The 123,707-nt window shown below is 47.1% G+C and overlaps 4 protein-coding genes, 2 long non-coding RNA genes and 1 other non-coding gene across 10 annotated transcripts; 6 read left to right on the forward strand and 1 right to left on the reverse strand.

Annotated features, from left to right (window-relative positions):
• Window positions 1-6,474: 6,474 nt before the first annotated feature.
• Window positions 6,475-28,027, forward strand: EIF3D (eukaryotic translation initiation factor 3 subunit D). 3 transcript variants are annotated; one of them, XM_035340076.1, is made up of 16 exons: window positions 6,475-6,645; window positions 6,872-7,006; window positions 7,284-7,329; window positions 7,717-7,853; window positions 7,958-8,043; window positions 8,551-8,623; window positions 8,749-8,864; window positions 9,079-9,211; window positions 9,831-9,978; window positions 10,220-10,350; window positions 10,835-10,920; window positions 11,097-11,226; window positions 11,693-11,835; window positions 12,832-13,112; window positions 13,580-13,618; window positions 28,012-28,027. In XM_035340076.1, exons 2-15 carry the CDS (start codon window positions 6,884-6,886, stop codon window positions 13,591-13,593), a joined length of 1,647 nt encoding a protein of 548 aa, XP_035195967.1. In that variant the 5' UTR covers window positions 6,475-6,645; window positions 6,872-6,883; the 3' UTR covers window positions 13,594-13,618; window positions 28,012-28,027. The 3 variants fall into 3 exon arrangements, with proteins under 3 accessions (XP_035195967.1, XP_035195959.1, XP_035195977.1); XM_035340068.1 differs by lacking the exon at window positions 28,012-28,027 and having other exon boundaries at window positions 13,580-13,680; XM_035340086.1 differs by lacking the exon at window positions 28,012-28,027 and having other exon boundaries at window positions 8,752-8,864; window positions 13,580-13,680.
• FOXRED2 (FAD dependent oxidoreductase domain containing 2) lies at window positions 14,034-21,149 on the forward strand. The gene is made up of 8 exons (XM_035340053.1): window positions 14,034-14,733; window positions 16,216-16,467; window positions 17,161-17,430; window positions 17,807-17,973; window positions 18,613-18,778; window positions 19,064-19,305; window positions 19,653-19,823; window positions 20,078-21,149. Exons 1-8 carry the CDS (start codon window positions 14,219-14,221, stop codon window positions 20,326-20,328), a joined length of 2,034 nt encoding a protein of 677 aa, XP_035195944.1. The 5' UTR covers window positions 14,034-14,218; the 3' UTR covers window positions 20,329-21,149.
• Window positions 21,372-29,020, forward strand: TXN2 (thioredoxin 2). The gene is made up of 4 exons (XM_035340096.1): window positions 21,372-21,500; window positions 21,598-21,758; window positions 22,808-22,931; window positions 28,275-29,020. The coding sequence occupies exons 2-4, from the start codon at window positions 21,598-21,600 to the stop codon at window positions 28,389-28,391; spliced, it is 402 nt and encodes a 133-aa protein (XP_035195987.1). The 5' UTR covers window positions 21,372-21,500; the 3' UTR covers window positions 28,392-29,020.
• An 11,796-nt stretch (window positions 29,021-40,816) lies between these two features.
• LOC118160676 lies at window positions 40,817-43,448 on the forward strand. 2 transcript variants are annotated; one of them, XR_004747626.1, is made up of 3 exons: window positions 40,817-41,554; window positions 41,644-41,721; window positions 42,434-43,448. It is a non-coding gene; the product is annotated as an uncharacterized LOC118160676 (long non-coding RNA). The 2 variants fall into 2 exon arrangements; XR_004747627.1 differs by having other exon boundaries at window positions 40,817-41,535.
• A 974-nt stretch (window positions 43,449-44,422) lies between these two features.
• On the reverse strand, window positions 44,423-46,658 carry LOC118160677. The gene is made up of 2 exons (XR_004747628.1): window positions 45,616-46,658; window positions 44,423-45,574 (listed from the first exon to the last, which is right to left on the reverse strand). It is a non-coding gene; the product is annotated as an uncharacterized LOC118160677 (long non-coding RNA).
• Window positions 46,659-49,080: 2,422 nt separating this feature from the next.
• Window positions 49,081-118,640, forward strand: MYH9 (myosin heavy chain 9). Its single transcript, XM_035340098.1, has 41 exons — window positions 49,081-49,231; window positions 63,857-64,209; window positions 69,492-69,648; window positions 79,909-79,936; window positions 80,709-80,802; window positions 86,028-86,120; window positions 86,795-86,858; window positions 87,401-87,499; window positions 88,342-88,485; window positions 90,530-90,625; window positions 91,456-91,574; window positions 92,655-92,807; window positions 95,176-95,349; window positions 95,651-95,824; window positions 96,392-96,506; window positions 98,911-99,104; window positions 99,207-99,328; window positions 99,704-99,773; window positions 100,742-100,902; window positions 101,616-101,724; window positions 102,687-102,818; window positions 103,482-103,688; window positions 104,204-104,341; window positions 104,831-104,954; window positions 105,780-105,951; window positions 106,524-106,736; window positions 107,193-107,337; window positions 107,894-108,100; window positions 108,973-109,077; window positions 110,358-110,510; window positions 110,856-111,104; window positions 111,492-111,704; window positions 112,380-112,592; window positions 112,914-113,075; window positions 113,770-113,898; window positions 114,251-114,339; window positions 114,543-114,666; window positions 115,713-115,921; window positions 116,359-116,467; window positions 116,762-116,934; window positions 117,097-118,640. The coding sequence occupies exons 2-41, from the start codon at window positions 63,877-63,879 to the stop codon at window positions 117,215-117,217; spliced, it is 5,886 nt and encodes a 1,961-aa protein (XP_035195989.1). The 5' UTR covers window positions 49,081-49,231; window positions 63,857-63,876; the 3' UTR covers window positions 117,218-118,640.
• LOC118160993 lies at window positions 93,844-93,980 on the forward strand. Its single transcript, XR_004747806.1, has one exon. It is a non-coding gene; the product is annotated as a small nucleolar RNA SNORA66 (small nucleolar RNA).
• Window positions 118,641-123,707: the final 5,067 nt, after the last annotated feature.

Genomic DNA, 123,707 nt, shown 5'->3' on the forward strand with positions numbered 1-123,707 from the left:
CTGCCATTACAGGCCTGAGGAGCTCAAGCTCCTGACAGCAGAGGGACCCCACCAGAGGAGCAAGGTCCACGCTGCTTCCCGTGGGCACAGCCACAGGGACAGGAGCCGCGTGACAAATCCCAGCCCTGACCCAGCCCCGGTGCCAACATGAGCTGTTCTGGCAGATCGCTGTCACTTGTGCCGGTTTTCCACCGCCAAGAGGAGCAACGTGCGAATGACGCCAAACCCTGCTGGCCTCCTTTCGCTTGCCCTTTATTGAAACCTCCGGGCCGGTGCGGAGGTAGGAGATGGGGTGCAGAGCCACCCGTGGCACCGCGCACCCCAGATGCGCAGCGGTGAGGGTGCCAGGGTCCGTGTGCCAAGGCGAGGAGGTCTCGGTGCCCTCTGCAGCCACCAGCTCTTGACATTGCGCAAAGTCGACACTGAAGAAGCCGTCAGCTTCTGCAAAGGGGTCAAAATGTACGGCTGCGGGCTGAGCCCCAGAAAGAGATCTGCAAGGGCAAAGTGCTGGGCTAGGGAACAGGTTTGCGTTGCTGCTGCTCCTCCTGCTGCTCCTCATCCCCTCCGGGATGGAGGAAACGAGGGACTTTGCTCTCTGGGGACCCGTCAATCAGAATCTGCCACCGCCGTTTAATTTGCCGAATGCACGGCTGCTGGCAGCTCGGGGCTGTGCCCATAGCTGAGCAGGCAGTGCCATCCCGTGGGATGAGCCCAGCACAGCAGCCGAGTCCCAAAACCGCGCTGTGCAGAGCCGGCGGCAGCGCGGGCCTGCAGGGATGTCCCAGCCCTGGGCAGCAGGACCTGGCCCGGTGTCCTGCTGCTGCACAGGGGTGGCTGGGGACAGCTGCCGTTTTTCTAGGTTCCCTGCTCCTGCTTTCTCTCCCTTCTGCTGGAATCGAGGAGCAGACATCCATATGGATGTGGGGATGCGGCTCACCCGGATGGGACAGGCTGCATCCAGCCAGAAGGAAGGTACAGTGTTAGGAGGGCAGAGCAGACACAAGGCTCTCAGTCCGTCCACATCACTTGCTGGCCCATGTGGGGACCAAAAGTTGCCAGTTCAGTCCCTTCCTAGCCTCCTTCTATCCCCAAACTGCAGCAGCAGAGGCTGCTTTGGTTCAGGAACAAAACCAGGGACCAGCCTTTGGTGTCAGCAGTGACCTTGGGAGGTGCCAACTTCAGAGGGACAGGCAGGGAGAAGGAGAGAAAGAAACACCTTGGGCTGCTGCAGCGGCAGCTCCCAGGAGCAGGGCTAAGGGTGTGCATCCCTGCCGGCTGCCCTGCAGCACCCGCAGCCCGGCGGGAGACGTACGCGGCACGGCTTTGCCCGAGGAGACAAAAGCACGCGGCTGACTCCTCCAAAGCCAGCAGAGAGCAGATGGCACTGAAATCTGCTCAAGAGGAGAGAAAGGAACAGCCCCAGGGCTCAGCTCCCCACATACCTCCAGACACACATTTGTCCCCATCCAAGCATCTCTGGCTGACCGAAGGCAGGAGAGGGATGGCAATGCAGGGCTGCTCAGCATCCCTTGCCCCCGCTCCCTTTTTGGGGTCTTTTCCTCCTGGAGGCTGGAGCCAGCTGCCCCAGGAGCCATGGGGCAGAGGGCAGGGGGCTGTCCTGTGGCTTCATCATTGTCCCATAACGTTGCTTTAGGGAGTGGAGGAGAAAAAAAGCCAGAGCAGACCCAGATCTGCCTCAGCTCCTGGCGAAGTCCTGCGTAGCCCTCCTGGCCCAGCTGGCATAAGCAGCAAGTTTTCCAGAGGAGGGACCAACTGGGCAGGAGCATTTGCAGAGCACGTTTAACCCAAGATGCCGACTTTTTTTCACAGAGGTTACTGCAACACTGCTGATGCTGAAGGAAGCAGCTGTGGGCACTTGCGGGGCCCTTGTGAAGAAAGCCCTTGTTGCCTGAAGCCCTCTAAGCACACCAAGAGCTGTCCAAGGAAGCAGCAACGTGACTCGGGCACCAAGTGCTGCAGGGCAGGGAGCAGGGCTCCCACAGCTGAAAGGCACCGTGGAGAGAAGGAAACGCATGCCCATGCCCTCCATCACCCGGGGCCGCATCCTGTCAGTCTAGTGTTTCCCTGATGCAGCAGTCTGGGAATGATCTATTTCTGCCTCTATTTACCCAACCCCATCACCCCGGTTTCAGGAGCAGCTCTTGTCTCTGGTGTGCTTCTCCTCCTGGTGAGGTGGGGGAACGCTGCCCTGCAGCACTGCTCCCCGGCCCCAACCCTGCACAGTACCCAGGCACCCAAGGAGGAGCCTTCCCAGGGTCTCCAGCAGCACCGCAGCGCGGTGAGGATCCGCAGCTCGCTCTGCGGAGAGCCAGGCTCCTACCCCAGCCCTCCCCGCCTCCCGCAGGCTCGGAGCCAGCAGGGACGCTGCCGGCACCAGCTGCTCTCATTGAGCTTTGTAGAATAAACTCGTGGAATTAGCCTGTTGGCTGCCAGGATCAAATCCAGCGCTGAATGCAGATCAGAGGAGACAATCTCCCCAACAGCTTTGCTCTGGAAGGGGCAGCGTTCAGCAGCTGAGGACAGAGCGTGATACACGTTGCCTCTTTGATGGTGCGTTTGGTCCAAGCCCCGGTGGTCAAAGTTACAGCTGTCCTGGGAGAGGTCTGACACTGGTGATAGAAACAGCCAAAGCCAGGCAAGAGACAGCTCTCGTTGAGATAATCTTGGGGTGCACCCTGAATTCCAGGAAGCTTTGCCTGACAACCTTTTCTTAGCCGCATGAAAGGAGCAGATAATGTAGGGCAAGACTGGATGCAAAGAAGAAATACAATTTACAGACAGGGAAGCTTCTCAGGTTTCTGTCCACTCTCGAAGGTCTGTCCCAGCAGACGTGGGGAGCGCTCAGCAGGGCTGGAGGAAGAAGAGGGAGGAAGCTTAGCACTGAAAGCACAATCCCCCCGCCAAGAACAAACTCAGCACATTCCCCGCTCGGACCTTCCTGTACAGAGATGATGGCTCCCAGCACACGCAGCAGATCTGCCAGGTGCCACCTGCTCCCAGCCCTACTTGGCTGCACAGGCAGCAAATTTAAGCCCAAATTCATGGCACAGGGAAGTTGCTCTATGGCTTTTTTTTTTTTTTTTCCAGGAAAAATGTAGCAGCAAAGCACCTGGCCTGAGAAAACAGCAGAGTGAGGAGGCAGATAAAAGTGCAATGAGAAGGATGGGATGGGAAGAGGAATGCCAGGGAGGAAGGAGGGATGTGAACAGAGGGAGAGGGATGGAAATGCAGCTTTTTTGGTGGGTGTGAGCCTCCTGAGCAGCTGAGCAGCCAGGCAGTGGGCAGCCCACGGCAGGAGCTGCTGCACACACAGGGATGGATGGCTGCAGTGAGAACCCAGGAGCCAGCAGTGAGCTTTGCTGCTTTAAATACAAAGACTTTAGAGAAGGAGTCTGACTTCAGAGATGTTGGGCTTCTCAGCTGTGGGAAGGTGTCAAGGCTGAAGGTTATTTTCTTTGGGCTTGTCAAGGAGCTCAGGGCCATGGAGACTAAATATGGTACAGGTATACCGTGCATTTGTTGTCTGGTTAGAAACAATTGGCTATTTTTGATGCTTTTGTTGTAAGAATTAAGAAAGGAACTACTGGAAAAGAGTGGTTTGATGTGAACATACATCTTCTAGTGCTAGGCTGCCTCTTGGAGCAGTCACAGGGAGAGCACTGGGTTATGGCTGTGAAGGTTTCGGACCGGAGCAGTGCTGGAACAAGCCCCTTCTTTTATGGATCTGCAAACATCAGTGCAGATTCCAGAAACAGAAGTGGGAAACAAGAGTGTAAAACCAGATGGGAGCAATTTATCCTAGCTGTTTCATAAGCATCTTCCAGGGAAAAGTGATTAGCCTTATTAACTGATTAATTAACTGATTAACTGAAATTACGGATCAAAGATTAAGTGATTGCAAGCAAGTGTATTTTGGGCAAAGTCAGCACTTTTCTGGGAAACTGCGCATCTCACGTGCCGTTAATGAAAGCCCTTCAGCAGATCATCTGCAGAAACGGTGCTGGGGCAGGAGATGTCGGGGGTAGGGTCTGGTGCTACATAAAAGTGAGGCAAGGCCACTCTGTCCCCTCTTCTAGTAATTCTCACCTAAATGGGGCATCAAATCTCACCCTCCTAAAAAGTAGATTTTTCTTTGAACTTAAGAGCTTTCCTCTTGATAAGAAACTGTTGGGTTATGCCGTGCCCAGAGGAGTATTTATTCCACACTGGCTGCTCCCTGTGCATGTTTTCTCCTCTTACACACTGCTCCATTCCCAGGAAAGGTAGCCTGATGTGCTAGGCCCAAAGTGCAAATAATCTCTCATCTTCAGAAGACAGCAGCAGAACTGTGCTTGCTTTTTAGCACCTCGCACAGGATTGGGAAGGAACAGGCAAGCAAGGAAAAGAAAGGATTTTTGTTTATCAGTCTACTTCATTCATTCCCTATCCAGATTTCTCTTAGGAGACATAAAAGGAGCAGAAGTCCCAAAGCAGGACATGAACGTAGCCTTATTCAGGCTAAGCATGGATTTATCTTATTTTAAAGCCCAGCCAGCCCTGCCCAGGTCAGGAGACGAGGGATGGGTGCTGCAGGAGCCCGGTGCCAGCTTACCTGGAGCCAGCACCGCGCCTGCCGTCACCCCAGGGCTGCTCCAGCACTGGCGACTTTTGTCTCCACAAAGGCTGTATAGGGTGAGACAGTTACAAATGGTATTTTATAAACCACGTTTATATAAGTGGATTTTTTTTTTTTTTTTTTTTTGCTAGCGGGGATAACTGCTTTAATAATCCTACGTCTGATTAATGGCACGGCCTCCTGGCAATGCAGAGACTGCTTCGGTTCTTTCTTGAGGAGGAATTAAAAGTGGTAAATTAAAGAAGAAATGCACCGCACTCTGCCTGAAAAATATTGATCTAGACTCTTCTTAGGTGAAAGATGACCAGTGAAATGCTCTAAAGAGTTGGGCTATATAGCCTGATAGCTAAAGAAATCTGTAAACTGGATCCTGCGCTTTTTAAGGGTAGAGAAAATTTCAGTCTCTCTGACGTGAACAGCTGAGATTCATGGATGGATTTTTCCTCTTATTCTCCTGGAAGGGAGAGAAACACTTTCCATATTTTAGAGATGGGGATCTGAGGCACATGCTGTATGAAATGCTTTGCCCGCAGCCTCCTCGAGAAGCCCCGTTCCAGCCCCATGTCTCCCCTCCAGCAGGTCAAGGAAAGCCATCAAGGGACAATACAAAACATGGAACACCGCGCTGCAAACACAAGGACAGCCGCCGTTCCAGTTCTTCACACATCTTTGCCCCCCAAAGTCAAGTATTTTGTAACAACCTCCAAAACACAGTCAGTTGTATGAATGTGAAATGGTAGTATTTGCTTTCCTACATGGTTTGGAATTTATCTTTATTTCAAGAGGCTGTAGGTCTGAGAAAATTAAGAGGCACTGCATTAAATTACGCTTCCTATCCTGACGCACGGCCTGATACACTCCTCGTCCTGTCTGTTCGCTATCGAAGTCACACATCTCTTAATTTCCTCCTCCTCGTTTATCTGTGAAAACAGGACTTGGGCCAGCGGGCTTCACGGCAAGTCTTCCACCTGTCTGTAGGACAACACAGCACAACCAGATGGGGGGATGTGAGATGGTTTTACTAAGAGGTGTGAGGGGACGTGAGACTGATTCATGGAAGAGCTCTACAACTCAAACGAGTTATAAAGTAGGTTTGTGGTTTATTTTGGCACCGGGCGCGTGCAGCATAGCTCCCAAAGGCATGCGCGCCCAGCGCAGCAACTTGCCTTGGTTATACACAGTAAAAAGTTAAATATGCATGAAGCTTCCCAATACGCCTATACATACGCATAACCTATCCCTGCTTTGTATTAAAATTAGCTCCAAGAAGTCATTTCCAGAAACCCCTCCCGTCTGCGCTCGTGCAGTGCCTTCTGCTGGTGGTCGTCGGGGGGGATGAAGGTTGGTAACTCCTCTTCCTCACCACCAGCTGACCCCCTGCCTCTGTACAGACCCAGCTGCTCCTTGGCTCTTGTCCAAACCACCAGGTCGGTCGCAGCTGGATTTTGAGACAGGTTCCCCATTGTTGTCAGGAAACAGCCTCTGAGAGGGGCCCCAAGACTCCTCGTTGCAGGTAATTCGCACAATAATAAGCAAAGACACTCAGCAACATCTGTTTTAATGCGATTAAGCGAGCCCCCATTCTTCCACTCCTGGCTTTAATAACAACGATTCTTTTATTTAGAAATCATTAATGCGATTAAACAAGCCCCCATTCTTCTATCCCCGGCTTCAAGATCTGAAGTATTTATTTTACTAAGCGTTTATTTTACTAGTACGAGCGTTTATTTTACTAACTTAAGTGTTTATTTTATTAAAGAGGGGGGCGGAATCCTTCTTTTACAGGACTTTACACCACATAACCCGACGGCTCCCCCCGCCCGGCCGCCATGGCGGCTCCACCTCCCGCCCCCACCCACCCGCCAACTTCCGCGCTTTACGGCAGCCGCGCTTCCCTCCCTTCCTTCCCCCTTTTGCGACAGTCGTGTGGCGATGACGCGCTAAGGGCGGGCCGGGCGCCGCCGCCGCCTCTTTGCCCGCCGCCATCCGTCGCCATCGGGGCCGTGCAGGTCAGGGGGGCGCCGGGGCTGCCCCGAAACTCCTCAGGGACCCCCCACAAACCCTACCGGGACTCCCCCGAAGCCCTCCTGGGACTCCCCCCGTGTTCACCGGGACCCCCCCGGCCCCGCCCCGGCCCCGCCGCCGGTTCCGGTGGGCTGGGCCCCAGCCCCCCCTCGGGCCCTTCCCGTCAGGGCCCGGTAACTGAGGGTTTTTTCCCCGTTTGTTCCCTCGCAGGAGGTGTAAGCCATGGCGAAGTTCGTGACCCCCGTGATCCAGGACAACCCGTCCGGCTGGGGGCCGTGCGCCGTGCCCGAGCAGTTCAGGGACATGCCCTACCAGCCCTTCAGCAAAGGAGACCGCCTGGGGAAGGTACCGGCGTCATTTCGTGAGGCGTTACGGGCACTGTGCTAGCCCTGACAGCCCTCCCTGCACGCTGCTGGCCTGCCTTGCATTGTGCCTTGGCTGCTCTGTGGTGTGTGCTGGTTGGGGCAAGCGTGAAGTGCTTGTAAGGGGGGCAGGAAGAGCTGGGAGTTCAGAGTTACTTCTGGAGACCACAGCAATACTTGCTTCTGTTGCTTGTAGTCCTGCATGTATAAAATCAGAAAAACATCGTGTTAATACTTTGACTCTGTGTGTTTGTCCTCAGGTGGCTGATTGGACAGGAGCCACGTATCAGGATAAGAGATACACAAGTACGTGTTGTCCGGTGGCTGCCCCTCTCATTTACTTTATGCAAAGCTTCCTTCAAACGTCATCCCTGCTTTCATGTTCCTCACTGGCTCTGTAGTGGCTTCCCGCACACCTCAGCAAAAGAGGCTCCTTAAATTCAGGAGCATGTGTCACCACTGGGAGAGCTCCATGCGACTCTCCCTGTCCTTAGGGTTTTCTCAGGGGTTTGTTCTACCTCATGGCTGACACTTCTCTGGGAGGACTGAAGCAAGGAGGAAGCGTCGCGTAAGGCAGGAGTCCCACTGCATGCATCAGGCTTGAGTGAAGGCTTTTGGAGGGAATTTCAGGGGGGTGGAGTGTCAGGTTTGTTTTTCCTAGAAGCTTGGAAGCAAGCTGATCTTTATTTCTAGACAAGTACTCGTCACAGTTCGGTGGTGGAAGTCAGTATGCGTATTTCCACGAGGAGGATGAGACGAGCTTCCAGCTGGTGGACACAGCCCGGACGCAGAAAACTGCGTACCAGAGGAATCGTATGCGATTTGCACAGGTAATGCTTGTTTCAGAAACAGCTTCAAAGGAGAGATTGAGAGATGCACAATTACTTTGTCACTAAAACATCTTCTGTTATTTTTTTTTCCTGCATTTCTGCAGAGGAACCTGCGGAGAGACAAGGACCGTCGGAACATGCTGCAATTCAGCATGCAGACGCTGCCAAAGAGTGCCAAGCAGAAGGAGAGGTGAGGGCCTCAGAGATGAGCATTCTGTACTCGTGTTGGAGTGTGTGAACGTGCTGTCGACAAATTGGTTTAGTTACTGCAACAGAATCCACTAGGCCTAACATTAGAAAAGAATTTCAGGGTATTTCGAGTCCAGTGTTTTGCTGACGTGACTGGTAGTTACAAGCATGGGTTTCGAGCAGGAGAATCCTTAGGAAAATCTCCTAAATCCTTAGGAGAAATTTTGAATTGAATTTGGAAGGTGAATGTGACAATTTAAAGCAGGTTGTGCCCTTTCTGAAAACTGTGTCGTAGTCATTAAGGATAAAAATACTTGGAGAGTTCAGAGTGAAGAACAGCTTTCAGTGCCTCAGGCATTTTGATCAACAGAACGCTCAGCAAATGTGTCAGTGGCTTGGTGCCTAAAAGCCTTGTTCCTCTGGTGGTAATTTGGAAGTGTAGGAGTCATTGTGGCATGTAGGAACCGAGAAATTGTCTTCATGGCTTTTCACGTATTTATCACTTCAGAGATCGTCTGCGTCTACAAAAGAAGTTTCAGAAGCAGTTTGGAGTGAGGCAGAAATGGGACCAAAAATCACAGGTAAACTAGCGAGTTCTGACGCCCTGTGATGGCTTAGTTTCTCTGCTGTGCTCGTGGGGAAACTTCGGCACCAATCCTGATGTGCTGTGTCTGTTTCTCTCTCTGTTTCGCCTCTGGCCGCACAGCAGAAGCCTCGTGACTCCTCTGTTGAAGTTCGCAGTGACTGGGAGGTGAAGGAGGAGATGGATTTCCCTCGACTGATGAAGATGCGCTACCTAGAGGTGTCAGAGCCACAGGACATGTGAGTTCCTAAAGCAGCCAGGGGCGTGTTTCCTGAACTGACCCCATTTTTGGAAAGCAGGAGGGTGGGGGTCTCCTGGCCTAGTCCCATTGTTCACATTGAGGTACCCGGAGTGGGAGTGGAAGACCCAACCATCCCCTCAGTCCTGTGTGGTTTGTGGGGGTGGTGGTATTTGCACGAGGGTATTGAGCAGATCCTCCTTTTCTCTCTGTAGAGAGTGCTGTGGAGCCCTAGAATACTACGACAAAGCCTTTGACCGCATTACAACAAGGAACGAGAAGCTGCTGAGGAGCATTAAGCGCATCTTCCACACCGTCACCACTACTGATGACCCAGTTATCCGAAAGGTACGCTCGCTGGTTTGCCAAACCCTGCAGTGTGCTTTTCATTGCTCCCTGTTGTTTGAGACCTGCTGTCACGGTCAGAGCAAAGTTAAGAGGTGAGCAGAAAAAAATCCATGCTTACAAAGGGCAAAAAGCATTAGCTGGTATTTTTATTTTCCCTAGGTCCACAGCGGAGCTGGGTTAAGGGAAAACTGGGGAATACTGGCCAAGGAAAAGCTGTAGTTCTGGAAAAACAAGCAAACCATACTTAGGCTATGATTGAAAAGAAACTTTTTGTGCCAGAGACCTGCTTTGAGAGGTTTCTACTTTTGGAGATGACAAAGTCTCAGAGACTTCTCTTTATGACTGCCAGCGATAAGGAACCGTGTCTTTTCACAACAGATTCCCACATTACAATGGGTTCCTTATTTTATCCTTTGTTTAATAAGGGTTGAGCCTGGATTGCTGGGTAGTACTCGTGATTTATCTAGCAGTCAGTAATGTACCCACCAGTGTAGCTTCCAGAGTGTGGGAGAAGAAATTCATGACCCATTTTGCCAACGCTTCTGATCTTGGCCCGGGAGAGGGAAGGGGATGTTGGTTAATATTGCTTAAACACAGTGTTTTCCTTCTGTACCCGTAGCTGGCCAAGACCCAAGGGAACGTGTTTGCCACGGATGCCATCCTGGCCACACTGATGAGCTGCACTCGCTCTGTGTATTCCTGGGACATCATTGTCCAGAGAGTTGGATCCAAGCTTTTCTTTGACAAGAGGGATAATTCAGATTTTGGTGAGGAAAAGTCCTGAAAGTAGTTTATGGTAGTCTCACTGTTCTTTATGCTTTTTATTATTAGAAGTATTACTTGGTTCTGTGTCTCAGTGTCCAAACTGAGACACCTAGAACAACCTGATTGCTGCAGTACACTGTGGAACTTTGAGTAGTGACCTGCTTTAGCGTGGGGCTAGAAACTCCGTGAAGCAGAGGTGGTTACTCCCCAAGTATAACTGTTTTTGACTGGTTTTCTTCCCAGACCTCCTGACAGTGAGTGAAACAGCTAATGAACCACCGCAGGAAGAGGGCAACTCCTTTAATTCTCCCCGCAACCTTGCCATGGAAGCCACCTACATCAACCATAACTTCTCCCAGCAGTGTCTGAGGATGGTAAGGCCAAGCAGCCCTGGGTAGTAGGGGGCTGTGATCTGGAGAGTCTGGAGAAGAAACTTTATTCAGACTCCTTTAATACAGCAGTTCAGTACAACAGTGTTATAATTGACAGAGGTACTTTACACTGATGTTATTTCAGTTTTGAAGGAAGTGGATTACATATGGTGAGCAGCACAACTTTTTTTGTAGAAAGATTTTCACCTTTATCCCCCAAAGAGGAGATCCCACTCCCACTGGTGAAGGAAGCAGGTCTCAAAGTACACTTATTAAAGCCAAAGTGCAATAGAAGTAATGTTTACAGCAAGGTGACTGTAGTGGAGATGAGCATTCTCATCAGCTGTCTGATTTTTTTGGTGTGTTTTTCTATGTAGGGAAAATCAGTTACTGTTGCTATAATGGCATAATTATCCATTAGGAGAGTTCTTGTGTGGTTTTCTTTTTGTTTTCATCCCCTAATAAACCCTTCTGATTCCTTCTGCAGGGAAAGGAGAAATACAAGTTTCCCAACCCGAACCCTTTTGTGGAGGATGACATGGATAAAAACGAAGTAGCTTCTGTTGCATACAGGTACGTGAATTTCTCTCTGCCGCCCAGCTTTGGTGAGGATGCAGAACGTTGGTGTGGTTTGCAGGCAAAACTAGAGAGAAATAGTGAACAGACAGAGGGTGAAAGGATTTTGCCGAGTTCTTGCATCTGGAAGAGACCAAGGCTGATAAATAACCAGCTGGCTTGCGTGTTTGCAGATACCGAAGGTGGAAGCTGGGAGATGATATCGATCTCATTGTCCGCTGTGAGCACGACGGAGTGATGACGGGAGCGAACGGAGAGGTGTCGTTCATCAACATCAAAACGCTGAACGAATGGGATTCCAGGGTGAGGAAGAGTGAGATCCCAAAGCTAGCTCTAAATGCGTCACTGCTGCCTGACACGCCAGGTACAGCAGGCGAGACGAGACAAACATCCGGTGGTGCCCCCTGGGTTGTTACCTTCCATCAAATCACAGCTTTGGTGGGCTAGCAGCGCTGATATAAGTCTCCCCCAGGTACAAGGTAGTTGGTTTGAACCCTATCGTTGTCCCCAGGTGTTGTGTGCAGTAGTCAGCATGTTCCAATGCTGCCCTCATGAACTCTTCCCTCACAAACTTCCTCCTAACCAGTGCTACATAATCCATGCTGTTCACGTTTCCCCCTTCCCGGTGCAGGGCCTTGCTCTGCAAGCTGCAGTTTGGATTCCCTTGTGTGGTATCATAAGGCAGATGGAAGAAACTTCCCTACGCCATGGCTGAAGCGGTGACTGCTGCTGGCTTGTTAGGTTCACCTTGGTTTTGATTCTCTCTTAGTACTGCAATGGAGTAGACTGGCGCCAGAAGCTTGACTCGCAGAGAGGAGCTGTGATTGCCACGGAGCTGAAAAACAACAGCTACAAATTGGCCCGCTGGACATGCTGCGCGCTGCTGGCTGGATCAGAGTATCTTAAACTCGGGTAAGGCAGGTTTTTCACACCAAACATCTTTCAGGTGCGTTTTCCGTGATTTAACGTGGTATGTTTCACAGCGAAACATCGGCAGAATGTAAGCAATCATAAAATTGCCTCACAGTTTGAGCGGCAGTGGGGGAAGCTCGCAGTAACGGTGCCGCTGGTGACCCAGGCTTTAGCGTGAGCTGCTTCCCCTCAAGGTCTGATTGATGTGCCCTCCGTTGTGGCTGACCCTGGGAGACCTCCTGTCTGTGACAGGCAGGCAGCCTCCGCCGTTCCCAGCCTATTTGCTGAGATCGCCGACAAGGGAAATAAATGCAGTGGCCGTGCCACCTGTCAGGGGCTTGATTGAAATCCTCAGTGCACCGCTGCTGAGAAATTGGGTGGAGAGGAGGTATCACCGCAGCCCATTTGGAGCTGTCAGCTTAAAATCAGTTGAGAATGTGCCCCGTTATTGATGGCCCGAACGAACCACTTGCTGTGCTAGCTTCTGCCACTCATCCAGTTTCCCAGGCACACCGGTCTGAGTGCTTTTAGGGTGGTTTCTTCGCCCAGCACAGAGCGGGTGGGCCCCTAGCTGGGACTTGCAGCAGTAGGTTTCACCACAGATGATGTGGCTGGTACCTGTCTGTAAAGAGGGTAACAAAAAAGGCTCAGTTCTGGTGGTTCTGCAACTCAGAATTCTGTTCTTGGGTATGGGACATCTGTTTAGAGCCCAAACTCCCTGGTAATCATACAATTAATTTTTTTCTTTGAAACTAATTCTATCTTTCGTACTGTCCCGTTGCGTCTCGGCTAGTGGAAGGATTCCAGATAAGTTTGTGATGGAGTAAGCTTGTAGCCAGGAGATCCTCTCAGCTGTTAGTGTCGCAGGATGAGGATGGCTCTTCCTGCTCAGCCCAGAGAAGAAAACCAAACCCATCGTTCTGCTTTCCTTGATGGTGTTCTTTCAGTGGCTGGAATTAATCTCCTGCTGCTCCCCTCTTCCCCCTGCCCCGCTAGGTACGTGTCCCGTTACCACGTGAAGGACTCTGCCCGCCACGTGATCCTGGGCACGCAGCAGTTCAAGCCCAATGAGTTTGCCAGCCAGATAAACCTGAGCATAGAGAACGCCTGGGGCATCCTGCGCTGCGTCATCGACATCTGCATGAAGCTGGACGAGGGCAAGTACCTCATCCTCAAAGACCCCAACAAGCAGGTGATCCGAATCTACAGCCTGCCGGACGGCACCTTCAGCTCGGATGAGGATGAGGAGGATGAAGAGGAGGAGGATGAAGAGGAAGGTTTGTAGCATGGTTGATAGTTGATGCTTTTAAATGATGTACCACCGCTCCCAAGGAAGAGGGTAACGTACAGAGCACAGGGCCTGAGCACTGGGGGGGGGGGGGGGCGCGCGAAGCTTGCCACGGAGCCTCATTCAGTGCTGCTGGGATTAGGGGCGAGGTTAATTAATTTCAGCCAATAGCAGGCACTGAATTTACTGGTATTGGGATTTTTTTAAAACTATGGTCTTAGGAGTGTAACACTGTAGCATTACCTTGGCTCTTCCTGTTTTATTGCAGGCAGGTTAGGCTGCTGCCTAAAGCCTGTCCATGGCAGGGGTGGTGTGGGGGGCAGTGGGGCAGGAGATGGCCCATTACTGCAGGGAGCTGAAGCAGCTGTGGGGTCAGGGCGCTGCTGTAGGGGGTCAGCGTTTGCTTTCTGCACCCCCCCACGTGCGGGGTTCCCTTACCCTTCGCTTCCCTTCCAGAGGAGGAGAGCTGAGCGGTGGGGCTGCGCGGGGAGGACCGTACCGCACCCCAGAAGCCGGCAGCGGGGCCGCACGCCTGGAATAAAGTCACTTTGCTCTGCGCCAGCCTCCTGTCTTCTGTGGGGCGGGGAGGGAACGGGGGTCGGGTCTCTTCCTCCGCCGCCGCCACCCGCCGTCCTCCCTGCGGGCGCCTGTCCCTTTAAGCGCCCCTCCCCGCCCCTCGGCCACGTGGTCGGCGGCGCGCGGCGGCGCCCTGCTGCCGGCGGCGGGAAGCGGCAGCGGCGGCGTCACGTGACGCCGGGCGGCGGCGGAGGCTCCGGCGCGCGCCTCCCGCCGGCTGCCCACCGCGCGTGGCGAGCGGCGCGTGCCCCAGGTGCGGCTCCGGCGGGGGGGGGGGCAGGTGAGGCGCGCGTCGCGTGCGGCGCCTCGCGGGCGGTGGCCACGCCCCGCACGCTATTGGGCGGGGGAGGACGGGGGGCAGCAGTGCCGCGTTCCTATTGGCTAATGGCCGGCGGGGGGCGGGGCCTGCCGGGGTGAGGCGCTGAGGGGTGGCGGCGCCATGTTGGGCGGCGGGGCCGTCTTGTCCCCGTTCCCCTCTGGCGACGCTCCCGCTGCTCTCCCCACAGCGGCCGCCCCGCCATGGCTCATGGCATCCTCCTGCACCTCGCCCTCTGCGCCGGTGCCCTCTGTGCGGCTTGCGGTGCTGCTTTCGTCTACCACGACTACTGCGTGCTGGGGGCCGGCCCCTCGGGCCTGCAGGCGGCCTACTTCCTCCAGCGGGCCGGCCGCGACTACCTCGTCTTCGAGCGCAGCCACGCGCCCGGCAGCTTCTTCGCCATCTACCCCCGGCACCGCAAGCTGATCAGCATCAATAAGCAGTACACGGGCAAGTCCAACAGCGAGTTCAACCTCCGCCACGACTGGAACTCGCTCCTCAGCCATGACCCCCGGCTGCTCTTCCGCCGCTACTCCCGCCAGTTCTTCCCCCACGCCGACGCCATGGTGCGGTACCTGGAGGACTTCGCTGCCCTGCTGGAGCTGCGGGTTCAGTACAACACGGCCATCGTCCACGTCACGCTGGACAAGGATCCGCAGGCCTGGAACGGCCACTACTTTGTCCTGACAGACCAGAACAGGCAGAACTACAAATGCAGGTAGTGGGCGAACTGGGGGCCAGCCATGCAGCTTTCCACACACGTTCTTAAACTGACCGATTCGTGGAATAAGTTAGGTTGGCAGAGATCTTTAAAGGTCGTTTTGGCCACACCCGTTACCCAAAGCTGAGCCAGCTCTATCAGGTTGTTCAAAGCCTTGCCCAGTTGAGGTATAAACATCTCCAAGAGTGGAGATTTCACAGCCTCTCAGAGCCTGTGTCCCGGCCCTTACCCACCATCGCGGTGAAAAACATTTCACAGGGTTCAGCGGGGCATGTGGGGGAAGTAACAGCTCCTGGGAAAGCGTTGCAACTTTATGTTTCAGGTACCTGAGGAGCTGGCAGGGCAGACACGAGCTGGCTGCCATCGCCGTGATTTCCATGCCTGATGCGTAAGCTGGTGTAAATTGGTGCTGTGATGCCTAACCTCAGTTAACCCGCATGTGCTTAGAAAAAAACAGTGTTTAGAAGCATGCCCCAGTTAGCTGAGGCCCTTAGCTGGCACAGAACCAGCAGGAGGAAACGGGGGAACAGTGGGGTTGCCACGAGAGAGGGAACGGACTGCGAGAAATCACAGACGAGGCTACTACAGATCCCCAGATCACCCTTCCCCTTGTCACGCTCACACACACCCTGTGCTGTTACTCGACTACATTCTTCAAAAACATCTACGAGTTACTCATGTGAACATACGGAGCGTATTTCTCAGTTCTCCTGAGAGCCTCAGATCTACGCCAGCAGGTCGTGCTGGCTGTCACTCGGAGGTGCGCTGGCTGGCAGGCTTGGAGGGGACAGAATGTGGTATCGGGCACCCACGCAGCACGAGTGAGTTCCTCGCGGGAGCTGTGTAAGCAAGGCTGGGACCGCAGGCGCTGCTGCGAGCCTCGGCTGCCTGCTACTTCTTTCTAAGTTGCAAAGATTTCCCTAATATTGAAGCAAAAGCTCTTAGGGAAGGATATAAAAGGATTACTTGATTTGCTTTTAGCGTTAACAGAATTGTGGCCAGCATATTTTTAAGAACAGGAGCTGTATTTTAAAATCTCAAAACCGTTTTCCATCCCTGTTAAGAACGGCTTTTGTTCCGTTCTATGGAAACGTTCTATGGTTTTAAATCAAAGCGCTTCTTATCAACCTGTGAAACGCATTAGCAGTATCCGCACATCCGCAGATAACTGAGGGAGATGAGGAGACAAGCGCAGCTTACACGGGCTGCATCCGCGCTGACTTTTGCCGTAATGACATCAGGAGTCCTCTTTGGTGGCCTAATGCCAGGGAAGGTGGGAGCGGGTCGTTAGGTGAAGCTGGAGGGAGGTTTCTGGAGGGGTTTCTCTCAAACCAGAGCATTCGTAGCACCGATCGACCTTGTCAGCCGACTCAGCGTGACTGGAGGGAACACGTCCCCAGTGGTAGGAGCAATGAGATGGGAAGGCAGTCCGATTTCCTGCAGTTCCCGTATTCCCTAATGCTGTCCCTCTTTTTGCAGCTCTTTGTTGGTTGCCACCGGCACGTGGGTCCCCAACGTGGTGAACTTCCCTGGCTCGGAGTACGTGGAGGGTTATGAGACGGTGTCCGTCAACCCGGAGGATTTTGCTGGCCAAACCGTGCTGATCTTGGGCCGAGGAAACTCGGCCTTTGAGACGGCAGAGAACATTCTGGGCGTCACCAATTTCATCCACATGGTGAGCCGGTCCCGCGTGCGCCTCTCCTGGGCCACGCACTACGTCGGGGATCTGAGGTAGGAAACTGCTCTTCTTCCTGATGGAGCTGGATTACGAACAAATGGGAGTGGCTACGTGTCCAGGAGGCTCGGCAGTTCTGGGGCTGGCTGAGGAAATGTGGGGCCTTTCACCTTTAGGTCCTTGGTTTAAAGCAGCCCAGGTTGCAGCTGCTGAACACAGGAGCTTTACGAGAGCTCTTCAAGGTCGGCGTGAAATAGGAAAGTGTTCCCGTGGAATTTGCATCATTGAGAAGTGCTGGCTCCCGAGTTGTTCCCCTGCTTGCAATCACAGAAGAGAGCTTAGATATTGAACGCCTCACACAAGGGCAGCGCTGTGATCAGAGATTAAGCCTGGGGCTCGGCAGCCCCACATGTGGTTAATTGCTCTGCGGCCGACTCCTTGGCTGACTGCGAGCGCGCTCTGTGCCTCTCCGCCGCGTCTTTCAGCGAGGCTAATAGCGCTGCTGCAGCCAGCGGGAACGCGGCAAGAATTAAGGCATTAATGAGCGCTCAGGAGTGGGGCCAGGGGAGGCTGAGCTCCCCTCTGTTGTGCCAGGCACACCAGGGAGCACACACATGGCTCACGGGGGTGAGGAACAAGGGATAAACCTCTCCTGGTAAACTTGTCCCGTTCCCGGGAGCTGACCCCAAGCCCCGCATCCCACCTCTCTTCCTTCTTGTAGCCTTTCTCACCCTCCCCTTCCTTCGTAGAGCAATTAACAACGGCCTGCTGGATACGTACCAGCTGAAATCACTGGATGGACTTCTGGAGGGGGACCTGGAAGATCTGGCCATCGTCAAGGACAAGAAGGGGAAGCTGCACATCACGCTCCGGTTCTACCTGGAGAACAGGAATACGAGCGCAGGCATCGACTCTGTCACCCTCCCCCAGGACGAGCTGGATAATTTTGCTACCCGCGCGCCTTACGACCGTGTCATCCGCTGCCTGGGCTGGAAGTTTGACTTCTCTATCTACAACAGGTGAGGGACGACCAGGGCCTGGGGGGAACAGGAATTTATAGCAAGACACTGAAGGGCCTGACCTGGGAGGGGAGGGAAGGGCAAGCAGGGCAGTGGAGGCTCCTCTGCTGGCAGCACCTTCCAGACTTCCACGTGCTCCAAGTTTCGTGGGGCTGCAAGGTCCTGTGTTGGCCCTGCAGCTGCATTCGTGTCCCTTGCCTTCTGGAAGGTCCTTGGTGACGTTACGCACTTGGGAGACTCATGAGTCCCACGGAAGGCAGTGGGGACATGAAGCAGTGTCTTGTGTCTGCAGTCTAGAGTATGTTGTATAGGAAACCCATTTTATTTTTCCACCCCTGCCCTATCTGACAGCCTGCTCTTCTCTCTTGCACGTCAGATCTCTTAGAATGATGCCAGGAAGAGGGAATAAAAACAAATATCCTCAGATCAAACCCAGCTATGAGTCCAGAGGAGCTCGGGGGCTTTTTGTTCTCGGCACTGCCAGCCACTCCATTGACTTCAGGAAATCCGCTGGGGGGTTCATCCACGGCTTCCGGTACACAAGTGAGTGCTGGGGTGTACAGAAGGGCAGAGGCTGGGGTCCGGCGCTCCCTTGGAAGGAACAATTCAGAGCTTACTGCTGGAAAGGGATGACCCTTCATCCTCCGCTGGCAGCGAGAATAACAAAATGCAGCCAAGCTGCAGCTGCAGAGGGGAAGAGAGGCCATGGAAGTGACTCGGGGTCATATCTGAAGCCTGTGGTTGTCTTTGTTTTGTCTTGTACTTGTGCTGCCTGTTGTCTCTTACTTGCGTAACAATAGATTTCTGCCTGCCAGATACTCGGCCTGGTGACAGGCTGTGGGTGAGAGGTCTGCGCTGCGGTGTTAAAACCCGGCAGCTTTGAGCAGTCGGGAGAATTTCTGTGTCTGCGTGCAGCCTTCCCGTGCAACGCCTGCTCAGGAGTAACGAAACATCCCCAGGGACCCCTCTCCCCCTCACCAGCCACTTAGCGTCACTTCAGCTTTCCGAGGGCATCTCCACTGCAGTTACCAGCGAGCTGGGTGGGAGATCCTGCGCACACATGAGCTCTTCAGCTTCTTTATCGTGTCCTGCCACAATCCATGTGCAACAGAGCAATGAGATTTTTTTGTGTGTTAGTCTGGATTTTTAAACAAACCGTTCTTGTTTTTCTTAACGCCTCAGCTCGCGCAGTCCACCGCCTGTTGGAGAACCGCCACCACGGCGTCCCCTGGCCATCCGCAGTCCGCCCTGTTACACAGCTGACCAATTCCATCATCAAGCGGGTGAACGAGGCCTCGGGCCTCTACCAGATGTTCGGTGTCCTGGCTGACGTCGTACTGCTGAGAGAGTGAGTGAGCGAGCGATTGTTCCCAGCGCTGCGCTCCACAGAAAAGTTTGCCTTGAGCAGTGCTAATGGAGGGATCAAAGAGTCCAGGAACGTAAGGGAGTCTCTAACAGTAAATGCAGCCTTCCTAAGCTCTGCATCAAGTCCAGCCCAGATCTGTAGTTACCAAAAATAATTGGTAGCTGATGATGGCTCTTTGGCCTTAGCCTCGATCAGCTCTGGGGGAGTTGGATCCCACTTGGCTTTTCTCTGCCAGAAAAATCTTACAATTTTGGTTGCAATTCTTAGGAATGCCACAGCCTTTGAATACCTGGAAGAGTACCCCGTCGGAATCCTGGCTGAGCTGGAAACACAGACGGGGAGGAACGCTCCCGAGGGGCTGTTCGTCGTCATCATGGAGTACGGGAGGAATTTCTCGGGGGCTGACAAGGATGTCTTCTACTACAACCGAGCTGTGGGAGAGGCGCAGCACGCCTGGCAGTCCAACTTTCTGCACCCTGTGATTTACTACTACAAACGCCTCCCAACAGGTAAGTGTTGCAGCCTCTGTGAAGCCTCTGTCCAGCCAGTGCGTGTACTGAATCTTCACCCCTGGAAAGATCAACTCAGGGTGCAGCCTGACCTGCGAGGAAAGGAGTGTGCTGGGTAGCAGCACTAAAGCTTGAGCACGGTCCAGCCTGATGGGCAGTCCCTTCCCGAGTGAAATGGTGGGAATTACAGGGCTGCTCAGGACAGAGCTAGCAGAGGGGATTACAAATGAGAGTAAGGTAGGGATCAGATCAGGGCAAAAACTGCGACAGCTGTTGCGGCTGCATTCTGCGTCCCCTTTTTAATTCCATTTTGATTCCGAGAATTTCCCTTAATGGTCTCTTGGCAGAGCGTGAGGTGAAACTTCGTCCCGCAGACTGGCCTCTCCCCCGCCCGGATGCCATCCATCACATCGTGGAGGATTTTCTGACCGACTGGACGGCCCCGAACGCTCACATCCTGCCGCTGAGGCGTTTCTTGGAGAACTGCCTCAGCACCGACCTGCGCAGCTTCTTCGCAGGTAATTTGAGCCTCGGGTTGAGGTGGAGGAGGGATGTGAGGGACACGGGACAGGAGCGAGCTCTTCTGCAAATAACTGAGATCTCCCTGCGATGCGCTGCTGCTCTCACAGTCGGTCACACCTCTCTGATGTGCTGCTCCCCGGACAGTAAAAAGTGCTGGTGCTGCATGCGTGTTCCCAAAAGCCTTTGGGAATTGTTCTCTCTGGAGTGTCTCTGGTGAGTCTGATTTATTTTTTTGTGCTCTTCCTGGCAGAATCCTGTTTCCTCTTCGCCCTCACCCGCCAGAAGCTGCCTCCCTTCTGCCAGCAGGGCTACGCAAGGACGCAAGGACTCGCAGGGAGCGAGAGGCTCCGGCGCCACGCGGTAGCAGCCGGCCTGCTGGAGGATTTTGCTGCCGCGGACTTCTCAGGTGACAAACTCCCCGACGGGGACCAGCTGCTGAAGGACCACGTCGTACCCATCCGTCCCCTGCAGCATCTCGTGAATGCCAAGGACGAACTTTAACGTTTCTCAGGCCATGCAGAAACCCATGGTGCTGTTGTGACAGTACTGTAACGGAGATCCCCGGCAGGACTCTCCCCTCTCCCACACGCCTCTTCCATCCCCATCCCTTCTTCCACCCTTCACGAGTTGCCAAAGACCTGCTCCGATCTTGCTGTTACAGAAAGGACCGACGTGCTCCCAAGGACAAGGCAGGGCCTGGAATCCAGCGGCGCTGAGGCGCCTGCTTTGTCCTTGCAGTGCTCAGAGTAGCCTGAAGGTGGTGGTTATATCCTAGGCCAGCATCTGCAGCGACATCCAGGGGTCAAAGGAGGGAGATTTTAGGGGCGTTTGGGTGACTTATATTGTCACCTCCCTCTTGTGAAGTGACTTGTTCGTGTCCTGTGGCAGCCTGGTGCAGGCACGCTGCTCACTGGGTGCTGTGTGGGTTTCGAGATCTGTTTGTGTACTGAATCCAGAAGTGGTTCTCTGGGCAAACTTCATGGTATTTTTGCTGCCTGTTGGAGTAGGGCGGTGCTGGAGGTGGGCAGAGAGGGCCAGTGGGTTTTCATTAAGTCTGGGTGGGATAATTTCTCATTTCCAGGAGAGCACTACAAGAGACCCTTCGCCCTACGAGGCTGAGCAGCCAGTCCTAGGGCAGAGAGACTCATACCGAGCATGGCCCTTCTGCCCAAACGTTTTTCTTCTCTGGTACCAAACACCCTGAACCCCCCCCCTCCCCCTGTGTTTTATAAAGCATGTCCCCCATCCCTCCTATTTGCACTGCGTCCCCACAAGAAACTTCCAGGTGCACTTCGGTGACAAAATGCGTGTCCTGTGTCTTTCTCTACCCTCGGCTCACCCCAAAACCCCTCTCCTAAGGGCTGGCTGGGCGGTGGGCTGCGCTTTTCCTGCCCGTTTGTTATCCCCACGCGTTCGTGTGTCCCCCTCGGGGGGCTCCACGCGGGGCCGGTCTCGCAGTCCCCTAAATCCCCAGGAATTTGGGGGGGTGCGCGAAAAAGCTCCCCCACGAGGCATGGAAAAGGCTTCCCGTGGAGCAGCCCGCTCCGCCCCGAGCCGGCGGCTGGGCACGAGTGACAGCAGCAGCAGCCACTGAGATCCCGCAAGCGGGGCGGGGGCGGCTCCATCCGCAGAGACGGCCGGAAGCGGCTTTGGGCACCTGCGGGCAGGGCGAGGTGCGGGGCCGCGATCGCGATAGGGACCGGGGTGGCGATCGGGACGGGGATCGCGACCGGCCCCTTCCACCCTCACGCCCCCCTCTTCTCCCCGCAGATGGCACAGAGGTTGGCGATCCGTCGGCTGCTGGCCGTCCCCGGCAGGGCCTTGGGCACCTCCGCGGGCCGCCCGAGCGCCTTCAACGTGCAGGACGGCGGCGACTTCCAGGAGCGGGTGGTCAACAGCGCCAAGCCCGTCGTGGTGGACTTCCACGCGCAGTAAGTGCCCGGCAGCGCCGAGCCTCGGGGCACGGCGAGGCTCCGACAACGCCCTTCAGCGCTTCTCAGGGTTCAGTGCCCCCCAAAAAACACTGAGCGACATTACCGCGCATTTCGTACCTTCCCGCAGGCTCACGCTGTGTCTTTGCAGTTTTAGCACCGTGTGCTCTTGGGCCAGAGCTCTTGGCAGCCACACGGTACCAGCAGCAAAGTTTGTGGTCAATAAAACTGTTGTTATGCTCCTGCCGGTTAAAGTATTCCTCGATGTTATCCGCTGGATTAACGATACTGATTATATTGCTTTTTCACGTGTTTTCAGGGTCCTGTAGTGCTGTCATATGAGCTGTGGCTGATTCTGGGCAAACAGCCCCGAAACAGCTGCTCTGAACAGACCAAACTGATGAACCAAAACCAACATTAACTGGGGTCATCCAGGGAGAAGAGGACAAATAATGGAAAGCCTGAAACCCAACATGGAAGGAGGCTCAAAACTTACCAGAGCTTATGTTTTACATGAAAAGTGCACTCAGAGCTTAACTTGTATTTTCCATGGTCTGAGGGAGTTCACAGCTCCCTAACCAGTGTGTTTAGGTGCAGCGCTGTTTTCCCCTTATGGGGCCTTGCAAAATCTGCCGTGGCTGTCATGTTCTTGCTTTAAACAGCTTCTGTCTGCAATTTTTGCAGCTAACTCTGCAGTAAGTACACAGGCAAGTCTATGATAATCGGCATGAGCTGATAGGTGTGCAGGTGGCTGCCCCCATGCCTGACAGAAACACTTGCACCACGGCACCGTTGTGGTCATCTGGGTTCCAGTTCAACACGTGAGCAGGGCAGGGACAAACAGTTGAGCAGCAGAAGAAAGAGGACAGCCTGAGTTGGGGGAGCTGGTTAATGTTTATGCTCGGTGTTCAATGCCAGCAGTTTCCTCTGGTGTAGAGGTTGGGCTGAAGTTGAGAGATAAAACGATGGTAAAGGCACTGGTGTTCCAGCTTTCCCTGCCTGCTGCTGCTGCGCTTGCCTCCCCTCATGCCTGCTCTCTTTCTCCTTAGGTGGTGCGGCCCCTGCAAGATCCTAGGCCCCCGGTTAGAGAAGATGGTGGCCAAGCAGGAGGGGAAGGTGGTGATGGCCAAAGTGGACATTGATGATCACACAGACCTTGCCATTGAGTACGAGGTAGGAGCTGGAAGAGCACAGGCTCACCGGTGGTGGCAGCGCATAGCAGCTCCCTCTCCAGGGAGAGGTGTCTGCACAGCAGCAGTCTGGGCAGGGAGGGGAAGCCCAGGGCTGCTGCCTGCCTGTTCCCGGCCCACTGGGTCACTGCAGTGGGTGGATTTCACTGCATGCCCCTCCTCCAGCTTTGCCGCTTGTATTCGGCATCCCCACCTCTAAATCTGCAGAAATGTGTCCTTTAGGCCGTGCAGAAATCTGTCAGTGCAAACACAGCGTATCACAGAACGGCCGAGGTTGGAAGGGACCTCTGAAGATCACCCAGTCCAACCCCTCTGCCCAGCAGGATCACCTAGAGCACGTTGCAGGATGGCATCCAGGCAGGTTTTGAATATCTCCAGAGGAGGAGACTCCACAACCTCTCTGGGCAACCTGTTCCAGTGCTCCATCACCCTCACAGTAAAGAAGTGCCCCCTCATATTCAGCCAGAACCTTCCGTGCTTCAGTTTGTGCCCGTTGCCTCTCTTCGGGCACAACTGAGAAGCAACCGGCTCCACCATCTTGACACCCTCCCCTTTGATATTTATACACCTTGATGTCCTGCCAGTCTTCTCTCTTCCAGGCTAAGCAGGCCCAGCTCTCTCAGCCTGTCCTGGTCCCACAGATGCTCCAGTCCTCTAACCTTCTTCGTAGCCCTCTGTGCTCACTCCAGTAGTTCTGTGCAGCATTTTCCTGCAGGCACAGGCTGCTCAGGTGTAGGGCAGGGACATGAAGTAATAAGCCCCGTGCTGTTGCACCTCTTGACACGGTTCTCCGGGCAGCCAGCCCGTCCTCTCTTTCCCTCCCTTGCTGAGGATTTCTTGCTGGGTGACAGCATCCTGTCCTTAAGCTGCATCACAGGGGGTGGCGTGGGCTTTGTTTGGACAAGTGGAAGGCAGGTCAGAGAGTGCCTGTGCACAGCGGGAGCACACATCCCACTCTCAGCAAGTGTGGGCCTTGGTGCTTGTGTCAGTATTTCACACGCCTGCCCTGTGTGTGTCCCTGCACTGTCTCGCTCCCAGGAATGAGCAGAGTGACTGGAGAAGGCCATGGCTTCTGTGATTCCCTGTACTCCTACCCCTTCAGTGATCAGGCAGTTTAAGAAATGCAAAAATCCCTTTGACGACTCTGCTGGCCCCCGTTGTTTCTCCTTGTAAACAACAGTTCAGTCTGTGGAGTCAGGGCATCCTGCTGCTGTGTTCTGCGGAGAAGAAAGTGCTTAATTTTCACTTGGATAGCACACAGATGGAGCTGCTCCCTCCCCCAGGTGCCGCCCTGCTCCCAGGGCTGAAGCTAGCCCAAGAAGCTGCTCGAGATGCCCAGCAAACTGAACCAGCTCCTGAGCAAGCTGTCATTGCGTTAAGCCCGGAGGAGACGGCTCTGTCCTGTTCCCAAACCCTGCTGTGCTGGAAGGAGGAAGAAGCCGAAGCAGCTCATTCCCTCCCACTCCTTCCCAGGGAGAACTTTCTTCCTGTGCTGTGGTGGAGCGTCCACCCGGCTGCCGCCTGCAAATGTCACCGGCACCTTCCCCGGGCTGAGCACAAGAGCCTCCCGTGCTTTTTTTAGGTGGTGGCGTGCTCTCAGGCATGCCGGGCCGAGGGGGGCGAGTGCTGGCTCACTAGCAGGGCTGTGTGTTGCAGGCCTGAGGGCTGTGCAGCCTGAGGATGTCAGGGAGAACAAGTGGGAGAGGCTGAGGTTCTTTCAGTGGTGGTCAGTAGATAAATCCTGGTAGGTGCTGATGAGATTCTGGTAGCAACCATCCTAAGGAGAAGAGAATAGAGCTTAGTAGCTTAACTCCTGTGTTGTCCCAAGCCTTCCAGCAGGTCCAATTAGCTCACTTTACAAGAAGATGATCTCAAATGACTGGAAGACGGCAAGGGAGTGTGTGTACGGGAAGAAAGGTCTTGAAGAAGAGGCTGGAAGCTCCTTCGTTCCTCTAGTGTGATTGCTGACTGTGTGCACATCCACTGGGTGGTGAACGAGCAGCTGCAAGCATTTATCTGCAGGATCTGCCTGTCTTACAGCCCCAGTGGCATAGGTGCAGGCAGGATTCAAGCAGCAGAGAAGGGCTGGCTTCTTTCTGGAGCTTAACACGTAAACACAGCGAAGTTTTGTTTTGCAAGAGGTCCTGGGGATCATCCGTGCGTCCTCTGCTTTTGCAGTGATGATTGCACCCAGTCTTGACCCTTCTGCCTGTGGCTAAACTCTGTCCCTAGGTAGTGTTGGCGAGTAGGATAGCCGTGAATGGGTAAAGGAGAAATGCTTGGTTTGGTCTTCGTAGTCTGGGGCATCCTTCTCAAGGTAGAAGCTTGGTTTGTGCCCTGGGCACGTGCTTGGTCTTGCTGTGGAGTTGCCAGCTAAGGAGATGTGAGCAGACGAGCTGATGGGAAGACGCTGAGTCAAGATCAAAGAGGGACCGGAGGTGGTATTTGGGAAAGATCAGGGAATCCAGAGGGTTTTCTTTTAAAGCCTTTCCATGCGAGGTTAGATATCTGCAGGCTGAGAAGGCTTTTGTTTGGCGGTTTCAGTGTCCGTGTTACCCTCAAAACTCACTGCCAGGAAGTCTCCTTCCATCCGTGCCTATTCCCCTGCCACGTGCATGGCCCCCAGTTCGCTGCCCGATGGCACGGCATCATCTCCCGCGGGCTCCACAGCCTGGGGAGAGAACAGAGAGCCCCCGGGAGGAGCTGAGGAATGTCGCTGCATGCCTTCACGCCTGCTTCTCCCTGCCCTTGGCTCCAAACAATTCCAGCTAGCACGAAGCCCAGACGTGTTTCCTGCAACCAGAAAAATCCGGGCACCCTCCTCTGTCTGGTTAGCGCAGCACAGAAGGTCTTTCTGTGAGGATTCCTCCTTTTGTCTAGCACCCTTCTTCGCCAGCTGCTGCTGCTGCAGCCTGCTCTTGACCTCGAGCCCCAAGAGCAGGAAGGGAGGAGTACTTTTGTTTAATTTGCTTTCTCTTGAAATTCCTTAAATTCATTTTTTTGCCTTGGCCTGTTGCCCATGCCCCTTGGGAAAGGGCAGCCCCTGCTCCTGCTGCGGGTGGACACGTGAGCCGTGGGCAGCCCCGAAGAGCTGATGGGCACGGGGACATCGCTCATCGACAGAGCTCGTTCCTGTTACGCCTTGTTCCTGAAGCTGTGTGAAATCCTTCCCCCGTTGGTGTCCAGGGTTGTACAGAAGCCTCCAGTTTCAGATGGGAGAGAATTCCCTCAGTGCGAGTGCCGCCAGGAATAGCCCGCATGGCTGCTTTTATTTGTTTATCTGCTTGGGCAGTGCTGATCAAAAGCAGCCTGACTGTTTCCTCCATAAATGCTTTGAAGTGAGAGGAGGGTTTATTTAGGTTCAGTGCACACTGGACCCCCCCAGAAAAAGAAAGAAATCTAAACTTTCCCTTCTAGAAATTCCCAAGACATTTGCTTCGCAAGCAGCAAACCCAAGAACCTCAGGATTTCCTCCCTGCCACAAAAAGCGGAGCTGAGGCCCGCTCACGGCTTCCAATTTTGAGGTGCGCGGGTCTAAAACTGCCGTTGTGCTTTTCTCCTGGAGGCTGCTGGGTGTTTCTGCGACTTCTGAAAGCACAGAACCGGGCTCTGCTGCTGCCCCCTGGCACGCTGCCCCCAGCACGGACGTTTTGCCCAACTCGGGGACGCGTGGGAGGAGATGGAGGGAGCAAGTGCGCGTGAAGCGAGCCCAGTAACTCATGTTTGTGTTTTTTTTTGTCTGGTCCTCCGTAGTGCTTCGAAGAGTCATCTGGACCTGTCCTGGCCCTAACTGGGGTGATGTTTAACGTTGCTGGTTGGATGTGCTATTTTTTAGGAAGGAGCTGGGGTGACTGTGCTTGTTACTAACCCACCTTGCAAACCAGGGGGAGGCTCAGCAGGGCGTTGCCCATCAGGGGCAGGAGGAGACCAGTCAAATGCCGCGCTGGTCTGTCCTTTCTCACCCCTAAAATCCTAAAGGAAGGTGTCTTTAGCGCCGTCAGCACCGCTGGGGCCTGAGCTTCCGAGCCCTGCTCCAGCCGGTCACTAGGAGGAGCTGAAGAACCTGCTTCACCGCAGCGCCGTCACTCCCATCCCATCCCTTCGGATTGCACTGCACAAAAGCCCCCGAGGACAGACTGCAGGAACAGCGCTGGACCCGGCCAGCGGGACGGGGCGGGAAGGGAAGAACAAAATGTCCCTTTCATCTCTGCCTCCTGCTGGGAGGAAAGCCAGACCTCTGGAGGGTTTCCTGCAGGAAGGATTTGCGAGCGTGGCAGATCCTTGCTGGCAGCGGGGCTGGGACAGCTGGGAGCACACAGGGGAAGGCTGTGCAGGCTGGCAGATGGGCAGCAAGCGAGATAAGAACGGGACGTGTTTGGGGGGGGAGAGGCTTTGCAGAGATAAGAGCACCGGAGCTGAGGGTGGTCGTGCCAGCTGTCTGTTCAGCAGCACACAGGGCCAGAGCTCTTTGAGCTCTGGTGGCTCCTTCTCGTGATCGTGTCTACGAGGTTTCTTCTGTCGCTGTGTACCCAGCAAGTCCCTGAGGAGCGTCGTCATTTCCACTGCTGTTCTCTCCAGTAATTCCCAGAAAATTTTGTTTTGGACCAGGAAAATAGCATCCAGAGCAGTGCAGCTTCCTGCTGGCACTGGCTGGAGGGGCTTCTTACCCGATCATCAGGAATCCAGCTCAACAGCTAAAAGCTTAGGCAGAAAAGGAAAGATGGGTTGGGGTTGGCATTACTCTGGTCGGCCAGAGCAGGACGTCTGCCTGCTCAGTGATGGGTGGTGAGCCCTGCTCTAGCTCCTGTCGTATTTGGAGAAGAACGTGGCTCCAGTCTGGTACTGCCCTGGCCATAAAATGTCTAAAGATCATCATGTGTGAGAGGTAGCCTGATAAAAGACAGGGTTTGTTTGCTTATGATAGGATAAAAGGGAAAGAGAAGCAGAATTTGTACTGGAGAGGAGAAAAAGCTTTACCTTTTCCTTATATATTAGGCTTGGTTTTGCCTTTTAAACTGTGTTATTTGTAGGGGACGTGTCTGCTTTGAGCAGCATGGGGTCAGCTCCTTCACCTGCAGGTAGGGCCCTCAAAGCTGCTTCCAGACTGATTCCCTCAGCTTCCAAAAGCCAAGTCCCTGAAATTCGGAAGCAAAGCTTTAGCTAAGAGAAAAGCTTTCAGTCCCTTGCTAGCTGTAGTTGTCTCACTGTCCCCAGTAGCAGGGGAACCCAGAGGGACACAGCCTTGGAGCTCCATCTGGGATATGGGTGAAGCTGGGCTCCTCACAGACTCTACTTACAGGCACCTCTGTGTTTCTCTTGCCCCCAGGTGTCAGCAGTGCCAACCGTGCTGGCTATGAAGAACGGAGACGTTGTGGATAAGTTTGTGGGGATAAAGGACGAGGATCAGCTGGAAGCATTCCTCAAGAAACTCATCGGAGCCTGAAGTAAAAGGGTGGCTGTACCTCTGCCTCCGGCTGTGTCCATGTTGTGCATTCCTTGCCTGGGAGAGCTGAGGGGCACGTGGGCTGCCTGCCTTGTACAGCCTGGGGTTTTCTTTTGTTTGGGTTCTTTTAGGAGGTGGACAGTGTTGTAACCCTTCCTTCCTGCTCCCCCCTTCTCTTGAGCAGCAGTAGTTGTAAAGAGTGTGGAGGAGCAGGGCTGTTTTCTCTCAAAATTGGGCATGTGGCTGGGATTAGGAGCCCACCTTTATCAGCAAAGAGATGACATGTAGAACTGCTGCTGAGCTAAGAGGAGGAATGTCTCTCCTTCACCTAGCACCTGATAGCCCAGAGCAGAGGGCAGCTGCTCCCCGCAATATGTGGGTGCCTATCTGCCCTGGGTGGGTTTGTTTAAAGCTGGGAATGCCTTTGCCTTGTCTGTGAAGCCTGTTTTTATCCCGCTGTCCTCACGTCCCTGGGACAGGTACAAATGCTCTGCAAGTCCTCAGGCTCCTCTCATAATTTTATAAGAGAAAATAGAAGTATTTTATGGATCTCCTTTTGTAGGTCTGTAATAAAGAGAACTTTATTGTCACTTCTGTTTAGCTGGAGAATAAAACTTGATTCTCTGAAATCACAGGGAAGTCCCTCATCTGTCCAGAGAGGCAAGAGGCAGCACCAGCAGAGCAGTGGCTGGTTTCTAATGATGGGTTGGGAGAGAGCAGGTTATGACTTGATCCCTACTAAAAGGTAATGTTCCGAAAAACAAACAAGTGGATTACTTTCACAGGGCTTGCAGTGCTGCTCCCCTGTCCCCTTTGGGTGCAGCTGGACCCAGGCCTCTGGAAGGAGGGAACTTGTGTGTGCAGAGGGGCAGTGGCTCACACAAGAAGCTTCCTCTGTGCTGGCTCCCCACCATGCTTTTTTCACCTCCTTTCATGCCCAAGGAGTCTGAAGCCTCCCTGTCCCGTGTGTGAATAATCCAACCTGCTCACACAGGTGAGTCCTGACAACAGGCGGTCTCCTGATGGTAACTGCCCCGACCTTTAGGCTAAGGGAGGCAGCTGTGTGTCACAGCCTTCATCCTTTCCCAGCTCTTCCTCCCCACATTCACCTGATGACAGTCCAGCTGAATTCCGAACGCTTCCAGTTTTCCTTGGCAGTGCCCCGCTCCCGGCTTCCTCCTCCGCTGGTAGGCAGAGTACGACATCGGGGCTGGTGCCCGCTGTAATGCTTAACTGCACTTCATGCATGAGCACATTGTACGTGCCTAATAACCATGTAAGAGCTGTTGTTTTTTTTTCCCTTCCTAGCTTCTGTTTCCCTCAATCAGCCTTAACTCTGCCTTGGCTCTGCTCCATTTCTCCTCCCTGGCACAGGTCGTTAGTTTTTTTTTTCCCCCGCACCTTCGCAGGAATGAGCTGTGGCCTTTTAAGGAGCGAGGAAGCACCGCTCCAAGTCCCGTGTGTCCCGCCGCAACCGCGCCGCTGCAGGCGTCACCCTTCCCACCTGCTCTCACCGGCCCGGGCACCGCGGGGCGCGGGCAGCAGCGAGAAGCGGTGCCGGCCCCCCGAGGTGGGCTGCCTTCCCGGCAGGGCTGAGCTCACGGCCTGGCGTGTGGCCCGCGCGGTGCGCTGCCTGCGGTGATGTCATCTGGGAAGCTGTGAGCAGAGAGAAATGGCTTTACGGCGGGGACCGCAGAAGCTGTGCTGCTGGTGTCCCGCTCCTGTTTCGGGCCGAGCGGTTCACCCTGCACCTCGGTGTTCCCGGCTGCTCTGTAAACGCTTCAAGTAAAGGCTGTCTCCACTTCCCTGCATGTGCAGGAAAAGTAGGGGAACAGCGTCACGTACCCAACAATAGCCAACTTTTATGCTTCACCATCCCACAGAACAGGAAAAAACACAGTGACTTTGCATTGTGCGTTTAAGAGACAGTATAAATTAGCTATTTTATCACTTCCTTCTGAGGAAAAGTGCAGCTAATGTGCGGGTCGGCTATTAAAGCACCAGCGTGCTTTATACGAAAGCCAGAACTGTTCCTGTGAGATAAACACTGGAGCCCCACGTACACAGGGAGAAACCCTCCAGAAACTGCCTGGCTGGCAGAGAGGAAGAGGAGGAGGTTGGGTGCACCGTGATGCTGCGCATTGTTTTCACCACAGTGCAGGCCTAAAAGTGCAGAGGTGTTTTCTGCAGCGGGATCTCAATTCAAATCCCCGGCCGGCGATGGCTAGGGAGGCTTCAGGAGGTGCAAGCAGGAAGCACTGCAAGGAGCGTGTTTATGTAGCGGTTAAAAGAGGGGTTGCACAGCAATTTTCATGCCAGCTGAATGTGATCTTGGTCTTTCCTGAGAGCAGGGAGCCAAGGCAGTAGGTTGTTTCTCAGAAACAGCTGTTCTGTACATGTGAGTTGAGAAAACCTCTGTGTTCTCACTCGGGCAAGGATGCCGTTGTTCCTCCCTTTCGGAGTTAAACACATCCAACGTTCCCCTGATCTGTTAAACATTTACTCTCCCGCCCAGGCATTACAGCAGTGCTCTCTGCTTCTCATGTTCCCGGTTGCTATTTTAAGCACGTGTGGCAGTCGCCGCCTCTCCAAGGGGAGCGAAGCTGAGCTGACCCCGCTGCTCGCTGCCCGGCTGCGCTCTGAACCCAGCGCTGAGATTTCCCCCCCCCACAGTTCACATGCGGCGCCTCCACCCTCGCAGTCCAGTTGAAGACACCCGGTTCACAGCAAGCAGAGCTTTTTCATCCCTTTCTGCTGGCTTGCATCGAACCCGAGAGCAGCAGCTGCTGCTTTCCTGAGCCGTCTGGCTCCGTCTGCTGAAGCCTCGCAGGGTGAGAGCCGTGCTGCTGCCGTGCCCGGCGTGCTGCGCCGAGCCCCCACGACGTGCTGATAGGGGACGGGAAACTCAGGCTGCCTGACGCGCAGCACACGGGGGTTGTGAGCGTGGACAGGGCCAGTTGTGGCCGCATTTGGCTCCAGCTGGCTCCACAGGCAGTAAATCCTACAACAAAGCAAGCATCGGGCCCATGTCAACGAGAGCAGCCGCTGCTAGCGCTGCCCTTGGCAGGGCCGGTTGCCAACCTAGCCTGGCTGCTCTCGGCTTTGTTTTTTATCTCCTCCCCCCCCATTTTTCTCAACTAATTACAGGATTTGCACGGATTTGGCAACTTGGATCTCGAACCCGGGCAGGCCATTAGCAGCAGCGTTCAGCTCAGCGGCGTTCCAAAGCGTTGCTGAATTGTGCTGAGCGTTCATCGTTGCTTTCAGTTTTCTGCAGGTTAAATTGCAAGTTGCTCGTAGCTCGGCCAGCTGCAATATCCTCAGCAATAAAACGATAAGGCAAAGTACAGAAGGTTCGAGTGCTGGATCTAAATCAAAACAGATCACAGGTGAGACGTCCCATCCTCCCCGCCTGCTCTGCAACCCACCCAGGCCTAAGTCCACCTCCACCAGCAGGGCAGGCACGAGAGCAGGGAGAAGGAAAAGGCAGCTGTGCTTCGCCACGGCCTTTCTGCCACTTGTCTTTCTGCCCTCGGCTCACTCGTGAGCCTTGTGGTTTCTCTGCCAGCACTTTCCACTCGAAGCCTTTCTCGAGCAGAAGCCGGAGGCTGCAGCTGGCCGCCAGCGTGTTAGCCAGGGCGGGGCGTGCTTGGCAGCGCCCGGGCCCTGCCTCGGGCTGTGCACGGGGACAGGGACGGGCGGCTTCATCCCATGTGGGTGCTGCGCGAGCCTGGGCGTGCTCCAGGGAAGGGAGGAGGTGACAGCAGCAGGGGACACCTGCTGCCAGCAGAAGGGGACCGGAGCCGGCCTCTTTGCCGAGCTCCTGGTGCGCACCGCTGCTCGCCTGCAGGCACCCCAGCTGCATCCTCCATCTCAGCAGACGAGTGCTTGAGCAATACAGAAAAACAGGAAATTTTTGCAGCCGGAGCCCTCAGAAGCACCCCCTCCTGAGCCGTCCAGCGGGTACAAAATGCACCAGCGATTTTGGTGCTTTCCGGAGACCTTCAGTGCAGCTTCTCGTGCCGGTCTCGCCTTGCACGGGGAGGGCGGCTGTGCCTCGGGGCAGACACGCTGCAGCCCGCGGGTGCTCGGGGCTCGCTCAGCTCCGTCCCCTTGGGCTGCCGCGAGCACGGGGCCGCGCCATGCAGCCAGCAGCAGCAGCTGATGCAAACACAGGGTTGCACCGCGCGCAAGCCGCAGCATGCCTTCCAGTATTTATATAACACCGTTTTGCTTTAATCTGGCTTTTTAAGTAAATTGTCAAGGCCCTTTCTGTTCACCGGGAGCCTCTCTTTTTCTTTTCTTTTCTTTTTTTTTTTTTTTTGACTGCAAGTTTCGTCTTTCAAAGCTTGGCCAGTTGTGAGTGATGCTGAAAAATCCCATTTGCAGCGGCTTTTTGTTCCAAGGCTGCATTGTTCGGGCAGAAGTGGTTGTTTTCTTTTCATCCTGGCATAGCTCAGGAGTGACTGCATGGTCTTAGCTCCAACTTTCTAAAAATACTCACCCGTGAGGCGAGATCTGCCGTGGCTCAGACCAGCAGACTAATGCTTGGGAAAGGCGTGATGGCCTGAGAGGAAGCCGGTGGCAGCGTGGTGCCAGCTCTTTGGTGACTGCAAGCAGTGGATTTGCAGCATGTGTCAGCCAGAAAGCATTCATTCACTGGGCGCTTTGGGGCGCAGCAGCCAGGGCACCGAGTACAGGGGATGTCCAGGGAGTGCCTGCACTGTCCCCACTGCCTGCGGGGAGCTATGGGGTAGCTCAGAAGTCACAAAGAAAAGCACCTCCTGCTGCGTGGGGAAGCAGGGCTGAAAGATGAGCCTGCTCCCCGTCAGAGGTTGGTCTCAGCAACCACATCCTCTTCTCGGAGCGTGAGACGCCCAGCTCTGGGGGAGGGGGTGGCAGGGATGTAGCTGAGCATAAATCAGGCGTGTGGTGGATTGCAGGAAAGCGTGCGGGAGCAACTTCTCGTCCTGCCCCTGGCTGATGGCAGGAAGCTCCCCAGGTGACTGCTTTAGCAGCTGCTGGGACAGGAGACCTCATTGTTCTGGGCTCGGGATTTTACAGCCGTGCCAGCTTTCGGCAGGAAGCAGTGAGACAAAAAACCCTCAAGTTCTTCTTCCTCCTGCACCAGATTCTCTCTCCAGGGGCCGAGCCTTCAGTTTGGCTCCTTGGGGGCTCGCCACCGAGGACACCCAGCTTTCCCCTGCCAGCCTGCCAGGTGTGATGGGTTTCAACTACTGGGCTTTTCCCTGGAGCCTGGACATCATTAAATGTCGCTGTTCTCAAGCCTGCCACTGCATTTCTAGTGCTAGACTGTGCGGTTGCCCAGCACGCCAGCCCTGGGTACCTGTCTGGGACTTTGCTTCCCCTTCCCTTTTCCCTGGAGCTCAACTCTGTTCCTAATTCAGGTTTCTTTGGTGACGCTCAGAGGAAGTACACTCAGGGTCATCTCCATCTGGCATGGTACAGGGGGCAGCACCCTTAGGATTCAGGGATGCAGGAGCAGGAGAGACCCCTCTGGGGTCCTGGATGTGGCTGTGTCCACAAGCAAGCTCTGTAGGTTGATGCCATCTCCAGCAGCTGCCACTCTCCTGCTGTGCAGTGCCTCCCCGTGATGGTGACCTGAGTTTCCAGCCTTGTCCCTTCAAGCCAAGCTTTGCCAGTGCTCAGCCCTGAGCCTGCCCCCTGCCTTCTCCTTCCTGTAGGATTTCCACCAAGGCCAGGAGCAAAGGTTGCATTCCCTTTGAGGAGCTGACTGGCTGTGGCTTTTCTGATGCCGGCAGCTTCCCTCAATAAACCCACCGCAGTTTTGCTGCAGGTGCCAGCTGGCAGTGGGGCAGAAGTGCCTGGTGCTGTCATCACACCAGGCTGCAGCTCAGCCCGTTCCTGTGTCCTGTCACTGCCACTTAGCAGCCGCCGTGTGTGCCCTCCTGTCCCAGAGCTGGCTCCGGCCGTGGCTGCTCCCTCGCTGCGGCATCACTGTGCTTGATGTGACAGCTGCATTTTGTCACCCCAATAAACAGCACAATTCCCCAAAACAGGGGCAGGGCTGCCAATATTCGGCTGAGGAGAGAGCTGAGGATGTGAGAAAGCAGAGATCATTTATGTGTCCTGCAAGTGTCAAGTCCCTTTGTGTCTCCTCTCGATGCACAGACATCAGTATGGCAGCAGGGACAGCGTTAAAATCAGTAACTTGCACCGGGACAACACTTGGGCCGTGAAGGCTGGGTGCCTACGAACAGTGCCCGTGTGGAAATGGAGGAGGACAAGGGAAATATAATGACACCCGATGGGGCTGCTTCCCCCAGCTGGGTGCCCTGGCTCTGCCCCAGCCCCATTGCGCTGCCCTCTCCTGTGCTGGGCTGGGGGGGGTGGTGGTGGGGGAACAGGAAGGCCCTCGTTATTCAGGGCTTGCTAATTAGACGGGAATGTTATCTCCAGCCCAGATGTCGGCTCTGACCTCCCTCTAACCTCCTGCTGGAAATCAAAACAGACGCAACTCTGTTTGTTTTAAAATAACAAAAATAAGCTTTTGGGGTGAAGTAGGAAAATCTGGCCCGCGGGGTACGGCTGGGGAGGGAGGAGGGCACGCGACCAGATAAGCCTGGTGAGATGTGCTGGGTGGCAGAGCTGGGAGGGATGGGCTGAGGACAAAGTCCTGTGGATTATGGTGGCTGCGCACATATGCTGAGTCCTCTAAGAAGAGAAGGATCTGGGGAGACCTTATAGTGGCCTTCCAGTACGTAAAGGGGGCCTACAGGAAAGCTGGGGAGAGACTCTCTCAGGGAGTATAGTGATAGGACAAGGGGAATGGCTTTATACTAAAAGAGGGTAGGTTTATGTTAGGTATTAGGAAGAAATTATTTACTTTGAGGGTGGTGAGGCCCTGGCACAGGCTGCCCAGAGAAGCTGTGGATACCCCATCCCTGGAGTGTTCAAGGCCAGGCTGGATGGGGCTTTGGGCAACCTGCTCCCATGTCCTGCCCATGGCAGGGGGTTGGAATTAGATGATCTTTAAGATCCCTTCCAACCCAAACCACTCTCTGATTATGTGATTCCAACCCGTATCCAGCAGCGATGGTGGTGCAGGATGGGTCAGGCCTCTACCAGAAGCAGCTTCACAGCCTGTCCCCACTGGGCCCAGTAGGTCCAGAGGTGGAACTGCTGGGTGAGGCTGAGCTGAGCCTGAATTTTACCTCCCTGCCTCGCTTTGGGATTGAGCAAAGGGAGTCAGCAGGAGTGGCTGATCCCTGGAATGAGCTTCGCTTTTCAAACCTGACCCGACCTCCTTTTGCTCCTGGCACCTCAGGCAGCCCTTGAGTCGTCTCAGATTAAAAGAAGCCGAGTAACACCGACAGTCAGTGATTCCTGTCCTTGGCTGTCAGTGAAAACCTGTTTTATTGCATTTCTGTCATAATCTTCTGAGCACCTCACCCATGCTGAGACCCAGCACGCTCAGACTTTCTCTTTGGGCCGCAGCCTCCTGCCCGGCCTGTAGGTGAGGGCAGCCGCCGGTCCAGGCCGAGCCCTGCCCTGCCTGTCCCATCTCCGTGGCACCAGCGAGAGCATGGCCTGCACTGAAGTGCCCAGGGTCCTCTCCACATGGCGGTGCAGAACCCCCTCCTCGTGGGGATTTTGGCCCTGGAAGGTGGTCGGGGTGCAGAGGTGCCCTGTCCCTGCCTTCCCCCGGCCATGGCCTCGGCCTCTTGGTCAGCCTCAGCCTCGTGGCCAGCTTTGTATCTCACACCTTTCCCTGACCCACAGCCCGGAGCTCATCTCAGCCTTCCCCATTTCCCATCCTCTGTGAAGACTGCAGAGGGATTGCCCATCACATCACACTCTTGATATCACATAAGACACCACTGAGTAACAGTTGTGTGTCATTTCACCTACCGTTGTCCCCAAGCCAGCAAGCAGGTAAAAGTTTTGAGGTCTCCTTTTTGGCTTGCTTCCTTTTAAATCATTTCTGGCCCACTGAGCAATGGGTGTTCTTTTTTTTTAACACTCTGAAGGCCGTGCCTCACAGATATGACATCAGAGGAGTGATGCACTGCCCTCCGGCAACATCGCCGGAGCAGAACCTGATTTCTGTTGTCTTCCAGCCCCAGCTGCCGCCTGGTACACCCTGTCTCCCTCAGCTTCACAGCCACTGGAGCAGAGCAATAGCTGAGAGATGAGTAAGCGAGAAGCTACCTGACCAGATCTAGACCTGGCTGTAAACATCTTCTCCGATAACAATGGAGAGGAAGATCTGTGACTGCCGAGGTGCAGAGCCGCTGGAGGAGGAGGAGGACGGTGCCCAGACACCACTGGGTATATGTGCACAAGGCGTTCGCACAGCATACGTGCAGTAAAACTGCTTGCAGAAGCTACCACAGCTTCCTCGTCTTGAGCGAATTTGCACCCATTTTTATGAACTGAACTTCTGAGACGATATTAACGTGGTAGGCAGCGGCAGGGATGCTCACTGTCCATGCACTGGCACGTGCTGGTAGTGTGAATGCACACGCCAACACCTGCAGTGCAGGTGCTCAGTGAAAGGACAAGAGGCAACAACAGATCATAGATTTGCCACCCTCAGAGGTTTTCAAAACCTGGCTGGATATGGCTGTGAGCAGGCTGGAGACCTCCAAAATTACCTTCTACACTAAGTGATGCCCTGAGGTTGGTAACCCTATACATTTGGCAATGGATGTTGTGTAATTCAGATACTGGTCACAACCACTTGCATTTGGGATGCCGTAACAACCTTCATGGCCAGCTGTGCAGTTGGAGTAAATTAATCCATGGTGTCCCTGGAAAGGAGGCTTTCTGGCCTCCCGGGGCTGTGATTCCCTCCTTGTTTTTGACCAGCCTATGTCTGGTGTGTCACCAGAAAGTCCTCCCCATGACTGTGCATTTCCAGAGCCTCTCTAGCACCCAGGCAGTCAACACCAAGGAAATGGTCAAGCTGGAGACACAGCTCTTCCTTTTGGTTCAGGCTGTTTTCCAGCTGGATCAGACTGTGAGATCTGGGACTGACAGTGGGAGTGTGAAGGTCAGAGGGGGGGGGGGGGGAAGAGGAGGCAAGGGGACTTCTTCCTCTGGGGGCTGCCCAGGCTCAGGCTGGTTTGCTCAGTCCTCAAACCACAACCCTGACAGTCCCAAGGCTGAGAAGGAACAGGATGTTCCCTCGTTGGCTGACCTAATCCAAATCACTCATCCCAAGAGAAAGGCCCCACAACCTCTCTTTCTTGAGCCAGACGCAGCCTGCAAGCAGTGAAAGAGTGGATGTGGTGGCAAGCTCAGGAGAGGGAGCATGATCCCACTGGTCTCCCACTGGTGACCCAGCCACAGCTCCTGCTCCTGTCAGCTCTTAAAATACGTGGCTTGAGAGCTATAAAAACTCATTTCATGGTAGGGAAGGTCGTTAGATCTGGCAGCTCGTGTACTTCTGTGTTCACCTGGGCATCTGACAAAAAAGGTGAGCACCTAGTGTGCTCAGCCCTGTGCTGCTGGGACTTGAACACTGCAATGATTACAAATGTATCACAGAGGAAGCTCTCAGTGCCTGCTTCCTTTCCTACAAAATAGAGAGAACTGCCTCCTGTAGTGATACATATGATCATGTTTGGTAAAGATCTCTGTGAGCCGGCGGTCAGCACAAAAGGACAGCCTGTTGCGGCTCGCAAGCACACTCATCCCCTGCCTCCCCTTCTGCCGCTCCTTCCCGAAACACGTCAGCGCTCGCAGGAGGTGGGGGCCGTGACATCCCTCTTTTTTCCCCCCGCTGAGAGAAACTGAGTCACGCAGGGGTGATGTCCTCCAGGCTGGCAGCAGGCTCAAAAGCAGAGTTTATGGCTCCCTGTGCCCCCTCCCCATGCCAGCCACCACATGCATGCGATCTGGTGGATTAGCTTTCCACGTCCTTGGTGTAATGAACCCGTGTCAGGAATGCTGTGTGCATAGCGACCTTATCTGATGACAGTGACATTTTTAGCATGTTTATGTTCGGCTTTATTTGTAACCAGTTGGCGGAGCTGGATGGATCAGACCAGGTCGATACGTGTAGGAACCCAATGCACGCAGCCAGCCAGAGATGCAGGGGGGATCCCAAAACCCGTACGGAGCCGTGGGGTCTGCAGCAGACATCCCGCAGCAGACCTGCCAGCTGCAGCCTTTCACACACTCAGCAGCGCTGAGGGAAGGATCGTTTGTTTTTCCTTTCATTATTTTTTTTTTCTTCCAGTTCTCAGAACTACCCCAGCCAGATGGGAATAGGTTTCCCATGTCGGATGCGGGGGACCCCGCGACCCGTCTCTCCCAGACCCTCCCCGCATCCCAAAAAGCAGAAAGCGGAGGCTCCGCCGCAGCTCCTCCGGGAGGTGCGGGGGAGAAAGGGAAGAGGAGAGGGGGCGTCGTGCAGTTTTCGCTGCTTCAGCAGCTGGGCCAAGGGAGGGTTCCCAGGGTTTTTCCCAGGAAGGAGGTCAGGGCCGGGCAGCCTCCAGCCCCGGGAGGCCCCACCTCCTCTCAGCCTCCAGCACCGCGCTCCTGCCCTTATAAGGCTGCGGTTGTCACCGAGGCCAGGAAGGAAAAAAAAAATAAATAAATGTAATAAACCCAAAAGCCATAAAAAGCTGCGTGAGCGTTACCTGCCCCGCTCCGGGCTCCCTCCCCAGGCAGGATCTCGCTGCCAGCCCAGCTCGGCTTTGGGGCTCCCACCCCAGAGGCCTTGCCTCAGGGTGCTCCAAATTTATGAGGCCCCCACTCTGAGGCGTCTTCATTTGCTTTACGTAGTGCTTCAGGAGGAGGTTCACATCTCCGACTGCCTTTTATTTTTTGCTGCTTTAGCAGGGTGTGAGACCCTGGTAGGTCTCCATCCTGCAGGAGAGGGTGCACGCGGGGGGAGACTGTGGGGTCAGCCATCAAATGGCCACGTTCCCCCACCATTTCCCTTTAGAAGAATGATCCAAGGGCATATTGGCCTTTCTGAGAGGGAGTGCCTTCCAGCAGGGAACACCCTAATGCAGAGGAGACCCTGCTGTCTCCTGGAGGGAGAAGCTTGCCATGATGAAGAGGAAAGACACCATGGGCTTGAACAGCAGCAAAGCCCTAGACCAGCAGTCAGGAGACTTGGTGTGTCCATCAGACAATTATTTGCCTGTTTCCAGATGTGGCTGAGTTTTACTCCTTCCCCTCTTCTCGATTTTTCTCTAAGTAATGAGGCAATTCATTGTCAGTGCATATTTTAAACACTGACTCCCTTGGTTCCTGTCTTAGACCCAGCACACACTTCCCAAAAGTTTCCTGTGGGCCCCAGCTACAGCAGTTTAAACATTTTCCATCGTATGTGAGGCGGCTGCGTGCTGCCATGGGACCCTTGCTTCCTGGACCTGCCTGGTCAGCAGGAGCAGGATCCTGTCCCCAGATCCCTCCTGGGACCTGCTGGGGGCACTGGGGCCAGCCTCAGCCTTTCTTCACTTCTGATTGCCCTCTCACATGGAGTTTGCCTGCTCCGTTTGGGCTTGAAAGCTCTCTGGGGAAAGGCACAGGGGCTGCTCTTGGCTTGAGAAGCAATGTGTGCTACTGCAGTGCAGCGAGGAAGGAGGACTGTGGCTTGATGGGCAGCAGTAAAGGGGATATGCCTTCAGGAGATGTCTCCTCCAGGAAGGAGAGGCAGGCTTGTTCCAAAGAGAATTGCTTTGCTTGGGAAGTTGCCATTCAGAACTATGAATTTTCCCCCAGACAGCCTTCTCCGGGTCTGCTGGCAGGTCAGAGATGCAGTTCCTATTGGGATGTAGTACGTGTAGGGAGATCATTGCACTGCACCTTGTGGGTCTGGGTTTGCATGGGCTTCTCTTTCCCCCAGTCCCACATAAACATTGCTGCCCTATTCTCTTGGCACAAAAGCAACCTCTGGGGCACGCAGGGGGAGCCCCTCATCTGTGCTGATGTATGTGGGTGCCCTCTGTGCTGAAAAAGTCTGGAGGAAATGGCACTATCACAGGTGGTGACACTGACTTCACCTGGAGACTGAATCATAACATGCTTCTCCCAGTTCTCTGGGTTAAAGTGCCCCACTCCACCTTTCTCCAGAAACTCAACAGAAAACCAGATCAGGGAGCAGCAGCGCGAAGTTTTGTGCCATCGCAGGACATAAAACCTTCAGCGCTGAGACCGTGGCTGTCCTTACACCACGGTTTCCCAACACAGGGATTGCCTCTTGCAGCATCTCAAGGCTGAAAGCAGAAAGACCCCCAGCCTTCTGTTCCATCCTTCCCCTTGCAGGAGGAAGAGGAAGAGAGGTGCCAGGGTGGCTGCGGGCGAGGTCGTTTTTATCGGGATGAGGCCTGGCTTAGCTCACAGGAAAGAGGAGGGTAGAGGCCTCTCCCTTCCCAGCTGTTCAGGTGCACTGCCAGCAGCCAGGACACACAAAAAGATGTCCTGAAGGCCAGGCGGGGCCCTGCTCCAGGCAAACTGTGCTTTGCACATGGAATCGCTGCAGAGGGACAGGAGGAGCTGCAGCTCGCAGCCCCTGTGCTTCCTGCTCCCTGGGGTGAGGGTAGCACCCACTTCAGGACACCGGAGCCCACACCTGATTCTTCCCTGCCCTGGGCATTTCCACCCACAGTCACCTCCAGGGGACCACAGTCTAGATTTTCAGCTTTAAAGGAGACTTTACAGTGACCCGAAGAGACCTTGTATCCTGAAGAAGCACAAATAAGGCATCTTTAAGTGCTCCTAATTATACATTTTTTTTTATTATTTTTTTTTTTTCCCTCCTGCTTTACATATTTTCCTGCTTGGGATTTTTTATTCCCTTCCTTACTAATTAGAGGACTAATTTTAGAAATTACTTTTGTCCACTCTGGAAAACTAATAGAAAATTAGTAAAAACGTGGTAGCATGAAAATGAAAGTAAGCCTGGGGAAAGGTAATTGTTTATAACCGAGGGGTTTTGTTAACTCCTGTGCCTAATTAACACACTACAAAGGGGAGCCTTTGTTGGAGGCTCCACACCCTGCTTTTCCAATTAAGGTACAAGAGAGATCAAAATAAAAAGAGCTTGGAGACAGCTGGTATGTCCCCTAGCAAAGACAAACCTGATTTAGCATTCCTCAAGAAACAAAAAATAATAACAATAATACGCATACCTTCTTTTCCTGTATGCATTTTCTCCTCATGTAATGCAAAACCCCTTCTCATGGTTTCTGAATAACAACAAAACGCTTATCATTATGATCCTCATGGCTGATGTGTTTTTAACCCACAGGAAAAAGGGGCTGGGGTGATTATTTTCAGGGTTACGATGGCGGCAAGAAGAAGCTTTGCAGGAAAGCTGAATCATCGGGTGAGCATCTTGTTTTCATCCTTTTGTATTTCGCTATCCCACATCTAAGGGTTGGCTTATGAAAATTCAAAGGGTTTTATACACGTACATTCCTCTATAAAGAGTCAAAGAATTACAGGCCTCTGTGCTGTCTCGCTACCAGCCGCAAGTGTGCGTACAGGTGTGCGCTTAAAGTTCAGTGCAGCAGTAATCAGGACAACTGCAAGGATGCCTCTGCTTTGTGTGTGAATGGAAAATACAAGGAGGGAGTGGACAGGATTTATCATAAGTTAAAGAGAGTAGAGCTATCTTATTTTGTGCTTTAGATCTGTATCGTGCTTGGGTGTCTAACTCCAAGTCCAAGTATTGTCTCCATGAACCCCCTTTTATATCCCTCGGTGCATAAGGCATCAGTGCCTGCAGGACTCCTTCCATCCATCCCAGCCTAACACAAGCTGCTATGTCACACAGAGGCATTTCACAAAATCCGCGCCCCCCCCCAAACAAAAACAAAAACAAAAAACAAACAAACAAAAAAAACACATCTCTGTTCTGTGGGTTTGGTTCCTCTAACACTTCTTTGCCTCTTGATAGCTGAGAAATACAGCAGAGCAGGTGCTAGCCTGAGGTTTGACAGCCCAGCAGCCTGCTGCTCTGCAGTGAGGTATTGATTTTTGACAGGAATTTGTTACACAAACACAGGGTGCCCCATGGGTTGTTTTCTTTCTTGCAGAATAATCCCAGGAAACAATGCTCTGATGAATGGGAAAGAAGATGGCTGCATTACACGAGGCTCTTGCCTGCACCTTGCCTAAAAAGTCATTTCCCACCTTGATGACACCTCATGTATCTCAGTATTTTCTCACATCCTACAAAGATAATGCCTCAGGAAGTCCCCAGGGCTCATTTTCGGCCTTCTGTGCCAGTACTGTCAGTTTGGTCTTCTGTTCCATCTGTCCAACCCGAACAGGGGGCTGAAAATAAGGGCGATGCACCCAGCTTCCTGCGTTGCCCCATATGTTTCCAAAGGCTGTGCAAGCTGGCAAAGCCGTACAGAACGGTCCATGCTGGCAGTGGGAGGCCGGTGAAGCTGGGAGAATTGAGGAGGCTCTCAAGGGAGTAGGGAGAAAAAAAAAAAAAGTCCCAAATGTGGGAGGGAATCTTGGCAGAAATGAAAAAGGGGGTTGTTGAGCAAAGCACGCGCTGGCTCCAGCCGCACAGAGCTTGCAATATGTTACACTGAGAATCTGTGGGTGTGTTTATAAGACCTGCCGCTGACTTGCATGCACAAAGGATGTAGCCTCCTCTTATCTGAAAAATGTGGGCTTCAGGCTCGCAGAAGAGGGTGAATGCTTGCAAGACTTCACGTCAAGTCTTCTTTCTGGCTGTGGAGCTCTCGCCCAGCAGAATGGGCCCACAGCAAGGCTTTGACCGGACCGACTTTGGTTTCTGGCAGGCAAAAGCAGTGTCTTTAATTGTGGCAGGCTATAAACTAGTTAGTTCCCCTGCAGTTCCCACAACAAAGCTGCAATGAGAATCTGGATGACTTTCTACAGCACTGGAAAAATCCCTTGTTCCGAGCATCTCTTGGGCATACTAGAATATTTCAAGCTAGTTTCACTTTGGCCTCGGCCAGCTCACTGGAATGAGAACCACAGAGCCACTTCATGTGAGCAAATATTGGCCTTGATTACTATTGCAGGCTGAACCCAAAACCAAACAGCGAATGTGAGGTAAGCTGAGAGGCACCATTAGCAAAAGCTCACGTAGTAACCTGAGGAAAGGCAGCAGGCTGAAAGCAGAGGTGCTCTCGTGTTTTGCAGGGAGGAAAGAAGGGAGACTCAATTCCTGCTAGAGGAAGAAGATGCTTGGGGAGAGGAAGAGGGAAGCTAACATCCAGCTAGATGCCTTTTGTTTAGAGGTCTCTTAGGGGTGACAGATGCTGAAATGCACTTTAAACAATGTGAATTTTGTGAAGTAAAAAACCACCTTGGTGGATTCTCTGAACTTGGTCCTGTTTTCCAAATGGCAAAATCACCCTGGTACTCAGTTCTCGGCTCTGTGAAAATGAGGCCCAGCCTCAGACCTAGGAAGGAAAACAGAAGCAAAGACAGCGTAAAGCTCTCCACAGCCCCACCTAAGCAGGAAAACAGTGTTTAGATGGCTTTGGCAATCTCCTGCGAGTATTTTCCCTTTGTCAATATCTGCTCCACGCCTGGCAAGTATATTTGCTACCTGAGTGTCACAAGCATACGACGGCTGCAGGGCGACAGGGATGTTTATTCCCCTTTCAGCTTATCCTCTGCTGAGTAAAAAGAATGCCCCCAAGCCCTTCTGAACTCAGGAATCTGAAGCATTTCTTACCCCCCCTGAGAAAGGGAGAAGGACAAGGAGGTATTTGAGATGGTAATAAAGGACCCTTAGCAATTGCTGAACCACAGAGCCGTGAGGCCAGGACAGACAAGCCCAGAATTACGTGCCTTGTGCAGGTGGAATTATCACTAAAGGGGCTAAACCACAACGGGTTGTGTGAAAATGCCCAGTTTGTTTTCCACAACAAGAAATTGCCATGCTTATTTAAGGCAGGTAACAGGAGGTGCTCTGCTGGGATTTTGGACAAGTTGGGATAGACCCAAGGCTGAAAACTCAGGTCCCAAATGGTGGTTTGGGGGCAAGGATACTTTTGCTGAATGGTTTGTATTCCTGGTGTATAAATCCTTTCTTTATAGTTGTGCTGGATGCCAGCTTTCCCAGCATTTACAGCTGGATAGAAAATAGCTAGCAGCAAGAGAACAGGGCTAGAGGAAACAAGGTTAGGAAGTGGATATACCAAACTAAAAAATGTATGTTGCTTAGCGCTGTGCTCACATTTAGATGGCAGTGATGATTATATTTGAATTCCTTGGAGGTAAAGAGCTCTGGGCCATTGTTCTTGGTATGTCAGATCAGGAATGCGGTGTCTGCAACCATGCATAATGGAGCTGCACTCCCATCTCAGGGCTTGGAGGAACTCACGAGCTCCAGGGAGAGCTTTCCTCTGCCCAAGACATGAGTTTAGGTATGTTTCTGAGGACACGTCCCATGACTTCAGTCAGAGCACAGCTGTTTGCCAAGCTGCTTATCCAACTGGGATACGTACATACTTTTACAACGCAGCGTCACTCCCCTTGTATTGCAGGGAGGGTCTCTAGCACAAAGTAAATTTGCTTACTGTGCTACCTAACTGATGGATAGGGATTTATGCCTCTGAATTGTACCCCAACTGAGCAGAGATGTCGTGTGCAAATGTTTTGTTTTCTAGCTGCAGATCTTGTCATTAACGTGTGAAGAAAGTAAAAACGTGTTCCTCTTTTACTAAGCTGAAGCAAGAACCACAATGAAGCAGGACTTCAGCAGGTTGTTCGCACAAGGCTGCGTGGGTGGATGGCTGGGGAGAGGTGGAAAGTGGGAGAATAACTGTTTTAAATGCTACGGTGTGCCAGGTGCAGCTCCCGCCCTCCTCCCAGCCTTGGGGTGCAGGTATAGTTCCCTCCTATTTTCTCCATCAGCAAAGTGAGCGTGAAAGACCCCTGTCGCAGTCCCGCGGTTCAATCTCTTCGGTTGTGCTGATGCCTCTGTCTCTCTGCGGGCCTATAAACTAGATCAGCAAACTGCTCTTTTCTTCTTAACCTTCTTTTTTAACTCCAGTGATCCAGCTTACGGTATGGCTTTTGAAACTAATGCATCAGCCCCACTGAGGCAGTGGTGGCTGTGACGCAGCACTAGGACCAAGCGGCTAGGGGGGGGATGACGTCTCAAGGCAGTTTTGCTGATGAAGAGAGCACTACGGAATGGCACCCTGACACACAAAAACAAGACAATGAAGCTATGAAAACTCAGCCACACCAGAATTTGGGTAGGCATGCTAAGGGTAACCCCTCTCTGTAAGGAAAGGCCTTATATGCTTCCTAACATCTGCTACTCACTGCTTCTGAGACAGGTTCCTGGGCCACGTTTGCCTTAGTGTGGTCCCAGCTCTTTTACATCAGCTGCTCCTGTTACAATTTGGATGAACAGAGCTAGAATTTAGGCTTAAATTTGTAAACTCCGATGCTCCGCTGGTAACACCACTCGCTTTTACTCCTTCCACGTCTTAAGTTCATGGTTTTCCACCTTCTGTGCCGTCACAGTTTGGATTTGGCATTTGTTATGGGAGCAGAACAATAAAGAATTGGCACAAGGGGAAAAGGAAGCTATGCTAATTCCAGGCAAATTTCACATTGTTCAGAGGACGTGGGCAGTAAATGGTGAAGTCCACAGAAATGTGTTGCTTTCTTCTCCTTCGCTCCAAAGAGCCATTTCCTTCTGTTACAGGGTGTAGAAACCTTGTAAGTTCTCATTTGCATTCATAGCTGGGTGTATGTATCAAAGCGACTCCAGAGCTGCCTTTTTTTGTATTAATTCCAATTATGAGTCTGCACAGAAACTACTGATGTTTCAGGCTTCTGCAAAAGCAGAGTTGAGGCGTCTTAGCAATAACAGATTGTGACATTCTCCAGATCTGCTTGTGTGCGGTTTCTGTCTAAAGTCACTGTGGTTAGCGTTTAGCAATGTGACTTCTCTGATAAAGTAAACACCTTTTGTCTCCTGACACTCTTCTTTCAGCCTGGAAGAAACTTGTTTTGGAGGAGATTTCTTCTGCCTCGCGAGGCATTTGGAAATGATTTGTCAACATGAATTCAGCCACCTTACCTGCTTGTGAGATACAGAAATGAAACGTGCCGGTATTTAGTGTTCGTGGCAGACGTGCAGGCTTCTCCCAGGGACTGCAGCTTGCCAATAAGCTTAAGCCCAATTGTCTTGGATTAGGCCAGTGTAGGGGAAAACAGTGTAGTTCAGGGAAGTGAGCATTGGTGTGGTCTGTTGTGAAGGCTGGCAAACTGAAGAGTAACTTGTGGATGCACAGTGTTTCGTTTTCTTTTCCTTTCTCTAGGAAACGCTATAATGCTGTTAATTTACTCCCACCAAACTGGTAAATCTGGCTGCTGCTGAGGTGCTTGAGATGCTGTTTTTCAGAATTCAGTGACCATTACAAGTTTGCTCTTCCAACGGCTGCTAGCTTGCAAGCACTGATGGAAAATGTGAGTGAAGTTGACCGGAAGGATCGAATGATCATCATACAAATTTGTAGAAAGTAACGGATGTACAAAATTAATATGATAGCTTTTTTACTCATACCTCTTTCTTTCTGAGGCGTGTCTCCTTTCCTGGGTAACTTCCTGCCATCAGAGCAACACAAAAACCCTTTGCACTTATTTTCAGAATAATCAAGCTACAGAAAGACAATTCAAATCTGACTTGCCTCAACTACCATGCACCTACCAAGCTGAGCATTAGGGAAACATGCGGAGTTTTCAAAAGAGGTGGGATATTTTTTTGGTAAGGGAGAGGTTGGTAGAAAACTGCAGCTATCTTTGCTTTGAGCTCATTTTTGATACTTTACCGCTGAAGTCATCGGGGAAGTTTTGCCATTGATTAAACAGGAGCGGAACCAGCTTCTCAAATTTCTTTATTAAAGAAAAACAAAGAGAGAAAGACAAACCTGAGAAAGACAGTACAGCCTGACCTTAGACTTAAGTCTTGGGAAGTGCAGAGTACCTATGAAAGTATGAGAGGCAGAGGAGAATAAGAAAAATTGGAATGACCTGCACCATGCAGTCCTTAAAAATGACTGTCAGCCTTTTAATGTCTGCATTTCATACTTGCAGTCGTTACCTTTTATTTCCCACATGACTACTCTTGTCAGTTAATTTTTGCCTTTTCTATTTCCTTGCCCAGCTAAGCTTTGCTACTTTTCTCCTTCAAAAACTTTACTTAGACCTGATACTGTTTGCTTTTGTTTACCTTTCTTAGCCACTTGGCTGAAGACACAGCTTCTCTTTTTATTTTTTATTTTTCTTGCTATATGTAGTAATCTCCACTATTTCCATTTTGTCTCATTTTTATGGGAGAATTTTAAACCCTGCCTTTCGGCCAGTAAATATCCTTTTTGTCACTTTTGATGGATCAGAACGAGTTACTGGACACTTAAATGGGGACTGATGTCCCCATTTACGGGAACTGATTCTGTAGGTATCTTTGGTTGCCTCTTGTCACAGTTCCAGCTTCCTTTCATTCTCTGTCTTAATGTACTAGCAAAGACCTATGCTGCATGTTCTCTTCCCACTGCCAAATTAAATTCTTATTGTACCTATATTTACACCTCTCACCTCTGCCTTTAACAATGACACCTTTGTATGCCTGATACTCGGCTCTACAAATCTTTCACTGCTTTCAGGGATTTCACCCACTGCCTTTTGTGTCTCGAGACATACACGTCTGGCGTTGTTTCCAAACTGCCGCAATGAATCTGAGCCAAAAGTGTTTCACTTGGACAGGAGATGCTTACTCAAGACAATTCTCTGCTAACATCTCTGTCGCTCTTGATTCAAGCCTGCTTCACTCGTAACTTTGTTATTAGTTGACGATGGTAAACTTCACCTTGTATTTTCTGTCATTGGCACCTATGCCTGCAAACCTGCCATCGTTATTGAAAGTTGGAAGCCCCGAACGGAGCCAGCCTTGCATTTCTGGATGCTTGTAAATAAGCAATAAACCTCATCTCTACAGCTGGATCTGACATCTGGACTCGTATATGCCGCGCTCGTTTTTGGAAGACTTTCGTCTCGCATCTTGGCTCTGGCTTCCTCCTTTCCCCTGCGCTCTGCCTGAAGCTCCTGGAGCCTGCAGCACACGCAGAGAGGAAGGATGAGCTCAGCTTTGTGCCTTCACACCTCTCCCGTTCTGGCAGGCCTCCCCCGACCCCCTCCACGCTCACTTCAGCACCGGGGCCCGGCTACGCCGTGCCTCTGCCCTTCCCCTCGCATTTTCGGGCCGTGCCCAGCCCCTGCGGCCTCAGGATTGTATTTTCGGTGCCTGGATTACGTCCCCCCCACCCTCATTTCCCCGCGAGGCTGCCGGGCACGGCCCCCTCAGCGCCAGGCCGCCGGCCCGGGGCGGGCACAGGGCAGCGCCAGCGAGGCACGGCTTCCGCCGGGGCCCAGCCCGGCGCCGCTGCGGGGCATTGTGGGGCCGGCCTGGCACTGCTCGGCCCGGCAGGAGGCGAAGGGAGGCGGCGAGGGGGCAGCGGGGCCGTGCCGGGCCGTGCCGGGGCCCCCCCCGCCCCTCAGGGCGGCGCCGCTCCGCGCCGGGTGCGCCTCCGCTAACGTTGCACGAAGGCGCGAGGCCGCCATCCCCTCCCGCAACGGCTCAGCAGCCTCCGCCCCGAGGGCGGCTCCCATTGGCCGGGCCCGCCGTCAGTTCCCCGCTGCCGGCTGGCCGATTGGCTAGAAGCCGCGGCGGGGGCGGTGCCGCGGCGCGGCGGGCGGCTCCCGGCGGGCGGGCGGCTGGCAGTGCCGCTGAGCCAGCGGCGGTCGCGGTGCCTGCGGGAGCAGCCGGGCAGCGCCAGCAGCGCGACACTCCCTCGGCGCCTGCCGCACTCCGCCTGCCTCAGGTGAAGCACGGGGGCTCCCTTCCCCTTCCTTCCCCTCCCCTCCGCCTTCCCCTTCCCTCCCGGTGCCCCCTTTGTCCGCCCGGGCACCCTGCATGCCCCTCTCCCCATCCCCCCCCCCCCCCCCCCGGCGCCCTTTCCCCCTTCCCCTTTTTTTCCCCCCCCCCCTTCCCCCCCCCCCCCCCCCACTCGGTGAGGTAACGGGCAGGGGACGGGGGCCGCCGGGCAGCTGTCAGGGCTGACAGGCTTCCGCCCCAGCCCTCCTCTTCCTCTGCGCGGGGCAGGAGGGAGTGACAGGGCAAGACGAAGCTTGCAGCAGAAGGGCTCGCAGGCAGCTCGTGTTCCTGGGCACAGCCTCCGACAGGCCCCGGGAGCGGTCCCTCGCCTCGTCCCGGGGGCCCTACAAGACCTGGCTGTAAGGTGGGGAAAGCCCCAAGGTCCCTGGGCTGCCCCCAGGGGGGACCCCACAGGTTTCGTTGCTTGTCTGCCAGAATTTGGGGTGAGAGGAGCTTTGGGGCAACGTCGTGCTTCTGGGAACCGAGTGGGATATCCCACAAGCAAACTGCGTTGCTTCAGAAACTCCCCGTGCATTCAGTGCTAAACTCACTTTCCTTTTCCTCCTTGCAACCCCTGCCCTCTTGGTTTTCCCTAGAGTCGCTATTTCTAGCCGTCAACCTTGTTCTGCTGCAAATTTTTCTAATCTATCCCTCTGCAAGAGCTTAAGCTTTTTTCCTAAGTGAAAACCCTGCTCAAAACCAAATAATCTCCTAAGTAATACCTAAGAAACTTGCGCTTCATCCTGGGAGAGAGACTGTAGTAGATGGACTTTGCTCTGCAGACCGGTTTCCGTACCTCTGCCCTACGCTATAAAGAAATATAAGGTAATTTGCATGGAGGCTGTTCAGCCACAGCTTGGAAGGTTAAATTGCAAGTCCTTAACTCTCGGATACATCTTCTGTCCGGAAGCCTCGATATGGTAAAGTTTTAACTCCAAAATAACAGCGCCCTAATCAGTTAGTGCTTGTGTAAAGATGCTTTTGAAATTAGTCACTAGGTAACAACAATGTGACTAAGTTCACTTATCCGTGGCATTCCAGTAAAAATGGCAAACCGTGGTGCGGATATTTATTGACTCACAGATGCACTGTCTGCAACTGTAGCTCTCCTTCCTGAAGCTGGAATGAGATAAGCAAATATTTTTCTTAACTTGAAAGTTATAATGGGGAGGGGAGCAATTGATAAACATTACTGAAACTGCTCGTAGCACAAAGGGGTTTTGGAGTTGTTGATCACAACCACCAAAACAGTATAAACACATAAAGATTGTGCTGCTAATCTGACCTTGTAAAAATAACAACGGGGTGGAATCACGCCATGGCTCTGTGAAGCTCCATGTCAGGTGGGACTGTTTAAATTGACGCGTACCCCTTCCTTATGGCTTTATTGGTCGCGCTTATTCATGGCATGTGCTATCTTTCTGGAGGTGGACAGGCAACGTTTTCAGTAGCTTTAACCTAACTGCCACATTCTGGTCTGATCTTCTCGTATTTCCTGGCTTGGCACCTCAAAGTGAGTATGACCAGCGCAGCGTTGGTGAAGTTTGTGGTGGTTCTTGTGATACGGTGTCATCGCTTGGGTGATTGATTTGTGTTGTTAGGGTCTGATTTTGGAAGTTCCCTGGAGTCTCAAGACTTCAACCCTGAAGTTTGCTCAGTCAGGTAGCTCGTGGCTGTTTCTGTATAAACAGGATGACTGAATCGTTGTGTTATGGCAGTCTCCGAAGAATGGGTGTAGAAACTGAAGGCCTTTTATTGGACTTTGTTTGCAAAGGTTATTAGGAAGTTTCTGCCATGGTTCTGGGTTTTCTTTTCTTTTATTTTCACCAAGTTATTCCCACGAGGAAAAAAAAAAAAAGCCAGGATGGTATCTTCATCTTCAGAGGAGAAGAAGAAAGAATAATCTGTTTCCTCCCCCCCGCATTATTTTCTCTAGATGGTTGTTGATATGTTTTACAAAATTTTGGGGCCATTAAGTAGACGGAACTATACCTGATTTTAAGTGAATCAGTAACAAATGAGTGATAAGATAATGATTGCAGTTACTTTTCTGGCAAAAGGGTAGGGAAGAGATTATAAGGATCTCTCACCTAGGAGGCTGAGGTGATCTGTGTTGTCCATCACGTTATTTTGCTGAGTGTTACGCAGTGTCAGAGGGTGAAGGTGTGTTCAGCAGTGTAGCAGGTGGTGACTCAAATACCGGCTCTGGAGCTGAAAACTGTGTCTAGAGGAGTCAGGTGCTACAGGTGCTTAAAACTTTTCTCATCAGTATCTGGCACTGCAAATATTTCTGGTACAAATGCTGAGACCTAACGTTTAGTACTGCAAGAAGCTGTCTTGAGAACTTGAACTGTTACTGCCTTTGCAGGTCTTAAAAAATGCTGTACTAAATGTACGTTATAATGAATAATTCACGGGTTAGTCACATACAGGTACAAGGGAGAGTATGTTTATAGACATGGCTGCTCCTAACTACATGACAAAGTACTTCAGTTGCTCCGTGAGATGAAAGCAGTCTGCCAATACCCCGAAGTTCAGGTTTTCTCCTGTTGCTCCCAGGGTGCTGAGCAGCTGGGAGAGGGCACTGTCAGAAGCGTTGTGATTTCCCAGCCGATGCTGAAGTTCTGCTTTTGTTTCATGTGGAAAGAATTACTTGGTACCTTACCTTTTTGGAAATCGGCTGAATCTTTGGCTCCCACCCCTAGGCCCCGTGTCTTTCCCAGATTTACATCGCTGACCTATTGGTGTGGCTAAGATAGGGGGAGATTGCAAGTGGACCCACTGGAGGTACAGGAACCCTTCTGCCTAGTGCAACGCTTACCGAAAGGGGAAGTCGAAGCTAAGGTTGTGTTATCCCCCACTCTTGTGTACTACATCTGCTTTCTTGCTTAGTAACCTCAGGTTATTGGGTAACATACAGATGACTAGAGTGTATTTTAGAGGCCCAGAGTTGGTTCACATCTACCAAAAGGTGTCCAGGGCTTTCATCCTGAGTGGATGGTTTTGTTCGTTTGATTGAAAAATGCACCCAGTACCCTCTAACATCCATTCTGATTTCTTGTATAAATATCTTTCTAGCCTTTGTTTTCTTAGTAATTGAGGCACAGCTGTTTGCATGTTAAGTAGAGAAATTGTGTGCCTGACGTTAAGTCTTTTGTGGGTTGGAACAAAACTATAATAGCATAGGATTGCCTACAGCAGCATTGTTTTTGCTGGCAATTGCTCTAGCTTTTAGTGGTGGCTTGGTGAACTTGTACCTTAAATTTCTTTTCAGTTAAAGCGCACCATGATTCTAATTGAGTTTTCTAGTGTAAAAAGATATGGAAATGAGCAACCTGATTTAAGTAGAGTATGATGAGACAAAAAAACAAATGCAACTCCTGCCCTGGAAGCTAATGCAAATGGGTGTTGTCCAACTAAATGAAATGCATTGGTTTACAAGTTCATCTTAATTTCATGGCAGTGTTTAATTATGGTTTATCCCCTTTACTTTTTTTTTTTTTTTGATAGCAGCTGTGAGAACTTGTTCCAAGTACTTGAAGTAATAATCTCAAAGCTGAGATTCATCTCGCTACTGTAGCACTTTAACATCTTCTTACCCCTCTCCAGCCCAGTCTCGTTCAATATAATGCGTTTAGTCCCTGTGGTAATGGCCATTCGGTCTGCTGGTGTTTGGAACAGTATCCCGCCTCTCTGAGCATCCTAAAAAATCTAAAGAAATGGTAGTGTCTACAGTTTTCCAGTAATTAAACTGTGATTGAATCCATTGTACAGTACACCAGGAACGAGCTCTGCAAAGTCATGTCCTTTTTAAACCTGGCAAAGAGGAAACTGTAAAATCGATCTAGCATACTTGTCTACTGCAAGTGATTTCTTTTACAAGTACTACAAACGTATTGCTGTTGGATGCAGAGAGTAATAATGAAATATAACTCTGTGTACTGTGGTTTGACTCCGACCTCTTTATGAAACTTAGACCTCTGGAGTTTTGTACGTAGGGTTTGGATTCTCCTTGTCTTCATGACTACAAGTTTAAATTTCTCTTCATGCGTGTGTACGAACTCTACTGAGGGTAGTAAATAAAACCACATGGATGAGTGATTTCAGCAAACTCAAGCTAATAATCAATATATGTGGGGGGAAACTGAACTTGGAAATGTGTATCATAAAGTCTCTGTAACTGATGAATACTTCTATTCATCAAGAGCTACCATTTTAATGAGTCTCGGCAGGAAATCCATTGTGATATACGCCTCAACGCTGAGCTGGAGTTCTGATTTGAATGAAAGCAAAGTGGATGTTCAAACTTTTTTTTTTTTTTAAAAAAAAAAAAAAGAGGTTTAGAGAAATTTTACAGCTTAACTTTGATAGTCCTGTGCAGTTAGATCTTTTTTTTTTTTCTGTTGGGCAGCTTCCTGTTTAAAATACAAGATTTAAAGCATGCTCTTGTAATAGTTTACTTCCCGTTTTATTGTTTGTAGTGATCAGAGTACGTTTGTCTCTGTCTCTTTTAAGGTCAAGACTTCACCAGTTTACTTGAATTTAGGCTCCCCAGTCAACATTGGAGGCATAGATTTGACTTTAACCAAAGTCAAATGTGTGCAACGCTCATCGAGGCTAATCTTACTGACATATGTAGGCTTGATCTAAATATGAAAGAAAAAAAAATGGGAAACACCGAATTGAACCTACAGCGAAACCTCAACCAAAAACTTAATTTCAATAGTTTCAGTCTCTTTCTCCAAATGTGACTTAAAACAACCTGCTTATTAACTTGTAGGTAGCTCTTTAGTCAGTAAGCTCCTTTTGGCAGGGACTCTTACACTCTAGGTCTACCTGCCATTTAATGCAAGAGATTTCAGTCTTGCTGTGCTCAGAATCAATACAATTGATTATTATAAGAAAAGCATGAGTACAAACATTTTTCATATTATTTTAATTGATAGTCTGTGTTAGGACTTAAGTAGATTTGAATAAGTATACGATGCTTAAACTTGAGAATTCGACGAGAAGTACTGAATGTAAATCTGAAGTTGTATGAAAGAACTGGATACAGAAGTTGTTAGCTAAGCACTTGATGAGCTAAACTGACTTTTAACAGTTTTATTCTATGGATGAAGAAAAGTGCTCTGGCTAAGTTGTTCATAGTTTAAAATGTAGAGGAGGTTATGTACATTTTTTGGGGTGTTGGTGTGTTTTACTGTTCAGTTAGTGAAAGAAATCTGAGGGCGTGCATTTTGCATCAAAATGTTGATGGTGAAGGTATCCAGAAACGGGCAATATAATTCCTAAATCACTGATTGCGGGTATCTGTCTAGAAAACAATTTTAGTTAAATTTACAAGCAAAAAACAACTAATGTAGCCCAAGAAAAACAATTGTTGGTGTAAGTGGAATGTGATAGGTTTGCAAAATACCATTTAATATCTTATTCTTCCTAGATGTTCAGATGCCTTTGTTTCTGCTGCTGTCTGACATCAAGTAAAATGTATTCAGACTTTACAGAATTGTTTTAATATGCGGATATGTGCACATGCATCCAGGTATATGGTGGAATATTTACAATAATAAGTACATAGATAACTGACACTGTCACGTTTCATGTAGGCATGTCTGATGCTTTCTCACAAAGAGAATATTTGTAATGAGGAACATAAATAAAAAAAGTAGGATTAGGCTGAACTCAACAGGCACAAAAACTGTGTAAACTGTGACTTAAGGTTTGTGACAAATCAAATCATGTGGCTTTCATCCTCTGGGTCAAATTGCAGTATGAATGTTAATAGCAGATACTGAAGTCTTTGACCTTTTGTTTCACAGTAAAAATATTTTGAGTTATTTTAGTGGCCCTTCCCCAGTCTGCGTTTTGCTTAGATGAACTTGAGCTTGCAGTTTACTGCGGTGTGTGATGGGAAATGTAAAATGAGAACACACAAACACGCTGAGGAAGATGCATTAGTAGTCATAATTTTCCTTTAAAAGTGGGAGTGTCAGTTTGTTAGACAAAGTGGTGTAACTTCTAAGAATTAGGTGTGTGCATTGTCCCTATAGCCCTGGTTGTACATGTGCATAATCGGTTTATCTCCATCCGCACAGCGGGAGCTGGTCTTTTTTATGTGGCAAACACTAAGTTTTTTCTTAATGGGCAGAACTGTATAGAGATCTTAGTCCTTTAGATTGGGTTTTGTAATTTGAGTTTTTAGAACTTGATGTAGATCTAACTGATGAATTACTGATGAATTATCACGCGCTCCTTGGTGTGATAGCAGTTATACTGGGGGAAAAATGCAACTGCAGTAATGGTTCGGCTCCTGCTTGTGTACATAAGGGGATGTAGTGCCTTGACCTGAGCTGTATGTAGCAGTATGGTTGTGGACAATGTTGCTAATGATGGTGGAAATGCATGAAACAGCTCTGATACTCTGTGGTTGGTGTTTCCTCATCTTGTTTCTTATCCTGTTACAACAGAAAGCAGAACTTTGGTGGAAGCTTCCAAACCCTATGTGCCTCCTCCTACTGGGAATGTCAATGAATGTCAGTCTCCAGTGAGGATGGGATAATTATTTTTTTCCTGTAAAAACTATTTTCCCATAATGCCAGAAGGGAGAAAACTTTGTTCCTTATAGGCATAATTGCAGCAGTTCAGATGAGGTTCCTGCTTTGAGTGCCCTTGCTTTCACTTCATGTAGAAAGATGAAAGTCATTTCTTGCCCTTTAATACAAAGATCAGTGCCTCAGAAGATCTGCTGAGGAGAGCACAGTTGGGTGAATTCTAAAATAAGAGGCACTTAGCACTGGTCCTTTTTAAAGACTGATGCATTTGACGCTTAGGGAAGAAAGCACAGGTCAGGGACAGAGCAAGCGAACCAGAAAATGAGCATGAGGCTGAGGCATACAAGACTCCTTGGGCACTCCGCTGCCTCAGAGGGCTCTCTCTAGGACACTGGTTATGATGGAAAGCTAAGGAGGGAGCCACAGAGCTGTTCAAGATCTTGGCTGTAGCAGGGAAGGGGTGCAATCGCAGCATTTCAAAGCTTGCCATCCACTTGATAGGTAGGGTCAGGGAGGGGGTTCTCAGCCTGCCCTCCTTACCCATCCTGAAGCCCGAGGCTATGCAGCTTTTCTTGCAGCGTGGGAGTTGCTGCTGTCTTTGTGTCCAGAAAGAGTCACTGTTTTCCTGCTCCCACCTCTGAGATGACCTTCGTACGCAGAAGTGGGTCCAATTAATGACTCCCTGCCAGCGACAGGAGCTGAATGTCAAACTTTGACCCTGTAGAGGTAAAAGACTTACCTGTGGCAAGGTTTCTCCTCCCACCTCCATAGCTGCTGTTATTGCTGGAGCAGACTTTGAAACAAGGAAGTAGGAGATACAGCAGAAGGCTGTACACAGGTAGGGTTTTGCACAAGAAGTTGGGCTGTTAGTGCCTGGAGAAGGTTGGTCCTCCAGAAAGAAACCCTTTTGGAAATGGTTTCCAGGTGTATTGGATGTAGTTCTTAGTTCTTTCTGATATGAGCTGGAAGAAAATTCCTATTAGTGATGCTGAGAGCAAAGCAAGTTCTTAGTTAACAGAAGCAAGGATAGCCAGAATAACTTGATATCATTAGCCACACGCATGCTAAATATTTGTCTCCAAAAGACTGGACCAAAACTGTATTTTTCTTCCCTGTCTTTTAACTAGATGTAATAATTATTTTATTCCTTGTTCCCTCTTGTGATGAAAGCTGGAGTTGACAGAGATGATAGGGGTGCTAGCTGATACCAAACCGTCTATTGGCGGATCTGCCTTGTGCCGCTGAGAGCTCTTGGCAGATATCTTTGTAGCCTTAAATCAGAGTTATCAGGGAAGGGATGAAAAGTGACCCGGAGATAACAAGGACAGGCTGAAACTTTCCAGGTTCTTCCCCCTCTCTCCTGCAGCGTCCCTGGGGAATTCTGCATGCCTGCTCAGAACTTTTTGCAGTCCATTCTGCCTCCTGAAAACAAGTCTGCCAGCAAAACAGCCCGAACAGCAGGGATGGGCTGCAGTCTTCTGAACTACAGCTGTCTCCTTAAGTGGGATTACTTTGCTGAGTGGTCACGAAGAATGTGTTCTCCCCCTGGAATGTTTTCCTTGTGGGCACACTGTCTCTGGAAGAGGAATTCTCTCCTCTGCTGAGAAGGCATTTACTGTACACACGCTAATGAGAAACAACAGTTGCAGAAAGTGTATTATGCAGGATTGTAAACTTCGAATATTTATTCAAAGTGAATGGGGTTGGGTGGCAGCCAGCCTAGCTTTGTCATGCTAAAGACTGGACTTGAAATTAACAGAAGGCTGCCCTCCCCCTCCCTAAACCCGCGTTTGGGGTGTTTAAACAACTAAAACTGATTAACTCTCTTGGTGCCATGTACCTTGTAATGTGGCTGTGCCTCACTGAAGGTACCATTAAAATACAGGGTAGCATTAGCTTAGTTAGGGAGCTTTGCTTGGCCATATTTGCCTATAATTTTGCTCCTGCACTGATTAAATTTCTTTCGAGTTTGCAGTGCAGTTGCCCAAGACCTTTTCTGTGTTTATATAGTCCATGGTGAAACCTCTGCTGTCCCACTTCCAACGTTTGGCACCCAAGCCCAGCCTTTTCAGATTAGCCTTGATTTGTGTTACATCTCTGTGCACTCCACCGGTAACTCCTGTTTGCAATGGGCATCTAATCTTGCTCTCCACTTGAACGGTGGAGAGAAAAGGCAACGACTAAGCTGGCTTGTAAAGACCATGTCTTCCTTGTGTGTGGCTTTGTGGTGGTTGCAATTTGCCATGAAAAGTCCCAGCTTTGCCGAGCAAACCTCCTGTGTCAGCTGTTACAGCAGAATGTGCAAATGCTGCCTCACACATACCAGAGAGTGGTGCTTGACAGCTGATGAAAAGAACTGGATGTGCAGAAATTGAGAAATGTTTATTCTGTGCTCCCTGTTCTGATGATACCTGCAAGGCACCTTTAGGCCACCTGGAAGAAAGAATCCCCTTGGATTCCCTTCTGTCTTACGTGCAGCCTGGTCGGTAGGTCACTCTTGTGTAACACGGGTATCACTGGTGCTTCAGATACCTGTGTTCCTCCTTTCTGCATTCCTGGAGCCCTGTGCTTAGAGAGAAAGCGCTTCAGTGCTCTACCTTGTGTTCAGCTTACAGTAATAAACACGGGAGCTGGCAAGTCTGGGCAGCGCTACAGTCAAAGCGAATGTGCAACAATAATTGCCAGCAATCTGCATTGCAGTTGTGAAATTTGTCTTTCAACAATGTATTCTGTGCGTCAGAATGTGACTCGGGAGGAAAGCAGCGAGCTACAGTAAGCCTAATAGCAACCATTATGAATCCCAGCTAAAGCTGAGCTAGAAGTAATGAGTCAGGGTGGCAGCGCGGCGAGTTGAACAAAAAGGGTGAGCGTAGCCAAATGCCTCTGCAGCTCAGGGGGCTATCGGAGGGAGTGCGAATTGTGACTTCGTGGCCTTGTCTGATGTATTCTCCAGTGGGTTAAATTCATGGGACCATGAAATTCATGGTCCCTGAGGATTTTTTTCAGGAGCATCAGGCCCAGGTGTGTCACAGCGTGGCTGAGAAATGAGCAGAAAGAGACAGACCCTTGGTGCCCCCTTCCCTTCCTCTCCTCCTCCCGCCGAGATTCGTTTCTCACCCGCAGTGATTCAGACTCGGGTTTTTGTCTAGGTGTTACCTACCGAGCGGAGTAGTTGGTGCTAGCAAACTTCACAGTTTTCTTTCCCTCCAACGTCTTGGCAAGGGGAGCTGTGAAGTGTCTGTCTCCTATGTCCTAAGCAGGCGAGAACTGAACAGTTTCTTAGAGAATCCAAGGGAATGAGTCGGGCTGGGATTTATTTATTTTTTATTGCTGTTGGTTTGTGCTCACGGTTGTCAGCCTGGCCCAAAAAAGTCTACTTACTGTACTTTCTAGTTGCATTTAATGCAACTGTTTCTGTTGATGAACTGTGTTCAGCTGACTGGGGAAAGTGAAATAGTTGAGTTCGCAAAACTAACGCGAGTATTAGCTGTTCGGATTGCACATTAACAGGGATTCCTGGCGGATGAATGTTCCTGACCAAACTTAGTTTGAATCACCAGCCTCTTCTCAACATGGGATTATTTTAAAATGCTGTGTGCTAACAAAGAGTCAAGTTTCTTCAGCCGAGCAAAGTTTAGTTGTAACTGAAGTGGAAGCGTAACTGACTGGTAATGCTGTAGTTTCCTAGTGTGAAAGTCTTGTCCTGCCTGAAGAAAAGGTGTGCATTCCTTTGCTCTGTCAAAGGGCTTTTTGTGTTGTATCCTATTCTGTCACACCCTGCTAAAGGTAAGGCAGCGTGGAGAAGAACATGGGGACTTTGTTCTTGAAATGCTTCAAAATGTGAGCTGTGTAAACAAAAGGAGTTGTTTTAGTCCAAATGTGTTTGCGTTGCTATTTAGCGTTCAGTCTTTTCATCACCCTTACCTGAAAAAAAAATCTGAAACCTACAAAGAACAGCATGGCTATCTCAACTTCACCAGCAGTTTGGGGGACTTCAGGTCCTTTCCTTGCCTAGTGCCCCGATGCCGTTAGTAAATGTGATGCTGTCATTGTTGCCGTTAAAGCTCTTCTTACTAGGAATTCTGCATCCACTTCAGCCCTTACCTCGCTAGGTTGGCCTAGCACGAGCTCATCCTGTGGAGCAGTGGCTCAGTCCCAGAAACAACAGTTCTGTGGCTGCTGACAGAGTAAACGGGGGGCGGGGGGGGAGATAATACAAATAGTTCTGGAAAATTAAATTGCAAACAGATAACGCTCAGTGCTTATAGCAGTTGCAAAACACTCACTCAAAGGAAAGGACCTCTAACAGAGGCAGCTTTTTGGGCTTTCCAAGCTGGACAAGGTGTGTCTCTAGGTTTTTGGGGAGCACTTGATGCATTAAGTAGGGAGAGGAGCGTGTGAAGCATCTCGTAATTTGAGCCTTAAAGGTATGAAATTGTGGGGAAGTCTAAGGCAAACTTCTATCCGTATGATGAATTCAAATGAGGTTTTGGGGTAATTCTGCCTAGTTCAAAGGGAATGCATAGCATCTCAACACAAAGCCACCATTTAGTTTATTCATCTCAAAAGAATCTGCAGGGAAGTGCGTGTGCAGAGGTTTCTCGCAGTTTTTTGAAGGTTGAACTAGATAATAAGAGGGGGCCAAGGCGTTATCCATGACTGGATGGATCACTTTTCCTCCATCTGTAACTGTATGGCTTTTTTGGGGCAATTCTGTAGCTAGCTAAATGTCTCTTTGGGCACCTGAAATGGGGAAAGGCAGCACTGTTTGACCACCTTGTTCTCAGGCTGCTAGGAAGCACACTGAGGGAGCACACTGGGTTAATAGGGAAGTGACTCTAGTATTTCATTTTTGGAAACAATACTAGGAAGGAGGCATTTGAACTCAAAACAAGGATAGCCTGTCTTCCTTCTGTATTTTTTGTCTGCTACCTGTAGACTGGTATTGCATTAAAAATAATATTATTAGCAGTACTCTTATCTGATGGTTGCACAGTAGCCATGTGTAGATAAATGTCCTTGCCCCACACAATTATTTACACCCAAAATGCAACCTCCTAGGCAAACAAATTGCTTCCTAATTTGTTCCTAAAATGGGAACAACTTGCATTCAAAAGAGGGTCGTTGTCAGCTGCAGGTGTTTATTGGACTGACTGTCGCTTACGGAGTCCTTAGAAGTACCCAGTGACACGTGGCCCAAACTAGGAGGATAGGTTTTGGAGACCACGAGACAGAACTTGCTGAATCTGATTCCTCCATTGGTGCTGATCTTGTGGACGAGGCAAATGAATGGTTGGTTTGTGGTATTGCTAGTTTAGAGGCCCTGTGGGGTAGAAGTCAGCCTTGAGGACAGCGCTAATAGCAGGTTACCTCAGCGTGATCCTCCGGCTTCGTACATCTGCTACCTGAGGATTCTTCCATCCTGGAGCACAGAAAACCAGTCTGAGGTGGTGAGAAGAAAACTTGTGTTCTGCTGCCGTGCCGTACGGTAATTCTCAAGACTGTTTAAGGTTTGAGGTGCAGACTGCCTTCTTTTAATCTCCTTGCTGTTTAGTACCACTGACACTAAAAGAAACTTAGTGTTTGGTGAGATTTTACAACAGCCACGTTAGGCCATTTGTCTTCTTACTTGGCTAGCTGTTGTTTTCAGTGCTGGGAAGAAGAAAGGGGTAGGTGCTACAGAGCGGTCCCTTTAGGGGCTGAAGAATGCAGTTTTGCTGTTTTTGCGATAATTCAGGGGTTCTCCTCCTGTAAGGGATTTGACTGATCTCTGTAGCTGCCAGCATGCATTTGTTGTCTTAGGATCTAGAACTGGCTGGGGATACCCCTTTGAAATCTTTCTTGTGGTCTTAATTTATTGCACATCCATAAAGAGCTTTATCCCAGAACAAATCTCCAGGGTGTCTTGGCTGCATGGACTCTTAACAGCCAGGGGGTGAGGACTGTGTCTGAGTGTAACGCAGGACACTTCGGATGGCTGGTTACTTAGGATTCCTCAGGAAATGATGAAACTGAATTGAGCTGAAGCATACTGCCTCTGTGTCCTGCCTGATTATAGCCAAAAAAGGCAACTGGTTAGATTCTTGGGAGTTGCATAGGCAGGAAACTGTGTAATGGAGGGTAGAGCACAGCTGCTGCTTTGCCAAACCTGATACAACTCTGAACACAATTGAATTCTTACTTCTTTTTTTTTCCTCCTCCTCTTTTTTTTTTTTTTTTTTTTTTTTTTAAACCCTTTGGCCACAACCTGCAGAAGATACTCTGCATTCTCAGGGACTCCTGACATCTTCTGTTGAATCGTTACCCTTCTCTATTTCCTACTTGCATTGTCAGGCTAGCTATTGTAGTCTGGTCTTGGGGTTCTCTTGGCAAATAAGGTTTTTGTTTTCAATCAGCTCTTGATTGCTACATCTGCCTGCAGAAAGTCTTTTCATTGTGTACCAGTCCAAATTGGGATTTTTTTCAAAAAAAAACGTGGAAAGCCAGTGGAAAGCTCTGAGAATCACCATTGTGGTGATGGAGGTGGAAGTGTCAGTGACCCTCTGGGGAAAGAAGGATGAGGTAAAGTGTGGGATAGCTGTTTGGCATTTCCTCTAAGGCTTAAGACAAAGATTTTAAACTCAACCTAAAGGAAGCAATTACTTATAGAGTGACTCTATTTTTCTTTGTTTGCTGAAGAACTTTAGACTGTAAATATACAGCTGCCCATGGCATCTGGCACAAAGTTGCATACCACCTACTGCGATACGTGTGTTAAAATGAATTTCCCTGTGTGCTTACAAACGACTGGTGTGGGCATTTTGTGCCCATCTTTATTACAGCTGATGTTTTTCTGGCTTCATGGCTTGTGAATGCTGAGCCGCAACATTGATCGTTGCTCTCCCACACATCTCAGGAGTTGACCGGCTTCTGTTCTGCCCTCGATATCTTTTTGTTGCAGTTATCTATGGACAGGCTTCATCTGTTTGATTTGTAGGCTGGTGCGTAAATATGGGTATGTTCTATAGAAAAGTTATCCCAGTAGCTCCTGACAGCCCTCTATGACACAAATACTGGTATTTTAATTTCCTGTTCTTTGCTAAAGAACTCTAGCTTCTCTCCAAGTTATGAAAAACATATTAAGGATGCTGATATATTTGTGAGGAAGGATCCAAGAAGTAATGTTTATGGGACCTTGTAAAGAAGCTGTTGTACATGGTTAATGAGCCTTGACGCAACGCAGTTCTGTCTCTTGATTGAAAGGGTTCCTGAATGGCACCAATAAAGTTGTTGTCTTACTAACTGGAAAATCCCTGGCAGTTGTGCTCTGGTTTTGATGAAGCAATAAATCTCTGGTGCCATTTTCTGAGTATGCTGCTTAAATATTCTTCACGTGGCGATGGTGCTCTATCTTCTACCCAGCCACAGCTTTGCAACTACTAAATAGAAGGCTCTTTGTGGAGGAGTTTTGATGGTGTCTTTCAGGAGGAACGTGTGTTGAACGTGTGTCTCTTGCATTGTCTAGCCCGGAATATGGGCTAGTGAAGCTGTGATTTTTGATTAATCAGCTTATCTTTTATCAGGAGATAAAAGTTTAATCATCATTTTTACTTGCTATGGTGATTTTTCTGCTCCACCAAGTAGAGAGCAGTGAGGGGCTGATCTTACCTGAACATTACTGACATAGTATCTGGTGCTTGGCACATGTCATGAGTTGTTTGTTGCTTGCCATTTAATGTGCTTTCTCTCTTCTGCCAAATAATGGCGTCCACATGCTTAACGGTCAGTGTGTTGTTGTTGTTGTTTTCCTTTAACTGCTTGCTAGTTTGTTTTTTCACATCCTCTTGGCAGGCAAAACCTTGACCTTATTGGAAGTTTGACAACTTACCAGTGCGCTTACTAACACGAAACTCAAGGAGTGGGAGGCATGCTCTTGACAACCAGGGTCTCAGGGCACTTAGCGTGTGCCTGTCTGCAAGGAATTTTCAAGGCAACTTGAAGCTTTAAAACAGTATTTTTCTTTTTTTTTTCTCCTGTTGCAGGTCCCCAATTCTAAAACACAATGGCGCAAAGAGATGCAGATAAGTACCTTTATGTGGACAAGAACATCATTAACAACCCCCTGACTCAGGCTGACTGGGCAGCTAAGAAGCTGGTATGGGTTCCCTCAGAGAAGAACGGGTTTGAGGCAGCTAGCCTGAAGGAAGAAGTAGGAGATGAGGCCATCGTGGAGTTGGCAGAGAATGGGAAGAAAGTGAAGGTGAATAAGGATGACATCCAGAAGATGAACCCTCCCAAATTCTCTAAAGTGGAAGATATGGCAGAGCTGACGTGCCTGAATGAGGCTTCTGTGCTTCACAACTTGAAGGAGAGATACTACTCTGGACTGATCTATGTAAGTAATCTTCTCCATGGGGGTAAGAGTTCTTGATTACATAGTACGAGAACTTACTGTAATCAATTTGCTTTTAAAGTATGTTTGTTAACCTTTCATTTCCCCTATACGCAATTCTCATGTGACTTAGCTTCTTCCCTCTACTTAAAATTTTTTCACTAAACTATGCCAATCCCTCTCTAGTTAATGTTGGAGCTTTCAAGGAATGCTGTGGTAAATCTGTCTTTAACATTTTAACGTCTTCATTTGCAGAATGTTTTGAATGCCATCTAGCTTTCTTTTACCAAGAAGTGAGAGCAGTTGGAAAGTGGTAAACAGGAAGTCTGAACCAAATCAAATAATAAAAACATGGTCCTAATATACCTAACATCTGAGTTGCTTTTTCCCACGTCTGGAGCTTCAGTGGGAAAGAATGCTAATGCCAAGCTGTTTTTTACAAATATTCTGGATCTTGGAGTGTGCTACTAGAGGAGGGACATATGTGCATATGTGAACTTACAGATGGGAAATACTTCCTTTATTTTTTTCCACCCAAAATGGAGAAGAGCAGAGATTTTTCTTACTACCATGGAAATGACAAAGATACCATGCGTGGGCCCAAAGGCCATACCCTCTAAAGCATGCAACAACTGCTTCGCTGCATACCAAAAGCAATAAATAAGGAAATGTGGGGAAGAAGAACTTGGAACCTTGACTGGTTCTACAGTTCCCTTCTGATTTTCCTCTTTGTGTGGCCTCAGACGTCTGTCCTGGTAACCTCTACTTTATTGATACTCTGCAGGCATAGAATGAGTAATAAACTTGATGGTAACGCAAAGTTTGGATGCAGTGACTGCTTAAAAGAGGAACCAGCATTTCTTGGTTTGTTTGTTTTTAACTACCCACTGCTTACAGAATCAAAATGGATCTGCCCAAAGTGAAATCCAGAGGGATGTAGAAATGCTGGATATTCAATATTTTAAGGCATTATGAAATGTTTTTCACAGTAAATTAAAAAATCTATTAAAGATTTTGATATATAAATGTGTATTAATTAGGTCATAGATGAAAATACGTCTAGGTGTTTTTTCCCCTCATTTTGTGATTCTGAAGCCCAAAAGCTGCCTCTTTCTTCATATGGAAAAGGCAACAAATAAAAACTCTCTGCTCTGTCTTTCTGTATGTTTGGGTATTTTTTTTTTTGAATGCCTACTTCTTCATCTTGCCCAAAGGAATCTAGTGATATACCTAGTCATCTTATGAGGCAAGCTGTACACGATCTCTTCTGCCCTAACAGAGGCTGGTGCTATCTGTGACACCACATAGCAGGAATTCACCCTCAGGTAGAAACCTCTGAACCGTTGCCTCCTAAGTCAAGGAACATGAATGCAAACTAGAAGAAATTCTGTCTGGTGCTGTGACCACTGCTATTCTAGAGCGCATGAGGACATATAGACAACGGCTGCGTAAATCATCAGAGAACATCTGAAAGGTGTAAAACTGATACAAATTTAGTAACTGTCTGATCTCAACATTTTGAGCCTTAACACGGCTGGAGGCTGATGCAGTTAGTTATTCTGTGTAGCTTAATAACTCTTGACTACAAAACCTGTTGTCAGAGGGAAGAATCTTGGTCTTGTGTTGAAATAGGATGTGCAAGATTATATGTGTAACATTTTTAGAACAGGAAACATTGCTAGGTTATGTAATAAGTTGAAAATAACTCAATAGCATCTTGAAGTTTATTGCACACTATGCAATAGACTTTCACGTGTCTTGCAAGATATCCTCTAAAACTTCAGAAATGGTCTGTGACTCTAATAAAGTGAGTTCTTCTAGTTAGGTTTTAAGAAGTTTTAAAAGAAAAACAAAACCAAGCCTACACCCTCCACTCATGTAAAGTTATAATAGTAACGCTCTATTACAGAGTCTTAGACTTGCCAAAACAGTGTTTCTGTGCACTTGTGAAATGGAATGATCTTACCTGTCAGCAGTTCTCAGCAAGTCGGGGGATTAACGTGAAGGCTTAAAATACTTTCATTGGAGTGACTGTTGGTGAATCGTTAATCCTCTTGAAAACAGTAGATGCAATGTATCGCTAGCATAAAGGTCTATGGAAAGATCATAAGCATAATTTCATTCCGTTCTTGTCCTTTCTGCCTTCCTTGCCAGCAGGCTTGTGTGCTTTTTTCCTCAAATTTTATTTTTCCATCTACCTATTCTACCAAAGGAAGGGGGAAATCTTGTGGCTGGTGCAGAGAAATTTTGCGCAGGGAGTGTCAAGCATTTCAAGAGCTAAGAACTCAAATGTGACACCAAATTGCAACTTCCCTGTGCTCATTGGTTCCGTGCTGAGATGACTTGCTGATAGGCTGACTTTCATATTAACCTTTTGCATTCCAAGTGCTTTTATCAAAAGATCATTTTCAACTTCTGTGTTAACTACACGAATGCCTTATTGGTATTCAGTGTGAAACTCAAAACTCAACATTAAGTCTTTTACTTATGTCACTGAAGTTAACAGATGCTAGAAAATATCCTTTCTGATGCTGTCAACTTTGTTCCATGCTGAAGATGGTCCTTTCAGCTCTTCAGAGCTAGTTTAGCTGTTAAAATAAAAGTAGTTCCCATTTGGCCTTCCAGTGTGTCATTTGAAATAGTAGTTTTAAGTTAATGCCAGAGGCCTATTTTGAGCCAGTAATGTCTGAAACAAATACACATCTCCAAGCCAGCTGTGCTTATAATAGATGAGCCTTTCAATTGGAGTGTTGGGTTCAATTCAGGAATTTAGGCACAAAAGCCGTTACTTGTACTTTAATAAGATGAAGATGACTCTTGTCTTCTCTGTGGTAGGACCTACAGCTCAACGCAATTCATTTGCTTCCGATACATAGCTCTGTCAGTGTGCTTGACCAGCTGTCTTGACGTGGTGGCCTCCCTCAGTTGCCTATCCCAGTGCTGATTAGTTGTCTCTTTATTGGACAAAAATATCCTCCTTCATCTGTCTGGATGAGATCATTGTACTGCAAGGAAACTTCCCTCAGGTGTTTCTCCTGGCAAGTGGAAGCTGGCAGGAGGTGATGGAGTTTTCCTCCAAACCTACTTCATCAGTCTGACAAAATTAATGCCTTCCTTTTTCTAAACTGTTGCTCTATTCCAGCAGAGTGCTTCAGTCCAGCTTCCAGACCCTTAGACTATTCGTATGTAAGAAGTGACAATTCTCCTTTGTCAGAAAATATTGCCAAAGAAGTCATACAAATACAGATGAAAAGACTTTAAATTCCATGTGGAATATTACCGCAGCGTTTGCTACTGCTCTTCTGCTTTCACATCTGGTCTCCTGTGGAGTCAAATGAAGTGTTAGAAGAGAACCTGTAGTTTTATCAGTGTAAGCTATTCCCATCCTAAAATAAGGAAAAGGTATATTGTATGAACTGTGAATGTGGTACTCTAGAGTAGACTGCTTTCTACCTCTTGTTTGTGCCCTGTCTACCCAGGAGTGTAGTCAAAGGTCAGGAAAGAAAGACCCAGACTTTCAGCTGCTATTTTGTACTATGCAAGCACTGTCTGATGAAGAACTGAAGCTGAGGTTAAAGGAACTAGCATTGCCAAGGCCGTTTCTGCAAACTTCTTAAACAGTTCCTTTCCAGCACTATCTCAAACCTAACCCAATTAGAATTGAACTGAAGTTTAGCTTCCTGGAATTGTAGTCCTATGTGAAAGCGTTTCATCCAGCTTTAATAGTTTCCCATTTTGGAAAGAAATGCTTTTCTCTAAGTTACTTAAATATTCCTCAGATCTTAAATAAAAACAAAAAAAAGCCCTGTAAGTAGAGTGAAAGTTGTGTCAGAATTTTTTGTTGTAAATAATTTTTTTCATTCTGAATCAGCTGTGTGAGAAGGGTGGGCTAATTACCTGAGGTTAAACCAGCACCTAGAAATTTTGGATAGAAGACTGTGTAGTAGATGCTATTTTCATCCTTCTCATCACAATAGTCAGGTCCTTACCTTTATCTAGCTAAAGAGGCTAAATCTGATTAAGTGCTTTCTGCACTCATTGTGGAGAACTCTTTACCCACATCAGAGCAGTCTTCATTGAGCAAACAATAGAAGAGGTGGTAGCAACAGCAAGTGCCAAATGTACTCTTCTGGTAGCATTGCAAGTTGCTGTAGAAAGCTTCTTATATCCAGATGTTTCAAACAGCTGCCTCTAAAATTATCAGGGAGCTCTAAACCCCAAGAGCAAGTCTTGGAATGCTATTCTTAGAACATCTAGGAATCTAGGAAATACTCCTATTCACAGCAGAGTCAACACTGAATTCAGCCTGGGCCAGCGATCTTGAAAAGCTCCAAGGAATACACTGGTCTTATTTTTCTCTAGAAAATATTTTGGCTTGATTCTCTACATTGGAATGATGATTCTATTAAAACGGTAGGAGGGAGGAACAACTTCTCTTCAAATAAACTTATGTAAAATTCTACCCTCTAGAAAGGAGACCCATCTAGTCTTTCCCAGCTAGAGCAGAGTCTGCTGTCTTACTGTACACTGAGTGTAAGTGAGCAGGGAGATAACTGAAAATAAGCAAGCCATACTCCTATTCAAGGAATATGTTAAGACATCACAAAGTGGTTTGATGCCACCAGTAACATTCATCCACCGGGAGGTGTTTGGGGTTGTGTTATCTGTTCTTTCCCCTGTGTATTAGCTATCAGTTAATATGACAAGTGTTGAGCATGGGCAAGATCTTGTACATCCTGCTAATGAGTGCCATCTGTGAAAGGGAATATGTATCTCTGCATTGTGTTTACTGTAATATCTTGCTGTGTTGCTGCATCATCTGTAACTTTTCTGGATGTAAGAAAACTGATTTGCTGTCATGTGAAGTTTTATTGTGTTGTAACTAATCAATTACTGGATATATCTATTCAGTAGAATGACAAACATTAGGCAGAACATAAAATACATGTTTCTAGGAGCTGAGCGTCCATCATGTGTAATGAAATAGACACTTAAGTATCAAAATGTTGAGAGGAAGAAAAGCCACTCCTAGCAGACTGTTAATTAGCTAGGGAGTTGGCTAGTTTGATTATCAGTGTGACTAATGTGTCAGTCGATGCTTTTTGCGTACCTTGGAAAGGTTGAGTACCATCCAAGTTGATAAAACTTCAGGTGTTGCTGGGATTCTAATATTGCTTAGAAGCACTTATAAATGATCTTTTTTTGTGGAAGTAATACACTGGTAAAAGGCATGAGTGTACCAAATTTTAACTCCTGTTTTTATTTTTGGGGCATTTTCTTCCCAGACCTACTCAGGCCTGTTCTGCGTGGTAATCAATCCTTACAAGAACCTGCCCATATACTCAGAAGAAATAGTGGAGATGTACAAAGGCAAAAAGAGACATGAGATGCCCCCTCATATCTATGCCATCACAGACACAGCCTACAGGAGTATGATGCAAGGTGAGTGCTGACTGAGGTAATGGCTTTTTTGTTGAAATAACAAATCAAGGTTGCAGTCAAAACACTGTAGGAGAACAACAGATCGCTGCTGTCAAAAGGCATTGCTACTTCCTTGTTCACAGGCGCCTGACACCTACTTGGTACTGGCTCATGTGCTCGGGTGATTCAATAGGTTTCTCCTGTTCCAGTGGATTGAAGAACCTTGCTTCAGAATATCAGAAGGGTCTGATATTCTTTAGCAAGAGCTAAACTGGACATAAAGGACAGAACTATGTGAATGCATGTAGTTCAGAGAAGTAGGCAAGGAGAACTGAAGTGGTAAATTTTCCTTCTCTTAATGATGATCTTACGGAATCGTAGACCTAGATGGGCAAGCATGTATATTGGCTGATGGAGTCGTTTCACAAAATTATTAAAACCCAGTCATGCAGATGGTTGGAAGAAACAAGCTTAGTATGCCCTGCATTTTGAAATGTGAAAAGCTTTTTAAAGCGTTAATTTTCCCGATTATGAGTTGTTTGGTTACATTCTTATTCTGTTAAAAAGAAAACTTTCTATCAGGCAATATTAAATACATCCATTGTTGTCGTATAGAATAAAAATAAGCAAGCAGATTGACCTGTTTCCCCACCACCCCGCTGTGCATACCACAGGGAAGTAGAGAGTCACGTATCTGCTTGTTGAGAACTTAAAAATGGAGCTCTGAAGGTCCTGTGCATATCCCTCCTTCTGTGAGCAGGTCTTTCACAGAGAAGGTGCTTGTGTTTGGGTTACTTGGAAAGCGTTCAGATGTGGAGGTATTCTGTGCTTTTCTTCCCGTACTTAGCTAGGTTATATGCAGAGGCATGCTTTGTAACGTTTAAAGGACAGTTTGATTTGGCATGGTTTGTATAAATTAGGTACTCCTTTATTTTCTGATGGGTAGCAATGATGATTAAGGTGTGTGTCTCTACGTCTTGTCATTAGTCTCAGGTGTTGAACAAAGGCCAGATACAATAAACATAATTGACAATTCTAATTAGTCTCAGTTCTCAAGAATTCTGCATTTTCCCTGCCCTCGCTACCACTTGTACTTCCAAGCATAGGAAAACTATAACAACGTGGTTGCCCAGAGTGGAAAGGGAGCGAGAAAAACTTCTTCCACTTGCCTGAGTTATGGCTTTAAACAAATTTAGCATGTGAGCAATGCTGAAGAAGGCTGCTAAGGTGTGGTGCCATGTGGATCAGAGCACACAGGAGAGCTAACGTGATGGATAAATTAAGCTGTGTTGGTAAAAGCCTTGGGTGTGGAGGGGAGAGCCGTATTGACACGCTGCAGATGGACCGGTGGCAGGGTAATGATGGCAATTTGTGGAAGATATGACAGCTTTTGAGAAAATACTCCTATACTACTTAAGTGTTGCTCTGAATGGAATGCTGTATCCAGAGTGTGTGTGGGGGGAACCCTTGAACCTGGATCTATGTGTGCCCTCACTTCCTTCAAAGACCGAGCAGCACAATTGTCTATGAACCTCTTATCAGTCTTTCACTTCCTTTATTACTTCCTTCTCTCTTGCCTGCTCCTTGTCAGCTGAAGTACCAACATATATTTTCCTTAAATGAGGTATTGACTAAACCCTACCAAATTTATTGTTCCCTAAAAAAGATATTTTCTACATAGCATCAGAAACAGGCTCTGTGGCATTGTTGTAAGAGACCAGAGAAGTCTTTCTTTTTCCACAGTCAACTGTTAAACCATTTGGTTATGCATCTTGTCCTTTATCCCTACCAGATATCATCAGTATGTGGCAATGGATATCTGGACAGCCACAATTCTGCAAGAAGGGACAGATGATGTTTACTTGTCTGATAGTGGTTCAGAGCTAGTGGTTGGTCTACATGGATAATTCCTCTCTTTTTCAAATGAGGTGTCTCCATCAGACCACCCCTTAAGTGGTGTCTAAAGCTCAGAAATCCCAGTCTTCCATTTTTTGTTGTACAAAGTTGAAGACTGGCAGTCCTGCCACTGTTTTCCTAGCACTGGAATGTCACTATGAGCTCTTCCGGAGTGTTTACCTTTTCCAGAACAGTTCTAGCTACATGATATTTTCAACAATCCTGACAATCTAGAGGTTTGTCTCAGCTCTTCTCTGCCTGGCTTGAGATACCTTGTTGCTGTTTAGTTGGAATGCTTGCTGGACATGAAAATCATTCCCACTTATCTTTCGAAGTAGCCTGCTTTGACCAATTAATTAGGTTTGGTAGAATTTTGTGTGTGTTGGTTCATATGTACGTATTTGATAGCAAAAATGCCTGGAGATCACTGTAGGGTTATTTGCTGCCTTATTTCAAAGGAAAACAGCAGCATTCTGGTGTGTGCTGCTGGGAGCGAAGGTGAGTAGGTTGTTGCAATGTCTCTGGTCCTGGCTAGCCTCTAGGGCAATGGAAAGCAACATTCCTATTCCACTTTCTCAGTTCTGCTTAGCAGTGGGGGAGGCCTGATGCAGCAGCCAGTGGTATGGCAGGAATCTGTACAGAGAATAGAACATGAAAGGGTCCAGTGCTCCACATGAGCCGGAGGCATTTAGGATTAGGATGCCTTCCCTACGATACTTTGAGAGGCCCAAAGACAAGGAGTCCTTCATGGTCTGAAGGAGGATAGCAAGCTACAGACTGACTTCTTCCAGCATGGGGTATCGTTATCTCTTAAGCTGACACACTGGAAAAGCTTTTCATGTTAATTGATATGGACTGTTTTACATTTTTTCCCCAGTCAGTTTATGGTATTCTAATAAGCAGGCTGTTCAAAGGGAGGTTCTTCAGGAAAGGAATTGGGAAGGGAGAGGAAGATGAGAGTTTTAGTCCAAATTCTGCTAATCCAGAAACTATTTAACCCTTTTTGGGTATCTCTGCTGATGCACAAAGTTTGCTCCTCTTTCTGTGTTTACCACAGTAACTCCACTTGCAAAAGTGTCATGTGGCATTCATGTATCCCAAGAGGGTTAAATTGTTTTTGTTAAACTTCACCAGAAGCATTTCCTTGAAGCAATAAGATAATGGAGAATATGTTTAAAGTAATTTTTTTGATTCTTTTTTCTTTCTTTCTCCAACCAAAGACATTAAGATTCAGAAATGAGGTAAAAACGTTACTTTGCTGAATGGTACTTGAAGATGCTTCTTGTGTTTCAAGAGCAGAGTTCTGAAGAAAATAAAAACATTTTTGTTTTCAGAAAAAAAAAAAAAAGTCTTAATGTTTTTGTTCCCTGGGTAACTTGGATGCCAGAAGCCTCAGGTCTGACTGCTTTCAGAAGAATTACTTTTCTGGCACTGATGACTGAAGAAGCATAGTGCCTGTAAGTGGAGTGGTGTCTTGAGCAGACAAATCATTAATCTAAAGCAGCAGATGTACATTGAAGGGGTAAATTCTTTACCTCAATTTGCGTTCTCCAGAGGATCTATTAAGAAAAACATTTTAGAGCTATCAAATAGCACCTGTTTCTCTGTTCAGAGCACACATAAGGAATTTTTAATGTCAAATACTGAGGCTAGAAATAAGCTAGAAGTTTCATTGGTGTCTGGAGCATGATGGCCATTTTACTGTCAGTGCCTGAAACTTCTTTGTAATAGCTTGGATTAGTATGGTTATACTGGAGTGCTTTCTTCAGAGCTCTTCCCTTGTATGTGTACTCTGTCCATTTTTTTAAGCTTGTATTCAACTTGCTCAACTAAAAGGTAGGAGAGAAAACAGACTGCACGTTGCTAGCGAATGCACTCTATCTCACTTCTCATCCAGTTTTTCCACGTCAGTATAGAGCTCCTAATGGTTCACTGAATAAAACTCTTAAAATCATTGTGCAGTGCTTAAATCCTCCTTGACTGTTATGGATTAGTCTGCAAAGGAGCCTATGTGGCCAGCAACTTGCTGGGATTCACTTGGAATTTAGGCGGTCTGTGGATTTGGTGTTTAAAAGAAAAAAAACTGAAGTATAGCACCTTCATGATCTTTACTGGCCTTGTTATATTCAGGGAGGAAACAGTGCTAGCTATTTTAAGACAAACAGCTTGCTTTTTTAGGTCTTCAGATGCACCTCAGACCCAGTTGTCACTTTCACAAGAAACCATCCTTTAGATCTGCTCCTACAGAACATGACCTTGAAGTATTTGTAATTCTCAGCCATTTACATGTTTCTTAAGTTTCCAAGCTAGTAGAACACTTCTGTTCTAACTTCTTGGTCTCAGTTCTGCTTTCTTAGGTTGTTTATTAGCACTTGTCTGCTATACCGCACTGTGTTTTACGCTGTCCCCAAATGTGTCTTTATTTTCTATACAATATTCTGTGCATGCCTACCAATTCAGGGATACCTGATTGACAGAGCTGTTCAGATTCTGTGGGTAGGCAGGGGCATGGATGTGTCTCTTTCAACTTGCACGTAAAGGTCAAATTCTGTTTCCACTAAAACCTAAGGAGAATAGCATTTGGTTTCACTAGTTTTTTTCCCAAGATTTGTCCAAATTTCTGATGCAAAGGGCAGTGTTAAATTTGGATAGTAATTATGGAGGATGGTCATTTGATGGTGTTTGTGTGCAAACTGCAAGAAAACACATGTAGTTTCTGATTTTCTTGAGATGTTTTACATGCTTTGAATCGTTCGAGATTTCTAACTGCAACTCTAAAAAAATCTCTCTTGAAATGTGGTTTTCAATAGAACAAGGAGCTAAAAGAGTCCATTGCCCGCTTGTTTTTTAGTAGTTACCACACCCTTTTTGCTTCATTCCTGTAAACCAGAGCAGGAGCCTTCTGGCAGTCACTTATGTAATAGTTCAGCCCTTTCTGTCGGTTTCCCTGCTGTATGCTGTTTTAGTATCATGAGCAGCCTGAGCTTTTGCAGGCCGTATACCAGTTTTTCTTTCCTGTCAGAACTTCATAAACATTTGTGTAACCGAAAATTACAGCCTAACTTGTTTTCCTGTTTTGCTATCTCCAGATTCAGTTGTGGAATGCTACAGAAAGGGGTATGGGCCTTAGTCCAGAAATGGCTTGGGGAAATAAATATTTGCATTTGACCCAGTAGGATGTGTTTCATTTTTTGAAATGAAAGTTTTTCTTTTTCCTTGTGCTTGTCCTCAAACTTCACATACAGCAAAGCTGAATCTTGGCCCTGCCATGGTCCTGCTGAATCAAGTGGCTTTTTCCTTTTTCATATCTAGAAGTTCTGCTCTTTGAGAGCTGTCTTGCATATGCTATGCTTGTCCGTCATTTGATTTTTTTCCCCTTGTACTTAATGATGGGTTATTAGCATTTTGAAACTCTTCTCTAATGCATTCCTTAAATGACAGTGCAAAAGCAAGCTCTCGTGCTCTGTTCTGGTGTTTCCCAGGAGCGTTTTTGACACTCAAACCAGCGTCAGGATCTCAAACCAGCACGTAGGTTAAAGCACCGCTGTGAATCTGTTTGATTTTATGCCAGCGGGGTTGTTCCGAGCAGCGCAGCGGTGTCGGGTGCCTGGGGCTGCTCATGCCTCAGAGCCCTGAGGGGAGGACGCTGGCTGTTAGACGACACTGAGCTCAGAAGAGCAGCTTGAGGAGAGTGAGAACTGAAGCTACAGCATGGCTGGAGCACACATTTCCACCCCTCCTCGCTTCAGGTCGGTCAGCAGGCAGACGCCTCAGCCGGGCCGCGGGCCCTCGGGGGCGCGCTGCAGTAACGGAAACCCAGAGGGCCAGGCTCCTCCGCTGCGCCAGAGCGTGGCGGTTGGGCGGTGGGTGGTACCACCTCGCTATGGTTAAGCTCTCAGCCTTAATGAGTCAGCTATAGGCAGGGGATCGCAAGCCAAGCCTTTGCCTCTCAGCTAGGCTTCCTCTTAGCCGGGGAGATGATGTCAGCGCAGCGTGCGCGCTATATTACTTCTCCTTTTATGGCCATGAGCAGGCCGGGAACCAGTCGCTCAGGCGGAGGAAGTGGCTGATAAAGGCCTCTTAGGCTACACATCTCAGTTACAGAACATCCCACGGTGCTAGCCTGGCAACCTTTTCCTTCTCCCAGCCCAAGACATCCAAAAACAAAATCCAGGAGTCTGGGGCTCCGTTCATTTATCACCCATGCCAATATATTCCACTACGGCAGTTCAGAATTCCCTCCAATCTATTATTTTGCACTAGAGTCTTTGGCTGAGGACTTCCAATATATGAGATGTCTGTCTTGTCAAAACAAATTTTGGCTTTTAATTAATTTAAATTTTTGATTTTAATTTTAATTTTTAATGTGTGTGAAGAGGTCCTGGAAGCAGCCTAAAATGAGGTCTTTTATTTCAGGGCTGAAGGAAGTCGATAATAAGTTAGATATCATATTTTCAAAAATATAGTAAAATTAATCTAGTGATCTTATTGTACCATACTGCTGTACAGCTTAAATTTGCAGGATGTCAGACTTCCTGAGTTTTTGGGTGCTTGAGGCTGCTGCTTCTTATGATCACTTGAATACTGTGGTGATGGGAGCTAAAGAGGAGCCCTAGATAAAAAAGCTTTCCTTGCCAGCTGGTCTGAAATACAGAGCTGTTGCTATAATTAACTAATGAGTTGTTATTCTGGATTGTTCTTAATAAGTGACTCTGTTTAGGATGGAAAAGCAGATGCAGATTTCTTTTAATCAGGCGTTCCTTGATTGTGTTCTTGCAAGCAGCTAAGTTTATGGTGCCCAGCACAGTCTCTTCTGCTGAGTAGGTTGCTTGCACAACCGACAATGGAGTAAAGGCAAGTGCTGACTGAAGCTGTGCAGTACGCCCATGTTGAATGATCCCCTAGGAAAAAAAAAAAAAGGTGGGGGGGAGTTGGAGGTGGCCTCTTGTCTGGGCAATAGCATTCTGATTCATGACGGCACAAGTCGGTATTGTATGGAGAATAAATATTGGCATTTACGGCGGGTCCTAATTGGAAGCGTGTCTAAAAGTTATGCTTTTGTGTTTGTTAGCTCTTTGGCCCTTTGGTAGGCTCCAATTTCCTGTTGCTCAACACATTATTCAGTTGTCTGTCTGTACACAATTAGAAGAATTCCAGCTATCCCAATGACTGCTGCTTTGCCGTCCTGGGAAAGAATTTCCCCCGGATTGCAAACAGGAATGTTGCCTTTTAAGGCAGCGTCTGCGCGCTGCCGGTGGCTTGCCTGCACTCGCAGGTACCTCCTGGCTGCCCTACAGCGGAGGTGACTAACGCAGCTGCAGCAGGCCACCGGGCGAGTGCTTGGGGGAGGAAAGCCCAGTGCAAGAGAGGGCTTTTGAACACCGTCTGTGGCTCTTCCTGCCTTGCAACACCTCGCTCTGTGTTGGGGTGTGGAAGGATCCTATGCTCATCCCTTTGTGACTTCCTTAGGTAGCTCCGGAGAGCTGGTGCCTCTTATTCCCTTTGCAGTGAGGCTCTACAAGAGCTTCTCAGTTAACTACAGCAGAACCTGTTGTGATCCAGAGGGCTCAATGCCAAAGAGCTTCTGAGGGTTATCTGATGTTGGTCATCTCTTTTTCTGTTTAGCACTTAGGTTTGCCTGTCTGCTTATCAATGTATTTTGCTGGAATGAGGATCCTATCTTGGAGGAGAGGGAAGGGAGAGGCATGTGGTATGTAAGTACTTAGGGCTCCACTGCCTGTGTGAGGACCTCCAGGTCATCATTCCAACACCAAAGTTGGCGTCCAGGAGTGAGGAGTGCCACCCTTAAGGACATCTCTCTTTTTTTTTTTTTTATCCTCTCTTAATAGGCTTCTTAGAAGTACCTGAATGCAAAGACAAGCTTTTCTAGGACAAACGGACTGTTTGTTTGTAGTCAAGCTTTTGAAAGTCAAATGTTATTCAGAGGCACAACCTTTTCTTCTTACCATAACTGCTTTGTGGTACAGAATTGCACCCGGGTGTCGCGCTACTGCAGAATACATTTCCTTAGGCAATCCATAAATGAGTCACTAGTTATTCCCCGATCCACCCTCAAAGTGCCCAGTCACACAGAGGGCTGGCGTGTGCCTGCTGAGCCACTGGCCCGCTGGGAACCTTGAATGGGTGAGGCCTTTGGGGCTGGCTCACATCTGCTCTTCACCTGCCCTTCAGCAAAAGGGTACATATCTTAAAGGCAATGAATAAAATTCAGCACTTGAAAAAAAATGAATGCACAGCGCTTACAAAGCTGCATTATCTAGTTTTGGACACTTAGTTGTTTGCTGAGCCCAAACTATTTGAGTGACCATTTTCTTCTGCTTGCTTACGTCTAGTCCTAGGGCTGATCAGCTCTTTCTGAGAAAGATACCTGCAGCAAAGCAGATTATTTTCCTCTAAACTTTAATGCTCATCTGCATATAATCAGTTTCCAGTAAAGAAGGTTCAGAGCAGGAATTACTTATTTGTAGTATACGAATCTAATGTTTCCATTAGCAGCTGCAGAATAATTTAAGAAAAGACTGAATCTCAAATTTGATAGGTTCTCCTGCCTTCTATATTCCATGAAAATGTGTCCAAAAACTAGATTGCTTCTCTCTATATAAACTGAGTTTATAGGAGGTTTTTTCTTGTTGAATATGGCCTTCATGCTAAATTCACTTGTGGTGGCAGTGTTAAAGTCTATAGAAAGTAGTCAGATAGAGCCCAAGTACTTGAAACTATAAAGCCTTCCCTAATTAGAGTTCAGTCTCTTTATCTCACACAAAAGTCTTGAGCTTGGTGACTCAATTACATCATCCAAGTGTGTGTCTGGTGAGGAGAATGCTGAGTGCACTTCCTTTCTCTAAGCTACTGGAGAAAGGAAGAGAAAGAACCAGGAGCTAAAATATGGAGATAGTCACATTCATAAACCTACTGATGAAAGCTACCATTGCTGAAATAATTTGTTGGAGGAATTCAGTGATATTTTCTCCTTGTGGATGTTTGAGGCTTGCTGTCTTTTAAGAGGTTAGACTCGAGTCTGACACAAAATTGAAGCTCAGTATGTAAAAAGAACAATAAGTAGACAAAATATAACTGCTGTGGTACTCAGGCTCTCAGACTGGATGAATCTGATAGTTCACTGCTCTTAAGCAAAATAAATAAGGCTGATGGCTTAGTCTGTTCCGTGAGTGTCTCAATAGCTCTCGTGTGAGGCAGGACTACGTGCATGACTTGCGGTTAGTTCCTCTGCGTTCAGTGTCTGGACCGGTCTCTCTTCCCCTGTGACTCCTACAAGAAGCTACTAGAGTTGTGCTAGGCACAGGCACTCTCCGGTCTGCCTGGTGCTCATGGCTGGTTCCTGGTGGCATTGAGGAGAAAGTGATGCAGGCTGGGGGTGGTTGGAGGGGGAAGCAGGATGGAAGGGAGGATGCAAAGTGAAATCAAGGCAGAAGTAGGGGAGCGTTTTTGCAGAGAAGTGGTGGGGGAGCAGTAGGATGAAGACAGTGGAAAGACTAGTCGGGGCTGCTCGTGAGAAAGTAGAATCAGAGGTGAAAGCTGAAAGGAGGTTACAGATGTTGGAGAAGATAGTGGTGGATAAGCTGGTTGAAGGAAGTTCTGTGACTGGAAAGATTTCATCATCCACAGCTGGGAAATGAACCCAGGAATTAGTATGTCTACTGTTTAGCATTCAGTATCCCATCCCCATTCCTGATTTTCGTGGCATGTCAATATGAAAAAGAAAAGGTTTCGACTATTATCAGCTGCTCAGTTAATGCTAGAGGGGATGCTGCCACAAGTACATCAGCTGTACAGCACTTAGGCTGCTGTTCAGCATTCTAGCTTTCAAGCCCATCCTGTATAAAATAAGTAACAACAATTGCTCACTGAGCTTCCAGTGTTTCTTTCTGGGGTGAAAGCCTCTCTTTGATGTGAGCTTTTGGTACTCTGGGATTTTTAATGGTTCATGTCCCGTTTCCACCTGCCCTATCTCTCTTCTGTTTTTTCTGCTCTGCTGATTGCTTTTGAACATCAGTATGGGTCCAGAATAATTGAAGGGGAGAAGGGAGTGAATAACTAGTAGATGTACATCCAGGTATATCTCAGTGGTAAAGAAACCTTCACTGGGAGTGTTATTGCCTGTTTGTAGAAAAAATGATACAACCAATGTTCTTTCTGGATGAAGAAAACATAATGGCACCATTGCAATTTAACTTTGGCAGATGTGGGAGGTTGGTTGCCCAAAAAGGGTTTACCTGGCCGTATTTCTGTCAATGCTTGTTGAGTTTACTAGTTCCTGTTTATGTCTTAGATGTTGGTATTTATCTGTCATAGAAATTTTCTGTTCAAGTTTTAGTCTGACTACTGTTTTAAATTTTATTCTAGACCGAGAGGATCAGTCCATCCTTTGCACGTGAGTATATACAGTTGCCAACTTGTGTGGATATCAAGGTTTGTGTTAAAAATCTTGGTTGGAGGTCTCTCTTGATAGTAAGTGCCTGGGGTGGGCTCAGTAAGTCAGGTAATAATGAAGAGTTAAGGAAGGCCCTGCTACAGGTCCTCCAATATGTATTTAATCCTTTCTACAGGATAATTTTCATGGGAGCTGCAGGAAGAAAGGAAGTTTTGAAATAACCTTTGTGCCCAAGCTCCTGAAGAATAAGGCTTTGTCAATGGAAAAGGCTTGGAGAACTCCTTAAGATTTGATGCAGCTGTTGCGTTTAAGAGTATTCATACTGATGAGGCTGATAAGTAATAAATAGATACTCTTATTTGTTACAGCAGTTTATCATCTAGACACAACAAATTCAGTTGGCCCCCAGTCAGGAGTTTTCTTACAGAAAGATTCATTTTGTTGCCTTTCACCCCTAGCTTTACAGTTGCCTCTGGATTATTCCTCTGCCACTTGGCAATTTTTGTGTCCAGGTGACCACAGAACATAGTTGTTTACATTCCATCCTTTGTGCCCTCATATAGAACCCATACCCACTGGCAAACTGGCTGAGGGCTAACCTGCAGCCTAGCTGCAGTGATACCACTCTGTAGTATCACTCAGTTTTTGTTGGCTTTGAGAGGTGTCCTGATAGCCAGTGTGGATTTAAGGAGCTCTGTAGCCCTTCGGGGATCAGAGATAGAAATGTGTCCCCCTATGTTTTGTTTTGTTTTTGTTTTTTCTTACTTTACAGAGGTGAATCGGGAGCTGGTAAGACCGAGAACACCAAGAAGGTCATTCAGTATCTGGCTCACGTTGCTTCCTCACACAAGTCTAAAAAAGACCAGGTAAGACCTAGGTTTAATTTAATGATGCTTTATTGCTGTTCTGACTGTGGATGATAAACATGTATGGGCTGTCACTGGTAAAAACCATATTGCTCAATAAAAGTCTGGATGATAACAGCTATCAGAGGACTGAGGAGGACAGTTTATTCAGAAATAATAAAAGTTTGTCAAAAACCACTAGTCAGGGGACGTTGTTCAGAGTCGTAACTCCTTTGAATTCAGTCGAGCAACAGTGGGAATAACCTCATCCACAATCTTTTGGATTCATGGGCAAGAGATACTAAATGAAGCGTCACCCATACTGATCTTTTTATGCAGACATAATGCTTATAACCAGTCCAGGTAGTTTAAAACTGATCGTTCCATGGAGGAGTTGTCTCCTTTTTTCTGTACGTTTCTACGTTAGGTCTGGCTATTATAGATACTGATTCAAAACTGGAGAACACAGGGAGAGTCAGTGAACCTCAGTTGAAAACTTGAAAATGGTAGGAAAACATTAAACGGGTGGAAAAGAGCCAGGTGTAGCAGCATATGAAAGGAGGGTGGTGGTGATGGTGGGAGGACTTTGAAGATGTCTCACTTATATTTTTTTCCCCTCCCTCTCCCCCGATGGACTATTGCCGAATTCATCAGTTGTATCCTCGTAGGTGAGCTGCACGTTTACTGCACGTTCTGCACCAGGAATGCGTTTTCTGTCCCATTGTGTGATTTTTTTTTTTTTTTTGAGCAGCTTTTCACTCCACACCAATATCACTTTCTGCAGCTAAACCAAACCCATAGACAGTTCACAATTTTTTTGTGTGTGGTGCACAGTAATCTTTTTATCAGGATGTTCGATCGGAGACTAAAGTACTATAATGAATACTTGTGTTCTGTGTTCACTACTGGTTTGCATTTTAGGACTTTTCTTGCAGGACTTCATGAACAATTTGTCTGGAAAAGTATTCCTCCAGGGCAATATGACTGGACCAGGCTTTCCTAGAACCATGAATATCTAGCATGTGTGGTGTTCCTAGTAAGATGTATGTAGCTTGGCGTTTAGGTTTCTATTCCCAGCAGTGAGATGTGGCGGTAGTTGCAGAGAGAGGTCGGTGAGGAAGGCTACCCTGCAGACGGGGTGTTTCGAGACAGTAAGCTTGTTAGCCAGAGCTGAACACATTGGAAATGTTCACTGGTGAGCCATGTAATAAAAGCCAGATGCCAAGTGCATCCACTGTATCTCTACCTAAAAGTTTTCCTGTAGTAGCTTAATGTGTAGGCATATTTTATGTGTGTAGAGTATATGAATAAGGCGGCATCCCTACGCGCAGGCATACTATGTTTGTGTGTACACATTCTAATAAGTAACTTCTGGAATGCAACCAAAAAAAAAAAAAAAAAAAAACCTTTCTACATGCCAAACTTTCAGACATATGAAGGCTTTTTCCATGGTCTGTCAGTAGCTGTATTTAGCAACATTCTCCTTTTTTCTTTTTCTTTTTTTAAACTGTGGAAAATGGAATCATGGGCTTGAGCTAAGTATTCTTCCACTGTGCATCCTTGCACAAAATTTCTACTACCTAAGCAGGACAAAGATCTGCATAGGAGAACAAAACAGTTCTGAGTTGGGCTTGCTGGTGATTTGCTTTAGTTTGATTTTTCAAAGGTTCTTCTGAGAAGTCCTGCAGCTCATGTGTTACTTCACTTTTGTGGTTAAACAGTAGCACTGGCCGTACCAGGGAGGACTTAGACCTGGATCCTTAAATGTTAAGTGGTAATGAGTGTTCTGTGCAACAATTCTTTACAAAGCTTAAACATGGAACCAGATTATGAGGCATCATACGTTAATGTTTTTTGAGGATCTGGGGTCACAGCAGATTTATTTGTTGGGATAGAATATAATTGTGTCAAGCCTTTATGCTGCAAGACAGAAACCCCACTGCTGGCACTGATTAGCAAGACTAAGCATGGTAGTGACAGTATAGGAAGTAGTGGAGCCTTTTTTGCCAAGAAGGTTTCTTGACTGTCTTCTAACTGAAATTTTGAGTGTAAACTCCTGTTTTTCAAGTATCTGAGCAAAATCTGATTTATATAAAGTATATCCTTTATTTCCAACACTTTTGTTTTGGAGGCAGTGGCTGCTTCCACTAATCCCAATGCATTAGTATATTCAGCTTAATGGCTTTTAGCTGCATGGTGTGAATATTAAGCACGTTAAAGTTGCTTTTGGAGCCTACTGAATTGAATTATATAAATACTTTTTCACTTAGTCAGACTTTATTTATGGAAGTTAGGATTCATGCTTTCCCGTTTTTTAGTCTCTGTTCCTCTACTGACTTGTTCAATCACGTAGTAGTCTTTTCAAGATGAGAACGTTCACAGCTGATCACGAATTCATGCATAGTGGTTGCAAATGCTTAAATCTTTGTAGTGAAGGTTGGGTTATCGACGATCTCTCTTCCTTCCCCAGCCAACCCAGTATTATCGGGATCCAGTTATCTGAGAATCTCTCGTGTTTGCAGAGAAGAGTGCAAAAGCAAATCCCTGAAGTGTTTAAAAGCAAATAACTGGGGGAAAAAAAAAAAAAAGAAACAACACCTTTAACTTTTTTTGGATAGAAATTTCATGCTGTGAAAGGTAGCTGTGATTTCTGGATGCTTGTCTCTATACATTCTGAAGAAGGAATACTTGGCAAAACTTCTCTCTTGCACAGAAATATTTCCAAAGACTGTATGAGGTGAGAAAAAAAGAAATTCAGAGTACAAGGTAGATGTCAAGGATTTTAATTGCTGTAAATTGGTGTTGTAACTTCAGAGCAATGAAAACACAGCATACCAAAGAGTGTGTGCTGCTCAACCACCAGTTGGAAAACTAGCAGCCAGTGGCTGTTATTGATTCTGCTTTCGTGAGAAACATTCTACATACTTCAAATAAATGACAGGTTTAAAAAAAAGAAAAGTTTCAGGTCAAAGATTGGCAATTACAGGTGTCAGAAAATTAGCGGCAGATAGAACATTAATTTCTAGAAAGCTTGTTAGAGACAGCTTTGTTGTACTCAGTTTTTGCTTTGAAAATTACCCAGTGTATAATAATAAAGAAGTCTCTTCCTTCAATGAAAGGTGACTGTCAACATTTAAGTTTAAAAAACAACCAAAACACAAGCTTCCATAGAATTTTAAACGTAATGGGATTGTATTTTTTAAAAAAAGACAGTGTACAGTGCACACCAATGGATACATCACAGCAATTTCAAGCACTTCATCTTACGTGCCATTGCCAGGGCATGCTAAGAACTTGGTCTTCCTACTATATCACTGGGATAAGGCAAGTCTTGAGAACTAATGATGTGACCGACTCTTTAGCCTGCTCCTTTACTTACACCTCTATATTGCTGTAGGCTCTGAGCTGGCGTTGGCTTATACCGGTTGGTACTTTGATAGTTCAAGAGACCTATTCACTTCTGAACTATGGTTTCTCAATACCTACTTGACACTAACAACACTCTCTTGCAGAGGTATCAACAGGAGGTTCATTAGTCAAAATTTCTATAAACTTTCGATCTTTGTGTAGCTAAGCATGACCTTAGTTTTATTTTTAGCCAAATTATTAAAACAGATTCAGCCTGACTTCTATTTAGAGAAAAAATGAGCTTTTTGATCTTCTTCCTCCTTGTTTGTTACTTGGGTTTAAATGTTAAGTTGTTGAAACTTCTCACTTGCACAGCAACAGATCAAAGTCACAAAGAGAGGCCTGGGACTTCGCTGCAGGGTGGAGAGGAAGAAGTGGGTGAGGGAAGAGCATTCTGTCATCAGTACATGTGCCAGAATAGGAGGGGGAAATGTGACTGCTACCCAATTTCAAGGACTGAACCCTAGTTTCAGGGTGCTGTCCTTACAAAACTACACAATGTCTCTGTTGTGAGAGGGCAGATGTCCTAGCTTAGGTTACCTTCCCAGGGCTAACCCCCTTGTTATGTACACTTCCACACTGAATGAAAGTGTTTGCAGCAGCTGCCCCTTCTGTATGTGTGCAGTTCTGCAGGGACACCGTCTTGTTTGGCACTGCACTTTGCAGGCATGAAGTGAGGTGATTGTGGAAGTAAGAAACACTTTAGTTCTTTGTTTGGTTTCTGTTGTACTCCTTTTTTTTTAATTTATGCAATAAAAAGTGCTGATTTTTTTGTATATATTTTTAGAGAGACAGTGTAAGGACTGACCTGTTTTATAAAACACTTTAAAAATTAATGGGAATGATTTTCCTTTACAAATACACTTAAATATTTTGTCCCTGCCATTCCAGTTTTCACAGATCAAACTCAGTTTCCATCTTTTATGTACAGGAAGTCTTGAGTATTCAGTGATGACTGCTAAAATGAGAAACATGAATCTAAACCGTCATTTGCTGTTTCTGGAAGTTTTTTAGCTGGTCTTGGAATATGCATACTCCACACCCTTAACACAGAGGACATGTGATTTTAAAAGCAAAGAGGGAGGCATCTAGAGCCTGAAGGGAAAGGTGTATATGCTCCAGTGATCTAGCACTTGGCAGGGATAAAGGTTCTGATTATTTTTTTTCCTGCAGCTCCAGCATTTTGTGTTCCTGGAGGGTAGGAGGAGTGTGCGAATATGGCAGTAAGAATGCAAGCGATCATGCAGTTTGTGGGATACCACTAATTCTCCTTTTTTTGTGTGCCTCCTTACAAAGGAGGTTTTTGCTTGTTTGTATTGTGGAAGACCTAGACTCCTAGTGCAGTTTTGTTGTTGTTGTTGTTTTGTTTTTGCAAACACTAGATCTTTTCAGACTAACTTCTTAACCTACTAGTAGCAGAGTTCAGAGCTGTCGCACAGTAGCAAGAAAGCGTTTTTTTTTTTTTTTCCACTCTTCCTGCCCAAATGGCAAGACATTTCTGCGATGGGGGCCTGATCTTGGATGGAATTATGTTTTTGATCCTGGGAAGTCTGTGGGATGCTGTGGCCAAGTGGCTTTAAAAGGCTGCCTGTTAACAGAAAGACAGCACTGGGACACCCTCGTGTTGAAGAAGGGAATAAAGTGTTTTTGTGAATGCGTGTTTTACCCAGATAACTGATGAGTCTCCTTTTGAAGGTTTAAGGGATCGTCTCCTAAGGTTTAAAATGGCTTCTCTACAACATGCCAAGCTAGTGTGAATTGAAACTTCAGTGCTGGTTTGACCCAGGCATAATGCAGCAGACTGCTACCTACTTGATTCATTTCTGATTTCCCTCTAGGGAGAACTAGAAAGACAGTTACTCCAGGCTAATCCCATCTTGGAGGCCTTTGGAAATGCCAAGACAGTGAAGAATGACAACTCGTCCAGATTTGTGAGTATTACTATCCAGTATGGTTGCCAGTATGCTTAACTTTGGAGGGGGAGGACTTGTTATGCTTCTGGGTGAATTGCTATCCTGGGATAGGGCAACTGTCTGTGTGACTTACCTCAAATTCATCTGGGAAGAGAATTTCATTCAGTGGATTATCCAGAAAATGCTGCTGATAGGTTTCTAGTATGGAGAAGCCATCTGCACCAGTTTTTATTCAAAATTTATTATCGTCAGTTTTATCCTGTCAAGCAACCAGGGATCCTTATTTCGTTTGCTCTGGAGAGGTAGACAGTGAGAGAAAGACAGAGTGAGAAGCCAGAGCTGGAGCTAAATGGAAGTGGTTGATGCTGGTTGAGGGAGGGAGAACTATCCAAAACGTACAGTGAATGAAACTGAAAATGCTTTGGCTGTGGGAAACCTAGGTCAAACCATAATTAAGTTGAATTGTAGGCTGCTTGTCTTTATTTACAGGTAAGTATTTGGTGTCTTGTTTGTTAAATCGTTGTCATGATCAGCAGGCATTGCCTATTGGCTGACCTTATGTTTTGCATAAAACTTGCCTGACCTGTTCTAAATTTCCTTTCCTGGATTAAAAACACGAGATTTGCCTTTGCTGCTCACTGCTGTTATGCACAGAGTGAATACTAATGTTATTACTAATATTTTCCTCCCAGGGCAAGTTCATCAGAATCAACTTTGATGTCAACGGCTACATTGTTGGAGCCAACATTGAGACCTGTATCCTTTCTGTAGCCGCTTAAAAGTTACGGGCTATAGAGTGTGGCAGTAATGATGCTTAGCAATCTCATCAGACCTTAGTTGTGTTTGCCAGGTTGAGAATGTGGCAGGAGGCACTTCAATTTATGCTAGCAAGATTACTGTTGTAGCTTCCCGTTTCTTCATATAGCATTTTGTGACTGTGGTGGAAATCTCTTCTGAGTGAATGAGTTCTAATCATAGGAGGCTGAGATAGCATCAAACCACGATAAGATGAAGAGCTTTGGAATTTCACACGCCGTTCTCACTTCTGTGCAGGGCAAGTATGGATAGTTGGCCACTATTTCTCTGTTTATCAGTTTAGTTTAGTTTCTCATGTCATAGCCATCAGTCAGAGGTTCAGAGAACTGAGACCAGAAGCTCAGTGGGTTGTTGGCTGATGACAACTGCTAAATCAATACCCCTCTTAATGGGTACAAGAACATAAGGTACTGCTAGTTTTTCTCCTGCCATAGAATAGGAAGTGATTTGTATGTCCTGCCATATGCCTTGACTCTCAGAAGATCTCCTGGAGAAGTCACGTGCAATCCGTCAAGCCAAGGAGGAGAGAACCTTCCACATCTTTTACTACCTGCTGTCTGGGGCAGGGGAACATCTGAAGAGTAAGTTTGATAGTTGTTTTAATTATGGGGTTCCTCAGCACACAGAGAGTCCAAAACACTTGTACGCTAGCACCTGTTCCTTCGTAGTTTCTTGCCTCTCCCTTTTAGGTATGGTCACTCCTCCTCCTCTTCTGCACGTGCATATATCCCTTTGCCTTCCCTCTACACTTCTCAGTTCCTGAAAACTTGCTTCTCTGGTTCCTTCCTGTACTTGTTTCCTTGCCAGCAATGACTCTACACCCTTCCTTATCTAAATCACTGTCCTGTGTTTAGTCTCGTCTTGTATGATGTAAACCCTCCTAGTGCAGGAATGGTCCTACTGTGATGTACTCAGTGTTTAACTGAATAGAGCAAAGTGTCTGGCGCTTAAGCAATCTAGAAGTCTAGCACCTAGCCTTAAAGCCTCAGCCTAGTCTGTTCTTCAGTAGTTGGAGTTCGTGTTGTGTAAGAGCTGCAAATTGATCTGGAGGAACGACAGAAGACAACTTTTCTCATAGTTGCTACCAAGAGCTATATACTAACCTTCCTGTGACTTGAAACAAATGAGGAATCTGAACTTGAAGGCAAATTTACTTTCAAGTTATCTGTGCTTTTTATACACTTAGGGCATAATGATGATTGTCACTTCTTTGGTGGAGTATTCTAGAAGAGGGAATAGAAAGAAATAAAGCAGAAAAATGTTCATCTGTTAGTAAAACAGATCTTAATCTCCGATTCCTCCAGCATCTGCTAGCATGTGCAAGTCAGAAATTTGCTCTCAGTGGTAGCTTGTCTATTTATATATATATATTAAAAAAAAAAAAAAAAAAAGTCATAGTAACTTTTCTCCTTTTTTTCCTAAGCTGATCTGCTCCTGGAGCCATACAACAAATATCGCTTCCTCTCCAATGGGCACGTTACAATCCCAGGTCAACAAGACAAAGATATGTTTCAGGAGACCATGGAAGCAATGAGGATCATGGGCATCCCCGATGAAGAGCAGATAGGTATGAGTCCTCTGAAAGGAGGAAATGGAGGAGGGAACAGATTGCATTTTTCTGGAGCTTTATTTTTGGTTTGGTTTCATTCTTGGGTGTTTTTACGTTGTTGTTCCTTTGTTTCCCTCTACCCCCACCACAAAGTGACCAGTGTGTGAGCGATGAACTTAGTAGCTTTGGAGTGACCCACCTCAGGATGTACCAACACCGTTAATCTTAGAAGTGCAACAGCCAACAAAAACATACTTCTGCTTGCTGTTTTTGTTCCCAGTTTGAAGGCTGTATATCCAGTTTATGAATAATACTTCCAAGATATGAGTGCTTCCCCACTTCCTAAGTAATGGCTTTTAAGTATCAAATCCAGCCAGTGCTGGACTAATACTTTGAGAATGGCCTGGCTATGCTGCCTTTTATGCAGCCAGCACAAAATGCAGGGGTGCTTACTCACCAGTCATTTTTAACCTTCCTTACTGGTTGGGAACCGGTGTTCTGCCCAATCTCAGTTTCTGAATGTATAAGATCTTATAAAATAGGACTTGGTTTGCATACATTGCAAACATCCATTTTTTTTAAAGGTCACTGCTGCTTCTGCTGGATGCTGTAGCCCTTGTGGCTGTAGGGAATATGTGCCTATGCCTTAGCTATTGCTCTTCACAGTCCAGTCTGCTATAAATCCCTTCTTTTGTTATTCATAACTTAATACTATTCTTGAAATCCTGAATCATCTGAGACTGAAACTGCTATATGGAGGTGAAGACATGTTTGCCTACAGAGAATTAAATATTTTGTAGCCCAATTTCTCATTCAGATGACCTGCTACACTCTGTTTTTTTTAGTTTCTTTTTATGTATGCTCTAGGGCATGTCTTTGCTGCCACACGGATGAGCTATTGGTTCCAACCACTGCAGCAAAGATAATTTTAGTATTTTATTCTTGCCATTCAAGGTGTGAAGTGTACTAATGTTCCTTTAGGCTGAAAATACATGAAAAATACATGGAGTAACTGGCTGGCCAGTAAGCTTGCTTAGTTTTGATGTAGCCTCTAAATGCTATCTATCTTCATCTATGAGACAACACCAAAACAAGGTGTATGTCCAAGTGCCAGACTCCAGTTTCAGCTGCCAAAACACTGGATTTCAAAACATGTCACTTGGAGCATCAGGACTAACTCTTTTGTTAGTCCTGCTAGAGAATCTGTGGAGCCTTTGTTTGCTCTGCTATCAAAATGATACTGTTTTAAAGGAGCTGTTTCTATATTAGGTAGAAGTTAGGGGATGAAAAAATCTTTGGCCCCAGATCTCTTTGCAAGTGGCTGGCAGTTTACTCTGCTCAAGGCAACTAGAAGCTGCTGTACAATGAGCTTTGATTGATATGTGGTAAAAATCGAATTGATGCTGTGACACTGAAATTCTTTTTCCAGTCCTAGCATCTGATGCTGCTTTTGTGATGTGCAGCGGTCAAAGAACATTAATACATCATTAATACAACAAAGGATTCGATGATTCAGCCTGTGATTAGCAATAATTATGGCATAGGCACTTTTGCCCACATCCTACTGCCCTTCATATATTGTAACTGTAATGTATGTCTGTATGGACTACAGATCTTGGTCAGGTAGCTGAAAGTAACACAAGGTTAAAGGAACGTAATCTTCCTTCCCTGAATTGGTTTGTACTCTTAATAACTGTTTCCTTCCTGCATTTAATTGTAATCATTGAAAAAATGGCAGATCTTGGCCCTCTAACAAAGAACAAACATTTTCACAAAAACTGTGATTGTTATAGAATGGGGCATGCCCCTGGATCTTGTCTGCAGCTTTGCTGTAGCTCAAGTTGAGAATGGTTAAATTCCCAGGCTGTATAGTCTTGCATTGGAGGGACAGGGCAAGTCCTGTGCCCAGAATGGGAGTCACAGACAAATTACTTACATGTGGTATTTTTTCCCCAATTCCAAATAGATCTTTGAGAGAAGCCTCTTGCCTTTTGACATGGTTAACTAGGTCATATCAGGGCTTTTGCTGATGTCTGACACTGAGCTATTATTGTTTCAAAAGGTCTGCTGAAGGTTATCTCAGGTGTTCTTCAACTTGGCAACATAGTGTTCAAGAAGGAGCGCAACACAGACCAAGCCTCTATGCCAGACAATACAGGTAACCCATCTCCTTTCCTCACCTCAAAGAAAGCCCCACAGAAAAAAGCCTACAGGAAGTTCCTGCAAGTAGAAAAACAAATTACAGATTGTAAGGAATGCTGCAGTCCTGTTTTTCTGTCAGGTGAATTATTTGTGGGCAGGAATGTGGCACAGTTCTTGTGACGAGCATAGGCAGGAAGTATTCTTGATGGTGACCAGATGAAAAGGATTACTCTACTGGAATACGCAGAGTGTAGGCTTATCTTAGAGTATCATTGTAGATGTACTGCAGAAGTGTAAGAGGTGGCTAATTGCTTTTCAAGTGTTTATATTTTGGGCGATTATAGAAAACGTGCTTTAACTGGCATCTTGGGGAGAAGAATAAGCTATTTGATTTCTCTGGCTCTTTAATCTGAAATAGAGTAGTAATCTGAAACAGAAAGAGTTGCCTCAAAAACTAATTAGTATATGAAGACAATGCAATTAGCTTGATTAAGAAGTCAGTCACTTGTGGTATCTTTAAATTGATTGTAGACTGAACTTTCTGAAGCTTCCAGGTTATGACTTAGCAGTATGAGAATACTGTGTCAAATTTACTCCTGTGGTTTCCAAAGAAACTCATTAACCTCTAGTATGGGTAGCAAGAGTTTTTAGGGGAGATTTTCTTCTTCTTGAAGATAACTTTCTTTGTCTCATTAACCTGCTCTTCACTTAATGGCTTTTTAAAAGCAATTTCATGACTCTCTTGGGAATGCAGTTGCAGGAATGATTTTCTTTCTCTTTTTCTGTAAGAAAAGCAATAATAATGAGAAAGTTAATATCTTTGTTGTTTCCTCTGCCTCTCTTTAGCTGCTCAGAAAGTGTCTCATCTTTTGGGTATCAATGTGACTGATTTCACCAGAGGTATCCTGACTCCTCGTATCAAAGTGGGACGAGATTATGTCCAGAAAGCTCAGACCAAAGAACAGGTATGCGTTCTGTATAAGTGAATGAGTACTTTTGTCTTTAATTTTGCGGCCACAGAGCTAACAAATGAGTGAAAGGTTTCCATCGCGTTTAATAGTCATCTTCATGGCTGCAGTGTATGGCAACCATACTTGAATAAAGGAACATCTGCATTACTGCTAGTATTAGCTTTCTTGATCTGTATAAAAATAGAAGTCACCCTGCCCCTGTAGCGCTCTTTCTCATCTGAGGAAAAAATGAGAGTGCGATTCCCATAATTTTAGTAACTGGCTGTCCCAGGGGAGTAAGCTGCTTCAGTGCTCTATGCAAGGATGACATTTTCAAGTTGCTGTAATATAGAAAACATTTTTGAATAGGTCAGCTGCTAGGGTGGAAGAACTTGCGGCTCACCCTTGAATCTGATTGTATGTTTCTTAATAGTCTTGAATCAGACTGTGCTGCTTGTTCTAAATGAAACCTGAACTAGGAACAAGTAGTTTCCTAAAAGGAGCAAAACCTCTGTGCTTACTCCCTGCATGGCTTTTTCATAAACGCATCATTATGTGAATGTATCATTATTCTCAGTGTATATAAACATGCCACCGTAACATAAAAGGGATTGGGAAGAGAGTGGAATGTAGAAATAGTCGAAAACTGCCTTTCTGTTTTGACATTTACTGTGTATTGTATTTTTTGTGTCAATCATAGGGTAGCAGCTTTGGGGGAAGAGTAAGTTTCACAAATCCTAAATAGCAAAATAATTCTAATGCTTTTCTTTGGTCATATGTAAATGTGCTGTATTAGTTTGGAAAGGACTGGGTGTCACTTATTCTTTCTTGAATACTAGGCTTTGGTTTTTCCAATAGACAGGATCCGGAAAGGTGTCTTTGACATGCTATTTTAATCAGAAATTCTTCACTCCTTTTCATGGAGTATCGCCGTGCCATCTGCTTTTCATTGGTAATAATCTATGAAATGAGCTTTCTTTGTTGAGTTCGGTAGTGGAGAGAAGATCTCAGACTACAGTTAGGCAATTATATGCCAAAAGAATGCAATCTGCACCTTTGGATTATAATGCAAGCTGTGATCTTTGTTCTGCATAGGCTGACTTTGCCATTGAGGCTCTGGCTAAAGCCACTTATGAACGTATGTTCCGGTGGCTGGTTATGCGCATCAACAAGGCATTGGATAAGACCAAGCGACAGGGTGCATCCTTCATTGGGATTCTGGACATCGCTGGCTTTGAGATTTTTGAGGTAAGGAGGAGTCAGGTCCTTGCACTCAGCACAGTTTACCATGGAGCAAGGACCGCTGAAGAAAATTGCTTTAAAACTGGAAGAAACTACAATAGTTTTGGAAATGATGTATATTCTGCTTTTATTTGAGATCCCTGCCAATATGAATCGTCGGGTTACATAATAACGTGTTCCTTCTTCTTTTGTATATTCTGCAAATATTTCATCTCATTACTTTATATTTGTCATGCGCATCACAGTTATTTTAACTTCATAGTTTCAGATGTTCGTGACTCTTTCTAGAACAGAATGACAGAATATAAGAGGTTACTAGCCTACAAAAAAAGTCTTTAAAATGCCAGAGTTATGGATCACCACTGGATTTAAATTTTGTCCTATTAGTCTGTCCCAAAACACTTAAAAGATAATCCACTGAAACCTATTGGCATCATAAATAATTGTTAGAAATTCTTCCTGCTGCTGAGTTTTGGAAAGACAAAGACAGGTTAGACCAAAACATAATCAACATATTCTGACCTGTGTATTCTCCATTCTGTGAGAAGTGTGAAAATTGGGGATCAGAATTTGTTTTCACATATAGCTAAACTGATGTAACAGTTTCTTGAAGAACAGGGGTAATATTTCACCTTTTCCACTCTCCTGTTCTTGGCTACACTCTCTCGTACTGTTCACCTCTCTAGCACTGCAGAATTTTTTTTCTTAGGATGGCTTATAATTGAGTCAGTCTGTAAAGGGGGATCTGAGCACTAAAGTTGATGCAAGATAAATGTGGCAGAGCAACAGCTGAAGGAAAGTTGAGGCAGAGGTGGAAAAGGGGAAGTGAGAGCTCCCTCTGTAGGTGGCACTGAACTGTTAGGCCAAATCCTTGTCTGTGAAACTGCAGTTTCAGAATGTGGCATTGCATTTTGCTTAGTCTGGAGTTAACCACAGGCTGTCACCAAAAAAGATCTGTCCTGCCATCCCCATTATCCCAGCCAGGTAACTCCTGTTGACCTGTGTTATACTGAATCTAGCTCATGTGCAGCTGCAAGGTTAATTGCAAACTCGATCACTAGCTCTGTATGATGTTGCAGAAGCAAGGGGAACAAGTTTGCTAAAGTAAAAATGGTAATGGAACTGTATTGGCCTTAGAAATAAAATGTTTGGGCCTGTTAATTCTATACCATGATAAGGAAATTTAATACGAAAATAACAAAGAAGAAATAAGACTGAGTACAATCTTGTTAATAGTACCATCACAATCTCTTTGCACTGTTGAATACAGAAAACTCTCAGGTAGCTTTAATCATGTATTTCTGAGAATAAAAGCATTTTCTTTGATAAACTGGCTGATAATGTTACCACATAATGTGGTTTGAGCACTGTAGTGCTGTTACTAGGACAAGAGGGAATGGCCTTGAGTTGCACCAGAGGAGGCTCAGGCTGGAAATGAGGAGACATTTCTTCTCACAAAGAGCAGTCAGGCATTGGGATAGGTTGCCCAGGGAGGTGGTGGAGTCACCGTCCCTGGGGGTGTTCAAGGAAAGGTTGGACGTGGTGCTTGGGGACATGGTTTAGTGGGTGACATTGGTGGTAGGGGGTGGTTGGACCAGATGATCTTGGAGGGCTTTTCCAGCCTTAATGATTCTGTGGTTCTAATTGGACCAATTTATTCATGAAGTGGAAAACTAAGCCTCAGGGTTGTTGATCTAACTCTACCTTTGGTTTAATGGTTTGCTGGATCTCATGAAAATGTGAAGGGAGTGAAAATGCATGGTTAGGAATTACTGGAACATGGAGGAAGTAGAACAGAACCATTCTGTCCAGCAGCTGTATTAGATTCAGTATGGTCTAACATGAAATTACATCCTTGGTTATTCATTATATCCATACAGTTTGAAGAAATCAGGACATGTTGAAGAAGTTTCCCTCACTTTTCTCATTCTAACTTTATATGCGAGGATTAAAAAGACACTTTCCAGTCCACACATTCTTACGAATCTGTCCTCAGTCTTCCATTGCCTCCTCATGATATGAAGAGGATGCGCCAGCTCTAAGTTTGTGAGAAAACCAGAGGCTTTTGTGCTCCTGGGTTAACTAGCTGCAGTAATTCTGCTGCTGTTTACAACTGAACATTCTTCTGCAAAGAACGAGGAACAGTGTGTGAGAATTTCCCTGGGGATCGACGCAGTGATGCAGCAGCATGTGACAGGAAATACAGTTCATAAGCAAGAGGGGTTATTGCCAAAGGGCTGTCCACCCCAGAGATTTGACAGAACACTAACTTAGAGTGGCTGAACTCTAGATGTGATCTTTATTGCTAAGGGAACAGTAGATGCATCCTCAAAAGCAACGGTTCGAACACCTTTCTTCCTTTTTTCTCCATTAGCTGAACTCCTTCGAGCAGCTGTGTATCAACTACACAAATGAAAAGTTGCAGCAGCTCTTTAACCACACCATGTTCATTCTGGAGCAAGAGGAGTACCAGAGGGAGGGCATAGAGTGGAATTTCATTGACTTTGGCCTGGATCTGCAGCCCTGCATTGACCTCATAGAGAAGCCGGTAAGAAGCTTGTTCTCTTACTCTTGAGCAGCAAGAAATGGCTGCACTAGTTGTGTCATTGGGACAAATGTCATGAAAGAGACCTTCTATAAAGATGATCAGATTTCAGATGAGCATCTTGAGATATTATTAATAATTTATATTAGTATGACAGCAGTTGTTCTAATACCACAGAACAGGTGAATGTGGTAGGAATCAAGTATAAGTGTCTTTTTTTTTTTTTTTTTCTAGCCATTCAAAGGTGTTAATCATTGATGTAGTCAAGCATTTAATGATGATTTGATATTTTCCTCCTTTTAAGGCTGGCCCACCTGGTATACTGGCCCTGCTGGATGAAGAGTGCTGGTTCCCAAAAGCAACAGACAAAAGCTTTGTGGAAAAAGTTGTACAAGAACAAGGAACCCACCCCAAATTTCAGAAGCCAAAACAGCTGAAAGACAAAGCTGACTTCTGTATCATACATTATGCTGGCAAGGTAAAGAATCTGTAGCTAAAATGTGAACATAAATAATGTCTGCCTTATTTTCCACTGCTTAGCTACTGTTTCTTAGCAATGGCTACTTAGCAAAGTGGCTAAGTATGGAGGAACATGGGAAACCATTGGAGAACTCCACAAAGCTGTCCCATAGCTATGGACCTTACAGAGCCTAAAGAGATTTGCCTGCGAGTTATATATGTGTAGCTGAAGACACAACAAACTAACAATTTAAGTATGTTCTCTGTGACTTGGTGAGATTGGAAATACTTTTCATAAACCTTGCATCAAGACTTCATCACCAAAAATGGTGATACAGTTGTGTTTTGATTCACACTCGGGGTGATGCATACTGGTATTGCAAATCCATTCCCTTTACTGACAGAACAGAACATTCAGCAGTTTGTTAGGGTTTGGAATTTGTAGGTGTGCTTGCTCAGATGACAAATCCAAGAATGATTAAGTCATCTGTTGATTGTGCAAACCTTGATGCTGATTTTTTAGACTCTGCAGGACTTAGCGCATCTTGTGCGGCAGGAAGTTTCTTGACATGTTTATCTTCTGCAGGTGGATTATAAAGCAGATGAGTGGCTGATGAAGAACATGGATCCACTGAATGATAACATTGCTACTCTTCTCCACCAGTCATCGGATAAGTTTGTGTCCGAGTTGTGGAAAGATGGTATGTAATTAAAATTAATCTTACATGTTTTCTCATCCCTTTTTACATGGAAGAGTTTTGGGATCACAAAAAAATCTGTTGCAACCCGTGTTGCTTTTTTCCTTGAAGACTAAGCCACCAAGATGAGTTATCTGGTACATCCTTTGCTTAGACCATGGTATTGCATTAAAAAATCACTCTAACTCAAGAGAGAGGCTCACATACATCAACTTGCACTAAGCTTACTGTGTATATAGCAATTTCTTTTCCAAATCAAGAATGCTAGGATAAAATATGAGCGCACTGATATGTCCCAGTAGTTTGCTTAGCTGCAATACTCAAACATAAGATCTGAGGTTGAATCTAGCTTTTCAGTCCTGCAATTAGTGTGTTCTTGCTGCAGTGTTGTTCAGTATTTTACTCTATCTTCTCTGGGTTTATCTGCTTTTGAGTCTTACTGTTGCTGTCACTTTCTGTCATGGGTTTTCTTTGACGTCTCTGTCTGTTGCAGAGATGCAGAACGTTCAGAGAGCCTATTTCTATCAACACTTTCCTATTCTTCATCTAGAACCAGGTGACTGAGAAACCCAGCTGTTGTGTCGTGTGTAATGCCATCCTAGAGCCATGCAAGAAATGCTTCCATTAATTTATCTTTGTCCCTTTGTCATACCTGCTTGTCTTTCTTGTTCATTTCCTTCGCTTTGTGCTAGTAGCTCCTCACAGACGTAAAACTAAAGCAAAACTCTCACTTTGCAAGTGGATACGAGAAACGTGGACACATTCAGGTGCTTAAGGGTGTTCCTGCAAGTCTTGCATAGGAACAACTAAAAACCAAATCCCTGTCAACTGTTTGAACATAGAGCCAGCCAGGCTGTATTTCATTGCAGGATTTGGAAGGAAGATTTCTGAGACTGCGTTTAAACTGAAATTCAGTTTAATATTGATTGTGCTGCTGGGATTTGACTTCAGCTGCTGATCATTCAAAGAAAAGTTAGTTTGGCAAAGGCATTTGTACTGCATGAAAAATGGCCATCAGCAACTTGTGCCTAGCAAGGCCTTTGCTGTGTGAGGCTGACACGCATGCCTTTTGGAACTGAAATTTCAACTGAACCACAGCTGATCAGTTCTCATTTATTATTCTTAGTTGGATCTTCTGTTGCAAGTGACTATCCTTTTTGCTATCTTGATGTAGATTGCAGGGCTCGAGTTTTTAAGAGGATTGTTCCAGACAGAATCTGGGACAGTCTTCTGTGGATTTCCCTGTGATGTCATCTAGTAATATGACCTTCTTTTCTTTCTAAGTCAACCTTGACCCTATTCCAATAGCTGGTCTAGAAGTGAGCAATAGTAAACTAACATTAGCTGCAAATGAGAGTATCTATCCTTTCTTATTTCTTCACTTGTGGGAATTTCTCTTGACAGTTTTTTTTAATCAGAAGCCAATTGAGCACAAGTTATATATTTTCTGAAGTCAAGACTGGGAGCCTGAGTGTGGGCATCAGCCAACCACTGAAAGTAAAGTGAGCTAGTAGCTTGAAGCCCTTAAGAAAATATACTTGAGGGTGTGGGAATTTATAGTGATACAATTGGTTTTGGTTGGGTAGATGAATATTTATCTCAATGTCATAGAGCAATGGGAAAAAGGAATGCTTTGGTTTGTTCTGTCCCATGCTACTCTCAGATCTAGTTGGCTTCTGTTGAGAAAAAGGATCTTACAGTCCACCCATCAAGATGATAGTGCTTCTTCAGTGCTTGGATGTCACAGTGGAGAAACTGTTGGGGCAGGGAGTTCTGACTTTCTCCTAGTGGTATTGTTCATGCCTGTAAATCATAGAATACTTGTACTCCAAAATAACTCAAACAGTGGTATCTTGAGGTTTGGTGTCTCATGCCTTCTACCTTGTTTGCTCAGTTAACAAGTAGATCACCAGTAGTTAACAGGAGATCACCTTTTCTGATCACCAGTCATGGCAGTTCTGCCTGTGACTAAAGAGTCAAATTGAGCTTTTTCTCTAGCTGTGGGCCCTTCTGGTTCAGAGTTAACTAATAATTGACTCTGCTCGGCTAGCAACTGGAGCTCTTAGTTTGTTGTTGGTTTTTCATTATAACCTAAGCAAATGGAAGCATCTGAAACACACTTCTAGATTGCTCTTCCAGATCTGCCCTCCAGAACATCAGTAGACTATGTTAGGGAATAAGTTTGATTCCATCACTCAAACTTCCTGTAGTGAGCTGTTGCTTTTTTTCCTTCCTGCTCCTATCCCTGCACAAATTCTGTACAGGAGTCAACATCTGTGTAGAGATGAAGCAAAAAGGATCCTGCAGCTCCTCTCATGTATCCCGTTCTACCCAGATGTTCTTTGTACATTCCAATGTTTCCTTTGGTTGTGGCAGAACTTAATGCAATTTCTTGTGCTCTCTCTAGTTGACCGTATTGTTGGGCTGGATCAGGTAGCTGGTATGTCAGAAACAGCATTGCCAGGAGCCTTTAAGACCAGGAAGGGTATGTTCCGAACAGTGGGACAGCTTTACAAAGAACAGCTGGCTAAACTGATGGCTACCCTGAGGAACACCAACCCCAACTTCGTCCGTTGCATTATCCCCAATCACGAGAAAAAGGTAAAGGAGGCTACAAAACAAAAAGGGAGGGAAGTGGGGTGTTAAGTCCCTTTTGTAAAGCCCTAATGGTATTTATATTTTTTTTTTCCTTCCCCTCACTAGGCTGGAAAACTAGACCCCCACTTGGTACTCGATCAACTTCGCTGCAATGGAGTGCTGGAGGGAATCCGTATTTGTCGCCAGGGTTTCCCCAACAGAGTTGTCTTCCAGGAATTCAGGCAAAGGTAAAGACTAGAAAAGAACCTAAATTAGTCTTTACCTTGAGAAAGTTAAGATACAAGTTTGAAAACTGAAGTACTTTATTGCAACTAGATTGTTACTGCCTTTCAGTACAGTGGCAGAGAACATCTGTCCCTTGGTATTTCCTGGCACAAAGCCTCCCCAAAGCATCTTTGTCTTCTTTACTAAGCATGTAGTTAAGGTGAGGGGTAGAGGACCCCATCTGAGACTACTGCTTCATATTGTGTTGTCTAGATGTGCATTTTTTTTTATTTTTAACAAGGCCATAAGCTGTCAAACTCAAAATGCCATAGGAACTCACTGACACTTTTTATTTTTCAAATATCTGTGTAACTGATCCGATACTTTTTACTCTTCAGATATGAAATCTTAACTCCAAATGCAATTCCCAAAGGATTTATGGATGGAAAGCAGGCTTGTGTTCTGATGGTAAGGCATTCCGTGAACTCTACTTGAAGAGAATAAGCTTTATGCATGTGGTGGGGAAACTGGAGCTGTGCATTCCATAGGCATGTTTAATATGTCTTCTACTCCCAGACCAAAAGTCTAAAGACAAATGTTTTGTCTGAGAGAAGGAGGGTGCAGAAAGCTGTGTCTTGGCTTCACAGTTGGAGGCTCTTGACTAGCATGGGATTTAATAATCATAGGCAAAGTGGATCCTTTTGTTTCCACAGATGTATATACTTTGAGAAGCCAACAGTGTTCATCGAATCAAAATGTTTAGAAGCATTGTAATCTTTAGTCATGTACTTTAAGTACAAGCTTCAACAAACTTCTTGTCATCAGCAGGCCATTACAAATACTTTCAGTGAAGGCTCTCATTAATTTCTGTGGAACTGCCTGCTTCAAAGGAAAAGCTTTGGCTTTGTAGCCTGATGACTAGGGGACACTGAATTTAATTTGACTATAAGGAATTCCCTTTTATTCTGTCTCAAAGGAATATACTTTCTTCCTCTTAACTAGTGTAAGCATGGACAATAAATCCTTTAAAGGAGGGGAGAGTTGGTTGGGGTTCCTTTAAACTTAGGACTGAGAAAAATTAAATAGGAAGGATCAACAGATGTGTTCCCTTTAGGAAAAGAAGAGTACCCTTGCGATGAGGCGTATGTTCCTCACTGCATCCTTGTAGTTCTGGATGCTAGATGTGCTGTTGTATTAAACAATGCCTTCTATCGTACTTTCTGTCTTTTGTTGCCTCTCTTTCATGCTGTGCTTGGCTGAGCTCCAGATCCTGTAATTGGAACAGGGCTTTTGAGGAGCTAGCAGCTTTAGCTGGCCAGAGTGGCTTATTGTGGGGAACAAGACATATCTTACAGCAGAGAGAGGCATATATTCTGTGATGTTTTACATGAAGCAGTCTGTGCAATACATATATTCTTCTCTTTTTCTCATTGCAGATCAAAGCATTAGAGCTGGATTCCAACCTTTACCGAATTGGACAGAGCAAAGTGTTTTTCAGAGCTGGAGTCCTTGCTCATCTTGAAGAAGAGAGAGACCTGAAGATCACAGATGTTATTATTGGCTTCCAAGCATGTTGCAGAGGCTATCTGGCTAGGAAGTAAGGACCATATGTTATAAAATACATTGCAAACATGTGCTTGTCCTATTCAGGTACAAGTTTCTCCTCAAAAACAGACTACAAATTATTTTTTGTCAGAAGAGCCATTATTTTTGGTTTTATGTAACAGCTGATAGTTGGTTTACAGCTTTCCAATCCCTGTAATGCTTGACTTCTAGCACTTGCAAGAAGCTAAATGTGCTACTATCTCACAAACTACTAGAGCAGTAAAGTCTGTTCCCCTCTGTAGGAACACTATACAGCAGGCAAAGTTTAGTGGAAGAGCTGCAAGCTACAAATGTGGCAATGAAAAGGTCTTAGCACAGGAGGTACTGGCATTTCTCTTAAACTGTTAGATAGGTCTGCAAACGGTACAGTTTTAAAAACAAGAGTAATACCTGTCATGAAAACACACCTCTGTTTCAGTTCTCCTTGTGTGAAGTGAAAATAATGAGGCTTTTAAGATTTGAAGGCCCTGGGGAAAAAAACTTTATTAAATAAAAAGAAAATTGAATAAAGGAAAAGATGATCAGTCTTACCTAAGCAGAAGAGGACTCGAAAAGCTAGGGGAAGTTCATTGCAAATTTTGTTTTGCTTTTTTAGGAGAGAACCTTCTAAAAATATAATCTAGAGGTATCTGTGAGAGGTCTTGACTGAGAGAATTGCATGCCACTGTGGGTTCCGTTGTGGTCTGACCTCCACTTTTCTTGCAGAGCCTTTGCCAAGCGCCAGCAGCAATTGACAGCCATGAAAGTGCTTCAGAGGAACTGTGCTGCCTACTTGAAACTGCGGAACTGGCAGTGGTGGAGGTTGTTCACCAAGGTAATGTATTTTTTTTTTCCTTTGTAATTGTGGCAAGAGGTTATGGTTGTGATTTAAGCTTCTCAGGTTGAACCAGAGCTAAAAAAACATTTCCGTTACAATTGGGCTGGCTTGCAACTACACCTGGATTCATTTAGGTGGAGAATATCATAACAAATTTTATATCTGTGCAGTATGCATAAACCAAGTGCAAGGCTATGTACAAGTAAAGTTGTGGAAAAGCAGAAGTAATCTTTTGATATTTTATGCCTAGAAGATTGCTTGCTTTGGTGGTATAGAACTTCAGTGAGTTACTTACTCCATGGCTAATCAATATGACTAGTCAGAAATTGTTAGAGGGGAGTGGTATGCAGTCTCTTTCTCTAGAGCTGTAAAAATGCAAGCGCTAAGATCTGATCTTGCTGTTAGACATGTATGTATTTTATCTTCATAAAGACAATCAACACGTGAAGAAACAATCTTTTAATTCAAATTTAATTTATGGGATTTCTTGCTCTTTAAATATGGAGACTTTGCAGCTAAATCAGAGTTGAGAGCAGGGGTTGCTTCTTCCTATGAAATAACTTCTAATGGTTTTTGATGGGGGATCGCAGAGTTGGGTGGTGTTTGTATATTTATATTAACCTACTTGTGAACTGTGGATTGCTCCCCTGCGTGACAACTTTATTAATCTCCTGCTGTTCTTACTTAGTCCTTGGGGGTCATGGAATTTACCCATCCCTTTCCTGATGCATCCCATTCTGGAGGAAAGTTTGGGCAGGAGGAGGGGGTGTTACTGGCAAAACAGATGCTATCTAGTTCTCTATGAGTCTTCCATTGTTCATGACAAAACAATTGGTCAGTCCTTCAGATAAGACACGTACAAAAATGTTGTTTAATAGGATGCTCATCAAGTACAAGAGCATTTCTTCATGTTTTCTGCGTTCATGAAACACATCTCATCCTCTTGATTTTCCTTTCAGGTGAAGCCCCTTTTGCAAGTAAGCAGGCAGGAAGAAGAGATGATGGCCAAGGAAGAAGAACTAATAAAGGTTAAGGAGAAGCAGCTAGCTGCAGAAAATAGACTGAGTGAGATGGAGACCTTCCAGGCCCAGGTGAGTTTGCAAATGTCATGTGTAAACCTCATTCCCTCCACCGGGTCAACTGCTTTAAGAGCTCCCTCTTTGCTTTACTGATCTGATGATCAAGCAGCAGGATTCCTGCTTGTTGAAATATGTGACTTAGCTGCCATCTTGTTCAATTTCCCTTGTCCTTCTCTCCAACTCCGTTCCTCTGGCATATCATTTTGTACAATGAATAACTATTGTTCTGCTACAGCCATTGTATGAAGAAAAATCTCCTTTGGCTGAGTATTATAGCAGGCTGGTTGAATTCAACCTCATTGTTAATGGAATCCTTTTTGTTTGGAACTCAGAAGGTGGCAGCAAGTTTTTTTTTTTTCTGTAGGGATAATATTTTTGTTATTTTTGCAGGGAAAAACTAATCAATCTCCTTATTTCAAATGGACACGGTCTCCAGAAGTTTGTTAAGGCTAATATAATAATATGTGGCTGCTGTACATGGTTTGTGAACAGGACCAGACACTTTAAACTGTATTTTGACATTTAATCTTAGAATGGCAGCAGAAGACAGCTGCCAGTTACCATTAAGATATGACCGGAACACAGGAACTCATAACTTCAGTTAATACAGATTGCTTAGTGATTTAGTAAATTGGAATTTGACTTAAGGAAATTTCTGGCTTGTGTCCAACGTAGCTAATGGCAGAGAAGATGCAACTGCAAGAACAGTTGCAAGCAGAAACTGAACTCTGTGCTGAAGCTGAGGAGATAAGAGCTCGCCTGACAGCCAAGAAACAAGAACTAGAAGAGATATGTCATGACCTGGAAGCAAGGGTAGAGGAAGAGGAAGAACGGTGTCAACATCTGCAGGCTGAAAAGAAGAAAATGCAGCAGAACATTCAGGTAATACACTAGAAATGCCATCTCTTGTCAGTAAAGAGGATAATAAGGGTTAGAGTGGTTATTTTGTCTTCATTTGGAGGGATTCAGGAGAGAGAGAACAACAATAAAAGAAGCAGCATAGAAAACTCTATCCATAGAAATAACAGGGCAGAGCAATTCTGTTGCTGAGCCTGGGGCATTCAGACAGTCAGCTGGAATGCGCTCTTCCATTCTTGAAGATGAAGGTTATAGCAACTTGACAAATAACTGGACAAGTCTTTGCTTGAACCAGCTGTTTTGAGAACAATAGTTTTATTCTTTGAAAAATAGTATTGTTTGTTCTGCTATAAAATTTGTTTACTAGAATACAGTATGTTGCATCAAGTCATGATAGAAGTCACTTTTGGAAAGCATTAATACTACCTTGAAGGGAAGGGTAAAGAAACACTCAAAGTTCTAGGATCGTCACTGTGCCGATATTATTGACCAGTGAGCAGCACTGACAAATTCTTTGCTTTTCTGTGGGTGTTGTGAAGGAACTAGAGGAGCAGCTTGAAGAAGAGGAAAGCACAAGGCAGAAGTTGCAGCTAGAAAAAGTGACCACAGAGGCCAAACTGAAGAAACTGGAAGAACATATGATAGTTCTGGAAGATCAGAATCTCAAATTGGCCAAGGTAAGACTCCTGCTGCTTCCTATGCAGGCTGAAGATGTTTTGACGGCTCTCCTAGAGCTACCCACCAAAGGCTGACCTTCCCCTTTTTATGGGAAACTTACGAATGAATTCAGTCTGGTGATTGGCAGATCTGACCTGCATTTATGAAACTAGCTGCCTGTGTTGTTTACAGGTATTGTTATGATACTTAAATAGCCTTGACTAACTAACAAAAGTGAGGAAATGTTTTTCTCTTGCATTACACCAAATACTATTCGGTTATTTCATGAACAAACTTCCCTTTAAGTTTTGAAAGGGCTGTCAGATACAAATCTGTACATCATCATTTATTGGAATACTATCTGTAATCCTTAAAGGATATATTTCCTTCCAAGTTTCCTTGTAGCAGGAGTAGGCAATAATGACACTGACACCTTTAAGCACAGTCAGCTCTGGAAAGCCTCCTGTAATTCCAGCAACTGCCTTGACACTGGCTTCTCAATTCTGCAGGAAAAGAAGCTGTTGGAAGACAGAATGTCTGAATTTACAACAAACCTAACAGAGGAAGAGGAGAAATCTAAGAGCTTAGCCAAACTCAAGAACAAACATGAGGCCATGATCACAGACCTGGAAGGTAGTATTTTTTTTAATTTAATAAGACGTATCCTGCAGAGGATTTGCTCATTCAGTTTTAGGTGGTTTCTTTTTAAAAACCTGTGGGATTTCAGTTTCATTTCTAGAGGTTTAGTCTCACTACAGTTTTAGAGGGGTTAAAAACTAGTCTATAGTGTGCATGCTATTGATCAGTTTGATAGAGCTGTTCAGTGGCTGGCTGAAGGTTATGTGCCTTGTCAGCTGAGCCCTTGGTCTAAATAAAAATCGTCTCCAAAGCAGCAGGCCAATGGAGAAGAGAGGCTGGTTCTCTTTCTTCTCCTGCTGTGGAAGTGTCTCTACCTTTCTACTTCCGGCAGCATCAATCTGTCAGGGTTAGTGTGGGTTTTGATATTCTGTTTGTGCAAGTTCTTCTGAGTTCAAGCTAGAGGCACTTTTTATCGCGGGGCTGGTTAGGTTAACACAGCAGGAGACAGCAGATTCAGTTGCACCAAGGGGAGAGTGGACCATGTGTTCAGCATCACTTATTGAGTGCTTGTGTGGTGTGGGTGTTGGGAGAGACTGGCTTGGTGCTGGCTGTTTATTACAATGAAGTGTGGGGAAGGCGATTTGAATGTAAGATGAGGGAGAGGAAAATTGTTTTAAGAACGGTATGTTTTAAGTACAAGATACAGGAGCCATCTGCATGTATAGATCCTAACAGAATAATGCACTGCAGCTAGTTTTTATGGTTGTATTACTAGAAAAGATACTTGCTTAAAGAGCTTTATTTTCTCTGCCTTGTACAATGTTCTTAAAAATGACTGTGAGTCGTCTGTGCAACTTACTGTGTCTCCATCCCCATCAGAACGCCTGCGACGTGAAGAAAAGCAGAGGCAAGAATTGGAAAAGACTCGTCGAAAGCTTGAAGGAGACTCCACTGATCTGCATGACCAGATTGCTGAGCTGCAGGCTCAGATTGCAGAGCTCAAAATGCAGCTGGCCAAGAAGGAAGAAGAGCTACAGGCAGCCTTAGCTAGGTGAGAACCTGACCTGTGGGACTGCCAGATTATTAGCAAGTATTTCTTCTTGTCTTGTGCTACTTTGGAACTGGGAGTAAGTGAAATCTGTGTATTTTAGTCTGCAGATTAAGATCTGTGTCGTTGGCATCAGAGTTCTTTGGCTGCTGTTCACTGCCACACTGTCTAAACAGAGCTAGTCTATGAATGCAGTGTGCGCTGCGCGTGTTTCACTGGAGCAGTAGGACTTCAGAGGGGCTTAAAAAGTAGTGGCAACATGTTATCTCTTTGTGGTAGTTGCTATATTCATCTGTTCAGTAAAGTGTCCAATTTCCAATGTAAATGGTGCTTTCTCTTCTGCTTTCTTCTGTTGTCAGTCTTTCTCTGTCCCCTTCTTTAAGGTAAGTGTGTTCTCTCAAGTATTGGGAGTTAGAACTTAGAATTTGTAGATGATGTATGGATCAAAGTTTGAATGTAATCATGTAGAGCTGGACAATACCAGCTTGTTTCTTGATTGTTCTTAGTAGGACAGGTGGTTTTCATTTATGTATGGTTTAAATCTGGCTCTGACCAAAACCCTATGTTGAACACAGGGTGGAAGAAGAAGCGGCTCAGAAGAACATGGCCCTGAAAAAGATCAGGGAACTCGAATCCCAGATCACTGAGCTACAGGAGGACCTGGAGTCAGAGAGAGCATGCAGGAATAAAGCTGAAAAACAGAAGCGGGATCTGGGAGAGGAGCTGGAGGCATTGAAAACAGAGCTAGAAGACACCTTGGATTCTACAGCTGCTCAGCAGGAGCTCAGGTAACTCCAACATGTGGCTGTGCTGTCTTGTCTAGTTTTGAGTTTGACTTTTATAATGAAAGTTCACGTGTTCAGTCTCTCACCAAAGCAAGTCATTTTCTTTATCAGAGCAGGCTGGTTAGCAGCCTCAGTGACTACGGAAAGAGACAGCGTGCAAGCTGTAGTACGAGACTGTATTCTCTGATATGTTGCAAGAAAGTTAATTTGATCCCTAACCCTACTGGTAGTGATACCCTGAAACATTTATGCTTTCAGACCATTACATCTTAGGCTGAAAATAATGTTGTGAGATTCTATTTAAGAGGGGTACAAAGCTAAGTTCTAACTTAGAAAAGTGTCTTTATAGCTTCAAGGGTTAACCAAACCTTGGTGTTTTTCTGTATTAGAGATACCGTTTGTGGATATGCACATCTGATTCTCTCCATGGCATCTAAATGAAGGCTGTGAATTTTGCAGGTCAAAGAGAGAACAAGAAGTAACGGTTTTAAAGAAGACCCTTGAGGATGAGGCAAAGACTCATGAGGCTCAAATCCAAGAGATGAGACAGAAACATTCACAAGCCATTGAAGAGCTGGCAGAACAGTTAGAACAAACCAAACGGGTAAGTGGGACAGGAAGCTCAAGACCAAATATTCATTCAGCCTTTCTGAAGTGATTGAAGCGATTGCTGCTCTGGAACAATGTCTTAATGCTGCAGAAAAACATTAAGTGTTCATGATACTAGGTTTCTGATGCATGTGGTTTTCTTACGTTGGTAGATCATTTTGCACTATGAAGCATATGTGCAGTTGTTTTAAATAGTTGCAGTTATGATTTTTTTCATCAGACATGTTATACTGATTAGCCAATATGTTGCCTAGTTCTTTTCACTGCTAGCACTTGTTGAGCTGTGCAACCTTTAATTTGGAAATCTGATGGTGCAAGACTATCTCCTTTATTGTTGTCTGCTCTGACTGTTAAATTGTTTCCTGCTTTTCAGTGACAAGGTGTTCAAACTGTTTTTTTTCTGAGTAGGTAGTCTTAGGCTAGCTGTTCAACATGCAATATTAGCTTGCTTGCTGGAATATTGTGGGGGGGGGAAAAAAACTCAGTGGAAGGATCCCGCTGTATCTTCAGTCTGAAGTGTTTTTCTCTGTTTTATTTTTCCTCCCCTCCAGGTGAAAGCAAATCTTGAAAAAGCAAAACAAGCTCTGGAAAGCGAAAGGGCTGAACTGTCCAATGAGGTGAAAGTGCTTCTGCAGGGCAAAGGGGATGCTGAGCACAAACGGAAAAAAGTCGATGCTCAGCTCCAAGAACTGCAGGTGAAATTTACAGAAGGTGAAAGAGTGAAGACAGAACTGGCTGAGAGGGTTAACAAGTTGCAGGTGAGTGGCATGGGTTTTCCTTCATTTCTGTTGCAGTCCAGGGCTAGAGAGAAAAGAAGGTTGTAGGGTGTTTGAACTACCCCCTATGGGTAGTTCAAAAATCTCTTGTTCCTCCAGGGGATGAAGTTCCTACAAAAAGCACATCCACAGTTTGCTTCCCAAGGACTGAGCAAACTCCTTAACTCATTGCCAGGGCAGGCCATCATGACTGATGTCACTTATCATGAGCACCCCTGAAAACATGTAGCAACCAGCTGCCGTTTGAGTTTTTTAAGCCTTGGAGTATCAGCACGTCTAGCCCCCTTCAGTATGCAGCAATTGTGTAACCTTTCGGCTGCTTATGAACCAAGTGTGACACAAACGGTCTGATGATGTGTGACTAATTAGGAAGAACCCATCCTGATGCTTTATAATGTGGTTGATGGTGATGAGGGGCTGAAGGACGATGCTGAAATTCAGGGTTTTCTCATACGGTCATGAAGAGAAACAACAAATCCCTTTGATTCACATCAAGCATTGTCTTCTGCCTTTTTGAAGGCTGTCATTAGACATTTAGCATTGCTGGTGCGTGCACACTCTTCTGGAGTGTGGAAATGTATTTTGGAGTGTCTACATACAGTCCTGAAGCAAGTCGTAGAAAGCAATTTAAAGACAGAAGGCTGTTGCAAGAGAGGTGATCCCACTTAAAAGTCTCTTTTGGACTCTTCATATTTCATCCTCAGGACTTTGGAAATGACACATTCGTTCTCCTGAGAAATGATACACATCCCTTACTGTTGAGAAGTGCCTCAGTTTTCACTTTCAGGTCTCGTAGCCATACCTGGCTTTGTTCTTGACGATGCACTAAGCTGATATTCTGGTATCTCCTTCAGGTGGAACTGGACAATGTCACAGGCCTTCTGAACCAGTCTGACAGCAAGTCAATCAAATTAGCAAAGGACTTCTCTGCCCTGGAATCACAGCTTCAGGATACACAGGTGAGAGCTTGGGAAGCCAAGGCATCTGTATGCGTTGCATCCACTGTCTGTTACAAATGCATAAAGTGAGAAAGCACTCAGGACACCGTGCAAGACTGGATATACAGCACTTCAAAGGATTGGGTCAGGCTTTTTTTGCTAAGGGGCTCTATTGCATGGTATTGAGAGCATTTCTACAGACACAAGCTGTTTATCTTCCTTCTGCTTCCTTAGTACGTGGAATGCATGTAACGTTCCATATCTTAGGATTAAGATTCCTTAGGATTCCTCCTTCACCTTTCTGCTTTAGAGCTCGTTGTTGCTAGAACTGAACTGCAATGCTAAATCCTTGTCTTAGATCTTCATAAAGACTGACAGGCTTTTGGTTTTGGTTTTCTCTGTGTGGTTTTCAGTAAATTTAAAGTTAACTGTAAAGTTAAATAGAATGCTCTATTTCCCAACAGATAGTGGGAAAGCGATAGATTCAAATATTTTAGTACTTTTCTAGGAAAAATCATACATAATTTATACTTTGGGATAAAATTTAAAAATAGCTTACTGTTACTAGAATACAAGTCTTTTGGCAAAGCATGGAGTACCAAGCAGAATGTTGGGAAGGAAAGGAAGAGTATGCCAAACCTTAGATGTAGTTCAAGTAACCTTGAACTGCCATTGATGTTCTGTCTACTTTGGATTTTTTAAAAAAAACAGACTCAAAGACATAGTGCACAGTATGACGATTATACACTGGTTTGAAGATTGGTCTCTACAGGTCACTCAGCTCAAGTACTGGCAGTAAAAGTTAACAAATGTTGCTGGTGCCCTAAATTGGTAAATGGCCGCTGTCTTAGAATTCTGCTCAGAGCAAAGTTGTTTTTAACCATCCTAAATCACTTTAGCCTGTTCTCTGTTTCTTCGACATTTGAGTATGAGAGAGTCACATAGGAGAGCACAGTCACACTGTTACTGGGAAAGCTTTTTAATGCTTTATGAGCTACTTGGAGGACTCCAGAAGGGACTGCAGTTGGCTGTGGAGGAAAGCAGGAGACAGTTCTTGTATGGCAAAGTATACTTTAATCATGAGAGTGTATGAGAGAATAGGACCCTTCTTGAAATTGTTTTTATACTGACTCACTGGAAGACAGTTATTTAAATTCTGTCTTCGATTGTCTTATTTGTGAAATTAATTGCGTACTTAAACTCAACTTCAAAAGTACTTACCCTGCGAAGAGCAGGTAAGGATAGCGAGCCTGTAAATCCAAGGAGAGGTGCTAAGCTCTGCTGGGGTGTTTCCTTTGTAGGAGCTGCTGCAGGAAGAGACTCGCCTAAAACTGTGCTTCAGCACCAGACTGAAGCAAACAGAGGATGAGAAGAATGCTTTGAGAGAGCAACTGGAAGAAGAAGAGGAGGCAAAGAAAAACCTGGAGAAACAAATATCTATTCTTCAGCAACAGGTACAGTCCCCATCCCATGAACCAAACACTTTTGAGAGGAGAGGAAATGCAAGTGCAAGTCTGACTTGAAGGAAGTAAAATCTAAATACAGAATTGACATCTAGTAACAGAACCTTTCATGGGCAAGGGATTTCCTGCTGACTTGACTGAGAGGAAATTGAGGTCTCTGACAATAATCATATGAACTCGTAGGCTTCTACCTAGGAATTCCTTTGGAATTCATTGATATGGTATTAGTGGCTATAGATGATTCCTTCAGAAGTGAGCAAAGATTCCTTCAAGAAGTGAGCCACGTATAGTGTTACCTGTGTTGAGGCTTCACTTGCAATCTTTTCTGTCCTTCAGGCAATAGATGCAAAGAAGAAGGTGGATGATGGTCTGGGCTACCTTGAGTCAGCAGAAGAAGCCAAGAAGAAGCTGCAAAAGGACTTGGAGAGCTTAAGCCAGCGTTACGAGGAGAAGATAGCTGCATATGACAAGCTGGAAAAAACAAAGACTCGCCTGCAGCAAGAGCTGGATGACATCACTGTGGATCTGGATCATCAGCGACAGACAGTTTCCAACCTAGAGAAGAAGCAGAAGAAGTTTGATCAGGTATGACTTCTGTCTCAGGCCGTTGAGTAGGTACATCTGACTTGCCAGGTTGACTTCTAAGAATATGTAAGCAGTGCTGCTTCTGAACCGAGCATAGCATATTGAGTGGAGAAATATATTTTTTCATAGAGGTATAGAACTCATTTTTGAGGCTTAGATGGAAACAATAGGTTGGAGGCCAAGAGAATCAGAAGGTTGTTCACTTGGGGTCAGCACAGGTATTTATTAAAGGTGAGGTAGCACGCTTCATTCACTAAAGCTATGGTTTTTTGATTCCTTCTGTCCATGGCAGAGTGCTACTTAGAAGGCACAAAGAGAAAAGATGCATGTTTACCCTTTTAGAAAATGTGAGTAAATTCTCAAAATCCCAATGCTGTTCTCTTTTAGCTACTGGCAGAGGAGAAGAACATCTCTGCCAAATATGCAGAAGAAAGGGACCGTGCTGAGGCTGAAGCCCGTGAGAAGGAGACTAAGGCCCTCTCCCTGGCCAGGGCCCTTGAAGAAGCCATAGAGCAGAAAGCTGAGCTGGAACGAGTCAATAAGCAGTTCCGCACGGAGATGGAAGACCTGATGAGTTCCAAGGATGATGTTGGGAAAAGCGTAAGTATGAAGTTAAAATGTCCGGGCAGGAAATGGCACGCGGGTGATCCTGTTAGTTTAATACTGCAAAATGTTACGCTAGTGTGAACACAGATGAATGCAGTAGTGAAAACTGAGCACAGTGTGAGTTTGTGAATGGTATATATTTGCATTATGTTAGTAGGCAGGAAAGACGGATTGGAAGAGCCTGGAAATGAGCCAAACAAGGTAGCGTTAAACAGAGACTTGTCTAGTATTGTTGTGGCAGAGAAAGTACGGTGTGAGCCGGGAGCGGAAAATGCAGAGAGTAGCTAGGCAGTGGGAGATAGTAACCCAACTATTTCAAGACAGGAAAGGTGGTGATAAGCAGGAAGGAAAAGAAAAAACTCAGAGGCTAAAAAGTACTTTCTTGAATTCTGTCAGAACCAGAGGTATCCACCTCAGGTAAATTGGTCAGGATTGAGCTAACAAATACTTTTCTCCTTCTCATCCCCACCAAGGGGACTAACACTAAGAGGTAATCACGATTTATGTTGGCTATGTGAGCAACTGGCACTGAGGGATATCCCTGTGCTATGAGGAGGACAGACAGTGTCCTTGTATCCTGTTGTGAGTGGCTATTGTCAGACTTTTTGCTCTTAGGATAGGTGAAATTGTACTTTTTGAGGAAACCTCATGTGCGGTACTGTGCTATAGGTCCATGAGCTGGAGAAGGCTAAGCGAGCCCTGGAGCAGCAGGTGGAAGAGATGAAGACACAGCTCGAAGAGCTGGAGGATGAGCTGCAGGCCACAGAGGATGCCAAACTGCGGCTAGAAGTGAACCAACAGGCCATGAAGGCTCAGTTTGATCGGGACCTCCAGGGCCGTGATGAACAGAATGAAGAGAAGAGGAAACAGCTGATTAGACAAGTAAGAACTGCTTTGTAAATCCTGAAAGTGTTCTGCAAAGGCACTTGTGTCCAGTGATCGACAGATCGTTGTTAATGGTGATTCTCCAGGCAGCTCTGCAAAGCTGAGAGAGGCTTTTCCCTGTGTGCATGATTGTTCAAACAGCCTTAGTCTACCTAAAGAATCCATGTTGCTTTATTTGTGAGGAATGTTAGCCCTGTCCTTCTTCCAAGAGGAATGAAAACAAGTCACGTACTTGCACTTGAGTACAGTTTGCAAGGGGGATGTGAAAAATGGCTTTTGGGAAATCGAGGAGCTGAATGCCTGAATTTCTCTGTACAGGTGCGGGAGATGGAGGTGGAATTAGAAGATGAGCGAAAACAGCGTTCCATTGCTATGGCTGCCAGGAAGAAACTAGAGCTGGACCTGAAGGATTTGGAAAGCCATATAGACACTGCTAACAAGAACCGTGAGGAAGCCATCAAGCAGCTCCGCAAACTGCAGGTGAGGACCTGCAATTGTTTTAGCAATCCCTTTAAAGCCTTTACCCAGGGAAATGGGATACAAGATTTCACCTCAGGAGAACCATGCATCAGTGTCACAAGAGCAGCAACCTTGTAGCAATTTACCATGAAAGATTTATGGGCATTTCAAATATCCTTCTAACCCTCGTCTGCCTTTTTAACTCCGTAGGAGACAAACTGTAGGGAAAGTCCACTCTTGTGCTTGCCTCATATCAGTACGCTCATATCCTGGAAAGGATTATGGAGCTGTGAAGCTAGAAGGACTTTAAAAGATGATGTAGCCCTTCTCCTGCCCCAAGACAGTTCTGTTATACCTTTCTAATTCCTATAGGCATTTGTCTGACCTGTTCTTGGGAAAAATGCCAAATCCTCCCTTAGGCTATCCATTCTGCTGCTTCACTAGAAAGCTTCCCGTACCATCACCACCCCCAGCCTAACAAGGCTTTTTTTCCCCTTACAATTTAAGCGGCCCTGTTTGCTTCCATTGTTGCTTCTCCTCATTTCTTATCAAATGAAAAATGGGTGATTCTTTTTCTTTTTACAGCAGCCTTTTAGATAGCTGAAGACTAATGAAGTCCCTGTTTCTACTTTTCCTGACCGTGTTTCCTGTAAGATAAATTGAATTTGTTCATGCACAGACTTGGAAATCCATCCGTTTTGTTCTCCCTGTTTAGGCGCAAATGAAGGATTACATGCGGGAACTGGAGGACACGCGCACCTCCAGAGAAGAGATCTTGGCACAGGCCAAAGAAAACGAGAAGAAGTTGAAGAGCATGGAGGCAGAGATGATCCAATTGCAGGAGGTAATGGAATATGCATGCAGCTGAAGAGTTTGTTCGTTTTCTTTGGCCAAGAACTAAGTATGGCAGTCTAAGCTCGAGTGGTTATTTCCTTTCTTTTCCTTTCTCTTGTGTTATTTTTTGCTCTGCTCAAGTACAGGGTCCCCTTCCAATTGCAGAATTTGGCCATTTCTTGACAGCGGCAACAAGAGTGATGCAAAACAAAGGAAGTTGCGGGGTGGAAGGGAAACTGTCTTTTAATTAAGTCTGGGTCTAGCTAGAGACTGTACCACCCTTTACCAGTAACTACTTTTTCCTAGGCTGCATTAGTTGGTCGCTTCCCATTGCATCACTGACCGTCTCGTTTTCATTCCAGGAACTTGCTGCTGCCGAGCGTGCCAAGCGCCAGGCCCAGCAAGAAAGGGATGAGCTGGCTGATGAGATTGCCAACAACAGTGGTAAAGGGTGAGTAATGTTCCCATCTCAAGGGTGGAGGAGCTGGTTTGAGAAAATACTTTGCAGGCTGTTATTTTTCTGCAGACTGAAGCATGCGCTGGATCCTCCGTGCTTTTGAAAGACAGACTTCGTTTTATAAAATTAAAAGCGGCAGGTTTTCCCCCAAGGCATCAGTGCTGCCAACATCACTTTAATGTTTGTGTGTCTTCTAGAGCACTGGCCATGGAGGAAAAGAGACGCCTGGAGGCCCGGATAGCGCAGCTGGAGGAGGAGCTGGAAGAGGAACAGGGCAACACTGAGATAATCAATGACCGGCTCAAGAAGGCAAATCTTCAGGTACCTGCTCAGGCTGGCTGTGTGTGCAGAGGCTCACTGATCTGTGTAAATTGCCAAAATGTGCTCTGAAAAATGTCCGCAGACATGAGCAACGCGAAACATCTGCGTACCACAATAGCAAATAGGGTGGGCAGTCAGAGTAATGGTAACTCACTGATTCTGATCGTGGAGTATTTAATTATTTTGGTAGCTGGAACCATCTGCAGAGTTTATCAGGAATTCCCAGTCACCAGCCCTCCCTCTCTTTTTTTAAAAAGGAATTATGAGCAATATGATCTGTAGTATGCTTTCCCAACTTGGCGTGCTGAAAAGTGCCACAATGTGTTTGGAAAGTGACTTTTCTGCCAGTTCTATGCTTTTTCAAACGGACTAACCATATGGAATTTGTTAGGCTGCTATAGAAACCGTGATCTTAATCTGCCTGTTCTCTGCTCTATTTTATCTGCCCGACTTTGAAGGTCAGGCGTGTCATTTTGTTAGCTCTCTAAAGCCAGGGAGCTAGGCTGATGGTTTTCCAAATGGCTTCCTTGCACCAGAGAGCATAGTCCTCTACTTGACTATCATCAGCCAGAGCCCTGGATTGGAAGTGGATTGAGTCCTTGCCCTCTCACCTTTGAAAGTCAGTAGTTTTAGGCTGCTTCTTTGTACTCCAAGTAGGCAGAGCAAATAAGTGATAAATTAGGAAAGCACGTTTATTGAATCCACTTGCCTTCAGGATGGATGCAATTTACTGGGCCTGGTAATTACTGTGTTAAGTGCCAAACCATGGCCTTCACCCAAGAGGGCATTGTACATGGTCAGCAAATTTAGTCCTAAGAGGAGGTTGATAAGCTTGTTTTTCAAGTAATTACTTTGAAAACCTGAATAAACTGAGTTATTTTGAGATGTAGTCTGTATCTCTTGTTTACAGACAGCTCCTTCTGTAGCAGAGTTATTCTACATATTCAGCTCACCCTGAGGGTCCTTTTTCTTTGCATGCCAGCATGTGTCTGAGAAATAAATCCTGCTTTCAGGCTCGATACGCTAAGTACTTCTTCTCTCCACAGATCGATCAGATGAATGCCGACCTGAACGCTGAGCGTAGCAATGCACAGAAGAATGAGAACGCTCGCCAGCAGATGGAGCGCCAGAACAAGGAGCTTAAGCTTAAACTGCAGGAGATGGAGAGCGCAGTGAAGTCCAAGTACAAGGCTACCATCACAGCCTTGGAAGCCAAGATAGTGCAGCTGGAAGAGCAGTTGGACATGGAGACAAAGTAAGTCCTAGCGGAAGCTCCAGTTGTTTTGAGTCTCCTTCCTCTCAGGGATTTTAAACCCTTCTGAACAAATTATGATTTGTGTGAATGAGGGCCTCATCCTGGGTACTGGGTAGTGCAGAAGTAAGATCTTGACAAACCTTCCTTGTTTCTCACTACAGAGACTTTTAGCTTTGACCAAACTTGTAAAGGTGCAGCTGTGACGCATCCTTGCTGTTCCTCTGTAGCTTCGGTATCAAGTCACATCTATGACATCAGTCTCTTTTTTTGTCATCTCTAGAAAATGTTGCCTCCCATCCTCTATTTTATTATTTTTTTTTATTTTCTACGTCAGAGTTCTTCTATCTTCTTTGCTTTTAACTTACCCGTGTCAGGTCTTCTGGTTGGGCACAAGCAGAGAAACCTCTTCTCTGAGCTGTCGCTGTATTTCTGTGCAGGGAGCGCCAGGCTGCCAGCAAGCAGGTGCGCCGTGCCGAGAAGAAGCTGAAAGATATATTGCTGCAGGTGGATGATGAGAGGCGTAATGCTGAGCAATTCAAAGATCAGGTGTGTATAGTTACCTTGCAGCATTGTTGACTCTTCTGGTGGGAAGATTTTCCTTCCATGATCGAGGCATCATCTGTATTTAAGGGGGTTCTAGCATCAACCTTCTTAAGGGTTTCTCTTCTTTCTCCCTCACTATAAGAAGATGAAAATGTAATGCTTTTAAGGAAAAGCTTGGAGCTGTCGAGTTTCCTTCAGGCGGGGAAGGGAGGCTTTGGAAACTCTGTTTTTTTTGCTGTGTAACCACTATGCCGTAACTCCGGTTCAACACTGATCTCTTTTCCTGTACGTCCTCAGGCGGACAAGGCGAACATGCGCTTGAAACAGCTGAAACGCCAGCTTGAGGAAGCAGAAGAGGAGGCCCAGCGAGCCAACGCATCCCGCAGGAAGCTGCAACGTGAACTGGAGGATGCCACTGAAACAGCCGATGCGATGAATAGAGAGGTCAGCTCCCTCAAGAGCAAACTCAGGTAAGGCAGAGCATTGTGTGCGATACCTTGGCAGCCAGCGCAGCACGGGCTTGCTGTAACTGTCCGCAGTAAGCAGTGCGGCCAGGGTTTTTCCAAAGCCTGCCACGTCCGGTAAGTGGAGTGAAATCTTGTTTTACTGACGTGCTGTCTGTCCTTCCCTAGGCGTGGGGACCTGCCGTTTGTTGTGACACGTCGAATTGTCAGGAAGGGTACAACAGGAGAGTGCTCCGATGAGGAAGTGGATGGCAAGGCAGATGCTGGCGATGCCAAAGCTACTGAATAAATCCTCTTGTTTTACCCAAATTACACGTGGAGTGACCCATCCACCCTCCCCTCTTTCACTGGACTTTCTGCAAACCCTCTTTAATTGGCCAGGGATCAGCAGAGTAAGCCCAGCTCTTTGTACCTGGAGCCATTGGGCATCTGTGTTCCTAGTTTCCTCCTCTTTCCAGTTTCCTAATCCTCTTTGTATTTAATGCCAAAGAGTCAGTGCTCTGAAATCTGACCAGCAGTTTGGCAACTGCAAAGTCCTCTAGAACTGTCTGTGCCATGTCTGCTGGTGAATCCTTACACGATTTGGAGGGAGCGGGGTGAGGGAAAGATTTTTGCTGTAAATCTCCTTTTTGTTTTCAGATCTTAGCTGCAGGGAAGCTCCTTCCTGTATTCTTTCCCCTCCCTCTTTGCTTTCGGCAATCATGTTCAGTGACCTCAGACTTTTAATCTGCCCACCCACATGGTTTGGGAGCAGTTTCAGGAAAAACGGTGTGCTTTGGCCATGGCAATTCACCCTTCTTTCACATGATTCCAGGGATAGGTGAAGAGGGAAGCTCCTCTTGGGACAAGCTCCCTGGCAGACTTGCCAAAGTTGTCTTTTTTTTTTTTTTTAATTATTATTTTTTTAAAAAAAAAAAACAACTCCTCCCTTCCCTTCTCCTCATTTTACTGTCTGGACAGATCTCTGAAGTGCAATGATGTCCTGTTAGTGTCTCTGCCTCTGAGCGGTTTCATCTAAGGTGGTGTGGACCAGTAGTTAATGACAGGCTGGGGAAGCAGAACAGTGTCCTCGTGCTTGTCTGAGAATCTCTGGGGGACCAAATATATTTAATGGTAATAGAATCTAGGGGAATTTAATAGGGTAGTGGGCAGAGGGTGGGGGTGAGGGGAGGGCAATCCCTCTTTTATTGACATGTCCAAGCCTCTTGCACCTGCTCTATAACCAGGGGTTGGGATTAGTTATTGTGCACCATTGACTAAGAGTATATTAAAAAAAACCTTTAATCTGCACAGATATATGTAAGGCCTTTGTATCTCTCGTAACAAGTAATTAAGAAAAAAAATAAAGGTCTTTATCACTGCCTTTCTATTGGGACCATGGTTATATATAGATAGTCTTTACTTTTCTACACCGTACACTGGTTGCTGGATTTTACGTGTATTCCTAACCGTATTGTATATGCTGCATTTAGACCTACTTATGAGCAAAGTAAAAATAATTAAATATGAAGCGCCATACTGTATGCCTGAAGCGCTCTAAATGCAGGAGCCTCCTGTCCCAATTGCTGTCACAGTAAAAATTAAAAAAAATGTTTTTTTTTATATAGTACAAGTGCCTTAGCATGTGCCTCAGCTGTGTGTCACCACTACAGTCAGTAATGGATTACTGGTGCTCCACTGATGTTACCAATAAAGATTATCCATGTGCTGCAGTCTGTGTGCCTGTGTTGCCGTTCCCTCCTTCTCTAGGTGCCGTGAAGGTCATGTGCACAGCTGCCCAAAGGTCATGGCATCCGAGCAGCGGCCTGCCCGGGCAGCAGAGCCGCAGGATTCCCTGATGCTGAAATGGGATGTGTCAGTGTCCTCGGCGTATTACCTCAGCAGCTGGCACTGGCCAACCCCGGGGATTTCGGAGGAAGGTAACTTGCCTTGGGTGTGTGCTTTCGGAGTTACCTGTTCAAAGCATGAGGCTGCAAACCTGGGCTGAGCTGGTTCTGATCTTGAGCCGAAGATGGTATTTCTGAGTCAGTAACTGACAACTACAAACAAATTCTCCTGGTTTTATTTCCTTTTATATCTCTAGAGTAACTGGAAGGTGAAGTTAGCGGAGGAGGTGATCGATGTCTAGGAGTCTGTTTCATCAATGGTTTGGCAAAATTGCCTTTCACTCATCTTCCAGCCTGTTTCCAGCAGAAATTTGAATTCTGTAACATTTTGGCTAGAATTGAATAAGGAACATGTGGCTACATTGTCTTCTGGTTCAAGGCCCCCTAAACTGTCCCAGACACCCCTGAATTTTGGTATAAAAATGCATAAAAGCCTAGCGCGTGGCACCAGCACGGGCCCTTCTGACCTCCTTCAAGGCTGCACGGAAGCTTGAGGATGCTGGAGCAGCTTCTGGGGCCCTGACCACTGCCTCTGCAGCATCACGCCTGTAGCTGGGCTGAGACCTGGGCTTACAGCTCCCCCGGGGGCCTGAAATCGTCCCCAGCTGGCAGAGATTTAAGCCTTGGTGAGAAAATCTGAGCCAGGGCAGCAGAGAGTGGGGAAAGGCCGCTGGTGTTCATCAGCTCGGGTGAGCAGGGAAGTCTGCTGCCCCCAGAGGGTGCATTGGTCTCAGCAAATGCTGAGAGGGGGAAAAAGTCTCACTGAGAACCAACCCACCAAGCAGCGGCCCACGAGGCGGGGTTCTTGGGGCCCTGTAAAGCAACGGAGTAAAGGGACAGAGGCGGTCATGGCTTGTGGAACACAGGCACTGCTGCACTGACAGGCACTGTCAAAACCAGGACTTGAGTTACTTAAATTTTACTCGTTCAGATACTTTTCTCTGGTCTCCTTCCAAAGTATTTTGCAGAAACATCCAGCTTTGCGAACAGCGTGCCCTTTAAATCACATTGGAATTGCGTTTGCATCAGAGGCTCCTCCTGCCATAGCGCCAGGCGGCCGGGCGCTGCTGCGATGCCGAGCAGAGCCGCCTGCACACCTGTGTGCTGACAGCCTGCGGGGCTGCTTCTCGTGTCCTTTGTGTAGCTGTGCGTGAGTCGGGGTGCTGCTTGGGTGCTGCCCTGTCCCATGCGAGATGGAAAAGGATGCAGGCGTGCTTTTTTTTTCCACTGGCACAATAATTTCCATCGACTTTCCACCTCTTTCCATCCCCACAGAAGGGCAGAAATCAGTCTTTCACAGCATTTTCTGCTTTGCACAGCACAGCCTTGTGCTAGTAAGTTCTCTTGGCCCCACGTTAGTTGTTCTTCTGTGGCTCTCCAAAGCTTAAAATATCCCTCACAGAGGGATCCCTCCTGAGATCCTGGGGACGGGCTGAGCAGCTCAGTGGTTACAAATGCAACAACAGCCAACAGATTTAAGTTGGCCCTGCAAAAGGGTTGTTCCTGAAAGCTGGTGCTGGAGCTTTTGCCTGCGAGATCCAACCTCAGGGCTGACCACAGCGGGTACTGGGAAGGGGCTGAACGAAACTATACTCACGTGGGTGTGGTTTGAGAAGACAGAGGGGCTGCTGGTGAAATTATTTTCAGGCATTCCTGTTCCTGCACCAGACTGCTGTGGCGGCACAAAGGTTTGTGGGCCCATGCTGTAAGCCAGACGATTAAATATAATCACCCTGGCTAAAAATAGCACTCGTGGCGATGCGGGTTACGGCACGGGCTTGTTGTAACAGCAGAGCGGAGGGGTGGCGGCGCGGGCAGGACAAACAGCCTCGGGGCGCTGGAGGCAAGTCGCTAACGTGCAGCATCTCATCCTGCACCGAGGGGAGCTGAGCGTCACCCTCAGCCTCCCGCTGGGCTCCCCGAGCCCTGGCTGCAGCCACCTGCCGGGTTTAGGGCAGGGATTTTGTCCCATTTTTGCCCTCTTCCATTTCCTCCCCAGGCTGCTCAGGTGCCTGCGCTGGTGCTGCCTCGTCCCAGCCCTGCTGGCAAGACCCAGCTGCGCTGCCTCCCCGAAGAGCCCTGGATGTGAAATTTGCCTGGGGCACCTTCTGCTGAACCTCGTCCTCACACACAGCTGGAGGCAGCGTTCCCAGCTCCCGGACAGGCAGCTAACACAGCTCGCTGTCTGTCTGGACCATTTTCTCCTTCCCCTGGTGCCAACAATGGGAACGAAAGCAGAAGGAAAAGGAGGGGAAAAACAAACAAGCACAAACCTCCACTCCTAAATCTGTGATGCTGCAGACCTTGCTGCCATGTTGAGCCAGTAAAAATGGAGAGAGAAGGGACGATGATGGAGCGGCTGGCCTCGCAGTTCTGCGTTACACGTAATTCCGTTTTGTGCTGCTAATTAATCTGGAGTTGTGCTGTGGGTGGCTTCATTCAGCACAGCCTTAATTGACTTTTGATGGAAACTGCGTGAAACCCCCTGGAAGAGAGGGCGTTACGGCAGGGTCTGTCACTCGGGGTAAACAGATTGCTCTCTTAGAGCCCTTTTATGGGGAGGGAGCCATTGCTCCGCACCCTGACCTCATGCAAGACCAAGTTAAAGCGGGGCTTTGTGGATATAAAAAGTCCCAGTGAGGACAGATCCCTGTTGTAGGGGACTGGTGGGGCTCCAGGAGAGATTTGCTGAGACGTAGCGAGATGGGGCCCTGGGGCAGGGCAAGTGAGCTTCTGGAGGTGTTTCTGGGGCACTCAGCCACCCTGACTCCATGTGCCCTTGTTGGGGGGCATCCCGAGGAAGCAGGCAGCGCTGTCTGGAGATATCCTTCATGGTCCTGCGCGCTGGACCGCAGCCAATGCCTTTCCTGACCACGGGGCGGAGGAAGGAAACTGCCTGGAGCAGGCGCAGCCGCGGGAAGAGCCTTGGCGGGAGGCATCCGCACGCTCTCCCTCGCTGTCGCAGCCCCATCTAAAGAGCAAATCCGAGCAGTGGTAAGGGAAAGATGGAGCTGTCTTACCTGCTTTTGGCCATGCTCTGCCTTGAGCCCTGCAGGAGTGCCCCACAAAGGGTTACTTCAGCCCCTGTGGCAGCTGAGAAGCAGCACGGGGCTGTTTGGTGAGGTTCTGGCAGCGGCGGGGTGAATTTGGGCCTGTTTGTGAGCTGAGCCCCTGGCTCCCGTTTCTCCTCGTGGCCCTTCTCCTACTAAAGGCTCCCAGGGGAAAGTTTCTCCTGCAGGAAAAGGGAAGGAGGGAGGGAAAAATAATATGCAGAGGGGTGAGGGGTGCCGCCTCCAGGGAGCCATCCCCCTGCAGCAGACATAGGGATGTTGGTGAGGGGCCTGCGCTGGGCCTCGAGGAGGAGGAGGAGAGAGGACTGATGAGAGAGGAAGGTGGCTCCCAAGGCCACAGCCCGGGATCCCCCAAACCTTTGTGGCACTGCACGCTGAAGGCTCATGTCCGGCCCCGTGTCCGCCAGGCCCCCCAGCTCCTTTTCTGTCGAGCTGCTTTCCTGCCGGCTGGCCCCCAGCCGGACCAGATGCGAGGCGATATATACGTGCCTCCAGGCACGTGCACGTAGCTTTGCGTTACGTGGCTATCGTCCAGGGCAAAGTCCGTCGCGCGGGTATTGTGATTAACCTCTGAGCAAACACTGCAGGAGGAGCGCTGAGGCCAAACGCAAAGGGGAGGCCGGCGTGCAGCTGAGGCACCCAAACAAGCTGGCGGCTGCAGAATGGAAACTGGGGGCAGAAAAGCCCTTTAAAAACCAGCAGCAGCGCGTCTGGGTGATAAAACAGCAGGGACCCCCTCGGCGTGACGTGGTTACGGGCTGGTGCTGCGCGTACCTTCGTTTAGGTGCCCTACCTGCGCGCTCCCGCTGCTGAGGAATGCGCTCGGATTGCTGCCGGCCTTCCCCTCTGCCCTAAATTGCCTGAATTGATAGCGCAGACTTGGGAGGCTGTTGCAATTTCCCTGTCCCACATTTTGGCCTGTTAGCCAACCCCCCCAGCTCCCATCTGAGCTTAACTCGTATGAAGTACATCGATAAAGCGTTAATAAAGCCCGCGGGGGGAGCGGGCAGGGGCAGCCCCGAGCCCCGCAGCGGGTTTCGGGTGGTCCCCCCCGCGCGGTCGGGGAATCCACCACAGTTTTGTCACCAGCCGTGGGTGTCCCCTCCTGCGTTTCACCCAGGAGGGTCGGCTTTTATTCTGGTTTGAAGCTGCAGCCCCGCTCGCCTTCCTGCTCGGGGCTGGAAAACATGCCTAAATATGGCCGGGTTTCTGCAGCCCGTGGCGCCGGCGGCCGCAGCTGAGGTTCCCGAGGTTTGAGGAGCACCGAGAGGAGCTGCGGCTCCAGCCCCCCGCCCCTTTCTGGGGCTTGTTTTCCCTGCAGAAATCCGCAGCCCATTGTCTGGGCTAGCAAACTTGGCACCCTTCGGCCGCCTATAAAATTGCATTAGGCGTTGATGTTTCCTGCAGTGGATTATGTGCCGTCTGGGTTTTCTGTAACTCAGGGGAGAAAGGGTCAGGCTGCTTCGGTGGGGGCTCCAAATCGCATTTGAAATAATTGCGTTTTCCTGGAGATAAGAGAGGCGGGCTGGCGTGCTCGGAGCCTGCAAGCCGCCCGGCGCCGCACGCGAGGCTCAGCCCCGATCCAGCCCCGCAGCGAAGCACCCTTGGGTTAGGCAAGCACCTAAATGCTGAATCCCGAGCAAAGAATTTCTCCGTGCTCTGACGGTCGGTCCTCTTGACCCAGCTGGCTTCGTGCTCAAGCACGCGTCAGTTTTTTATGCGAACTCTCGGGATCTGTGCAGATGAAGCGCGTATGGGGGATTTACCTTATTAAGAGGGGTTTGCCTAACTTTGAAAATATCCTTTTGGCTTGTACGCGGAG

The sequence above is a fragment of the Oxyura jamaicensis genome, chromosome 1 (genome assembly GCF_011077185.1).
Source record: "Oxyura jamaicensis isolate SHBP4307 breed ruddy duck chromosome 1, BPBGC_Ojam_1.0, whole genome shotgun sequence".
Lineage (NCBI taxonomy): Eukaryota > Metazoa > Chordata > Aves > Anseriformes > Anatidae > Oxyura > Oxyura jamaicensis.

Bases quoted from the DNA above. Each gene is read 5' to 3' on its own strand.
- EIF3D (XM_035340076.1), top strand. From the start codon at position 6,884: ATGGCGAAGTTCGTGACCCCCGTGATCCAGGACAACCCGTCCGGCTGG. The intron at 10,921-11,096 runs GTACGTGAATTT...GCGTGTTTGCAG, and splicing joins GTAGCTTCTGTTGCATACAG to ATACCGAAGGTGGAAGCTGG. The intron at 11,836-12,831 runs GTAAGGCAGGTT...CTGCCCCGCTAG, and splicing joins TCAGAGTATCTTAAACTCGG to GTACGTGTCCCGTTACCACG.
- FOXRED2 (XM_035340053.1), top strand. From the start codon at position 14,219: ATGGCTCATGGCATCCTCCTGCACCTCGCCCTCTGCGCCGGTGCCCTC. The intron at 14,734-16,215 runs GTAGTGGGCGAA...CTCTTTTTGCAG, and splicing joins AGGCAGAACTACAAATGCAG to CTCTTTGTTGGTTGCCACCG. The intron at 17,431-17,806 runs GTGAGGGACGAC...CTTGCACGTCAG, and splicing joins GACTTCTCTATCTACAACAG to ATCTCTTAGAATGATGCCAG.
- TXN2 (XM_035340096.1), top strand. From the start codon at position 21,598: ATGGCACAGAGGTTGGCGATCCGTCGGCTGCTGGCCGTCCCCGGCAGG. The intron at 21,759-22,807 runs GTAAGTGCCCGG...CTTTCTCCTTAG, and splicing joins GTGGTGGACTTCCACGCGCA to GTGGTGCGGCCCCTGCAAGA. The intron at 22,932-28,274 runs GTAGGAGCTGGA...TCTTGCCCCCAG, and splicing joins ACCTTGCCATTGAGTACGAG to GTGTCAGCAGTGCCAACCGT.
- MYH9 (XM_035340098.1), top strand. From the start codon at position 63,877: ATGGCGCAAAGAGATGCAGATAAGTACCTTTATGTGGACAAGAACATC. The intron at 107,338-107,893 runs GTAAGTGGGACA...CCTCCCCTCCAG, and splicing joins AGTTAGAACAAACCAAACGG to GTGAAAGCAAATCTTGAAAA. The intron at 114,667-115,712 runs GTACCTGCTCAG...TTCTCTCCACAG, and splicing joins TCAAGAAGGCAAATCTTCAG to ATCGATCAGATGAATGCCGA.